The sequence below is a fragment of the Ascidiella aspersa genome, chromosome 1 (assembly GCF_963924565.1).
Source record: "Ascidiella aspersa chromosome 1, kaAscAspe10.2, whole genome shotgun sequence".
Classification (NCBI taxonomy): Eukaryota; Metazoa; Chordata; class Ascidiacea; order Phlebobranchia; family Ascidiidae; genus Ascidiella; species Ascidiella aspersa.
This window is the reverse complement of record NC_139447.1, coordinates 37,108,099-37,243,201: the sequence shown is the minus strand read 5'-3', so window position 1 is coordinate 37,243,201 and position 135,103 is coordinate 37,108,099. Positions and strand designations below refer to the sequence as shown.

The 135,103-nt window shown below is 37.3% G+C and overlaps 3 protein-coding genes across 3 annotated transcripts; 2 read left to right on the top strand and 1 right to left on the bottom strand.

Annotated features, from left to right (window-relative positions):
• Positions 1-16,049: 16,049 nt before the first annotated feature.
• On the top strand, positions 16,050-26,845 carry LOC146170349 (phosphorylase b kinase gamma catalytic chain, skeletal muscle/heart isoform-like). The gene is made up of 10 exons (XM_083391995.1): positions 16,050-16,185; positions 16,805-16,974; positions 17,376-17,430; positions 18,126-18,191; positions 18,455-18,527; positions 19,236-19,326; positions 19,651-19,771; positions 21,468-21,591; positions 23,911-24,045; positions 24,526-26,845. Exons 1-10 carry the CDS (start codon positions 16,103-16,105, stop codon positions 24,865-24,867), a joined length of 1,260 nt encoding a protein of 419 aa, XP_083248121.1. The 5' UTR covers positions 16,050-16,102; the 3' UTR covers positions 24,868-26,845.
• Positions 26,846-32,847: 6,002 nt separating this feature from the next.
• LOC146170348 (uncharacterized) lies at positions 32,848-45,937 on the bottom strand. Its single transcript, XM_083389236.1, has 10 exons — positions 45,687-45,937; positions 43,886-43,991; positions 41,080-41,180; positions 39,391-39,615; positions 38,515-38,669; positions 37,481-37,619; positions 36,948-37,192; positions 35,420-36,528; positions 34,404-34,771; positions 32,848-33,932 (listed from the first exon to the last, which is right to left on the bottom strand). Exons 1-10 carry the CDS (start codon positions 45,891-45,893, stop codon positions 33,678-33,680), a joined length of 2,910 nt encoding a protein of 969 aa, XP_083245362.1. The 5' UTR covers positions 45,894-45,937; the 3' UTR covers positions 32,848-33,677.
• A 5,363-nt stretch (positions 45,938-51,300) lies between these two features.
• On the top strand, positions 51,301-117,458 carry LOC146170347 (transducin-like enhancer protein 3). Its single transcript, XM_083389213.1, has 19 exons — positions 51,301-51,511; positions 56,405-56,499; positions 60,509-60,572; positions 65,757-65,801; positions 86,074-86,136; positions 86,981-87,055; positions 87,432-87,813; positions 87,899-87,901; positions 88,634-88,662; positions 108,026-108,136; positions 108,557-108,678; positions 109,277-109,484; positions 110,006-110,150; positions 110,783-111,032; positions 111,339-111,741; positions 112,614-112,741; positions 113,300-113,494; positions 114,320-114,500; positions 116,104-117,458. Exons 1-19 carry the CDS (start codon positions 51,491-51,493, stop codon positions 116,206-116,208), a joined length of 2,625 nt encoding a protein of 874 aa, XP_083245339.1. The 5' UTR covers positions 51,301-51,490; the 3' UTR covers positions 116,209-117,458.
• Positions 117,459-135,103: the final 17,645 nt, after the last annotated feature.

Below are 135,103 nucleotides of genomic sequence, written 5' to 3'. Positions count from 1 at the left end.
GATTTTACGATATGGATAAAAGATCAACAACTAGAAGTGTTGGAACAGGCTTGGATCCCAATATAAACACTAAAAATAATATTATTTTATTAACTCTTCAGGTTAGGGTTTTTAAGGATTTATTGTCAGTAGTTTGACTGTTGCACGGTTGGTATAGATCAGGAGTGGGCAAACTGCGGCTCTCCGGCATGTTTTTTGTGGCTCTTCTAGTCGAATCATAGAACTCCAAATTAATTGTCAAGGCTACAAAGATACCATTTATGAACTTTTCCCTCTTTTTTTCTTAATTTCGGCCAGCATTTCGTTTATGACGTAACACCAGACAAAGAATCGGAGGAGTTAGTTAACAAAAGACTGATATTGGTAAGTATTTTGCGTGGTATTTTGTTATTACGGTTATTATTATTGTGTTAATTTACATTTTTGTTATTATACCGGTTTTGTATTGAAATAATTTGGCTCTCACGGGCTTTTATTTTCGGCGAATGACTCTTCAGTTGAGTACATTTGTCCACCCCTGGTATAAAGAATCCTCTCGCACAACTACGACTTAAAACGCCGGTCGCCTTTTACCATTCAAATTCAATAGTCGGTCGATAGCGGAATAATAATTCTATATTTTAATTAGCAATTCGATAAAAAAGCAGACGTTCTCTCAACTTTCTGAGATGGTTACCAGAGGAGCTATTTATGATTGATGTTATGCCTGGTAGCAACGGTTAGATTTCTTGACATGTTGTTGATGAAATTTTGCAATAAAAACAATTAGGTTTACATTATTCTAACCTTTACTTTTTCATACGTATACATGCCACAATAAAGGTGTAAAAATCGATCAGCACGCCTTTTTATTAAACGCGCCTTCGTGATAGATAATAGTGTGCTTTAACATTTACTAGATTTTTTACACCATTTATGTTATTGGGAGTCTAATACATTATTGTAAAGCCCCCAACTGTAAAAAAAAATAAAAATAAAAATGCCATTGTGTTAATTACTACCAAAAATCCAATGTTTTCGAAAATATTGTGTTATTTAAAACGCACATAAAAGCTACATATTCTGCATGGGCTTTCATATGCCCACTATGCATCTAATATTTATAAATGCATTGTTCGTAAAACGTTCAAAATGTTAAAAAACACTTGTTCGGAATTTCAATTTAATTTATCGCATATAACTTTGTCAGGCATTAATAAAGGCAAAAATGAAAGATAAAATTGTATTAACGCGAGCAATGCCTCTCTCTGCAGAATTCTTAAATTTTTGCAGTATAGGCTACCAGGTTCGCATTTTTGCGTGTATTGATTGCGGAAGACTGCTAAGCATGGTTGTCGCGCTAATGGCAAATACGTGCCGGCGCCAAAGTAAAGGGGCCGTCTCAAGTCGTTAATATTTATCACGTCCGATGCCCAATCAACCGGCTTTAAATTGATCAGCTTCCACCAAGTAAAGGCTTCCTGAGAAGCAAAAATAAAACGGTCGATGGAGATAATTCTGAATCACCAGCGCCACCCTACGACAACTTACAAACTGATTTACTAGCGTTTCAAGAAATTGCTCAAATACGCCCACATCGTCTTACCTATACCCAATATTATCTTATAGTTCATACTATGTATTGTATCGCCTCATTTTGTCCTGCTGTACAGGTTTTATATTTTGCCAAACAACTTATCGCATTTGTTTTTTGCTTAAAAAGAGCAACTCCCATACGGACCACAACCACCAAAATCTCTACATGCAGCAATTCAACCTAAAACAAATCAGTAAGTCCAAAAAAAGTAAAGAATACGCCCAGAAAAAAACGGTGAATTCTGAATCCACATTATGACATTTGGTAAAGGTTTCAAATACACAACAAAATACGTTTGAAATTTAAATGCAGCTCTTCGCTGGACTTTTATAATCAATCAATCTTCCCTATACTATATGATTCTAATTGGGATTTCAAGGGGACTGTGGTATATATGTGAGGTTTAAAAACAAGATTATAATGTTGGATCGTAGTTTTAAGTATTTAAAAACCATGTATCTACTTATTTATGGCAGCGTAGTAGGATTTGCGTTTACTTTGTCAAACTAGGTGCTTAAGCTTGAGATTTTAAATTCATATATGGCTATAGAAAGGATTCTATTTGAATAAGTATATTAGCAGAACTGACGATGCTTTTTGCGTAACTATAGTATTCTGCTTTTGTTGAATAAAGTTGTTTTTGGATCTCTTTTACAACCTTTGTGGTTTTGCTTGAATCTTTCGATATGGAGAAGAGATCAACAACTAGCAATGTTGGAGCAGGCTTAGATCCCAAAATTAACAAAAATAGTAATAATATTATTATTATTTCATCAATTATGCCTCGGAAACTTTGTTTATTTATTAAACCTTGGATTTATTATTAGCGGTTAGTATTTTTAACGGGGGGAGGAGTAACCAGGGGCGGATCCAGCGGGCAAGTGGTCATTTTCACATATTTTAACTTAATAAATAAAAATTTAAAACGCTTTGCGCGAATCTTTATTAAGTATCTAATATGTCTTAAACGTTTAAAGGTGCTTCTAATATCTTTGTAATGTCGCTTTAGTATTTAAAGCAACACATTTTCAACCTAAAACAAAATAAACGAACTGAGCAACATTTTTAAGTGTTGTTTTTAAATGACGTCACGTTCAAACGCAACTGTGTGACTTAACTTTCTAACGTCACAATATCACGTAACTTAGTGATATCAACTCGAAAAAATTCATGCAAACATAACGACACAAACTATAGGATGATACTTAGACTGTTTAAAATACAGGTGTAAAACATTAAATCATTTCTCAACATTTTACAGAAAATATATATTTCACCCTAGGACCTACAATAAGCATCACAGTTTCCATATAAAAAGCAAAAATTATATAAAACGAGAAAAACAAGTTATGCAGACTATTAAATTCTTTAAAATAAGAATCGTTGTTTTACATTTTATTGTCTACAGAAGATCCTTACATTCTTTAGTGTATAAAACTCACCAATTTAACAGATGTGACAGAAGCAATGAAAACCAATCTTAAGCTTTTCTTCAGCCACCTTTTAAGTCAAGTCTGAACAAAGAAAAACATATAACTTGTTTTAAAAGCCATGAAAACTCCGACATAAAAAGAACGATATTTGCTCGCCAAAGAACACACGCTATCTAATGGTTTTGTGGCTGCATGAGGCAGCGGAGAATGGGTATATTTCAAACAAAATCCAAAAGAGTGTATGTACTTTTCAGATATCCACTCGAACAAAAAGAGCTTGTAAAGATCCCACGGGCGTTTCGGCGACGTAAATTTTGCCGATCTTTTCACAATAGCTTTATATTCAGTCTTTTTTCTAACTTCTTGATTTTTTCTAACTTCTTGAATTGATAAGCATGGCTGACCTAAGCAAGTTTCTAATAAAGACAGAAGTTTTGTATTTCCAAAGAGATTGGAACATTTATGGCTTCCAAATCAATCAAAGAGGACAAACCATGGCGATAAAACATACTGATTTTTGTGACTGTGGTCGCATGAATCGCTTTAAGCTTAAACAAATAACGCTTTAACGGCCGATGTTCAGTGGAAATTTTTGAAAGTTTAATTTGCGCCCAAATAACTTAACTTAACTTAACTTAACTTAACTTAACTTAACTTAACTTAACTTAACTTAACTTAACTTAACTTAACTTAACTTAACTTAACTTAACTTAACTTAACTTAACTTAACTTAACTTAACTTAACTTAATTTAACTTAACTTAACTTAACTCAAACTAACTCAACTCAACTCAACACGGCTCAACTCAACTCAACTCAACTCAACTCAACTTATTCAGCAGAAGAAAAGCAGGCAATTTTAGAGAAAAAATGGCGTTTTGCAATCCACACCTGCGGCCCGTGTATTGTAAATGGCGACCGGATAAAATTACTCTTGTGAATTATTCAGGGCTTGACATACGCGACGAGAGTATACAGGAGCGTTTAAGAATCACATTTACAGGAAAATGCATTTTAAATCGGGTAAATGTTTGGTTTAAATTCGTGCAAATTTCAACGTCGGTTAGAGAATTTATTCCAAGTGTATTTCAACAATTTGAAATCAGTAACATAACGCGTTGTATTATGGCTTATGCCGTGCGCATCAATATTTAAGAACCAGCGACTTTGCATTGATGTTGTAATTGCGTTAAACATCTTGTTGAATTATCAACAAGCCGCGTCAAAATTAAATCGTTTTGCAAATGTATAAAATATTACATAAAATAAACTCAGCCACATCTTACGATAAATTTTAATCATTGCTGAAAAACTTTCTGCAAGCCTCAACTAAAAAAATATTGTTAATTTATTTAAAAAAACATAATCAAAAACTGTCCCTTGAAGGAAGTATTTAGCTCAGTGGTGGGGCATTGTACTACAAAACAAAACTCCTCTGGTTTAAATCCACACGTCTCCTTTTGAAAAAGTGCATTGTTAATCAATTTTAATAAAAAAAAATTTGAAATTCTTCTTGCTAAACCTTCGTGCCAGGCAAATGCGATTGGCCACCAATTTAGCACTAATAGCATTACTTGGTTGATAAAAAATCGGGAAATTGAACGTCATTCCAGTTTTTTTTTCATCTTCTAATTCAGTGGTTCTCAACCGGGGTGCCATTTCTAAAGCCCAAGGGCGTCGCGAAATATTTGAGAATCTTCAAGATTCTGATTTTTGCTCAACTCTTAAAGCTTTTTTGTAAATATTAGACTAGAATAAATTCAATTAAAACTTCCTACGTTGTTCAGAGTTGATGTGTGTTGTTCCAGTTCCGTCTATTGTGACATTCTAATGATTTACCTACGGAAAAATCTTTTAGGAGTGCCGCAATCTATTTATTATATCTGAGGGGTGCCGCAAGCCATAAAAGGTTGAGAAGCACTGTTCTAAATCATTGCCTCCCAAACGATGGTTTGCCGTTTTGCCTGGTTAAGTTGACTGGAGTATTTTTTGGGTCTTGTTCTTATCTCTTATGATTTTGCTGACAAAAAAAGTTCAGTGAAGATAATTGAGTTGGCAAAGCTTCGCTGTTATGTAAGTTGGTGCCAAAAAAAGTATTGAAACCCACTGTTCTTAACGCTAAAACAACACACAAACACCTCTTTAAAAATTTAAACCAAAAAAACAACATGGTACAATCTATTCCTGCCCTGTACCAGCAATATACAAAGACTATAGCAGCACAGCAGAGCTACACACCCGCTTTCTAAGCTTACTCGAGCCGAAATACAACCTTTAGCGGCACTTTAAAACCCCCAATTAAAGCGGCGTCGCGCTGTTACGTCACAAACGGTGAGCGGCGCCGATCAATTGTCGATTTCCAACTGTCCAGCGCGACTCTCATCAAAAGTGGCCATCGCAATATCGACCTGAAATTTCGCACACACAAAAACGACAAATCAAAGTTGGCTCGCGTATGGATCGCAGGGCGTGAATTTTTAATGCATGCTGGATAGCTTTTCGTAAGCTGGAGGTTTATGTTTGGCCCTCGCCAACCGAAACCGCTCCACCTCAGTTTAGAAACCTTGCTCCGACGCACCGGGCCTGCATTATTGATGCCCAAACCGGTTGCGCAAAATGCCCGGTTAAAGTCGACGAATAAACGCTGCGAGACCGTTTACCCATATAGATGCCCGATTGAAAAAAATCGAACGCTCTTCAGATTCGTGATTCGCTCCTTTGGGAAAAGAATCAAACTGGCAATATCGTGAGACATTAAGGATTATGTTTAAAAGCGGGTACTGACCACAGAACACTTATTATTACTGCTACACTACAAGCCTTATTTATTTTTCTGTTTTACCTCACGGCACACTCGTAGACCTTTTGAAAGCTAAATTGAAGCACCTCTAATTATTTCGGTTAGACCGGTATTTTTTTTACAAATATATTAATTCAGTAAAAAATTGTAATTTAAATAGGGGAGTTATCCTCGAGATTGTATTTTAAAAAAGCAAACATGGTATAGCTGTTACAAGCCCAAATTCACAGCGTTAATTGCTCAGAAAACTAGTCGTCAGACCTGAGGAAATGCAGGATGTGAAACTCTATTAACACTTCACATTCAAACATTTTGAAAATTCATTTTCCTCGTCCAGTTTATAGGCTACAACAATAAAACTGGACCTCGTGCAACCCTCATTTGACTTTAGTGTGGCCCCAAAGCTTTAGGCAGACTTGGACAATTACAAATAATTTAAAAATTTATTTTTGGGGTTTTTGTCGAATAAGTTTTTTAGCTCGTTTGGTTTGCCTTGGTTTGTTTCAGACCATTTTTGTCAAAGTTTTATTTAAAAATTATAAATCGTATAACTTTCAATTTGTCACACATGGCGCATAGTGATATGTAAATGCACTTCTACGGGTTGAGAAATCTACCCGTAAGAGGCTTTTAATTTGGGGAAACAAAACCTAAGTTAGCTGTGCTCTTATCAAATAGTTTATAATCACTATCTAGTTCTCTCTTTGCTGAAAGTCATATTTGTCTAACCGTAAATCTGAAAATCAGGTCGCGCACATTTTAATCGATAAATTGCTTTAAATCTATACGAGCTTTCGCACAGCCGTCAGGTCAAAGTAAGAACGATCATTCTGGTTTTTTTTTGACAAGTTAGAACTATGTAATGGTCACTCCAATTACAATGTAATTCGTGAATTGCTTTTTCGCAGTAACTTCAGTTTGACTCTAATTTCCGTTAATACCAAATAAGCTACTTTGTCAAACGGCGTTTTCAGGTTTTTTGTCGAAATAAATTCTATTTTTAAAAGTAAAAATATAATTTTTTTGAATATTTTTTAGGTTAAATACCGCTGCTTCTTTGCCTACACTTGTTTGGTAAACCAGAAAACACATTTAAGCATCATTTTGAACGTTTCGAATAACTCTCTTTATTCATTTTGAACATGGTCAGAGTTATCTGAAACGTTTACAAAATGCTACCTACTTCTGTATGGGCTTTCATATTCTTACTACTTCTCACTACAACATCCAGCCATTATGCTCCGAAAACACCTTTTTACAAAAAACGAATATTTTGACCTTAACGGACTGCACAAACGACATAACCAACAGTGCAAGTGCCATACTACACCAGGTATACTACACGAGATATGCTGCAGTGGTCGGCCACAACATAGAGCCCCTCTGTTTACCTAAACTAGCCAAGAGCGCCTTAAATATTAAGCAGAAGCGCAAACGAACTCGAACTGCAGTCTCAACCTTCCTAAAACAAAGTGAGGTGTGGTTTAGGACGCTAGCTGACAAAAAAGTCGATTTCTTGGTCGATTCAAGTGACATGCTCGTGACAGCTTTCTTTCCAAGTTAACACTTTTAAAAAATCTTACGAAATTCAACCTATTGTGTGCGATGTATGATTTACAAACTTAATCCATTATACCAGTGGTTCCCAAACTTTTTGGGCACGCGGCACACTAAAAAAATCTTTAGGAAAACGCGGCACACTTTTAACAGAACCACAATATATTAATTTTACATTCGCCCTTAACATACGACAAACTATATGTAATTGTCTCCAAATTAATAATTTGTAATGAATAGTGTGTATTCAAGTCTAAAATGCTTGCGTGTATGTCTATTGTTAATACAAATACTCTCATTTCCGAAATTACAATAAGTTTCGCGGCACACTTGACAATCTCTCGAGACACACAGTTTTGTCCAATTAAAAGTCATTTTAATGAAGATAGAAAAAGTTCAACTGCCAGTCCAACTCATTGCCGTGGTAGGTCATTCATATTTCTAGCAATATATTTCTCTTTCTCATATCAAACACCAAAAGCTAAACAAATAGCAAGCATTTTTTCTGTACAGTACACCAATTAAATAATTAGTTCATTTACAGAAATATGTTTTTAATGAATACACTTTAGTGCAAGTTATTTGCCTAAATGGTTTTAAGATCACTGGCACACAGTTTAAAAGTAGAAATAAACGTTAAGCTTCCGAGGCACACAGTTTGGAATCATGCATTATACTAATCAACATGTTTACGTCAGATTTTCTAACTTGTTACTTTTACCAAATTTGACAAACTTTGTTTTATTTTAGGTGTAATACTATTTTACTTTAAAACCAAATCACCCATAAACGCAATATATTCGATGATTTTTTTTTTTGGGGGGGGTGGTATTTTAGAACCTACCTTTTTGTAGCAATTTTATCAAATATCCAGTAAACTTTTTGTGACAATTTAGCAAAAATCATTCAAAACATTTCGACAATATCGACCCCCCCTCACCCCTCACAACCCCAAAACAATATTTTAAAAAATGATCATAAAAAAAATATGTTCATCTTTTTTCAGTTAAATTCATGATTATACTGTAAATTTCATTTGTCTAACTAACCACTAGGCAAAATATAAATCGATGCTCTTTTTGTAACTATACGCAGTATCATATATTTTTTAAGTTAACTCTCTTGATTTAACTTGACGCCACACAATTTATCATACTCTTGTCTCTTCGATACCAAAAACCTCCTTAACAAACAATCACAAATATGACGTTCAATGACTTCTGTTTTCTATGTATAGAACGTTCAAACAATGCCACACATATCAGTTTTAAATATAAGTTGTGTTCTTTATTAAAACGACCAAACAGAAAACCCAGCGTCAAAAGCCTAGAATCTAATTCGGTTTTGGTGTAAATATTTCTGCAAATTGTAACAACGCAATGCTATTCCAAAGCAACGTATCCCGACTATACATATCAATTTAAATATTCAGTCGGTCAGTCAGTGGAACGAGTCGTATCGGCTTAAACGAGGAATATAACGCTGCGTGACGCTCAGTCCTTTGCGGGCTAACTGCCGTTTTGCGCTGACCCCATGAAAAATTAATGCCGCCGACATTTGCCGCAATCCCGAACGCAAGGAATGAATGTTGAGTGCGATTCGCGCAATGTACACGCGCGGTTTGCATCGATAAAACACCGAAACCGCGCTGTAGGGATTCTTTCGTTAACTATGTGTATTGAGCGTTTTCGGGCAGTTTCTGCGATGAAGCGGCTCAGAGGTAGCAAAATTACGGCCCGCAGGATTCGGCCCACCGAGTTAATTTACATATTTTCTTAATGAAGGTGAAGTACAATTGAATGTTTTAGGATGCAACGTTAAATTAAGGTTATATATTTTCTTTGTTTAACGATCATCAAGTTAATAAAATTTGACACAAAGTTTTATATCCGCCCGCCTTCGTCAACTCTTTATCAGTTATCCGTCTTAATAAGAATATCAAAGCGCATACAGAAGTAGGTATCATTTTGGACGTTTCGAATAACTCTTTATTTATTTTCAACATAGAGAGAAGGTACTGATTAATAAAGAGTTACTCGAAACGTTCAAAATGATACCTACTTCTGTATGGGCTTTGATATTGTTATTACGTCTTACTTTATGAAAAAGTTGGGGACCCTTGGCCTAAAAGTTGGGGACCCTTGGCCTAAAGTTAACAATGAACGATATCATCGGATCGGGGCCGATACCAGATAACAAGTTGTAGCATTAGTCGATCCAAGTAATGTCCAATAATATCGGATTGAAGCCTATACCCAATGCTAAGTGGTAGTATCGGTACTCGTCCTATATACAGGTGGTACTGGTAACCATCCGCCAGCAATTAATATAGAAATTTTAGGTATTATTTGCAAATCAAGCGCAGTAATTCTTCCTTAAAGGTTATTAAAAAATAAAAATATTAGCTTAACAATTTTATGTAGATAAATTTGTTAACACTGAACTAAAGTGTTTCCCTGTTAACCTGAAAAAACATATCTCTGAACGTTAGCATTCCATCTATTCTGCTTGAAAGAACATAAATAATTATCCCGTCATTTGTTGTCGGATGGGATCTCTATTATTTTTGGCCAAATTATCGTTTATCGGTATCGAAATGTATCGGACAGTTCTATACAATACTCTAGGGTGGTTATGTACACCTATACGATACTTGTATTTGAGTATTAGCCATGTTTCGCGTTAAAACGAATAATCAGTTACAAAAGTAAGAAATTAATAGTAGGAGGTAACATTTTGACAGCAAGTCTTAGTTCAATAACTTGATTAATATGGCATCTGCACGTTCCAGCATTAAAATAGGTTATCGTCCCAGTCTTTAAAAAAGCCAAAAATCATGGCCATGGGTCTGGCATCGGCCGTTTTGGTGTCGGTGTTGGAGCGCCCTAATTCGAACGCTGTTTTGGTGCCTGGTTTTCACCCCTATTTGGGGTTATTGGTAGAGTTAGAAAAGGAGTTAGGGTTGAAATTATTAGGGGAGTTAGTGATGTACTTAGGGGTGTGGATTGGGTTTTTTGTTTATGTCTGATTATGGCCATTCAGGTCGTATTCCGACGGATTTAGGGCTTATTCCAATTAGCAGTTATTACGTCTATTATGTATTAGTCCCATTTTGGTCTAATGTGTTTAATTCCGACGTTAATTTTGTGTTTATTTCAGTCTTCTGTCTAGAGTCCGTGTGTGCATCTTCAATTGAAATTATCATATTTTGTTTTGTTTGATGTACACTGATTTGTCAGTAAAAAATGACAAACATATTACTTACAAATACGTTTGCCTATTTACATTTGTCAAACAAAAATAAAATTGTAGCGCCTTTATCTTTAACAACTAGGCGAGAGGCTTTTTTTGAATTTGTAAACTTTTGACCAGCTCTCGCCACCTAATGTCCATTATTACTAGATAATAATAACCGTTAGATGACGCTAACACAACGTTGATAAAAAATATTATACCCGCTGCTGGCCAATATTTTTTCAAGCGCGGCTTTATAAACTCGTTTATAAAACATTTTAGACTTTGTGTAAACACTTTAAGATTACTCGTGCGTAATGTATTTTGCTTTTTTTTGAATAAAGTATATAATATTCCTAAACTTAAGTTGACCGCTTTCAAAAGAATAGAGGAAAATCTATGTCAGATAAAAAAATACAATATCCATACAAATACTGTACTTTCATCAATTATTTATTTAATGTGTATCAAAAACGTTATAAATAAATAAATAAAATATCCATACGCCTCATAAACAATAGTGTTAATGGCATGTATTAAAATGCCTTACCAATTCGACAATTTAAATTATTTTTTTCATAAAAATTTTGATTCCAACGGGGTTTCGTCCTTTATTATCGAACAACCTACGATCATTTTGAACTAAATATTTCAACTTGCCATAAAAAGCAGGCAACGGAAGCATACGACACCGATATAATAATTGGAAATCTTTGGTTGGCCTGGTTTGACTCCATGGTAAAGTAAAACGGCTCCGTGGGGAGCTTTTCCGCATCTGCAAGAAATCTGGACCATATAATATCGACAGATGTTAAAGGGTCAGACGTGAATCTGTTTCAAGGCGAACACACGACACACAATGCATTTATTGTACAAAGGAAAACTTGCTACTTGTGTCTCATATCCACGTTTCTGCATTTGTATGTCCGCAAAATATGTACGACCATTGTATCCAATGAAAATATCTTATTTGTGAAACCTCCATTTAATTACTGTACGGTTGCATATAGTTGTGTAAAAAATACAAATTAATTTGCAGTTTAAATACAAAGTAGTATGATTGCCTTGTTGATTTTAAGTAACTTATTTCTTAACACTGCCGGCGAAGTATAAGTCAGGTTTGCTATATTTTTGACAATATGATATCACTGATATGTCACATGTCTTGCATAAATTTCAATATTGCACATATTTAAAAAATTGTACAATAAATAAGGGAGACATAAAGGATATTTTAATTGTTCTATGACGTTGCTTACATTATAAGGTATACGAATCGTATTATCTCTGTTGGGTTTTACTTTGTTTGTAGTGTGCAATAAGGTAAAAAGTCGTTTTGGGACAAAATGTATTTTTATTTTAGTTACATTTTAATCTATATGTCTGCAACGGTTATTATAAAAAGGCTGTCATATATTTAAATATTTAATTAAAGGCAGTAACGTTGTGCATGTATATGTTTAAAACCAGGTTTAAAAAACTGCCATTCTGTTTCAAAGTACCGTACAGCGGTGCATTTCGTGTTCAACGTAACGTAAACAGTAAACAGAAAACGTCGTCACGAGCTCGTTTTACTGCCGCCATTGCCGGTAAACCAAGTCAGCATTTACCGGCAGACCTAACAGCAACAAACAGTTCGGGGCTTTACGATATACGAGGGTAGGGCAGGTGTCGGCTGCTTCGATTGGTGCGATATTTGTCAGTTGGTAGACAGCTGGCAACGCCCACATTTGGTGCCAGTAAGATTGCAGCAAACTCAGACTTTTGTAGAGTAGGCTGTTTATGTCAGTGGTTCACAGACTTTTTGACGCTTTTGCTTCTACTTCGTGCATTTAAATTTCTTTAATTTCTACTTTGACCTGATGAAGCACGGTTGTATGAAAGCTTGTCGAGATTTCAATACAATTTGTCTTTATATAGTGCCACCTAAATACTCTATTTAGAATTAGATAAATATGGCCATTTTCAAAACCTTTGGAGTGCGACATAAATTTAAGTTTTGTGACCAAGACACGCAGAAACTAGTATAAAATATGTTAGGTTTCAGTGAGTTTTTTAAATTGGCAACAAACATTTTAAAATTGTTCGATGGCGTTTTACTTCATTCAGCTCCGATATTTGTGTTTTGTTAATCAGCTAATCTTCACATAATAGTTTGTGACTTAAATACTGCCCAAACTGCTAATAACGTAGTAATTCAGTTCAATAGGACGAAACCAAAGAAATGTGTTTGGTGCAATAATCAGGTTGTGTTGAACCAACTTGTTTTAACATTGTTAAATTTGCACACGCCCTGTGAAAGTCAAACACTTTTACAGGTTACGTCACGTTTGTGTACAGTTGATCACTGGGTACTGGTCATCACCTGAAAAAATGTATTCTCAGTGTCTCGTGTCATAAAAAAGTTAAATATCACTGAAAAAAGCTAAACGGCCAGTGTCGTTATGGTTTTTAATAATGATTCAACCTTAAGTAGGGGCTACTTCAGAGTTCAGTAGGCGTTTTAAATGACCTGACATAGTCTAATTCATGTCTGCAAATGACTGGACTTAACCCAATTTAACAAAAATAAATCACTTGACTCGTTTTTCCATGTTTTAAACATTTGAAACAAGTTTGTTTTGACATAAGTTAGTTTTGGTTGTTTCGCCAATTTTTCACAATTTTAAGTTTATCGTTTTATTTTTGGTTCCAAAGAGTTGTCTTGGTCTTAACCCCCGCAATTGGCTTGTTTACAGCTTTGTAAGCAACTTTAGTCAGCACTCACAGGCGTTTTTAGGCAACCTACGGGTAAATGCATCGTGGCGCAAGAGTATAAATTACCTAAATAGTCGCAACCTCAGAAATGACCTCACTCAGTTCAGTTTACCACCTGTTATTCGCCCTAAAGGTGTTTTCCCATCGACAGAGAGCAGCCAGCGTCTGCCCCATTTTACCTAGTTACAGCGATTGCGCCACTTATTATTTCCAGTCCTGTACGCTCGCTCAAACATATGTTACTGCCTCGTTAAGGTAGCACTTAAACCACAAGACTGTACTGGAAGGATATCATAAAGTTTTGTTGGGTCTGTTATTGTTTTTAATTGTAGCAATTTAGGATATAGGCTGCTGTGCCAACGACCTCCATTTGTATAATTAAAGAGTTTTTGCGCGTTTGCTTAAGACAGACCAGTTGTCTAGACTTTTCTAAATGTGCCGTGAAATTTATAAAGGCCAGTGGCTTAGTTTGGTCCAATTTTGCTGTTTACTGGCTGTAGAAATAATTAGGGCTGGTAGGCCTAACCTTTATTAACAAATTAAAACGTTTTTAAGGTGTGTAGGAAATCAAGTTGTGTGTATGAATTTTGTGTTGTTTCAAACTTAGGCCTATCTAACTTGAAAACCGTGTAATATCTTGAATACTCAGGTAAGGAAAAGAAAACACTTTGAGATTTACAGGTTTTGCTTAAATGTCAAGTCTAGCCACGTTTTTATTAACTCAAAACAAGACGACTGAGGTAGTAGCCTAGGTGAAATTCAAAATAGGATAATGTTTAAAAGTGAAAAATTTGGGACTTGATCAAAGTCTACTCTAGCACTAGTACCGTACGTTAATGGTTCCTACACTGTAGGAAATATAAGTTTGTTAGGAGTTAAATATGATCGACAGTAGCATAATAGGTTATCCTTCACAGCAATACAGAAAAAAAAATGCCGTAATAGTATGCCAAATGTTCGTTGTTAATTAGTGAGGTTGTATCACCAAATAATGACAAATTACAATTTGTAAATGAATATACTGTTGCTGCCAGGCAGTATATCAATTATAAAGAGGGTTCTTCTGGCAAATATTTATTCTGTGCCGACGTTTCGATTACCTATACTGGCAATCTTCTTCAGGGATTTCTACAATTTGTAACTTTAAAAAACTTGATAATTTAATTGAAATCGTTAGTGGTGTATTAACACGTGCAATCAAACAAGACCTTTTTCATTGTTGTCGCATATTGTTGAACTTTCAAAAGCCAATAAAACTTTCGTGAGTACAAATTAACACAATATATCGGATTTATCGAGCCAAAATGCTCCATTCGCGGCTCCAAATACCAAACGCCTTTTCTAGGAAACGCCCAAACCAGTTACAGCCTACGCTTAACCGCATGCCTACGAGACTTGGGCCACACACACGAACAGATCCACGTGTTCGATTGCCGTTAATAAGCGAAAGCCCGGCGGTGTTTTGGTCGGCATAGGCTTACCACAAACAACAGACATACCTAAGGAGACGAACAACTTAAATAAATCAAGTGGTGGTTATATAACGCCGGGCGAAAGGTCGCGCAAACTTGGTAAGGCGCAGCCATGCAGACAGCCTTTTTCTTTGTTGTTGAGCTGACCAGCTCGATGCTGATTAGTCAGTTTTGGAGGCTGTGTCTAGGTTGTGTCCAGCAGCCGCCTGTTGCTAGTTATTTGGCAACAGAATGCAGCTGGTTGTCTGCCGTTATTGACCGCATTTCTCTGCGCTAGCGGCTGTCGACATTAATATTGCATAGCACTTGCGTTTATTGTCGCCATTTTAAACGTGCAGGAAGGTTCAAAGGTTTGAATGGCGACGGTTCCGTGATATTTTGGGATTTATGAAGGGTACACCTGCGCTGTTTGAAAGGATTTCCGGCTAAAGTGTTGTGTTCTGTAGAGATAAGCAGGCTGTAGCGTGTATTTCATTTGTCTGATGACTGTCACGTGTCTTTCTATTTATATATTTGTACTGACTAGTTTTGTGAGAGGGCCTTTCTTTCCAAGTCATAGCCAGCAGATATTTCATTGTAGCTAGGCGTTGTTACGTTGTTCTCATGTTAAAGTATTTGGTAGTATAAAAAGTCTTGCCATTTGAGTTATTTATAAGGGTATGCATTCCTTCGTATAACATTTGATCCTATAAGGTTAGACAGATGTTTTTTGTGTATAGTTATTTGCAAGTTGTTGTTATGTAGACTATTTTAAAGTTTTGGTGACATCACAATTAATCCCAAAGCTAGAGAGATTTGTATAAAATATCATAAAATGTAAGTTATGTTGGCAATGTAGATCTAACTAAAGCTGGCATAACATTAGTTCTTAAGATTTTTGTGAATTGTTGCATAAATAATCAAAGGATGTAGTCATGAATGTGAAAGTATTGCAAGATCTTTTCAGTAGTGGGATTTTTTTTCATATCTTTATTTAAAATGTATGCGAGTTAAACAAAGCTGTTAAGATGCTGGTGACCGACCTCATTTCATAATTTGTTATAGCCAAAGATTTGCGCCAAAATTTTTTTAGCCAAAATCCTACGCTAAAATAAGAGAAAACGGCTATTTTCGAATTTCCATTGTAAATTCATTAGGCCGGCGATAAATGGTGATAATACAGCTGTTGAGTATTGCAAGTTGACCTGATGTAATTTGCCTTCATATGACTTTCTGTTTTTCAGTTTTTATTATGCAATGAAATAGAAACAGATTTTGGGTAAAATTTCATCGCCATGGGTAATGATGAAGAACTGCCCGACGTTTCAACGGCCCGTGAGTTTTACGCCAAATACGTGCCAAAAGAAATTCTGGGAAAGTAAGTCGAAACAACCTTTGTAAAATTTTGATTCATATTTTGGCAGTTGTTTTTTAAATTTAATTTGGTGCATATGTTGTTAGGGAAATATCTGCTACTATTTAATGACATTAAATCTACCAATGCCTGTTTTTTAAGGTTTGACTTAAACCAGAACTGTTTCACCTAATACTAACTACTAAGTCCTGCTTTAAGTAAAATTTTTAAATTTTAGCAGCAGATAGACATTGGACATATTTCAGAGACTTATTCTCAGAAATTGACCTTAAAACACTGGCCATCCATCTTTTATTCGCGTTGCTGTATCCAGTAACATATTGCTGACATTTTATTCTGTAACATTTTATGCATTTTTGTCAGTTGAATTTTGTATTTTAATCTTGCTTTAGATAAAATCTATTGTTTTTTTATATGTATAGTAACATTCTTTGTTTAACAACCACTGGCCACCATATTTTTGTTTAAGTTCTTGTATTGAGTAATTGATAGCTAACAATTTATTTTGTAACATGTGATTTTTTTCTCTTTAAATTTTCTCTTTAAATTTTATTTTTAATCATACTTTAGATAATATCTATGATTTTTTCAAATATCTACTATCTTTATTCTTTGTTTAAAGGGGCGTCAGCAGCTGTGTGAGGCGATGTGTCAATAAGCAAACAAACAAGGAATATGCAGTAAAAATCATCGACCTGACCGATCAAAACAACAAGATCAGCGAGGAACTACGGAGCATAACTCACAACGAAATTAACATATTAAAAGAAGTATCTGGCCATGCTCACATCAGTAAGTAGTTTGATTTTTGTTATGAAAGGGAATAAAGAGATTTTGGAAACGATTAAAATGCTACTTACTTCTATATTATGGGTTATGGCCTTTGATATTTTTACCATGTCTAACTAAAACCTTATTGAAATGAGCTTCATAGTTTGGTTTTGTGTTTAAAGAATTACAGAAAACCTACATATATTTTAAATTAGGCTACAACTATGTACTGTAAATTTATTTTTTTTACATTGTTTTTGTTTTCTGTTTTACACTGTGATTTATAAATGTATCAAAGAGAAATTGTACATATATATAATATAAATATACATAATTTAGTTAGAAATATTAATTATTAATGACATTGTGTTTTTTGAAAAATATTATATAAAGGGTTAATCTGACATTTGTTTTTTTTGCAGTTGAACTGGTCGATGTATTCGAAACCGATGCCTGCATTTTTCTCATATTTGAGCTGTAAGTAGCAAAGCACCTGCATAAGACATTAGGGAACTGTTTTATGCTTATCTTTTGCAAAGCAATTAACTCAAGTGAGCTAATCTGGTATATCAATTACTCAGCAATTTGTGAGATAGACATAATGCCTGTCAGTTGGATTAGTGACTAATTTGTTCCATTCTGTGTGCATTTAATCCCCCTTATCAAAACTAGTCATATCCTGTCCTTTACATGCACTTTCCCTTTGTATAAATATGTTGACCATTAGCATCGTTATACAGGCACTGTATTACTTCAGTGTAGATGTACGTCAAAATGCAACCCTAATCCCATAGGAAAGAATAAAGCATATGTCATTCAGCACCAACACATGTTCCCTGACCCTAATTACTGGCTTGAAACCATTGTTATATAGGATTTCTCAAACAACCTAAGTAGGGTATTTTACAAAGTTGCCACAGCGTCTTTGAATGTATAAAATGATTTGAATGTTTGAATTGATTTGAATAGTCTGAAAAAAAACATATGTGGTTTTTAAAATTCTTCGAATGTATTTGATTTTACTCGGAAGCTTTATTTCTATGTTTTGGAAATAGAATAAAACGATTTTTATTTCAAAGTGTGGCAACCCTGTTTTGGCACTGCTTGGTACTTTATTAAATAGAATATATATGTGTCAATTATGCCAAAAATGTTTTACTTTTGATTTTCAGATTAAAAAAGGGAGAGCTGTTCGACTATTTGACCCAAGTTGTGAAATTTGGAGAAAAACAAACCAGGTATAAAATTTGACAACTTCTACCCTTACATTAAATGTGGTTTTATATGTATATATTAAGCCCTTTGATTAAAATCTTATGGTTTTGAAGACTGTAGAATCCAATTTAGTTTCCATCCATTCATGTGGCATAATTTAATCTAACCGGATTATCCAGATTGAAATGTGACACCGATCCGATTTGCTTGCATCTTTTCTTTGTTATCACATATTCAATTATAATTGTATATAGCTTATGCTAAGCCACTGTCCTTGGTATTACAGATTTACGATGAGGTCTTTATTGGAAGCCATCGCATATCTCCACTCCCGTGACATTGTACACAGAGATTTAAAGGTAAAAAAAAACATGCTGAATTAATTCTATCTTATATGATTTTGTACTTATTTTGTGACCTGTTGTCATGACAGAATAACCTTTTTGAGATGTCATATTAATTTTGTTGCCATTCTTGGTGATTTTAAGTAAAATGTTGTTATCGGGTTAAGTTTCTTGTATATACCAATTTGCACATTTCTATATCAAAATAACCTTGTGATGTGATAATTTAATTGCTATGTTTTATGTTTTTTTGCTAAAAAATCAATTTTTTTGTGAGATTAAACTTATTATTATATTATTAAATAACTATTTTAAAATCAATAAAATCAAACTGCCCTTGTTTGAAAATTTACTATAATGTTACTTTTTAATGTTTTTGTGAGTAAGTGTTTTTGTTTTTGACAAGCTACTAACAATAGTTTTGGCAATTCCATAGTTTAACTACAAAACTGGATTGATGGACCACCAGTATTTTTAAAATAGCTAGTCAATTAGTGCTGGTATTTGTACAGTTTTTTTGGCTTGTTTTTCTTAAAAAGCCACAACACAGTCACCCATCCTGTTGCAAATTGATTTACGTCGCATGACGTTTATAAATTGAGAAGGGTGCTAAAAGTAAACAAAGACACCACATGCACTAATAAACCATAAACAAACCACAGGCTACTGTTTCTTAAAAATTTGTGCCATGGATTTTGATTTTTTTAATTTTTTTTGTTTTAGCCCGAGAACATTTTACTTGACGACAAGTTGCAACTTCACCTCTCGGATTTTGGATTTTCTGTGAAAATTCGAGACGGTGAATATTTTAAAGGTAAATGAATCCCTGTTGATAAAGATATACATTCCATTAAACAGTTGCTTTCCACAAAATGGATTGTAATGACATTTCAAGAAAGTTCTGTATTTTTAGGTAAATACATTATCTAACTAAACAAAAAACATTAGAGCCCATGTGGTGATTATAACCTTATTTTATACCTGTAAGTTTTTACAAACTTAGTTTTTGCCGGTTACACACAGAAAGAATTCTAAATTGATCTCAAAATGTGTTTTTAAGCAAGTTTTAGTGTTTATAGCTGAGGAGATAACCAACCATAACATTGGAGATTTTAACCTTATTTCTGTTTCTTTTCAGACCTGTTTGGCACACCAGGCTACATGTCACCTGAAATGCTGAAGTGCACAGTCGATGAAGGTCACAAAGGATACGGCAAGGAAATTGACATGTGGGCGTGTGGCGTCATAATGTACACACTGTGAGTTCATTCTTTCTATTTACCAGTGGGTGTTTAATTGTGTTTGAATGGCTGGAAAAAACTAACCACAAACTCTCATAAAATAAAATTTAGGGAACGTTTTAGTGCAGCACTTTAGAAGGTTGACAGGTGTACCAGGCACCGAAAGGAAAAATAATTTGAATCCATAAAACATAGTTTTTTTACTTTTTTTTCTGCTCATTCATCCCACATCACTTTTAAGACATGTAATGCTCTAAGTTAGTATAAGCGTGTTGTAATGCCAATTAACACTGTTTTTCATCAGTTCTTAACCTTCATGGTTCATGGCAGCTTTACAGATTCCTTTACCACACTGTATATTATTGATAAAGACCTTAGTTTAGTTTCAACACAGTTATGAATGAAATTAAGTGACAAGTAAAACGAACAAGACAAAACTAAATTGATAAGATAAGGTTACTTCTCAAGGCCACTGTAGAATGCTTAGTTAAATAGCCTCCTATACTTTGTTTACTGAATGAGTTACTATCGTATGCAGAAGAGCAAAGTATAATTCACAATGGTGTAAATGCGCTCTGTCATGCCGGCGTGTATGCTGTATGTTGAGTGGGTATGTTTGACCACGTGACCCTAGTGACGAGTTCATTTATAGCGGCAGTTGCTTCTTTATAATGCTGGAGTTGGAATGCATGGCGCTGTAATTAAATTAGCTAGCCAGCATATTGGTTGCTGTACACCGCCCTGTAATATAATTCAGTAGTTCCAGGTATATCCATTTTTTTTTTATATAAACCAATTAACAACATTTTAAGATTCTTTCGAACAGCAACTATAAGGTGCAAAAATCATAAAACATTTAAAGTATATCCTCAAAAGTAAGAATACCAAAGCCCATAGAAGTGGGTAACATTTTTTTCCGTTTCAAACATCTCTTTATTCATTTTTTAACATCTAAAATAAATAAAGATGTATTAGAATGTTCAAAATGTTACCTGCTTCTATATGGGCTTAGGTATTTTCACTACATTTAACTACAATCTTAGCCATTATGCTCCAAAATTTATATCCTCACAAAATGTAGCAAGAGTGAAATAGGCTGATGACAAATCAAGTGTAAAGCAAAACAGAAAAGGTACAAAAATTATGTTAAACTTATTGCCCTTACTAATCTCGAGTTTACCTGTTTTCGTAATTCAACCTCAGTAATGAGATCATTGAAATCAGATCTCTCAGACGTTTGCTAAAAATAGGACATCAGTAAACACCAAGTATTGTGTATACCTAATTGAAGCCCACACGTGGAGTTGATGTATGTTCAAAAAATGTTCAAAATGTTATCTGCTATATGGGCTTTGATATTCGTACTACATCTAACTGCGATCTCCAACTTTTATGCTCCAAAGTTTATATCCTCACAAAATGTAGCAAATAGGGCCCCAGGTGAAATAGGCTGATGACAAATCAAGTGTAAAGCAAAAAAGAAAAGGGTAAAAAAAATCATGTTAAACTCATTGCCCTTACCAATCTCAATTTCACCTGTTTTCGTAATTCAACCTTTGTAATGAGATCATTGAAATCAGATATATTGGTCGTTTGCTAAAAATAGGACATCAGTAAAGACCAAGTAACCTGTATACCTAACAGAAGCCAACGCGTTGTGTTTATGTAACTTGATCAAGATTGTGGTGAAATTCAATCGCCTTGTTGTTTTCAGGCTGGCAGGAGTTCCCCCATTCTGGCACCGACGCCAGATGATTATGCTTCGTCGCATTATGGAGGGTCAATACACGTTTCCCAGTCCTGACTGGGATGACATTTCGGAATCGGCTAGAGATCTGGTGAGCGTTTTTTGCATTTTATTATATGTGCCGAAATTAGTTTTGTGGACATATCTTGTTTTTGCCGCTATTCGTTTTTGGTTTGCTATGGTGTGTTTCAGTCTGATTTTTTTCCAAAGCTTAAAAGAAAAAGTATACACAGTAGAACTTTTAAATTTTCAGACATGACGTAGAGTGCTATGTAGGTGCGCATAAGAGGTTTATAAGTCTGCACCCCAAGGGGCCTTTGATTGGGTGACAAAAAACCTAAAATTGTGTGACGTCACCATTTTGACCTCTCTGTAGCTATCGACTCCCATCTAGTTAGTTTTGATTCGAGACACTTAGTCGAAATAACTTGACTTGGGTTTGTCAAATGTGGCTTATTGCGACACGCGAGGTACTTTTAGGTAACTACAATAAGAGTGTTACTTATCTAACGGACAGTATGCTTGCTTGTGTGTCATGCTATTCTACTCGTAAGACATACATAGTTTTCAAGGCACACTTAACTTAAGAACATCGAGGCGAATAGTTTAAGGATCACTTCTTTTAGCAGTTTCCACAATCGCATAGTCATTTAAAAACTGCGCGTCAACTTGATATTTTGGCGATGATATTTTATATGTTAAGTTTGTTTTCGGCAGTGTTTCTTTACTAATGGGTCGCGCCCCAAAATTGAGTTGCAGTAAAGCTGGGTTTTTCGGCTCCTAATTTTACGACAAGCACATTTCCTATTTTCATCCTATAAAAACACGGATCAGTCAATCAGACGGTTGGCCAAAGTATGATATATTAAGGCAATCGTGACAATAGTGCAAAAGCTGCACGTCAAAGCTACGTCAAACGTTAAGACATTTTTTCCTGTTATGTTTCGCGATATCTTGTCGTTCAACGCAAACTCCGTGTTATTACTAACTGGTCATTTGGTGTTAAATGACGCGGGTTTTAGATAATTGCAAAGCAACTCATTTGACGATGGTTTGTCATCAGACGTCACGTTTTTACACTAATTGTGTCCAATCATTTTTGATGTATTTTGCTTAATTAAGCTCGTTACAACATTCTTTAAGTTTTCGCGATTTTTTATGTGACTATGTGCCCATATTTAGAATAGGCTTTCAGTCAAAATTAGTGGTTAAAAGTATACACAGGCAATAGGTTTTTTGTTAGGTCACACAAGTAAATTCGCGACTGATTTTTTTATCAAATTGGTGCAACAATGTCGCACTGTTGTACGATAACGCCGCAATAAAATTCTCAGTACTAATTACAAATTCAAAGCATTGACAATAGTTATTATGTTTCTCAAATTCAAGGCACAACATTCTAAACTTAAATCAATTGTTTTGCTCATTTAGAACATTGGATTGAAATTCAAATTGCTGTTTTACAAACTGAAGCACATTATTGCAATTTTACGCAAATCTTAAGCACTAAATTGTTAAATTTTTCTACAGTTTCGAAAAGTCATTGCACTGTTTTGTCAATTTTAATTAGTGTTCCGTAAATTCGAATCACCGTAATGAAAATCCAAATGCTGATTTGCAGATTGGAAGCAATGTATCAAGAATCGTGCAAACTTTTTTGCGAATTTTGCGAATCATATTAAACTTTAGAAATACTGTAGCATTTGCAATAATTTTAACAAATATAACCGCACTGCGCTGCCTAGTATGACGTCATAATACACGTGACCAGTGACGTGCGACAAACAAACACAAAGCGAGCGATTTATGTCATTCTAATTCATTCTACTATATACGGCTTTTAATCTAGCGGCTTGATTCACCGTGTTACGTTATCGTGTGCACTAAGATTGGTGAGTATATACTCAACAAGCAATATCAACTGAGTGAATGACTCTGTCTAGAGTTCAAGAAGTTGAGTGTTTCTCAGCCTTTTATGGCTAGCGGCAACCCTCAGAAATACTAAATAGATTGCGGCACCCCTATAAGATTTTTTCGTAGGTATAATTCACTAGAATGTCACATCAACTCTTCACAACGTAGGAAGTTTTAATTGTATTTATTACAATCTAATCTTACACAAAAATTTGTGAAGCAAAAAAACAGATTTCTCAAATGTTCTCAAATATCTCTCGGCACCCTCTAGAATTAAAAATGGCACACGCCGCGGCACCCCGGTTGAGGACCACTGAGTTAAGGACATGTATATTAGCGGTCTGATTTCGTAGTCAGGAACCTACAAGGAACGTGTAAGAGACTTAAGAAGTCATCGGCCCTCGCCTTAAGAGCCAGCACATTACTAAACCGTAGCAACCCCAATCGCTAAAACTATCACTTTAGATTGAAACTTTAACACCATTTATTTGTTCAGATAAGCAAAATGCTTGAGGTCGACCCGGACAACAGACTGACCGCTAAAGGCGCCCTTGCGCACCCCTTCTTCCAGCAAGTTGAAGAAGCTTCGAGGTTTAGTTCGAAACCTTTCAACGCGAGACGAAAGTTCCGGGTAAGCAGCTCTTTATCGTTTGATTTTTAAACCCTATGTATTTCCAAATGTCTTTGAACATAGTATTTGAATTTTATGTGCAGCTTAGAGTTATATGTTCAGAAAGCGCTATTGTAAAATCAATTTATTAACTATTCGGTATGGTGATGACCATGGCATTTATACTCAAAAAAATTCAAGTGAGCAGTGTGTCTAGTAGAACCCAACATTTATTTAAAAAAAAAATGAAAAAAATAAATTGGGGCCTGGTTAAAAAGTTAGAAAAACACCTATCAAGATATATTACAATTATATCTTTAAAAACACTTACTTTTTATATTACTAATTTGTTTTTAATTTTTCGATTATATATAGAAGTCTTTTGACTTTGCAATTAAAAAAAATTGAGAAACACTGCTCAAGTTATATTAGAATATATCTTTAAAAAATCGCTAATCCTTTTTTACATTACTAATTTATGTTTTTTTATTTTGCCACCAGGTTGCTGTTCACACTGTGATCGCCCTTCACCGAGTCCTAACCCTCTCCGGCCAACACCGACTCCTCAAACTTTCAACAGCTTCACGCGACCCCTACGCAGTCCGCTCTCTGCGCAGAGTAATAGACGCTTCAGCATTCCGTATTTACGGGCACTGGATTAAGAAAAGCGCCGACCAGAACCGAGCAGCTCTATTTGAGAACTCATCACGGGCCGAGCAGCTTCGTTTGGCTGAGATTGAGCTCGTTAATTCGGCTTCTTCGTCGCAATTGAACGCTGAACTTCAGTTCCTGTGCGCCAGTCCGTCTGCTGGAGGCAGTTTAATCGCCCAAGCGGCGTCCTAGCCCCCGCCTATAGTACATTTTTTATGTTTTTTGTGTGTTTTTTGCAAAACGGGCAAAGCTCAGTCGGCCCACGTACAAGCTACTTTTTTCTTTTGTTTTAACAATAGTACATTTTGGGGTTATTTTTGCGCCTTTTTGGACGCTTAGCTCCGCTTTGCGGGTTTTTGGCTGACTTTTTTTTAACTAAAAACGGCACAAAAAGTTTTAGTTGGCCAGAAGAACGTTAAAATGTTTTTTTACCAGGAGATTTTAGACCTTCTACGCTCTCAAAAAGCGTACAATCTTCCCTGGTTTTCGTTTTTTTGAAAGGCTTTTTTCCTCCCTTATTATTACGAATGTGTGTCTGTTTTTTGTTTTCTATAGAGCCGTCTGGGTTTTGGCCGTTTAGCTTCAGTTTTTACGTTGGCCGCCTTTTTTAGACGCATTTTTATACGCTAGGCTTTTATTTTTACTTGTCTCGACTCTTAGCCTCTGCTGCGGAACTTATAGGTCGATGTTTTGATCTGTGCTGCTTCGGCTTAAAACACTACTGTCCAGACCTAAGGCTACCTCGTTTGCCGAGGCAGGTTTCCTAAGGTACTCATTTGTTGAGATATCCCATTTTATCAGATCGGATCCGATACCCAAGTAACAGTATCGGTACCCGTTCTATACTTGGCAGTTATCGGTGAATTTAGGAAATGTCAGCCATGATCGACAATTCAAAGCAGTTATTTTTTATACTAAAATTTTAAATTAAAAAAAGATAATAACTGGGGCCAATTTATCATTTTAAGGCTAAACCCAATAACCTGGCAAAAATCGCTTTAAACATTTTATTTTAACTATGTGTCGAAACGATATGTTACATATCGGACAACCCTACAAGGGTTGTGTTTCATGCAGCTCTTTTCCGAAGCTATTCAAAATATTTTTTAACGCCAACATATCGACTTATTGCTACTTATTAGCAAGTCCTGGATTATAACACTTCATGTTACACCAAAAACAACTCTTATGACAAACTATACTTTAATACTTTTTATCTGAAATATCGCGCATTAGTGCCGAACTGATTAGTTACATATCGGGTAACCCGAACCATGGGTTGCATTGCATTTCCATACCTAAGCGCAAACATATCGACTTCTTTCTACTTATCAGCAAGTCCTAGCTACATTATTACGCTTCATGTTACAAACTATCTAAAAACAATTCTTGAGACAAACTATACTTCAACTGCTTAAGCATATATCCAACATAACCGATAAAAACAATTATATTTCAGCACGCATAACATTGTGCTTGTATTTGAGTTATTTAGCGGCATTTTTGGAGACATGTAATAGGTCTATTTACGCTTACCTTAAAAAAAATGTTTATCGAATCGTTCTTTTAACAAAACGGATACATACTCTGTATTATTTTCTACGCTACGCATAAGCGACCGTTAAACTGTATCCATCACGGCATATATTAGTAATTAACTTGTATTGTTTGCTTATCTTTCACATAAGTATTAGAAAAGGTCCATTAAATTTATTTAAGCTTATTATTAGCCCCAATAAATTTCCAATACTATACGCGTTTGCTTTTGAACTGTACTTTGTTGTGCTACGCACTAGCAGCTATCAAAATGTATTACAATCCCACTTTTCTCAAAACATTAAAACAACACATTCGAACACAAAACCACAAAAAGTGCTAAATTAGTCAATTTTTATTCCGATATTTCGTATTAGACGCTTTATAGACAAATTGACCCTTATATTTTTAGCGCCTGGTGATCCTTGATATTGTCACCCATTTTCTGTGAGTACTTATTTGTCTTGTATTGTCTGTCTACAGTTCCAGTCACATTGGTTTGTTGTGTGTTTTAATTTCTTGTACGTTTCTGCAAACCACATTTTTCCCTCTATATTTTTTTTATGTTTTATCCTGTTTTATCGCCAGCCTTTTAAGACGCTGCGAAAAGCGTATTGAAAGCAATACAACTCGTTCGAAACATTGGTATTCTTGTTTTATTAAGCGTTTGGGACTAAGTCCAGTATGTACGGAAAAAAGCCGATTCATTGACGAAATGAGAGGTCCTTAACACAGTGTATTCCAATCCACGAGTCGCGATCCAAAATTGTGCCGCTGTTTGATTTGGTTGAGTCGCCGACTGTACAAGTTTAATATGGTCAGGATTATTGAGATTAATTCTACGCAAGATTTCTCAAAAGTTGTGGAAGAAATACGGAGACATGGCTCACGTTAATTAATTTCAAATTTATTTATGTTATTTATTTTTTATTCACCTTAAAATGTTTAATGAAGATTATTGGGTCGCCAATGCTTCGCTGTTAAATTTACGCAGTATTTGAAAGCGTATTGGAAGCAATACAACTCGTTCCAAACATTGGTATTCTTGTTTTTTAAGCGTTTGGGACTAACATCCAGTATCCACATCAGTGGTTCCCAAACTTTTTTGGCTCGCGGCACCCTAAAAAAATCTTAGCTATTTCGCGAGATGATCAATAGAGTAATTTTACAATCGCCTTACCACACGACAAACTATATGTAAATATCTCAAAATTATTTGTCTGTAATGGATAGTGCGTATTTAAATCTAAAATATTTGCGTGTATGCCTATTAGTAATACAAATACTCTCTTTTCCAAAATTACAAAACAGTTTCGCGGCACACTTGGCAATCTCTCGAGGCTCACTAGTGCGACGCGGCACACAGTTTGGGAACCACTGATCCACATGTGCGGAAATAGAGTGATTCATAGACGGAATAAGACTCAATGTTAAGCAAGGGTCTGGAAATAATCAACTTGAGGGCTACTCTAAAGTAAATGAAAAATACAGTAAAAAATCAGAACAAACCACTTTAAATTTTGGAGCCTAATGGCTGGATGATATTCGTAGAATGAATATCAAAGCCCATGCAGAAGTAAGCTAACGGGTCGTGATGTAAAAAGCCGACCGCAGTAATTCACATTGCTAAAGGTTTAATGGAATAGGTTCTGAGAAAGATATCTCTTAGACTTGTAAAAAAATTGCTTGAAAAATAGCAAGACATGATTTACAATAATTAAATTCAAGTTTATTTATGCCATTTGTCTTATGTTTTGGCTTACTTTCATCACTTTAAGTCAGGGGTTCTTAAAATGGGGTCCATGGACCCCTTGGGGGTCCGTGAACTTATATTAGGGGGTCCATGAAGGCCTAATTAAAGAACTAGTGTAATTAATTTTTAAAAGAAAACACTTCAATTCAAAATTAAACGGTTTTGCACTGAATGTATAGTTAGACTCCATTTAACTTTCACATTTTTCGGACCGAAATGACAGAGTCATGAATTCTATTTGTATTGTGACGTCAATTTATGACGTAATTTTGGAGCATTTCGTCTACCGGGTTCCATGCAAAGCAAAAAAAAATTTAGGGGTCCGCGGTAAAAAAAGTTTAAGAACCCCTGCTTAAAGTGAAGTTAAGTGGGTCACCAAAGCTTGTTATACTAACGCTTATAATATTTGGTCCCCGCGAAAAAAGGTTGAGGAACCTCCATAGTGTGTTTTGAAGTTCCACAACGGTGTATATTTGAGCTTTAAAATATGTTGGAAAAAAAACTTCCACGCAAAAAAGTCACTTGTAAGTCCACGAAACAAGTTTGCTTCGTGCAATTTAAGATGTTAAGGGAGACATTGTTTTTTTTTCACTCCTTTCCGTTTATTTAGAAGGCATACAAAACGACAATGCCATTAAACACGAGTCGCTTGTACACTTGAACCAATCATTTTATTTAAAATTCAATTATTGTATTACGATTTCGTTCACTTACAAAAATTGCAGTAAAGATAATATGGTCGCCAATGCTTCGCTATTAGATTTAACGCTAAGCTTTAGGTAGCCGCGATAAAAAAAACGGACTACAGTAGAATTAAAAATTAGAAATGTGCAAGTTCAAAATAACAACACCACCTGTTAAAATAACGTAGTATAAGGTTACGAAGCCTTGAGTAGGTGGCCATCCATTTTTCCCCGGGTGTGCGTATAGGTACGTATTTGCAACAACTGTGCTCGCCTACGGCCAACTCATAACCTCGTTGCAATGCATTTGCAGTTGTAGATTACTGTGTTCTGTGACCTTTAGTTGTCACAGTCTGACTGATCGTTATGATCTCTGTTGTTTATCTTCACAGGCCACAAGTGGCTAGGTAACATTTGGTAACGCTCTTTGCGCAATACCGAATCTCCTGGGTATTTTTAACCGTAATAAATAGCTCTACTACAGAATAATAGCAAAGGAAAGCTAAAATTAAAAGGTGACTTTAAATTTGCATAAAAAAAACAAATTAATCTGTTAAAATTACAGTTTGTCCGTAAATTAACGAATATTTAATTGTAACAATTTGAACGCTGTGAATATCTCTTTTTTTTATTCATTTTAAAAATCTTTAATAATAAACGAATAAATATATAATTGAAACGTTTAAATTGCTACCTACTTTTATATGGGTTTTGATATTTTTACTACGTTCAACCAAAAACTCCAACCATGCTCCAAAGTTTAAGAATTTAATTATGTAAAACATAAGGGCAACTTTTCATTACCATCCATATCGAGACTTCTTTGTTGTTCCCTAATGCGTTTATACTTAAACTAAAGGTTATGTTCTTTAAATTTCACGCAGCCTATAACCCAGGGGTTCTTAAACTGGGGTCCGTGAACTAGTTTCGGGGGGTCCATAAAGGCCTAATTGAAATATTAGTATTTTTCAAGGACCGAAATCGGCAGATTTATGAAGTCTGTTAGTATTGTGACGTCAATTTATGACGTCATGTTTGAATTTTTTTGCCTACGCTGGTCCATGCGAAGCAAAAAAAAATTTTAGGGGTCCGCGGTAAAAAAAGTTTAAGAACCCCTGCTATAACTGAACATTGAGGCAAACTATATTTTTACGTTACGTCCAATCGTCATTGTTGCGTCACACAAGGTCAAGGCCGTCCCATCCCAAGGCAATACGTGGACAGCTGGGGTAATTATATCAAGTTGTCGACTAAACACATGTGGCCTTTCGTGCACCTTTCATGGTTTGAATTAAAGGGAGTAAAAAGCGCTTGAATAATAAACTCACACGAATCAGGGACATCTTTTGTATTTTTTCTTATAGCCTCTTTTTTGATTTATTTTAACTTTCTTAGGCCCATTTCTCTCAGTTGTGTGCTATTTAGAGAGGAAAAATAAGTCACTAATTTTTTTAAAGTCATGCTGTGGACTCTAAAAGAAAATTTCACATTAATCGCTTCAATTTAATCAGAGTTTGTCAAACTAATAATATTACAAAAAGTATAGTATCATTTCTCAAACTGTGCGTTTTTTAAATTACTTGTTTACAAACACTGCCATAAGGCAAGGCCAAGAACACACCCACCAAGCATAAAAAGAAAGCCTGGTGATTTATCAAATCGCTTAAACCACCAACGCAGCGCACAGCTTGAAGATTACACGCTTCTTAATGACGTCATGTTTTCGTGGTGGAATGCTGACGTAAGGGTGGTTGTTAGGGTAGCGATTAAGGATAATAACATGTTTGGCGCTGGATTGTATTTGTGAACCCGCGTGACCTCTAGGCTAACCACACGTGTATGTGCAGTGGGGAACGTTCATGGCGCGTCTATAATGAAGGGAGATGTGTTTGGCCGCACGTTATACAAGCACAACATGTTTTGAACAACTTATGGTGTCCTTATCGCTTGCTTTTTTGCAGTATGTTGTCAATTATGATTAATGTTTTTGTTATGAGAATGTATATGGGTTCTATTTTGGTTTTCGGATTATTGTGTGCCTTCAACTAATTCGATTTGATCAAGACCGTTCTCTAATCATTGTTTTATAGAATTAAGACTGTTCTGCAGTAATTTTTGGTACAAACGTTTCAACTTAGTAGTTTAAAAATCTAGCGTTAAAAACCATCAACGTTTGTAATACAAACAGCCATACGAACAAAGCTCTTGTTAATGTTAAATTATAAAATCCATAAATTTAAAAACTCGATTTGTTTGTTGTCTTGAAGTGACCCAAGGCGTACCAGCTGCAACTGACTGTCAAACAGGGCTTCATTAAAGTGTTTTTTTTAACTGCATCGACAAAGAAAAAACGCAACTTGACTACGTTTTACTCTTTGTCGCCATCTCACGGTTAAACTTTTTTTTAATTAACTTTTAAAAATACGAAGTTGACGATACTCCGTTGTAACAATAAGACTATCGCCTTAAATTTCATTTCCAATTAGGCCTATTTTTACTTAAAATAAGAATAAGTAGCCGCGTAAAATAAACACATTGCAGTTGGATTTTTGTTACTTTCAAATCAAATAAGTTCCGGTGAATCAGTTTAAGGCAGTCGTTGTTAAAATCAGGGAGTCGAACCGGAACCGAACCGGAACTTTATGAACCGGTTTTGGTCCAATTTTTTCCCGAGACGTAACCGAACCTGAATCGTTCTATGAAGAATTCTGAGGAGCCAAACCGGAACTGAACCCAATATTTTGAGTAAACCTGAACCTTAACCGAACCCTAACCTATCAACAAAAGCGGTTCACTCCAGCATGACGTCACAACCTCTATTTGACAAGGTTAATCTATGTCATGTTCAAAATTTTATGAAAAATAATGAATAGTAATTACACAAAAAACGTTAGTTTTTTTATTTTTCAGATATTTCAATAACGAGCAGCTTGTTTACGCCGCGTAACTCTACATTTATTGACCCACATTTTTACCTCATATTGCATCCGAACCGGAACTTTATAAACCGGTTTTGAAAATGAATTTAGTCGAACCGGAGCTGAACCGGAACTTTTAAAATGCTCGAAACCGAAACTGAACCGGATTCCGAAAAATCCTTGAACCCGAACCGAACCTGAAAGGTCAAACGGTTCGATTCCCTGGTTAAAATAATTAAGACGAAAATTGATGGATAAATCCGACAAACTGCAGAAATTCTTGCTAATTAGCGAATTTCATTCATGCAACAAATTCCAGGGAAAACTGGTTTAAGGTGGTTACAAAAGGTTACGGATGTAAAATCAGTTTATAAGAAAAGTTTTTTTGTTAATTTCACCTTGATTTTTTTAAATTGAACGCTTGGAATATGAAGGAAAACGATGCTAAACATCTTACTCGAAAAGCTTTATGCTCTAAAAATCAGGCAACCGATAACTGTTATAAAATTCGCAATTTTTCATAAGCTGCTTTTAAAAAATAAAAAAGTCCAATAATTAGAATTTCATTTTTAACTTTTTTATTTGAAAGTCTAAAGTGATTTTGGTAGCATTAACACACTAGTTGAATTGAACTCGATAAACTCTTTTGCTTGCGGTTTGCAAGATCTAATAAGGAACAGTTTGCGATTACATAAATTCTACCAAACCTGTGGCGTTTAGTGACGCCTAACTTCATTAACTAAGTCTAAAAACACTCCTCGCCCTTGCACGTAAATGATAACAGAACTTGAAATTGAAGCAAATATTGTTCAGACTTTTCAGTCATAATAAAAAAAAAACTTCATGTTTTCTTCAAGCTATTATCAGTCTCTTAACACCTCATTAAATGGTCGACTTCAATTTAAACAGAAACGACTAGATAATAATGTTTACTTTTTAAAACCTATTTCCATTTCCCTCAATGCATTTCCTCATACAAGACTGTAGTGTTTATGTCACTCCGATGAGGTAATGATGTTTCGTTTAACACACAATACATGCTGCCATAAGCCCACATTCAAAACTTATTGTGACAGAAATTCATTCCTAGTTTGATTCTTCATCGACAGAAAACAATTAGGACATTTTAATACTACCTTAAATCGCATCCAGAGGTCCCATTGCTTAAAATTAAAACAAATCAATTTACTATTTTATTTTATCAAAAATAACAGATGAAACAATTGTTTCGGGGGTCCAAAAAACAAGTAATTCAAATTTAAAGGACCAGTACGGTTGGCAGAACGCCATAGATAAATTGGCAAATTAACTATCAAAAACAAGAAATATATCGGTAAAAATGTGCAAAAACACTTCAAGGACAATTACAACGGCATGTATTACGTCATGTCGGTATGACGTGTGACGCTACGTATTGGCTTACGAGGCAGTGATGGGTTCCAGTATACCAGACTTACCTAAATTTTGGAATAAATATAGGGTTTTAACGATTAATTATATTTTTTTAAATATTATTATTTTTTTGAGTTGGAATCAGTGAAAGATGCGCGAAGTTTTCGAATGTATTATGTAGAGTTTTAGGAAAAGATAAATAATATCGCGGCTGCTATTAAGCTATATTCTCTCTTTACCACATCAACCAATAACCCCCAAAAATATAAGAAAATTAAAGCAAAATGGTTTCTTTTGAAACCAGATAGTAAACCGCGACAGAAAAATCCCATATGTTGTACCTGAAAGCAGGGCTCGCTACTCGAAATCGCAGTTGGTCGGAGTCGGACTCGGGATTCAAGTAAGATCACGTAAAACTGAGTCCCAAGTCTGACATGCGCAGGAACAAATTTAAATTGTAAATGGGGAATAGCATAGATATGGTGGATAATTTCCAACCATGTGTTGTGAGTGTATGAATTATATGACGTCCCTAGTAGTGTGTTGCTTAATATCTACGAATGTATTGGTATAAATGGGTGAAATGCAAGCTGAAGAGTCTGAGCCGTACTCGGGTTATTTCTAACAGACTCCGCAGCTCTGCCTGAAAGAAACGCTGACTGGCCAGAAATGTCTATATACGCTTCCACACACAACCATCATTCTTAAAATAAAAACGCATCAACCGTCATTTTCACGACACTTTTGCGTCAAAAGAGTTAACAGCAAGCCGCAGCGGTGCGCTTTGAGTCGCTCAGCGCTGTGATGGCGCTTTCCGCAACAGACGCACTTGTACGGGAGAACTTTCCAGTGGCGGAACACGTGAGCGGAGGCAAGACCTGCGGTTGGGAAGCGTACGAGGCAATTCGGGCATCCAAAGCCTGCAGAGGTATGCCGACGCTCCTGGGAGTTTTGAGGGTGGTTTCGTCGCTTGGCCTAAACACAATGACTGTTAAAAAAGTTTTTTGATAAAACAAATAAACTTTTTTTTTACAGTCGCCTTTGAGGGTAATTTGCATTGAATATAAAGATTAGGGTAAGATAAACTTTTTTAATCCTGTTTATAAACGAAAAAGGTTACAAAAATGGAATTGCTTAACATTTTCTATTTTAAAAAAAGTGTTTGACATGGGTACAATTGCTGCATCCAAATCAATCTATCTCATTTAGTTTTCAGGACAAAATATTTCTAGTTCACAGCCCTTACATTGATAACTTGTGATCAAGCCTTACCTTGAAAGGTAAAATCACTACAGTGGATCACAACTCATGGCTGAAATTTCTACATCCATTTTGTACTGGATAAATATAGATACCACTAAAACTCTAACATCGGGAAAATACCGATACCACCACTTGTATCGTCTTCCATCCGATATTCTCTATTATCATCTTTTTCAAAACTACCTTTTTGCGATGTTGCGCATTTAAATCTTGATGAACAACTTTGGCCGAAGCTGGGCTTTTTGTGTCCGAGAAATAATCGAATATAGAAGCGACTTTCGAACTTTGCGTTGTGGGTGAATCCCCATCAACCGATTCAGAATCGTAGGATATTGACTCTTTGCACGTAAGATCAAACTCCAAATCCTCCGGAGCTTCTCCGACAACATCTAGTTCAACCTCCTCCTGTTCCGAGAAAGATGAGCTGATTTGATCCGACAAGTTGACGGTTGAGGTTGGCTCCGGAAGTTGCTCGACTTCGATCGGTTCCAGGGAGTTTTTGTCGGAATAAAGTTCGACGAAAGGACGTGGAGCCGGTTCAAATTGTTCACCTGTTAATAAAGGTTTTCGTTACGTCGGTATAACACATAACGTTACGTATGGCTTGACGTAGTGATGGGTGCTATTATGCAAGACTTTAGATTTTGCAATAAATGTCGGGTGTTTAGCGATTAAATAAGTTTTTTTTTTCCAACTGATTTTTAATCATAGAAAGATGGAGTTTTACAATCGGATAGCACCAAAAATATAAGGGAAACATTTCAAAAGAGCTACACTTTTTAATTTTGCTGCAGTAGATCTGGCTCAAAAAGTCGTTTTTAGGTCATTTTTAAACATTTTTTTTACATTTGTTGCGCCAAAATGTAGTAGATTTGCAGTTATCGTATACTAAAGCAAATAGTTTGATTCCAAAAGGTTCAGATAATGTGGAGCAAACCTTGTAAAATACTGCATGTAAAAATCTCAAAATAGTGTCAATTATGACAACTTTACCGAAATGGAAAGAACAAGAACCACATGAGGCCATTAAATATAACAATAATTGATTTATAACGGAGTGTTGCTCTTCCAGCAGAATATATAATAGATCGACGTCTATTATATATTCTGATGGAAGAGCAACACTCCGTTATATATTATGCCTGGCAACAATAGCTTATTTCAATAATTGATTTGTTTAGGGCAACGATCAGCTTTACCTATATTGTGCTGCGTCTCAATTCCACTCGGGGGTTCGTAAGCAATTGAAGTAGAACACTCAATTTCATCTTGTTCCTCCTTGATTATAATGGTGTCCGAAGGTTCTGGACTTTGCTCAATGCAAGCAGAAGAAGAAGCATCGTCACAACTGTCGGTCTTTGGCCTCTTTGCATCCTGTCCGTCAAAAAAATACGACAGAATCTCAGCATCGCTTAGCTTTGTAATCCCCTGCATACTGAAGCCACTGTTATCCGCTGAAGGCCTTTTCTTCCTCAGTATGTTCTGTGGCTTCTGTTGTTTCTCCTGCGGCTTCTGTTGCATTGGAGATTCGGGCGAGGTCGGAATAAGGTCCTTAGAAGCAGCTGGCGTCTCCCTAACGTTCAACTTCACGTTCTGCAGCCTCCTTTTATTAACAAGCTCATTAAGCTTAACAAAACCGCTTCCTCCACTTTGACTTCCAAGTCGAAATTTAACCCCACCAGTTTGAGAAACGCTCATCACAGAAGCAAACGAATCGCTATCGGGCGTCTCTTTCTTCACAGAGACAGATGACGTCACGGGTGCTGACGTTACGGGTGATGACGTCACAGCCGCTACGGGAAATCCCCCGGGAGTGACGGGCTCGTCTTGCTTGCTGATGTTCTCGGCTATTTCAGCGACGCTGGCGATTTGCGAGTTGTTGGTGGATGGGTCGATTATAACTGGTTTCACGTCGGTGGTTACATAAGAAGGAAGTTTAAAAGGGTAGGGCTGCTCTTTGGAGGGATCTGAAGGTTTAGAGGGCTTTCCTGAGGCCTTGAGAATCTTTTGTGGCTTACCAATGAAGATAGGCTGATTCGCTGGGCTGTTTTGTTCAGCTGGGGCTGGGACAGTATTCTGTGCTTTTTTAATGATGTAGAGGGGATTTTGACCGGCGCCCGGTTTTAGGAGAGGCTTGATCACAACCGCTCCACTGTTCGGCTTGATTTTTAGCACCCGGGCTGGTTTCTTCGGTAGACTGGGGTCTATTTTCGTTGCCCCTTGGGGGGTGGGGACTGGTTGGGCCGGAAGAATCGGGGACAGCTTTTTTTGGGGGCCCACTGGATCCAGTGGCACCGTTACGAAGGTCCTATGGGGGAAAATGGACTGTGTTAAGATTAGCAGGAAGTATATACTTGGTTAAGCTTAGTCACAGGAATTCACATACTTAGTTAAATAGTAGTCACAATGGGTTGTTACACACTTTTATGAAATATATTCAAAAACATTAAAACATTTTAAAGAAAAAATATATAATACATTTTCTAAGATCTAAAACTGGATGGCTCGACCTCGATGTGGGTTACATGCAACCCTTGGAGGTACATGGAGTAGTTTTTTATCCATAAAGGTCGTTTTTAGTCCATGAAAATTAAAATATTAGTGTATAAAACTGAATAGGATTTTTATTTTTATTTTGAAGATTACATTAAGAAAACAAGTTTGCTTCTTCACAAATGACTTTATACTCGATTTTTAGTTTCATATGTTGTTAGGTCTACTTGTTACCTGTTTGCCGCAGATTGGTCTTTGGCATTTTCAGCGGTCGGAATTAGCAGCATTTTCTCGGCGCTGTTTTTCCCAGCTACCACCGGTAGAAGGTAAAAAGAAGCCTGGCCAGGTTTCTGCGACGATACACTGATGGGAAGCTTCATGCCGTTTGCGTTGCTCATTTGATTGACGAGGGTTTTTAGTATGGCGTTAGGGTTTGGGTTTGACTTGAGCTTTTCCAGGTTGACTAAAGATCCAATCCCCTGTGAATACAGACGAATAAAATGTTGATGGAATGTGCAACAAGCCTTAGCACTCAGGTAGAAGAATACAATAATTCTGCAACACTATGTTAACTTAATGATAGACTCACTCAAATTATTCATCTATCAGTCTTTTCAAATGGCAGATTTACAACTGTATTTTGGGGGAAAAAATTATAAAATTTTATTTAAAAAAGGCTATATCAAACGATACAAGCAAAAATTTACTGATTCCGGTAGAAGCAAATTTTCAGCCAAAATTATCGCTTTATCTCTCATTCGACTCACAGCAGCTGAAATGGTGGATTGTCGACTTGTAGCAGCACTCGTCGATGAGGAAGGAACTTTTATGGGAGGTGGAGGTCTTGCTTTCTTCTTCATGAGAGCATCAGTACGATTAGGGTGTTTTGGACGTTCAACTAAAAGCCTATTTAAAGCACAGGAAAAACATGAGAAAAATGGCAAATTTTGTTTCACCTAAAGAGTGCAGAGCAGTGCTCTTCTCAAACAGTTTTCGCTGCAACCTAAATACTAATCGTAAGTATAGCATGATGCTTTGGCGACTTTTGTAAGCAAACCCAACTTTAAACATCATTCTTATAAGTGTGAATTTATTTAAATATGCATTTCTTTAAAATTGACTTCTTTTAAATGGCGAAAAAGCACACTAGAGTCTGATCAATAGATACAGCACTTCTAGCTATTAGCAATAATCATGCACAAAACCAAGTTTTGTTTGAGAGGGGGGGGGGGGATATGACTTCTAAAATATTGAATCTAAAAAGTTTAATATAAACATGACGACTTAAACACTACAAAGTTATTGTTGATCCGTGTGCTGCTGAATAGTTCTATACTGTTTTAAGTTAATTGTTCATTGACTTTTATTTTCCCAGTTAGATATTTTATTGCGGGACACTGCTTTTCCTTTAAAAAAATATGATATAAATGCCAGAGCAAGGGGTTAAATATAATATCAAGTAAAAAGCACACGCCCAACACTAATTTCTACAAATATAGCCATTTGTGGTAAAACAAATGTTGCTGAAGTTGGGGTAAAAAAACAATGCCATCACAACTATTCTTTTCTCATGAATCAGGGTAAAAAAACAACAGATTTTGTAAAATATTTTTTTTGTTTATTTTATAATGAAATTAAAAATCTTTTTGTGATTTAAAATGTAAACCCATCAGCTTAATGAGATGAAAAGTAAAACTTCTGCTGCTAGAAACAAAAGTTAGGCAGACCTGTTAGCTAAACTTGTCTTTTGTTTACCACACTTGACTATACATCATTAAAAACTAAACTAGTCATCACTTACTTGCGTTGTGCGGAAAGATAGCTCTCGAACAGTGGGTCTACACTAGGAAATGCATTGTTTCGGAGAATACGCAATTGCTTGCCATCTTTCACTGGCATCATTATAAAGTCGTCATCTTTAAAGTGAATTGAACAGATTCTCATCGACCATTGGTGCTTCATAAAATACAACAAACAAACCTATATTAAACTACCAACGTTTTTACCACCTGTTTGGCCAATCTTCTTCAGGGCCACAAATCATGATAAGAAATTATACAGCTTAGGTTTATAAGTACCATTTTCTGTGCGGTAGCAGCCTTTAGAAACCAACAGCCTTGTTTTTTAGCATTGTACGTTTATTGGGTGTTTATCGCTTTTCTCACCTAGTGGTTTAGAATGTGGTCTATTGTGTATTTCTACCGAGATTAAACCATTGGGATCTTAACCTAATAAATCATCAGTACGGTTATAAGCAGTCAAGGTGTATAATTGCTTTAAAATTTGCGAAAAAACTCTAAAACAAGCAAATAATTTGTCAACAAAATATAGAGAAACGAGTTAGATGAAGCACAGTGGTGTGAAATTGTTAAGATTTTAATACAATATTACATTAAAGAGTGCCAACTGATTTGCAGATTTAGAATTAGACAAATACAGCTGTCAATGAAGATTGTTATGTCTGTTTTGCAAATATGTATATTTACTACAACATAATAAAATTGAGTCAAAATAATGGGAACATCATTTAAACACAAGTATGATTAAGAGCACTTGAGAACAAAAATCTGTGTTAAAAAGTCCTTTATCAAAATTTTAAAATAAAAGGTATTCTGCAATGACTATTTTAACGTTGTTTAAACAAAGTTGAAAAAAAAAACCCGAAAAATCTGCATACTTTTATCATATTGGTCTTCATTCCCCAAAGAGACATAATGGTGTTGAGAAACTTCATCCAGATTTCATTAAGTGTTATCCTGTTGGATCCGCTAACCTGGACCCTTCTTTCAGGTATCGGGTGAAATTCTATGTGTGGTTGTTGTTTGGAGTTGTTGCTGCACATGGGAACGCTGCAGTACTGGATTATTTCAACATCTTCAAGTGGACTATCATCAACAGGTGCCTGACCAAAGAAAATTAAAATTCCAAGCATCAATGATAAAACTGTCCAATTCATACTAGAGCTGGAAGTCAAAGTCTGACTCGACAGTAGAGATCGACGGATATCCATTTTTTTGGACCGATACACGATTTTTTTACAATTTTTTAACCGATATCCGATAACGATACCGATTTTTTTTATATACCTGGGAAATGTTCAAAACTTGAATAAATTGAAAATAAAGTCCCAATAATGTTTTGATTTATATATACACCTTTATTAATTATTAAATTATTATTTTGCATATTAACTTGGCGTGATGCTAAAACCAAAATTTTTTTGATAAAAAAATGGGTAAGTTGTTTGTTGTACAGAAAAAATTATTTCATATTTTTGTACTAAAATATCGGCCTACATTTACCGATACCGATATATCGGTAGAAGCCAAATATCGCCCGATATTATCGGTCTATCTCTACTCGACAGTGTATATTTGTTTTGTTGGATTTGAAATCGGGGCTCGAGTAGTGGGGGAATATTTTCCAACCACTTAAATTGGGTAGATAAATTAAATGACACACCTAGGAGTGTACTTTGCTTAATAGCCACCTTATTTTAACTACGTGAATTGGAGGAATACAGGCTGTTGAGACGGAGCCCGACCTAGGACTAGACATAGACCGATAATTACCGGTTTTGATATTTGCCTCCTACCGATATATCGATATCGGTAAATGTAGGCCGATACTTTGGCCGATATTTTAGTACAAAAATATGATATAATTTTTCTGTACAACAAACAACTTACCCATTTTTTTATCAAAAAAATTTTGGTTTTAGCATCACCCCAAGTTAATATGCAAAATAATAGTTTAATAATTAAGAAAGGTATATAAACTAAAACATTATTAGGATTTTATTTTCAATTAATTCAAGTTTTAAACATTTCCCAGGTATATAAAAAAAAATCAGTATCGGTATCGGGTATCGGTTGAAAAATTGTAAAAAATCGGGTATCGGTATCGGTCCAAAAAATGGGTATCGGTCGATCTCTACCTAGGACTCTATGCAGTCCCAAATTTGTCCGTAGTCAAACTTACAATTTTCAATTTTGTTATATTAGACAAAAAGTCAATTATAATCATATTCATTTTTAAAAGTTGGCACTCTGGATTTGGCAAGAATGTATGCCATCAAAAGTTAAAACTTTAAACCTTTGCTCTCATTCGGAACTCTATTGTTGCAAAACAGGCTTATAATGTGATTGAAATCTGAGCTTTATCAATCAATTGAAAAAAAGTTTAATGCAAATGGCACAATGACAATTGCTTCACATATGCCATGTGTGAGTGTTTTTGGTTCTTTTATTACAGTGTTTATACACTCATCTACCCTAAGGTAATTGCAAGCCAGTGCTCACAGAATATATATTGCAAAGCTCTTGATCAATCAAACACAGAAACATAAATATTGGAAGTAACTTACTGCAGTAGCTCTTCTTTCTCTTAGCTTTTCTTGCTGCAGTGAAGCTCGTGCAGGAATATCAACCACTTTACGAACTCCAACTTTGGGATATGGCTGTGGGACTAAAAATATATATATAACACTGGTTTACAAATTTTGACTTGTTAAAAGCTCCGCGCACCCTATTAGGAGTTTCCCCCTATTTCGAGGTCATTGATTCCGAAAATGGCGGTAGTTTTTCTCTATCACGTCAGGTTTTTTCTGTACAGAATTTCGAAATTTTATGAAAAAGCAGCAATTTATGTTTTTTTGATGTAAGTCTGCCCTGTTTGTGACAACATATTTTAACATGTTACGACACTATTATGTAGTCTAAAAAAGAATTAGTGAAATTCTAAAAAAATGGCTTGTTTAGAATCAGTATATTTTTGCAATGCGGTTAATACAGCCTGTCTTCCAGAATAGTTGGAAGCATATATAGTAGGGGGGTCGCAAAATCACTTTTTTTTCAAATCCACCTGACTCGTATGGATTTTGATAGATAGACACCTAAAACCATTGTATACAAAATTTAAGCTCATTTGAACATGTATTGGTGTGAGGAAATAGAGTTGAATTTTTGCGGAATTCGCAAAATCGGGTTAAAATGAGAAATTTTAGGTTATGTTCAACCTATATTTTTGAAGTGAAATTCATCTGCTGTGACCTAATACTTGTTTTTTTAGACATTTATGGAATAACTGAGGCAAGTAAGATCTGCAGAGTTTGCATTTTATCATTTATTTGCAGTAGTATTAAAAATTAAATTTGTGCCGAAAATCAAAATTTTATAAAAAAGGCAAAATTTTGGATTTGCCTTTAATCTGTACTTTTCAAGTAAAACATGACTTTAAATTAATGTTTATGGAAGATAAAACTCACTACAAATAGATATAGCGGCAGGAGACTGCGAATGCTAATTGGGCCAGTATTAAAAATTGAATTTCTGCCGAAAATGTCAAAACAATAACATTTGTCCAGTGTTGCATGTCACTGCAAATGACATAAAGTTCTGCTTTGATTTAGAATTTTAGATGATGCATGAAGTTTTCTGGAGTTCAACTTGGAAAGAATAATTTCCTTTCTTATTTTAAATTTACAAACAATTTTACTTGCTGCTATTAGATTCTATTAGCTCCTTCAATTGATTTAATGTTTTACCGCCGACGTCGCGCCTAAATGTACAAACGCGTGTGGTAAGTTGCATGTCGCTGCGGCGACCAATCTACAGTGCTTGCTTTAATGTAACCTGTCAGCACTTTTTCGGGCGACCAATTACTTCACGTCTGGCGATCGGCGAGGTTATGCAGTTATGCCCAGCGTAAATTGTCAAGTATTTGTTATGTCAATAGTAACTTTGTATTATTTGCATTACATTATTTGACTGCATAACAGATCAATTAGTCAAAAAAGAAGCACTAAGACCCAACAATGCTTTTAAAAACTGTACCGAATTGCTAAAGAGTTCTGTGTGCAGTGTTGCATTGTACTCACTATTGGCAAAAATATAAGTTTTGGCAACAACCTGAACAGTGGACATGTATTACAGCTTACACAACTGCTTTAAATGACAGTTGTTAAGAATGTAAAACATTTTTTATTATAATTGACACATGTTAGCAAATTGTTTGGGCGATTTATTGCTGTGAATGTGGGCCCGGTAGGGTAGAAAAAGATTAATCCATTCCCCAAACAAAATCGAGGTTAAATAATTTAATAAAAATATACTAGGATTCGCTATTCTCGATTCGTTATTCTAGATTCGAAACCTATTATTCTAGAATACCTTGGTATTCTCCTTTGAACATCCCTAGTTTTGAGTTAGATTTCGGTTACGCAAAACATTGTCGCTTCAGATAGTTTGTTAAACCTTGACCAAAACCAACAAAAAACGAGAATATCACTCACAAAAAGGGGGGTCGCAAACCCCAGCCCCTGGATACGCCACTGTTTCACATGATCAGTAACCCAAATCACTTAGGCTTAGGCCCCAGGAGGTCTGAGGTGTGGTATGAACAACCTCCACCGAGTACGGGGAAGCCGAAAATTTTTACGTTTTGTGTATTCTAGAAGCTAAAAATGGTGATTTTTAGGAGCTTATGGCTGTTTAAAGTCGTCTATTTGAAGTTAGAAAAATTGCAACACCTTGACGACTATTCACGTCCGACTGTCAAGTGATTTAAATTGCGCAGAATTGGGGTGTCGGAAACAGCCTTTGTGACGTATCAATCACAAACTGTTGCACTTCGTTGTCAGCAAAATTAACGATGCTTATCAAAAATTTTGGTGATATTTGTAGTTTAATTTCGCCGATGGTATGATTTCAAAATCGCCCTTTTTGAACTCTGTATAATTAGTAAATTATTTAGCTGAAAAAAAAAAAAAAAACACAAACATGGCTTATTACTGAAGTTACGGTAAAATGGCCATTTATTATTATCAGTTTAGTGGGAAGCTATAGTTCGCCGACATCTTAATTTCAGTTTCAAAATGCGGCGATCAAGCGACCCTTTTCGAGATTGAGGCTAATAAAAAATATATTCGTTATCAAGCCTGTTTTGTTTGACATTACTGGAGTCGGTGACAGGCGAACTGCTAAATGAAACAACGATACAAGTGGCAATAAGCACAGACATGCTTTTAACGCCAGGTGCAATATTAGCGATGTAAAAAAATGTTGCACATGAAACATTGCAGCAATTACGGTTTTAGTTTTGTGATAATTGTTTATTAAAACCGTCCCTCTGCTACAACCGTGTATATATATATTTATAAAACAATTGCCCACCTCCTTCTTCCAAATAAGCAAATGGAGTTTCCAGTGTACATGGATTTGTGTTGGGCACAATATGTACCGTGGGGAGAGCACCTTTCTTCAGAAATGTCTTTGAACCCTTAAAAATTAAAAAACAGTGTTTTAAAAACAATACAACTTGTTTGTTTAAACTTTAAAGGGTGTGGCAACAAAATCGTCAAAAAAAGTTTGAAGCTAGTCAGGTTAATGTAGTATTTACTGCTATAACAGAGTCCCGCGATAAACTCCTCATGATATATGTTAAAAATAGGGATGTTCAAAGTAGAATATCAAATCCTTGGATTCGAATCCAGATGGGATTCGAATCCAATTCTGCCGTTTATTTCGGGTAATTGGAACCGATATAATTTAATGTTTTACCGCGGATTGTTGCGCCTAATTGTACAAACGCGTGTGGTAAGTTGGCATGTCGCTGCGGCGACCAATTTATAGTGCTTGCTTTAAATGCAACCTCGTAGTGCAGTATCAGCGTTTTTTGCGTCTCGCATAACGTTTGTCTAATAATTAAGTGTCAATCAAGCGTTATTGGGCGAGCGATTAACGTGTAATGTCAGGTGCGGAGTTCGCAATTTCCTTAAATGCATTAAGTTGCAAAAAGTAATATTACATTGTAAAACTTGCTGGCCGTACAAACTGCACTATAGGGTTACTTAAGGTCAACTTTAGGCCAATATTCAGCGAGGTTATGCAGTTATGTACAGCTTAATTGTCTAGCATTCGTTAGCAAATTGTTTGGGCGATTTATTGCTGTGATTGTGGGCCCTGTAGGGTAGATTAGGATTTATCCCTTCCCCAAACAAAACCAAGGTTAAATAATTTAACAAAAATATACTAGGATTCGCTATTCTGGATTCGTTATTCTAGATTTGAAACCTATTATTCTAGAATACCTTGGGATTCTACTTTGAACATCCCTAGTTAAAAACATAAAAAAATAAAGAAATTTACTTTTGCATGGCTTTTGCTAATTGAAACAACAATGTTTAAATAACTAAAAGACAAAAACAGCCAATTTGCAGTTCTGCGAATGTATGTAGATGCAAATCGAACACCTGAGTCAACGAAATTTCTGCTTTATGACGTCATTCACTATTATATGTTGTCATCCGTCACTATTTTTTTAAGTCTTTAATCATTACCAGCACACAGAAAATTTGGGAATAACCCAAGTTGAAAATCTGGGTCCCCACCCTATTTGGATTTCTGGAAATACCCCTGCCCAGAACCTAACCCTGGATATGCCACCATAACATAAAAACGGTAAACATTGTCAAAGTTTATCGTGTTGGCTGACTTAAGTTTATTTTTTGCGGCCAAGTGTACAACTTTGAAGGGATTATTCTTCATCACAGGACAACTTTTCAACCTGGCCGATACAATAAAGCATAGAAGAACAACCCTTCGGTTTCAAGACAAATAAAAAGTCATGCCAAACATTTTTAAACAATTCAGATTTGAAGGATGAACAGCATTATTACAACTTTACTACATAAGGTGACAGAGTAATTGAAAAGAATGATTAGACATTTAATAGTAGCAGAGTTATATTGAATTAAAATTGGCACTACCAGTCATGCTGATGTCTACCATTCAGCACTCGCCTGAATAGAAAACATATGTAGCCTTTGAATTTCCATCATATATACCTAATTGTTTTTTAGTAAAAAAGTCCATTGGTTCTGATAACAACAATTAATGTTTGCTTATCAACTTTTGCTTTGAGCGAACTGAGGTCGCTACATCGAGTGCAAAATGTCAACCCTAAAAAGTTTACCTTTTTGTAAATATCACTTGTGTCGAAATGCTTTTGACACACACGAAATCCTCCATTTTTCAAATCATCGTAGGTGAAGTCATAGAGATCTTCGCGGTTCAGGCATCGTAACCAGCTTTCACACACATCAGGATTCTTTGGAAACTTGAATAATGAGGTCCCTTTCTGAATGCGCTTGTGACAGTTGTAGCCAGCACAAATTGGCATTTTGAAAGTAATCTAATTTAAATCAGTGGAACATTCATAATTTCAAAAACCCTTGAAAAAACGAAGTGTTACATGCAATTTTTACGTACAACACCAACTTGCTTAATTTATATTTGCACTTTATACTAAAAATTTTGAAATTAATCCAAATTTAAATGAGTTAAAATATAAAAAATCCTTTAAAAGTGCTACACTACACATGGTTTTACAGCAAAACAACAACTTCGAGAATTGTTTAATTGTACTTTATTTAAGAAATGATAATCGCACAAGTATGCCATACTGGCAACTTTTGGAATTGCACAGGCGAGTCTGCAATCTGTGGCAGGTGGTGTACACCCCATATTTTTTTACAGAACTTTTTGTGCATATCTCAATTAGTATATGGTACACTAAAATTTCAAAAAAATAGTTGAATTGTGGCAGGATTTAAAAAAACATGATTGTACGTCTGCACATCACTGCAAATAAACAGTCTGCGTAATTAGGTAAAGTATTAAAAAAGCAGTTTAGAAATCTACTAACACACAAATTAAAGGTGTAACAGAAAATCAAGCATGAAACGATTAGTCAATGTAAAGACATATTTAAAAATGCTATAACTTGGTCGTTTGCAAACAACTGTTAACTGAATTAGAAACACACTGAATCCCTAAAACTGTTCGCTAGTCAACATACATCTACGTGACTTCTAGTCGTTTTTTACAGAAAGACTTAATTCAATCACAAGTAGGCGCGCTAGTAGCCATACCCGAGTTTTGAAATACTGAAGTTGCTTTTAACAAGCTACAAAACACGCAACAACTTGCCGAAACAGCTAATTAGGCAAGTTAACCAACGACGAATAGCTGGTGGAACCATGTGACTTTACAGCAAGTCAAGAAAGCTAACCAATCAGCAAAGCTTCATGCTTCGTTAAGCAGCGCTCAACCAATCAGCGTCGAGCATTGTGAGTATACCGCCCGATTATTCGCGCATGCGCAATGACATTTGCAAAAATTCCCCGGTCTGCTTTTTATGTTGATGAAAAACGTGCTTCAAAATCTTTACGTTTGCTTGTTTCCTTTATAAATGTTTTGAGCAAGTTACATACTAGTAGTAAGTAACCTATTTGGTTATTAATCTAGGATAGTAAACGGTACAGAGAAAGGAAACGTTTAACCAACGATGGCATTTTAATTTCCCCATAATGCTTTGCTTCGTATCACGTGGAATAGGAAACAAAAACTTTACCGCTGAAGGAAACAATACGATTTCGCAAAAGATGACTTAAATGTTTACTTGTTTACATGATTTATTAAACTGTAAGTAAGACATAGGCCAGCTGAGTAATACCGTGATAAATATTTTAAGTTAAGTTATTTTAAGCTGATTTTTTAACTTACTAGTTTACTTTGCTTAGCTATGCAATACATATTTACAAATATATTAATTCTACAATAACTTTCCAGATAACATAACGTCAGTGAGTAGTAGCCAAAGTTCATGTAAGGCCAACATTTAACAACCTCGAAATAAGCGCAATAAAGTTAAACGACAGGTGGCGGTATTGAGTTAAAGTTGAAATCAAGATCCTAATTCAAGTCCATTCAACAACGTTGTCAGAAAATTTGTAGTTTATCTATCAAATTACATAGTTCAAATAGGCAATAAGCTGGGGAGAAAGTACAACGATTTTCTGATGGGAACAATAAAAACTTTTTCTGAGGGATGCATGAAAGTTTTCAAAAATGATGACATCACAGAGTTACGTCATAACGGAACGTCTGAAACAGGTGAAGTCTGCGGTTATCGCCTAAAATCTTGGTTTAAATACCTTCAACGAGTTACGACGTGACCTGGTAAAAAAATAAAAAACATTTCTTAGAGTTTATTAATTATTTTTGCTATAAGTTTTTAACCAAACGGAAAAAAATACTAGTTTTGTTTTCAAATTGAAATACAAAAGTGGTAGGCATAAAATAAATTGTAGATATAATTATCTGATACCTTCTCTCTTATTGTAACTTAATTTTTTCAACCCGTTAATATTTACAAGCAAGTTGTGTGAAAAATCTTACCTACTGCGAAATTTCCAAGCATTTAAAAATTCTAAAAAAAGTATAATGAATTCTATGAATGAGTCACCAGAAAAAATGTGTTAGGTCTGTTCTACCACTATGAACTGAAAATAAGTTTAATGTTAGCCAATCAAGAAATTGTGTTCACTTAAAAAACAGTCATTATTACCTTTGTTTGGAAGAAGTTAGACTGGAGATTTTGTTAACACCGCTAACGGGCGCTATGAACATGTGATAAAAACAATAGATAGGGATGTATGGTTTTACGGTTTAAAAAGAAAATTAGGGCTTTCAAAACTTACAAACTAACCAAATTTACGAATTGGTGGTCGCTTTGTGCTCATTATAATATCTTCCAATAAAAATGCACATTTTTACTTTTTAAAGAAAAAAAATAAGCTGATTTTATGTTTGGTGAATAACATATGTTTTAGTAAAAGTAAAAAAAAAACGGTAGTAATATATTTACGGTTCACTAACTGCCGTTTTTCTGTTTCAAAAATAAGTTTTCTAGTAGGGTAAAGCCAATATGTGCGTAAATTATGAAATATGAACCCCAACTCGATTTCCATATTAGGTAGCTTGCAATATTTAGGAAATGAGATTATTAATTTTTATACGGGATTATTTTACTAAAATTGATTATTTAAAAAAAGCAGTATTCTCAAGTTAGCAAACGAAAACAAGAATTGGTTAATTTGTGATTTTTGTATATCATCTGCGTGGTTTGGACATTAATAGGTGTGAAACAATTTGGCAAATTTCAATACATTGAAAAACAATTATATCACATAACAATTCAGCTTGAATTTCGCGAATCCAATTTTTTAACATTTACTTGGCGAACACTGGCGATTAAAATCCACTACCTCACTCACTACAGACCATTCAAATATCCCGCAGCCGAGTCAGTACATCTTTCTTGACGCGTCGCCGCGTTGGGTTGATTGACAGGCGCGCGAGCGACGCGATTGGCCTGCCGCGCGTCGCCACGTTGGGTCCGCCAGTCTTGTCAGTCTGCCGTTCTTTGCTGTGTGGGCCTTTTCCTTTTCTGTTTTCACGAGCGAACGGCAGACTAAGCTAACATTAGCGGCTGACCGCATTTGCTTGCGCCGAGAGATTGCCGAAAGTGCTCGTAGGCTAGTCGTCGTAACGCCTGTTATGGGGCGGCCATTATCCGCCTTTTATGCCGCGCTGTAGTTTACTGACTGCGACCAACCATGACAGTCGATGTTATTTGCTGGGACTGGTTCAATGTGCGGCTGCTCTACGCTGTTTGATACCGCTTCTGTTTAGTCAGTGTACAGTTAATGCTGGAGTGTTATTCAGTTAGTCAGATTTAGTTTTACCGCCTTTGCGTTAAAAATAGCATTGGTACGAGCAATTTTAGCAGCAGCATGTACAACTTTTACAGTTTTGGTGAGGTTAACTGTTACGTCATAGTAGGCATTTGGCACCAACAATGGAAACATGATTGTCTTGTAAGGCGCCATTGTTTTTGGAGTATTGTTGTCTGTTTGAGGTTATGTGTTTTCAGTCGCGCATTTTGTAACACGAGGTGTTCTAATGTGTTAACAGGTTCTCTTATGTAAATACAATTCGGTCGTACCGCTGAAATGTACAGCAGCGGAAAAGGAACAAATTTATCGAAAAATACTTCAGTTGTAGTTGTTTAGTTACAATAGCATTACATTGATTAGTTCAGATAGTGTTCAAATCATGTTTTACCGGTTTCGCTTTTGCATTGTAGCATCCTAATTTCCTGTATGAATAGGGTTAACAAAGGTCCGTTAAAGTTAAACTACTGTAAATGTATCAGCCGCCAATGGGCTCTTCAATGGAGACCCGGCGCTCTGTTTTTATTGGCAGTATGGGTTTTCAGTATTCCTTATGGTCGCCAAGAAGTTTAGCGCAGACACTGCTAGCTTTCCTTTCAAGGGTTCTGAATGGCTCTTAAGACACTCGCGTCTGAATAGGAGCGAAGCTGGCCTGAAAGAAATTTCCTCTGCAGCCTGTTTTCGCTTGTGATGTCGCCTGAATAATGCGGCCTGTGATTTTAGTAGCGAGTCGGAAATCTTTTGTGTCGCTGCGCTAAGTATCTGGGATCCTTGAAAAGTTTGGGTCCGGTTCGAGCACATTGTTACCGTGATGTTGGCAGCCATGTCTACTTTTTTCAAGCGCAACGCTCTCAGAAAGCCGTTTGAAGTGTAAAGGGCTTAGTCAGGAAAGGTTCAGGCATTGAATGTTTTTTTTTCGGCAGTAAGTCACTTGATTCCATTGTAGTACATTTTCGTGCGGTTAAGCGTTTAAATCAGTGATTGTCAAACTTTTGAGCCTGTAAAATGATAAAAAATTAAAAACAAATTCGAAAATAAAACATTTTTTTACAAAACCAGATAACTATTATTTAACAAAAACCCTAATTACACGATACTGTTTTAAGTGCAATAATATTTTCACTAAGCCAATGGATAGTGTGATTTTAATTCTTGCGTTCTCATTAGTAATACAAATAAGTTATTTGTCAAAATTACATAAAGTTCTGCTACACACAGTTCTAAATCACTGGGTTAAAGTTAAAAGCAGTGTTATATACAAATCATTTTGAAATGACTTAATTCCCAGTCAAGTCTTTAGTAAAAAACTTGAGTCCAAGTCAAGTCGTTTGCAAAAAAATAAACAAGTTAAGCTCTAGTCTAAGTCATCAGTTGACCAAGTCAAGTCATTATTAGAGCAAGTCAACTCTAAGTGAAATCACTGATTAAAAATGAAACGATAAAGTATAAAAATTGGCATCCTTGTTCATAAAGATCAATAAATCAATTAAGAAATAACAGAAACGAAAAATATAGCTAGCAAACTGTTATACGTGCACTATGTGCAGCAATTGAGATAGAGTCAAGTGATTTCGGTCAAAATACTTCAGTCAAGTCAACTCATTTAAAAACAGTGACATATTAAGTGAACTTAAGTCAGAGTCATTGACTCAAGTTATTGACTCAAGTCATTACAACACTGGTTAAAAGGCTCGAACATCTGTAGTTTAAAACCGCAAACGGAAGTGGATTACAGGGCCTTGAACTTGTTGATTTGCGCTAAACTTTGCCGTTGTACGATTGTTGGCGGCAATTGTTCTGAATTAATCGTCGCCCAATGTCAATTCGGCCTCAATTGGGGCAACAATGCGATTGCATTGGGCGCAAATGAAGGAAATGACCCGCTGTTTTTCGCTCCAATATCACAACGAAATCGCCTTTGCGGGAAGCACTTGTTTGCCGAACACTACAGCACAACGCCTAACTGCCAAATATCTATTTCCAGGCTTAGGAAAGCAATAAAACTGCGGATTGGCGACTCTACTGGCCCTCAAGATATGAAAAGGCAATCGAATCGCGCCGCAATTTGAAGCAATACTTAACATACTAGCGACACGGAGTACCTGATTGATTCAGCACTTGTTGAAAGCTGTTCCGAACAACGTAACGGACATTGAGCGAAACACTTCCTGATTTCCTGGATTACACAGTTAGGAAAAGGATGTTTCCTAACAGACCACCGGTATGTATTCGCCGCCCTAGTTTTGGTTCATTACGAGTTTCGATGTTTAAACATAATCTTTACCAGTGGTTCTCAAACTTTTTTGTTTTAACTGGCGCGATTTTTTTGCTTGTTAAAAGTAATGAAAGAGACAATAAATTTTAAACAAGAAAAACTAAAAATCGTTGTTTAATAATTACTTTATTCACTACTTGTACAGTTTTATTACTATACAAATGCTGTCAACAGATTTAAAACTCAATCAAGAAATTTGAAAATAACTCGCGTTTGGACGTTTTTGAATAGTTTTGCTTCTATGAGGAGTGCGTGCCTAATTTTCCTACTTTAGAATCGTAACTCTACCTGTATTTACGTAAAAGGTGTCTGTGATTTCTTTAATGTGGTGCTATGTTTTTAAGTTTATACGAGATCATAGCTAGGGTTAACAGGTGGCAAAACGTGCACGAATGTTGCCCACTTAGAATCAGTGATGAAAGTAAGCCAGGACGCCATACCGGTAAAAATGTTTTTTACCAGGCCAATGTCTTTCCCCAAACCATTCCGCCATCTCCTAGAATGTATATAAACTTTGGTTTCTTCATTTTTGTGCATGTCATCGAACCATAACCTGGATTTCGTAAAATTACTTGTTTAAAATGTATCGCTATGGCGTAACTTTGTGACGTCATTTCTAAAAAAATCCATGTTCCGGTACGAAAAAAAATTCATCGTTTTGGTAAAAAAGCTATTCCTAAAACCCTTGAATAGGACACAAAACGTTAGTATAGGCAGAACCAGCGTCATTTCTTAAAAAAACGTCCTCAGTTTAGGCTTAACTCGCGTGACAACATACCCTTGACAAACAGAGTCACGTAAGCGAAATATACAGGGGCGCGACCCAATATGTAAGCTTCAGCCTTTGTGATCCAACATCGCCGACTGTCATCAGTTGTGTGCCCAGCAAATATGCTCTACCTTTGGTTGTTTTGCGCCCATTCGCCCTACCTGCCGTTTTAACAGATCAACCGACATTTACCAACTTTCTATTATTATCGTTGTTTAGGGATTTCCGATACTTTCGCGTTTTTTTTTTCCGATACCGATTTTTGCGCTGGAAGGACAAAAAGCCATTTACAATACTGTATGAACTTTGGATCATAATGGTTGGAGGTTGTAGTAAGACGTAATAAGAATATCAAAGCCCATACAGAAATAGGTTGTATTTGGAACGTTTCGAATAACTCTGAGAGTTAAAGAGTTATTCGAAACGTTCGAAATGATACCTACTTCTGTATGGGCTTTGATATTCTTATTACGTAATACTGTATGACGTCATTGTTTTGATCAAATAAGCATATTTTAAATCTAATTTTTTGTAGCTCAGGAATGCTAGCTTACCTTTGACGTTTTGTAAACAAAATACTGTTCAATAAAGAACACGTTGAGTTACATGAGAAACCATGGCGGATATGAACCAATCAATTTGCCATTTGATCCGATGTTAAGTCATACTTTATCAAAGTATAGGCTCTATTCAGACATAAAGTGAATTTGTGAAATTAGGATAAACACGACCACAAAACGAACAATTTGCCTAGTTTACATGGTATTTTTTGTGCTTTCGATGTTTATGTGCTGTCCATTTTTTTGGTGAATCTTAAGAGTAGCATTTGCGCACGTTAACTTGAACAATACAAGGTGTTTCATAGTTCTACTATAAATATATTATAGCAATAAATAGTTTCTCAACTGTTTTTAAGTGTTTTTATAACGTCTTGGCTTGTAAATTTTAGAGAACCATGTTTTTTTGAGCCGCTTCTTATTACTGTTGGACGTAGAATGAATACTAAAGCCCGTACAGAAGTTGCATTTTGTGAATATTACAAATAAATCTGAAGATAATGACTGGAGGTTGTAGTTAGACGTAGAATGAATATGAATATCATTGCCCATACAGAAGTAGGTAGCATTTTGTAAACGTTTTAAATGCATTTAAGATAATAGCTGGAGGTCGAGTTAGACGCAGAATGAATATTAAAGCCTTATTTTTTAACCAACTGTACCCTTAGGTCCTCATGTTTTAAACCTTTCGAACAAATCTCCATACATTTTCAACGACTGTGTATATCCTTACACACATACCACCCCACCCCCAGCGTCCAACAAGCCCCTGTTGACTCTGGCTTGTTGACATTGCGCTTCCCGGCTGTGCGCGGGTTAATGTTTGCCGAGTGGTGACACGAAACGTTAACAAACAGGCGCCGGAGCCCATTTCCATGCCACGCTCGACGACTAAGTCCTTCATATCAAGTGGCTTCCCATAAGTGGCGGCACTCCACAGCCGAGCACCTTTTTTCTTCTCCTCCTCATTTTTGCCCTTTGCTCCTTTCTCACTTCTCCGAGAGTGAGTCCGGAGGCCAACATGCTGGCGTGTCTTCATCATTTAAGGCGTTTCACTTTGAATACTTTTAAACACGTTTTTCCACCGGCTGTTTAGCCATAATGCAGCGTTATTGAGTTTGTTAGTCTAAACTAGTTTGTTTTTCTATGCTAGTTTGGTAATTTCACCGGTTTCTACATGACAAAGTTAATAAAACTATTTTGGTAAAGTCAGAAAAGTGCAAAACGCTGGCCAAACTTTCAACCTATCATTTCAGTCTAAAAATCACCGCTTAAAATGGTTTTAATCTGCCAAGCAAAAGTACAACGTCAACTCTTGATTCAAATCAGCCCTAATTTCAAGGCTATGATATCTAAATATCTATCATAGCCTAAAAAAAAATTTAAACGCTTAATAAGTCCAAATGCTGTTTTCCCAATTGAGCCTTGTAGTAACGATTACTACATAATAGTCACTGCTATTGTGTTATCTTAACGAAACTAGACTTGCACCATTTTACTGGGGAATAAAAATAAGTGATAAATCAAGGTTAAACAAACCATAAACCCCATACAATGGTATGCCAACTTGAAATAGCTTTTTAACGACGCCAGTGTATTACAGAATTTAGTGGGCCGTCGTGTTCAATCGAAGGCCGTGGTGTCGTTACACTCGCCGATTTTCGCTTGTGTGTGTTGTAAGTAGTCAGCAAACGCTCTTTGGGTGTTTGTCGGCGGTCAATAGGCTTTCGGTGCGCGGAAGAATTAGGAGGCGATAATAAGCCGATAGCACGGCTCTCGAAAAAGCCGGTTATAGTTTGCAGAGGCTGCCGCCCCAATTAAAAACACTCGTTGGCCGCGCTGCGGTAATTTTTAACTATAAGTATACACCAAGTCGCCAGGCAAACCAGTGCTTGAGTTTACCAGCTTGCTGTTTTTTTTTGGCGACTGCTTTTTTTGCTGAACACTTCCCTTCTTATTATAAATTATATGATAAGTTGAATTTGGACGTAGATAATTAGTTTATCATATACATTTTACATTTATATGTCACATATGCTATTAAACGGCCAAAGATATGATTTCAAACTGAGTGATGCCCTTAGTATCGGACGAGTACCGATACTACAACTTGGCATCGGTTATCGGCTCCGATCCAAAAAAATTTGACACCCCTAATGACCATGTACTTCTTTTTGTCATCTTGTTGGTTAAAGCTACAACAAATTGTAAATACAAAGCCTTGGGATTTCTTCTCAGGCTTATTAGGTTCACATAAAACGCCACCAAGATAATTTACAGCGAAATCTGTTGTAGTGCCAAGAGACGCAGAACATCGGAGTAAAATGCAAATATCCGGCTGCCGGTTGTCGATTAATTTTTAAAACGACGCAGTCACGTTTTGAAAGCAGCCAATATCGACAGTCGAAGCCTGATTGCTACAATCAATAACCACTTTCCCATCTCGCCAAATCACAAGAAATCAAGCTCTGTCGAGGCATGCGGTGCGGGGAATCGCAATCGATAAAGCTTAAAACTAACCGCATCATATTTCAACTTTACTTTGCGTTCCCTATTGACTTACATTGCTCTCTAAGTATCTCTATGGCCTAGGTTGTATGTAGGGTTGTCTGATAATATTGAATCGGAGCGTGGTGTATGGGTACTCGTCCGATACTAGGGTGGTTGGTATCCATGCCGATCGAATACCAATTGATTGGGAAAGTTTAGCTTTAATTTGCGTGTATAAGTTCGAAACTCACCGCAGATTCAATTAAATTCAAAGTTAAAAATAAACATCCACTCACACATTCGCTTTAGAATCTTCCACGTACACACCAAAATAGCGTGAGCAATTGTGCGTTACTGTCGCTATAGCCGGAATTGTTTAGAGACACCTGCACACCACAAGGACACACAGTAGGCTAACTTCCTTCCCTGTAGAGACCAGTAGGCGTCTATTGTGTTTCCTAGCCCGCTTACTCTGCAGTACTGTGTCTCCTTTACTCCGCAATCCGCATATATTTTCAAAACCCACATGCCGTGGCTTCAATGTGGAGTATTTGGCAAATTGACTGGTACCACTTAATAATACTTTAGCTGATTAACTTGACGAATTATAGCAAAATGACGGTGCTTCCATTTGAATTTGTGATTGATCGGTGTGGCTTTGCTCTATTAGTTCTGGCCTAATTTCAAAATTAAAAAACGTACCTATGCTTAACGTTTTTTTTTCTTACAACACTAGTTTTCAGTTATAACGGCGATTTCTACAGACCATTGACGATTTTTGCCTAAGACACTTTTACGTTCAAATTTTCATGATAATTTTTTTTAATTATTTAATAAGTAATTGTAGACTGAACTTGATTTACCTATAATGTTAATTTAAATGGGGTTTTAATTTTCAATATGGTTTTCGCGAACTCTTTTTTTAATAACTTGGGAGCTCTAGTATTAACCCGGCAACAATTTAAAAAGCCGAAGACATGAAGATGTCCAGGCCGTCCCGCTAACCTATGATTTTGTTTGCAGGGCCCAGGAACGGGTCAGCCCTACAAAAGCAGCATACTGGAGTTATTGGATCGTATTAAGGAGGAGTACAACTACCTGACTGCTCACACTCACAGGTAAAAATAAGTTCCGGTAGATTATTGTTTAAATATTTTGTTCTTTCTTTTTCTTCTTTTCTTTTTGCTTTCTTTTCTGCTTTTTTTCGTTGACCAAAACGGTAGAGTTTACTCAAGGAAGTCGTAATAACGAATATTTTGCGTAAAATATTAAGGTTTGGTGGCAACATAGCATAAGCGTTTTGACGTTTTTTTACTGGATTACGTGCAATTCTGTTAGATTCCATAAACTTATCATCGTTTATATTTTACTTTATTTGTAAACGTTTTAAATCAATTAAACTTTTTTATTTTAATACCGAGTTTCTCTTATGTTGGGGTTCAAGATCGTTAAAATTTTCGTTTAAAATGATGTGCCTTTTTTGAATTTTTCAATATCTTTAAGGAGGGTGGTTTTAAACTGACATACCACGACAGGTTTATAAGCTTTATAAGGCTGATAGCAAGACGCAAAAATCACGCAAAACCTTGAAGGCAGGAGTCATTTTCGCGACCGCGTGCATATTTCAAGAATCGGTAAAGAGCTACAGTTGTTTGTACAGCTGCAAAACCATCCCAGTCCGCCCTAGCACTTACCTACATCAGCACAGGGGTATGGCGCGCAATAGCGTGGCAAACAACAGCTTTGGCCTTGAACCAAGTTGGCAGACCTATTAGGTGCGTGTAATGGTAGCGGGCCAAAATTTAAAGCACAAACTGCGGTTTAAGGGTTCGTTAAAAGGTGCGCGTAATCAAAAGGCGGTCAAGCGTGGACATCAACTTGGCAACTGCGGCGCGCGCAGGTTGCCAGGTAACCAGTTAGTTGCCAGGTAACCAGTTACCAATTCAAGTTGGTCGTAAGAAAAATCACTGACGTTCTAAACAACTAGATACGAATGAACGGTTAACGCAGTGGTGTCCGACCTTTTATTGCTAACGGCATCCCAAAGAAATGCTAAATAACTACAGCACCCCTACTAGAAGATTTTTTAAGCTGCTTACTCATTTATATACTGTCACTACTTAAACTGGGGTCCATAGGCCCCTTGGTGGTATTGTGGACAAGTTTCATTGTTCCATGAAGGCATTGGCGCAAATTCAGCAAAAGGACGAAGCGTCAATATGCAAATTACAGCTGCAATGTTCGTGCGTGAGGATTATCACACGGAATGCTATTCATAATCTAGTATCCTCACAAAAGCTCGCATTTCGTGCAAGTTCGCAACAGTGCTGCATCTGTGTGCGCAAAATGCGCAACCTCCCAACGTGTTATTCACCAAAATCACCAAATCGAGAGCATTAATCACGCTTCGACAGTTTTCCGCTGCTTAAGCCTGTTTACCGAAGGCACGATTTTCGCCATGAGCTGTTGGTAAAACTTTGGCCGCTGAAAGACGCACGTCCTGTTGTGCGATCGCGCCTCATTGGGCCTGTTTACTAGAACATTTCAAGTATTTTCCCAACCTCCTGTTTTAACACGTTTTACTACCTTTTAAGCATATTAGCTTACCTTGAAAAAGAGACCCTGTTTGATTTTTTTCAGCCGGTAGTACCTTTTTGGTTTACTGGTTTGTATGCTCAGTTGAACTTGTAAGCTTTATACCCTAAGGTTCAACTGGATTCCATATTTGTTGTTGTTTATCCTCAAATTGAGCTGCATTCTTGGCAACAACTAAACAGTGAACTTAATTTGATAAAAAATGCCTTGAATTAAGTGCACTTAAATCACTGTTTTCAAAATGACTTGACTTGACTTAAGTCTTTGGACAAATGACTTGACTTGGACTTAAGTCTTTTTGACAAATAACTTGAATTAGACTTAGGTCATTGAGTCAAATAACTTGGTTTGAAATTAAATGTTTTTATTTTACATGTTATTATTATAAAGTCGAGCTATTCATCTCAATTGTTGCCCGTAAAACGATCAGACTGCTACGTGTGTTTTTGTTATTTTTTAATTGAATTATTGCTCATATCGGACAAGTTTATAAATTTTAATGTTTATTGTATCATTTTTATATTAGTGATTTGATTAAGAGTTGACTTGCTCTAATAATGACTTTACTTGTTATGGTTTGAAAAGTTTTCACTTGGCCCTAATTTATTTCACAAATAACTTGACTGGGGCTTAAGTAACTTCAAAACGAGTTGTTTACAACACTCTAAATAAAGCTAACGGCGGTTAACACGGGTTACCATTACCACCCAACGGCCCAAACGACCGAACCGTCGCGTCCCGTGTTGCGTTTGCAATCAGAGGAACTGAAAAGGTCTGATGTTTGCGTGGATCACAAACCTTTTACCTTACAACAAGCAAACCCGGGCGACTTTTGACGCTGCCCGGGTCCTATGTATAGGCGGGTCGCGTTTCAATATTTACCCCGGGATTTGGGGATTTGGAATTTTTCGATTTGAGTGGCTCTTGCACCCAATTGCCCCATCATTCCACGAGTAGTCTCCTAATGACAAAGGACACCTGCTGTGTATAACCCATTGAAAAGAGGGAATTTTGTGCTACCAAGGACCACGAGTTTTGTACTGTTGTTTATGCGCTACACTTTAATTAGGAAATTACAGTGTACGAAATATTTATTTTTATTTTCTTATTTTATATTAGAAAGGTTATAATTATTTTTTTTATTTCATTAAATAATTGTAGTTTTCTATATGACAAACAGTATTCTGGCAAATATTTTACTGCCATCTTGTACAACTTTGGTACTGCTGTTAATGTTGGTGACCTATTAAATGTATAATACGGATGCTAAAGCTCCGTTAAAAACTAAAACAAATGCTGCATTACATTTGTGAACACATGTGCATATTGCTACTGAGTTCATTGATGTAAGAACTTAGAAGTCGCACTTCCTAACCAACAATATCGACTTTGTAGCATTATTATAATACTGTGTACTCCCGTAGGAGTAACTATCTCAATCGGTTTGTTGATTGTTGAACGAATATTTATTCATCATTCGGGATTTAGGAGTACATATAATGAAATCAACATTGTATAATAACGCAGCCACCACACTAAAATCTGGTTTTAAACAGCGGTGAAATTTACACAATTCTCATCGTATCGATAAAATGGTTTTCTACAGGAGCGCGTGGTTGTTTTAAAACAAGATCATTCTTACCTGTTCGGCGCACATGCAAAATCATTCCGGCCTACTTTGGCCACTGTTCTTTAAGTGAAACGAAAATAACGTAAACCGATATACAAAATAATATTGGTGTTAGCGTTTGGGTTTTAGTGGTGTTTGTCTAGCATTCGATTAAATTTTCCGATTTTTGCACTATTCCAAGGATATTTTTGGAAATCCATTTGAATTATTTTATTAGCCGGGTAAATAACCTCATGAAGTGCCTGTAGGTTTTTAATCTATTGGACCCGGTCGCTCCTTTACGTTGCACCCGTTAATGATTATATATCAGGATCGCGCGGGTCACAAACGCATTCGCAATCCTTGCTAAATGCACAAGTGGGTCATATATTGTAAGATATGCGAATTTTATGCGAAGCTTTGCTGCTGCGTCGTTGTAAGTGTATTTGTCTTGGGTTGGTAATTCAAGGTTTTTGGGAGATTTCTAAATTCGGATTCCCACGAAAGTTAAGAAACTAAATAGTTAACAAATGCTGCAGCATTTTTATGGTATTACAGGAGTTCAGCACACAGCTTTTAGTATGGTTTAACCAGGATTTTCAGAATTTTTAGGCTGCAAACTCTTAATTTCCCTAAAATTATCGCCACCTACGTTTTACAGCGATAAACAAAATGATTTTTGGTTGTTCTGCACACATTTTCGATTTTTTACATTGACAACATTTCGATATTTCTAGAGAGGCAAGTGGGTCATTAAAAATCTGTGGTGGGTCACTTTGTGACCCGCGGGTCAGTCGTTCGCCATCCCTGTTATATATCGATGTGAACTACTTTGTTGTCCGCGTGAATAGCCTCTTCCAACAAAACATCAGCTGTACGTGCTTACAATTGGTCATCTTAAACGTGTCTCTGTTATTTTTCAGCTTGAAGATGGAATGCGAAAAGCTGGCCACCGAGAAAACCGAAATGCAGCGTCAATACGTCATGGTAAGTGCGTCACGCAATTACGTCACAACGTCGTGTTAAATGCGATCGTTAGCGCTCGACCTGGGGCAACCTCAAATGCAGGTCAAACCGTACAGCAGTTCAAAAGTGCAGCAGTGACGGGTGATTTAACACGGCTGCTGTTTAAGAGGAGCGTGCTCGTTTAATTGCTGCGCGTTCCACCAATTTAATGCCATTTAGACAATCTGTGAAGCATGATAGTTCACAAGGTCGACGATACATTGCCAAATGAAGCGCACATGCCCTCTTCGATTTACGTATAGACTCCGTATAGCGTTCGTTGATTGCGACACAGCTGTTATAAATAGGATTGCGACGGGTGTCGTATCAAGTTCAACCGACTAGTGTTTTTATTATGCGATCCTTGTCAAGGCACTTGGCATAAGCTGTGGTTCTTAACACGTCGTAACTTCCCTAAGTTTTACAATTTAATGCGTGTACTTTTGACACATATGCGAAATGCTATCATTGGGTCAAAAATTAGTAGATTTCATAATGTTTAAATAACTTTACAATGTTGTTTCAATTGCAAATCACTATGCCTTGCTATAGTGTTCTTTATTCATGATTCTTAATTATAAAAATGCCGTCAAGACAAATAAACCAGTTTTATAAAAAAAATTCCAAATGAAATCATATTTTTTTTAATCCATATTTCCGAAAGACTCAAGTCAAGTCAAGTTATTTTACCCGTAAGACTTAAACAAAGTCTTAAAAACAGTAACTGAGAAGTGCACTTGAGTCAAAACATTGACTTAAGTCATTACAACACTGGTAGAGTTGCAGCAGTTCTTGTGTTCACTCATTTTTTTCAACACACAGGGGATTTTCCCAATCAATTCAAAAGGCTATTCAAAATGGGCGCGCTTTTCTTTACGAATCACCATTATCATTGAGCAGGGCGTCGAAAAATTCCCACTAGCAACGCCCCTTAGTATACCAATCATCGAGCATAAGCCAGTGGCGTCCTAGCTGGCGGTTGCGGGACCGAAGCGATATTGATGTATGACTTCCTTCCTGATTCGGCCCACGATTGTCTCTTTCCCTCCCTGTTCGTCTTAGCAGGGTCCCTATGCATCTATTTAACACAGTGGTGCTTCTTAGCCATTTGGGGCTTGCTAGGCCCTTTCCTACTTGGTTACATTTACTTTTGCACCCTTTGCTACTGATTGGTATCAAGGCAATTGCAATGATTGGATAATGTAATTGTAAGTTGTAGAACTTAAATTAATGCATTAAATGCAGTGTTTTAACAGTGTTTACAGTACAATTGCAATTATTCGCATTACTTAAAGCTTTTAGGTTCAATATTTTTAAACAACTTTTATTTTGAAAGTATTACTTTGTGATAGACAGGTATATGTTATCACTATAATACCTACATAACTTTTCATATATGTTTTAAGTTGGCAAACAACCTCTTTAACATACTTGGACTGAGTAGCCTTTACGGTAGAACCCCTACAAAATTACTTGGAGCATTAAGGCTTTTCTGTTCCACATTTTCAGCCAATTTGGGACCTGAAAAAAAACGCGCTGTTCGTGATTTCGTCATAAATCACCCGTTTGCGTAAAAAATGTTCTTCTGCAACATCAAAACGCTTTTGTGTCAACATTTTTGCCCATCAATTTCTCACTTACACCAAGCGTCATTGCACTGGGAGCCTGGGAATCAATGCAAGCCCGTTGTGGTTACAATTACACGCTGCGGTAGTCTCGACTGTGCAGCCAATCAGTGACACTGCCTGCTGTTTGCAAGGATTCCCAAAACGGCTGTTCGTTAAAAATCCTTGCGGCTATACCGTTGTGTGAAACGCACGATGTTCGAAAAGCGACCTTGTGTTTATTTTTTTACTTGTAAAGCTCATGTAGGTGTGTCCGGTGTATTACAAGAATGCCTTTAAACCAGTTGTTCTCACCCAAATTTAGGCCTGGTTGATTTTATTCATTTCTTGGAAAATAAAAAAGTGACCTTTGCTTAAGAAACTCGAATAAACATTTTGTTTTACATTCAAATTTTCAAGTTTGTACAATTGGAAGGTTATTGCAAGTGTATTGCATGTACGCGATTAAAAAACAAAGAAATGTAAATTCAAGCAAACCAATTAAGTAACCAAAAACATTAACATGCAGGTTAATTATATACTTTTCGGCCAATTTCAAGCTAAAACTATGAACACAAATCTCAGGGTATTTTTTTCAATTTGTTTTCGCTTCACACTTTTACAGCCTTAGCGCGTTGGAAGCATTCTGCTGTAATCATACCACAGCAGCCAGTTCGGGGACTTTATTGATTAAATTGATTTCGTCTCGCATGACTTGGATTACTTGGCGGGTCGCTAATTGATTATCCGGCGAAAACCCCGGCCGAATTCCAAGTTAGTATTCGGTCGTTGAGCAGACGTAATTAAGAAATCGCCGCTCATCAACATCGCGCGCCAAACTCTTCTCTTAGAGAAATCGTTTTTTTAGCGTTTACAGCAGGGGTGGGCAACTTACGGCCCGCGGGCCAGATCCGGCCCGCCAACGCAAATTATCCGGCCCGCGAACTATTTTACAAACTGGGCACGGAGCGATATCTCATATTTTCTAGCTATTTCATCTACGAAAAAGCAAATATTTTTTTGCGCTTTGCGTTAATCTTGTTCCTCCATCGAGTGTAAATTGCAAAACACCCCAGTTTTATCCCTGATTAACTGACGTTGCGGTGACAATAAGATGCGTAAAGTATACACAGCTAACATATAACGGCCCGCGGAGACCTTTTTTAGTTTGGTTTTGGCCCGCGACTGGAAAAAGTTGCCCACCCCTGGTTTACAGTCATGTATTGAAGCAGTAATTGGGTCGAATATTCCGTAGTTCTTTACTTAAAATGATAGGATCATGTTTGTTGTTAAGAGACAAATTTGCGACAAGTTTAAATACGACGACTGAAACGTTGGTTATCCCGTATTTCGGCTTTTTTAATTCCTTTTTATAGAAACCTTGATCAGCTTAGTGCATCAAATACGACGTAACATCACGTATATTTGTATTGAGACACATTTCTACAAGTTTACAAAAGCCAACTTAAACGTTAATTTATCTCGTGTGTCGGCTTTTTCGATTACTTTAAATAGAAAACCTTGATTAGCTTATTGAATCAAATTAGACGTACCAGCACGTATATTTGTATATAGACACATTTCTACAAGTGTAAAAAAGCCACTTAAACGTTAATTTATCTCGTGTGTTGGCTTTTTGGACTCATTTAAATAGAAAACTTAATCAGCTTAGTGAATTAAATTAGACGTGACGCTGTATCACTCTTAACTTCAACGAGTTTCGCGTAAAAAGACGTCGTGATCCCGCTTTCCAAAAGGAGAAAGGCGATTAGCGACTTTAATTTACCTTCTAGGCGACGCGTAACGAAATAGCCCAACCGCACGGCCAATACACTTGACAGAAAATTGAACTCTTGGCAGCTGGGTCATTTTTTCGGGATAACGAGCGACTATTTCGGGACACGGCGCTTAATAGCTTCGTGCGCGCCGCGAACCAGTCGTTTCCAATGAACGTGACTGCAGAAGAAAGGCGCTGGCCCATTGAGCAGCAACACAAACCGCCAAAAGAGCTCATACAAGGCGCGTCGTCAAAGGAAATCGGGAAGTCATAGCTCGGTTGCTTAGCGGTAATTCAATAGGCTTGTTGAGTGCTGCGCATTACGCCGTGTAACGCCGGCCATTGGCGCTTGCCTACCGACAGCTGGCAGTGACTGGCACGCTTGCCAAGTGGTTTGCTGGCTTTGCATGCGCGAGACCAATTGGAACTGACCCACCTTTTCTGCGTTGGCCTTTTAATAAAGAGGATCGAGTCCCGAGTGTGACGTGCGCACGCAAAGCACCAAATTTTGAAACTGATACGGCCGCAAACTGTAATTTGTAAAGGTGTAATAGCAAATGGTGGATATTTTCCATAGTGTATTATGGGCGGACGAGTTATTTGATTATCACGATTAACGAACTATATGACACCCCTATGTTTTGATTGCTGAATAGACTACATAAAAATACCCGAGTCCCGAGCCCGACGTGCGCATGTGAAGTACTAAAAGGCCGCAAACTGTAAATTGTAACGGCGGAATAGCGCATGGTGAACATTTTTTAACCATGTATTGTGTGTGGGTGGGTTGTATGACACCCCTTTGAGTAGAATTGCAAATATTCACCTTACTTTAGTTGCGTAAATGGGAGAAATACAGGGCTGTAAAGTCGAAGCCGGACGCACATTTTTGCTGGCGTAGAACCCGGGTTATTTTTAACCGACTGCGCAGCCCTGGCTTGTATTTGCCCCTTTAAACTAGACGGGTGTGGTTTGTGACACTCTTGTGTATTATATGCACATTTGTCGTGGCGCATATATGCAAATAACATTATATGAACACCTCATGGCAAAAATGTCCGATCGTTGTTTATTAAGTTACCGAAACCTGATACCTTGGGCTGCAATTAAGTCTACACGGTAATTCTGTATTAGATGAACGCCGATTGGTTCAAGTATCGGATGTTTATCGATACTCCAAGTGGGTATCGGCTCTATACCTACCTTAAATAGTGTAAAAAAGGACGATACGTGACATTTCATTCCATTACCATAACACCCGCGGTCCGCGGTCCAAGCCGGGACCAAACGACGCCAATACAAAGCACAAAACAAGCAGAATGCGATAAATTGAAACGTACAAAGGTGATTTTTAACTGGTTATCAGGCCCAAATATGCCTTACCGTTATGAAACTGAGTTACCTAAAGTTGTAAGCTTGCCTGGCAAGGTAAAAATCTACGCTGGATCTCAAAGTTGAATTCCTACAAGAATTTTGTATGGGCTGCTAGTATTGGACGAGTACCGATACCACCACTTGGCATCAGGTATCAGCTCCGATCCGATATTATCGGTAAGCGATATTAAAATAGTGGAAGCCGGTTGTTTTGAAGTTGCATCGGCCTAAGGATCGATAAAAAACAAAGGTGTAGCCGAAAAGGCTTGGCATCGAAATGAGCTGGATTTTTACACACGGGGTCGCCTCAAAAAGCAACTTTGTGACATTTCCAGTTTATCTTAAACACCGCTCACGCTGTCTACTTTCCTGGAAGGGTTTTAACGGTTTGGTTTGTTGTTTTTTTCGCAGTATTACGAGATGTCGTACGGACTTAACGTGGAGATGCACAAACAGGTAAGATTTATAAATAAGTGTTTTTAAATGCTCGAAATGGTTGACGGAAATAGGTTCGAAGAATGTTGGTGAAAGTTATATACGTAACGTGTAAAATGTTTTTACAGTTTTAAATTGACGCTTTTCGAATCAAGCTGTGCAATAACCACAAACTTTATTACGTGAACGCTTGAACCTTATATTGACACATGTACACATTTATATCAGCTGGTGCTACCAGGCAAAATATTAATCGAAAAAACACACCTAATCTGGCTGTTTCTTTTCCAACGTTTTGGCAACCTATGGCGACTTGAATAGATTGCCGGAACGTTGGAGAAGAAATATATTTGCCGAAGAAGCTGTGTTTTTAGATAATGTATACATTTGATACTCGAATTAGTTTCAAAGCTGTTTTCATCAGCCTTAACGTGGTAAGTAAGTTTGTTTTCATATTTTTAGTGTTGTGTTATTTATCCTTAAAAAAATACGAGAAAACACACAAGACAAGAATTGCACAAATTAATAGGAAGCAATACGAATGATAAGCCAAAAATGAAGTTGTTTTTCGACAAATTACCCGTTGTAAATCGTTTTTAACGTAGTAAGAATAGCAAAGCCCATACAGAAGTAGGAAGATATTTGAACGGTTAAATCGGCGTGTTTTCCAACCAGGGGTGAAAATGGCATTAAAATTAAAAAAGATGCCGCTTGGTCTGCTTAAAATAGCCCTGGTTTAACTAAATCATCAGCTATAACGTGCTTTACCGCCATCTCCCCATCTCTCAGCCAAACCAAGCGAATCTCGCGCTTGAAGTCAAACGCCCAATATAATATGTTACGCACACAAAAAAAGCCGCAGCCAAGTTCGTCCCCGATACTGCGTAAAAAGCAAAGGCTTGTTGTTTTTGCTGCGCCCGCCGCACAGCTGTTTCAACAGAGCTTGCGGCCAAGGCGCCGTTCCACGCCCCAACGCGGCATTACACTTTCCGTTGCGTGCCGCACCGTCTGGCACCGATACATATTGTCACGGCCAAATGCCAGCCAAAGGCGAGGCGTTGCCCTTTTTCGGGGTGTAGGGGGGGTAGTTGTATTTACCCAAGTTTACGATGGTTTTGACTGTTTTGGGCGGTTTGCGGAAGTCTCTAAAGTTAAGTTTTTGTTTTTGTTTTATGGCTGTGTTTTTCAACCTTTCTTTGGCGGCCCAAATATTAGGCGTAAGTGTAAGAACATCCTTTTTAACTCAACTCTTCCTAAGTAACACAATGTGAATACCTATTCTATAAAAGTCAAACCACTAATTATGCGGTACATTGCGTCTTGAAAACCTACTTTATACCATTTTTTAAAACTGAAAAGCAGGACTGACTTGCTGACGGATCCTTATGTTTTGTTACAATATAAATCTTTTGTGCTGTAATAATGGGGTCTATCGATTAAGAATACCTGGTTATTGTTTAAATTTTAAACTTCGTAAATTACATAAATTTGTTTGTTTGCAAATTAATGAAGTGTTGCTGTAAGTGTAATTTATATGTAGAAAACAGCATAATTTGTTTTTCTGTGAAAAATTTGGATGAATAGCTCAATTCAATTCATTACAACAATGAATATAGCTGTAAATAATATGCAGGAAACTGAAACCTTCGCTGCTTTACGATCTATGCCTCGCGTTGCGAATGACTTGTGCGGTTTGTTGTTATAAGGGCGTCCATGACTCGTGACGTTTAAGCGAGACTAATGTGCGTGCTGCGCGTGTAATTTGGCTTTCGACAGCGCGATTTAAATACAACGCCCGATAAGTGTTGCCAACACTTAAGCCCCTTGTGCCAAACATTTAGCAGTTATGCTCTTGACCGTTTTCTTTCTGTATCAACTAGTTGCGTCAGTACTAATACGCTTTTTAGCAGGGATACTTAAACTGGGGTCCGTAGACCCCTTTGGGGTACATGAAATATTTTGAGGGGGGCCATGAAGTCCTAATTAACATCTTAGATCGAAATCACACGTTGTTTCGCTTCCATAAAGAAATTAAGCTTGTATAGTCAAGGCAACAATCGGTCGATTTTCGTTACCTTAAGTCTATATGAGATTTGCCAAAATAGCACTAAAAAGAATAAAGTAGCCAAAAGCAATCCAGCTGTACATGGTAAAAATTACAATCTTGCACTGCAATCTGAATGATTTCGGTAAGCCTCTTGGAAGGCACCTTGTGAACTATTCATGGTTGCCGTTATCGATGGCCAGTGCTACACCAGAAGGGCTTGATAACAGAATACACATTGTGTGTAATGTATTATGAATGTTTCAGTTAGATCAGATGGTAAAAATGCACAAAGTCAGGTTGAAATAAGTGGTGGCGTAACGGGCGCGGCAATCTTATCATCGCTCTCAAGCAGTCTTTAAGCGCACTGATGTAGTTTTTACCCCAAATGGTGCGACCGAGATAAACAGCTGGCAGGTCGCACTCAAAGCGAGATAATCGCTACTACCACTGTATGTTACAACTGCCGTTTTTCGGAAGTAGATTTAATCGCAGACGTTCCGCGCAAAACCGCGCAACCTTAATACTTGAACTGTATTTTAACATTGGTGGACATTTGCTATACTTACTGATTTATAAAACCGGTTCTGTCTTGTTTTTTTCTGTGGCTTTTTCCCGAATTGGATGTGTTATTGTTTGTTAATTGTAAAAATGTTGTTACATTTGTAAGAAATGACGTAAAGGCCTTGACCCCATTTTTTTTGTTTTTTTTTTGTTATATTTTCTATAATTTTTTTTTTGTTTTTTTACAAACTAAAAAAGGAATTTGCTATTTAAATTATCGACAAACTGCTTTTGTCTTGTTTAAAGCGTTTATTTTTGCGTTATACGTTATACCTTTCCACTTTATCAGACTTAAATTATTAAGTTAAAAATTGCAAAACAATGTAATAATTGGTCCAGGACTTGCCGAAATACCTGCTACTCGTTTTTCCCAACTTGAAACGCGTTTTCGCACCCTAAAAAAATAGGCGGTGATCATAAAGCTTCTCAAATCGACAGCATTCAAACGGCGATCATGTTAACACAGTGGTTTTCAATCGTGTACGGCGGCGCCCTAGTGTGCTATTTCTAATGCTAAAGGGTGCCGATAGGTATTTGAGAATTTTTAAGAATCTGAATTTTGCTCAATTGGTAAGCTTTTTGATACGACTATTTGTGTACGATTAGAGACCATTATATCAAATGACATTTCCTACATGTTTTAAGTTGATTGTGTTGTTCCAGTTCCATTTATAGTGACATTTCAGTAAAATACTGAACGAAAATCCCCATCGGTGTTCCGAAAATCCATTATTTTTGAGGAGTGTCTTAAGCCATAAAAGGTTGAGAGCCACTGCGCTAGGCGCTACAACTAGGTCACAGCCAAAGCTTAAGCTCCCTTCCATATCGGAAGTAGAGCACAAATCGCCAGCGTTCCACGCAAATCGCCATCCCTCCTTTATAAGCCTTATCGTCTCGTGTTTCGAGGGCTCTTAGCGAGCACTTGAGCCAGCGAATTCCGCCTTGAAAGCTTCCTTGGCCTTTTGGTGCTCGTTTAGCTCTTCAGCTGCTAACTAAGCGTCGGCTGCGGCCGTTTAATGTACGTAGGCTGCGGTCAACTATCCGGTCGCGTTTTTTTCTGCCGGTAATTGCCGACCGCTGTAGCTTTTGATGTTGGAAACACGTGCACAAGCGCCACTGGTGTTTATGGAGCAGATTGCTACTTGGAAATGTTGCAAAGTGGACATTTACTTTCGATTGTCGCTTGTTTGCGCTTTCCTAAACGATTGAGTCGTATGTAAGTAGAAGTTAGACGTAAAGGGAATGTCAAAGCATTTACAGAAGGTGACGTTTCAAATATATCTTTATTCATTTTTAACAATAGTTATATAATCGAAACGTTGCAAAATGCTGCTTACTTCTGTATAGGCTATAATATTCCTACTACTGCCCCTAACTAAAACCTCCAACCATTAAGACTTATTCGAAACGTTCACAAAATGTTTTTACTTTGTGTGGACTTTGATATTCTTACTACTGTGTCTAACTAATAACCTCTCGCCATTATGTTCCAATGTGTAGAAGTTATTTCTGAATTTTCTTCACAAAAAATCGGAACTCTTTGCACAGACTTGTATAACTGATAACTTGTTAGTTTGACATCGTACTGGCCAATGTAAAAACAGACCCATTCCGATAATACACCGGTAGAATTCGTGAAAGCAGTTTGGTATTGTATCCGTTTGTATACATGTATTTCATTCTACTGAAATCGATAAGAATTATGATAACGGTCCATGTTTCAGTCGCACACTGGGTTTCTTTGAAAGGCTTGCCAAAATAACTTGGGATTTTAAGGAATTCCATACACGCCAATGCTAAAACAACTAGTCATAAGCTTGTGAGGAGATTCGAAATTACTTTAGTACTTCACAGAAAACACAACACTGTATAGCGTAACGTGTTATCATCTTAGCGTAGTTTTCAAACACGATCGCGGTGATCTAAGAAACGCAATGATTGCTTTTCAATTGAAAGCATCCGCACTTTGATAAGAGCGTCCTCTCTTTGCCTCTTGCGACCGGAAAACCGAGATTATTATTAATCCTGCGGGAACGCACCAATACACATTCGTTAAGCACTTTAACCAGCTCCACTGCTGCACAGCGCAACAGAAGTTAAAATTGAAAGACTTAATATTTCCAAGGATGGGATACAAGGCCGTTCACTTGCTTGCAGATAATTGGAAGGCTAACTTTTTATTAATGTGACCTGACCGCTGTAACTAGATTCAAAAATTTAACCTGCAAAAATGATTTACCGTAGGCAAATGACTGAAGGTTCAAGTTAGACGTATAATAAACATCAAAGCCCATCAGAAATAGGTAGCAGATTTTAAACGTTTTGAATAATTCTTTGTTCATTCAAAATTCACTTGAAAATTCCATCGTCAAAAACAAAATAAACTATTGTAATAAGAAGAAGTTTTGTTTAAATATAGTTTAAAATCTTCGGAGCATAATGGTTGGAGGTTGTAGTAAGACGTAATACGAATATGAGAGCCCATACAAAAGTAGGTAACATTTTAAACGTTTCGAAAAACTCTTTATTAATTTTCAACATAAAGAGAAGGCACTGATAGTACTTTACTTTGTGTAAAGCAAAGCCTTACAGCATCGATAGCAGCAGCCAAGATGAGCTTGCAAGTCATCGCTTATTACTCGCTCGAGTGCCAACCCTCGAAGGCCACTCAACACGCCACTACACAGACTCCAGTGGCCGCCCCAAGCGCCTTTAAGAACCCCTGAGTGCGACACTCGATTTGCGCGCTAAAAATACGCGACACGAGGCAGAATGCGGGGGGGGGGGTCTTGGGGGGTTGTTCGAGCGGCTTTAACCATCGGATTTGCAAAATAATTAACATAAGCTAGACACAAAAAAAATCCAAACTTTTGGAAACACATGAGGTGTTTTAGAGACTTTTTAATTCTAAGACTTCAAAGATTTTTTACTTTTTCTGTAAAACTTCGTTTGTCCCGAACTTACTGGTGTATATAGGTAGAAATTGCTCTTCTCGGTGTAAACGAAGTATAAAGGTCAGCTGGTATCTGCTGCCGAAACGTCGGTTTATACTTCGTTTACACCAGAAGAGCAATTTCCATCTATTGATATGTTGCCTGGTAGAGCTAACTCTATTTTTTACTGGTGTATACTTGACTTAATTTGAAAGTAGCAATCTTCGTATTGCTTGCGCAATTTTAGCGACCAATGCGTTGGGAAACACTGCTTAAAGCCTAATGTGATTAGCGTGCGTTTATGGTGCGTCACATCGTCCGCTTTAACATCCGAACTAGGACTCTAGTGATGCGCAAATACAGGAAGTGATCTTTGCCAAGCTTATTAGCCGCAAAATTTACCGGCCTTCTAAGAAACGTTCCGATATTGTGACGCTTTTTAGTCAGATCCGTGACGAAATCTTAATAGGATACTTGCATCTTGGGATTCTTGGCTTAAGTTAATGGCCTCAATCCACTTCGAATTTGCATGCATTCTTCCCGTGGGAATATATGTGGCTTAATTTGGTAATTTCCAATCAATACCGATTTGTTAGGGATAAAATATTCAAACGTTGATGTTTTGATTTTCCGTGCTTTAAATATCCTGTTCCTGGCCACAAGTGGTTTGAAACTTCTTAGCTAAACGCAAACGAATTTGAATAAAATGCAATGAAATGAAAAAAAAAATCGCGAATGGAATTAGTTCAGACAAAGGTATTATTCTTATATAACAAATCCAAAACAAGGTTATATGGGTTTTGATATTAAAAAAATTAAATTATAGTCTTGAAAACGAACATTGTTTTACTGGTAACAATCTTACCTATACATGTATGAGACATTTCGTCCAATGTGCTTAAAATATTAAACCAATATCACTTTATGAATGCACAATGCTTTATAAAACTTGAAAGAATGTTACCTACTTGTATATACGGCCTTGATATCCTTGTACAACTGTCAACCATTATGCTCCAATATTTGAAAAGCATCAACTTACCCTTCGTCTTACGTGCTAAACAGCCCGTTCGCTTCCTCGTCCCGCGGTCTATTGTGACGCAATCGAGGGCCTTATCGCGGCTCCCCATCGCGCAAAGTGCGCATCCTTCACCCCTAGACCCCCTTAGGGCTCGAATTACCCCCAAACAGCGTTACCCCATGCATGAAGCTCTTTTTAGCACGCGTCTAGCTAGCTCTCACACCGTTTGGGTCGCTAAAAGCTTGGCGGCGGCGCGAACCGAGGTGAGAATTGGCCAAACGACCGCGTCTAATCTCCCTCCTTAGCTTGTTGTGGGATTGCAAGGCTCCAATGCAGCGTGAAATCACTCTGCGGGAATTCGCTCTCCCAACGCCCGCAAAATAGAGAAACGGCGCCCGGCCCGGGAGATCAGCTTACGCCGCAGTTTAACCAGATCCGCGGCAAGCAAACAGATTATGTCGCTTTGGGAGGCGCCGTTCCGGTCCCCGTGACGCTCGATTGCCCCGGGGGCGCCCACCCAGGTACAAATGGGGTTAAGGTTCCGCCCCCTTTTTTACCCCTAAGCTAACCCCATTTTCCTGTGTAATTTAAGCGGGTATAGGCGCATGGGTAAAAATAGCGTCGGACGCTGAACGCTCTGTCGCAACCGTGTCGTTTGTCGCGTGTGTCGGCGAATTTGTGTCGCAAGTCGCGTGCGGCGGACATGTGTCGCGCAACTTGGCGGTAAACCAAAACACAAACTAATCTCGAGTCGGGTAAAGAAGACGGAAGTAACGTAACCATGTCAGATTCATATCGTTAGAGTAATAACTATTGGGAAACGAAGTGTCAGAGCCAAATTTGCGAAATGACTGTTTTTTTATCACTTCACGTAATTGCTCTTTTGCTGAAAATATTCTAAAAGAGAGAAAAAATGGTTATTGATGACCGAAAAATGTAACACAGTATAGGGAGATAAAATATAATCCAGTAGTTCTTAACCTTTTAATGTCGTTCACCCTTGAAAAATAATAAATCAAGTCACGCGAATTAATGAACAAGCAATATATACTTAAAAAATAGAGTTAGCTCCACGAGGCAACATATCAATGGATAGAAATCGCTCTTCTGGTGTAAACGAAGTATAACCTCACGTTTCGGCAGCAGATACCAGCTGACCTCATAAGGGTTAATAATTAAAACGAGAGTGCGTTAGCCATCTTATATACTGAGAAGTAAAAACTTAAAAAAAACTGTAGATTAAAATTAATAATTCTAGACGTCGCTTAAGTATGCGATAAGCGCCAAGAGTCATCCAAAGCAATATATACTTATAGATTTACGGGATAATTTTGTGTCGTTCAGCGGTCGAAACTGGCTATCACCCATTTGTCAAAATAATTATCAAATTACGTCTTTGGGTTAATTATTTGCAGCTCAAATGAATATAAAGCAAACAGTTTTAGCGACATAAACCTCATGTCAATTTAATTCGAGTTTATTAATGCTATTGTCTTACGGTATGTTGACCTGAAGAGAATTGGATAGCCAAGGCTTTTGCATTTACACTTACGCTTACTATCCGGGTGGTGGCGAAAAACAGTTTAAGGAACCGCGCCGTTAATAGTTAGATCATTATAACAAACGCAACAATGTTTAAACCACAGCTAACATCCTCCCCCAACACGACAGGATCGCTTTTTCAGTCATTTCGTGTCGCTGAGGTTGAACAAACGATTTAACAGAAAGGTAAAAAGCGCCTGGGCGCCTTGTAAAATTGATTGATCGGCCTATGTTGATTTAACATTGCTTAACAGTGCAATGTACAACAGACTATATAGGTGTCGTACAAATATGACCTAATATATTTGCTAAAAGATTTATAGGAGTGTTTGTTTTTTAACCAGGGAGTAGTTTTTAATACTCAAAAGGTCTAGACAGATATTTCGGTTTTAGTGGTTTTAATTTTTGCTCTTTTTGTAAGCTTGCTAAAATACTTGATTGGGAACGATTAAATTACAAACTTTTGTGGAAAAAAAATATAAAGATTAGCGAAATCAAAGCAGCGATAGCAACCCTTAACTTTAATTGGCGTTCGCGCGTAAGACGCCAAAAAAAAACTCCAGCAAAAAACACATTCAAACGATTACAACCAGAAGGCTTAGGCAGCCAAAATCCAGCAGCAGCAGCGCTGCATCTCATTCCGTGCCATCACTCAACGCTCCACAGCCGCCATTCGTGCCTGTGATGGTGTGTGGTGGCTTAGGCGTCTACATCGAGTTTGGTTTCTAAGCACAATACGCTTGTATAAACACACAACACTCTTGACATTGGCTGCTCGCAAAAGGCACCGGATAAGTCGACCACGAGCGAATTGAAGGCTTTCGACAAGCCCGCCTTATGCGACCGCTCTTCGGTTCTACACAGTCCATTAAATACATTTTTTCGCCAACTGGATAAAGAAATTCCGCCTCTTCGCTAGTTTTGTTGGGTTAAAAAGTAAAATAAAATACTTAAAAAGTAAAATAAAATACTAAAAAAAAAAAAAAGTAAAATAAAATACTAAAAATTAAAAAAATTGATGCTAAAAACTACGCTTTTAAAAGAAACATGACTTAAATGGTGGTTTTGAGGTTTTTCGCGCAAAAATCAATTAAAGAGTAAAAATGATGCTAGAAAATACGCCGTTTTGAAAAACAAGGACGAAAATGGTATTGGGAGGTTCTTGCTCTAAAATGTGAGGGAAAAAAGGGTAATTCTAAAAGCTGAATTAAAAAAAAACGTTTTTTTACCTTTCAAAGCTTCATACCATTTTCTTTACATATGATAAATTGCGTCGATACATAACGTTGTATTGAAAATCCGCGTCCGACTTTTTGCTGTCATTCTATCAGCTATATATATATATATATATTATACAGCCATAGCAATTTGTCCGCATATCGCAAGTCGCATAACGGGAAGTACAGCGTGGTTTAGGGCGAGCTTTAGCTTCAAATCATACCACATTGTCGTCAATCAAGACGCCGTGCGTCGCAATTCCACTCTCGAATTACCAGGAAATGAAGCGAGATCCCGCCAATAAAACGACAAATATGCTGACGCTGAGAAATTTCGATGTTTTAGGCCAAAATTGCGGCGCTAATTCAAGACAGTTAATATGGGACCGCTTTTTAAACGTTTTTAAGGCCCTAATGGACTTTTCAACTGACCTTATTTTATATCACATTTTTTTATCAAAGATATGTGAATTATATGACATATCTTTGCAACAGGATATTAAGACAAGGGGTTGTTAAACTGGTGTACGTGTACCGCTTGGGGGTACATGGAATTGTTTTAGAAGGTCCATGGAGTCGTATTGAAAATTTTGGTGTATAATTTGAAAAATGGAATAAATTGAAATAAAAAAAGTTGAATTGAAAACTACGCTTTAGCGCCTTCTCTTTAAATATATTTTAAACCAAATAAATTTTTTTACGTTTGTTGGACCGTGCACAACAGGTTGTTAAGTCTACGTGTTGTATGACGTTAATTTATTGCGTTATCTCTAAAAAATTCATGCCAGCCCTGATCCCCACGCACCAGAAAGCTGCTAAGAAAGTTGCAAGAACCCCTGTCCTCGTGTATTATGCTACATTACTATATTTATTTTCTATATTGATTCTGTTTCCGCTTTGATATTCTTATTACGTCTTACAACCTGTAACCATTATGCTCCAAAATTTACCATACTATTTATATTGAATATTGTGCCGCTATAGTTGGTTAGTAGGTAGCCACCCCGCCCGTGATAGATGTGGTGTTTTGTCAAACTCAACAGTTTATCAGCTCGCCAAGCAAGCGTGCTCCATGTGTTGTTTCTGCTAACCGAGCGATTAAAGCGCAAATTCTTGGCATTTCTGCGCGAAATCCTGTCAACAGCCGCAAGCTGCAAAAGGCGATTGACCGCCTTCTTGCAAATGAACCATGGAAGGTCGCATTTGCCCGAAATAGCCGCTCAGTGCGTGACTTAAACCGACCTTAGCTGGCAAATCGCTTTGTTAGGTCCGCGCCTAATCGTAACGTACACATAGGGATTTTGCTGCCTGTCAAAATTGGCCACTTTAGGCGGACTTGAACAGCTAGATTTATTTTTTATTTTTTTTGGCTGATAATTTTAATTAATAGTCATATACGAATTTCCACAAATTAAAAATGAGATTGTAACTAAAATTATTGTTTTTCAATTTTCCTTTTCGAAAAGAGTACAACTGTCTGTAATTACCAAATTGTTAAATTTAAATTAAAACAAAGATTGGTACTTCCGTATTGGACACTCTTTAGACCTAATATTTATTCTCATGGCCAAAACTAAAAACAAAAACAAAAAACGCCCTCGGACAAAATGGCAATTCAGGATGCACAGGCAATTTAAAAATTAGCTTCGATATATAATTAATAGATTGTGGTCGCGGCAATGTTTATGCACCTGGAAATTGCGTTATGAGAACTGTTTTCCACCACACAATAAGCTGTATATTTGCTATTAGCGGCCAAATCGTTTTCAAGTTTTTCCACTTTAGCAAATAAGCAACCCAGGCACGAAGTTCAATTGAACTTCAAATGGTAAAAACTAGTTTCATTTTTGAAGCGTCTATAGGTTAACAGTCTACAACATTAAGGTTTTTGTTTTTAAACACACTGTAGATCGTATCCTTACGCATGGGCGTAATCATTATTTTAAATTTGAAAAGTTTTATGTGAAACTATTTATGTATATTTTCCACGTTAAAAATCTTTTCGGAAACATAAATGACTGCAAGAGCAGTATGCCGTAATGTTTGGTCTGTGTTACTTAAGCAGGGCTGGATCACAGAATATTTACTATAAATATAAGAATTACATGGCTTAAACTTAAAAGCAGTATGCAGTAGCAAATTGTTCAGTGCTATTTTAGTAGTGCTAGATTACAGTAAATAACCGCACAGACACCATGTTAAACCCTTACATTTTGCGTCTCGTAAGCAGCGTGCCCATCGCCCAAAACAATTATACGCCACACGCAAACGACCGTATCGTGCGATAGTTGGAGCGCTAAAGCACGACCGCCGACCTTCACGGTGTTTTAGTGGTCAATAAAAACACGTGCGTTTAACGCGGGTCGCGAATTTTACGATCCGAACGGCTAATTGGTCATTCACCGACCATTTACTGACCCCTGCGTTCAGCTATATCGCCTTATAGTGTAGAGAGGTCCAACGCCATAGCTTGGACGCCAAACGGCATAGTTATGCTCTTATGTGTGAACCCGTCTTGCTACGACGACCCAGTTTTTACTACTGTAGTATGATCCAAACTCGGAAAAAGCCTAGTTCGACAAATTAGGGCGATATTTTGATGATTCTGATTCCTATCTAATTTGTGAGTTGCGTGTGTGCCCGAATTCTAAATCAATTGAATTTCCGTTTACACCAAATATTCTGCTTTGTGGCGTTTTTAGTGTCCTGTTAAGAACTTCTTTTTAAATGAATTATATAGACCTAAAATGTGACAATCTTGGCGTTCTAAAGTACATTTAAAATAGATAAAACTGTCAAAGGAAATAAAACACATTGAAAATCAGGTTACACTCTGTTATTAAAAAAAAATATCCCTAAAGTGTCAAAAAAGCGCTAACTGAATAGGAGATTATGCAATAATCACCGATAAATGGCTTCATAAGTTACGCACCAGCTTCGTTCCGGTATCATCAAATATCGCAAGCCACGATCGCGTAATGACGTCACAATGACGTCATAGCAAAGCGGGGCGCTGCGGGCGGCCATAGGCGGCCAATCGGCCATCTTTGCGTTTAGGAGCAGCAGGACGCATCAGACCCCGGGGGAGTATAGTGGCTAACAGCAGGGAAGTGTAACCAACAGTCTGGCATATGGCGACCTCGTCACGGCGATAGGGATTATAACCCCATGTTCCTTCTTAACTTACCGACTAATATAATGTCTCTCGCCGCAAGCGAAGGATTATATCTGCGTAGGGCGTTGAACAAATATCAAAGCCCGTATAGAAGTTGCTAGCGTTTGTTGTTAGGGATGTAAGATATACCCGGTGCCAAGTGGTAGTATCGGTACTCAACCGATACTATACTACTGGTATCGGTGCCGATCCGATACCAAACTAATATAGGTGCTTCAGTCATAATTTGTCATCCAATGCAGCGATTCCTACCTTGAAAATAAGTTTTTTAAAGGCTGTAGGTTGACATCATGAGGTAGCTAACTTTTACACGCAAAAAAAAAAAAACTTTGACCTATTAGCCTGAAAAAAATCCTTTGAACGTTAACTTTTCATCTCTTTTGCTTGTTTTACCATAGTAATCACGTCATTTGGTATCTGATCATATCGCGATACTCTTTGGAAAAAAATATGGGAAGTACCAGACATCCCTAGCGTGTATATTTGAGAATGAGATTTTTAGATAACAAACACCGATCATTCGCGTATGTTATAGCCGTTGGGAACATCCTACAGGCACTTGAAAATTTTTGCTTTAAGCGTTTATTTAGACGTGTACGCTTGTAACTAAGACTACCAACTTTAAAATTCCCACTGGCAAAACAGTAACTACTTCTGTGAAGATTTTAAATTGCTTATAATAAAATAAAATCTTTGTCCACAGACTGTTTACAGTTGATCGTAATTAAGCTAGGTGGTGTTTTTTGGTGTAAAATTAAAAGGATTATTGGCTGTTGTGTGCTTCTCTCCAATACACATTGCGTTTATTTTTCCAAGGGTAATTTTTTCTCGTTGATTTTAGTTGTTGATAGACTCTCGTAAAAAAAAACCTTTTGTTCGAAGCGAAACTAATTGATTAAAAGTGTTTAGCGATTCAATTTAGCCCATGTTTTAAGCAACATTGTACTTAAAATTGTTTTCGCATTGCGTAGGCGTGAAAACTTTACTAAAAAACTAAAAATATATTTGTTCTTCACTGCAATTTCCCCTCGTGTTGTGTTGACATTAAGCCGCCCAGACAAGCCCAAGAAACGAACTAATAAATTGATGTCGCCCAAACTTTGGGAAAACCCTGCTAAGTTTACGTTTGCCTGACGTGCGGTAAATATAGGAATGCGGGCAAACACGACTTGAATCTCTAGAAACCTCCCTACACAGGCACAGAGGTTGCTCATTCCCTCCACATTTCTGTGGGAAGCGCCCTCTTTCCGTTAGGCGAGGCTACACGCCTCTCAACTCGTGGGTGGCGGTAAGCCAAACACACGGCAAGCGTATACATCAAACAACAACATCAGTAACGATGTAAGTCGTGTGTAAGTGGCTGCGGTGGCGGACTGAGCCTGCCGCTTGAATGGCGCGGAAATTCCTCCCATCTAATCGTGTTGTGATCGCAAGCACAAGACTCAGTTTCGGAGTAGGAAGGAGTAAACTCGCCTCTAACCGTCGACAGAGTCCAACGCAGTGTTGTTATGACTTCATTAAGTGCACTTAAGTAACTATTTTCAAAAGACTTGACTTGACTCAAGTCTACTGGGTGTAATGACTTAACGTATTTTAAGTCTTTAGGCAAAATGACTTGACTTTACTTAAGTCTTTTGGGTAAAATTACTTGACTTAAGTCTTTTGGGTAAAATAACTTGAGTTAAGTATTTTGGGTAAAATAACTTGAGTTAAGTATTTTGGGTAAAATGACTTGACTTAAGTATTTTAAGTAAAATGCCTCGACTTGTCGTTTGGACAAATTACTTAACATTTTCAAGTTATTTTTTATCTGAGTTTTAAGCATTCGATGAGCGTGGTTTAGATTGTTTAATAAACAACAGTTCACGCCTATTACTCAATATAGAGACGTGAAGTTATGACAAAAAGTAAAATACAGTAATTAGCTTTATCATGCGTATATAGCTAGGCTTTCAAAACAGCCCAATTAAAACTGTAAAGGCATAACATTTTTTTAACTCTGGTTTTAAAGCTTTTACTAACCCCAACTGTATATTTAAGAATGGGTTTAGAGCAGGGTGGGCAATTATTTTTGATAGGGTTCGCATTACAAACTGAAAATGTCTTGGCGGACCGGATTAAAGAAGGAGGGTCCTGAAAAATACTTGTTTGATTCCTTTTTAAATAAAGCTTTAAATATCTAAGTCTTGACAAGCTGGTAGTAGTAGGAACAATTACGGATGGTTTTTAATAAAATATCTTAAAATAAGTGGAAAACACGTTAAGGCGTATTTTTACTCAAGTTTTATAAAAGTGCCCGCTGGCCAGATTTAATTGCTTCGGACAACGGTGGTTTGCCCAGAACTGGTTTACAGGCTAAAGCAGTTTTTTTTAAATCTGTCACAAAGCACGGCCCATCAGAACCTAAAGGCGGAAATCTCCCGACAGCAAAACAAGCTTGTTCTGTAAACATTCGCTTGGCGCATTATGTGAAGCGCTCCCGCCAAACATCACCAGCGTCATGTTTACCTCGCACACCAACGCGTATCGCGTTCCCTTCAAAACCCCTGGGTTCTCATACGAGGTGGGGGTTACTGGGGGGCAAAATACCCCCTTGCTATCTCACATAATAACGTGGAGCAAATTGGACTTTTTAACCCTTCCCCTTGAATAATATTATGTATCTCAGCTGCTATATAGAACCTTGTTTGGCGTGATCCCATTCACAGAATAATTATTTTTCCTTAATTTATTGGGTGATATCTACATGTCGATCCAATACTAAATTAACTTGTGCCTTGGTATACAATCCAATGTAGAGTTGACCTAAAGGTACATTTTTTTACAAAATTTTACAATAAAAAGCGAAGATAAATAAAGTTCCAGCCTATTAACTTAAAACCATTACCATTGCACTTTTTTAACTTGGGTATTTTTGCTTATGTGACGTTGGTAATGACGTCATTTGGTATAAGATCGGATCGAAGCGCGATACATTTTGGCCCAAAATTTCCGGAATCAGTATTGGAATAAAACATGAAGTAATACACATGGCTTTTCACAATGTTTTTATTTTATCAAGTTTGTCCATCTTACCACAGTACTGACACCATTTGGACGGCGGAACATTTCGCCTAAAATGTGGACACAATCCAAAATATTGGATATCCCTGCAGTCTGCTGTTATAGCGATGAGAGAAACAGATCAAACACGGTGTTTTACAAACAGCACAGCCCATAACGGGGCGACATCCGTACAAAAATGTGTTTGCCATCGCCGCCGATTCGGCTGTTTTCCCCGAATCTGCGCCTATTTCTGTCAACAGCGGATTGCGCCATTAGAACCTCTCGTCCGGCCCGCAATCCACACAACCAACCCCTGTTTATTGTGGGCTAGGTAAACTGGTGACCGACTCTGTTCCGCCTTTGGGAATGTATATGTGTGTGTGTGTGTACATAGCGCGTGTGTGCTTAGCGTGCGTGCGTGTGTTTGTGTTTGCTTAGCCACCGTCGTTTTCTTTGGCGAAGTGGCCAGATTGAAAGACGAATGATATGGCGAGAAAATTTAATGACCCGGATCCGTGTCTGAGTGCTCCCTGGAAACCTCGCGTTTCGTTTTTGGCAATTGTATTTTTGCAAAACGTATTTTGGCCTAGACCGTTAGTTCAATTTAAAACCAATGCATAATTACCTACATCCACTTTTTTGCGCTGATTTTGGAATAAGGTTTTGCCGAAACGTTTGTAAAGAGTGAATTGTCGATTTTATCTAATATTATTTTTTAAAGTAAAACGCAACAAAATTTAGCCGTAATTACATTAATAGTAGTTATTAAAACTGGGGTCTTTTATCCTTTCGTGGGCTAGTTTTTGGGGGTCCATGCATGCCTAACGAAAAAACCTAGTGCATTAAGCTCTCTTGAATGCATTTAGACTCTATGTCAGTTTTACATTTTTTTAGACGGAAACGACAGGTTTCATTGTTTTATGACATCCATTTACGACTTCAGCTCTAAAGAATTCAAAGATTTTTCAAGGGTTCGCTTTAAAAAAGTTCAAGAACCCCTGAGCTAAACAAACCGTTCAAAAATTCGAAAAAAAAAACGAAAACAGTGAGCACGCCAGTTTTCACCACGTTTTTGTTAGCTGGTGTCGCTCTATAGGTGGAAATATTCGTCCAAAATCATTGAGCGTTTAACGTTATGCGCACCATACGTCGCTATACCGTTTGCAAATCGACGCCGTTTCTTGCTTTGTATGGTTCATATGCCTTTTATCGCTTCCTGCAATTCTTATCTCACACACTAACCCAACTCGTTTCCAAGTATGGCTTCCTGTATATAGATACACGCGTAATGTGACAAAGTTCGCAGTGGATATAATCAATGCTTTATAACAACAGCGCGCTCTCTGCTATAAAGACAAAACTATATGGGTTTCGAAGCACTTTGCAATACAAAGCATTTTTTGTGGACCTATTGAGTGAACGTCGGTTGGTCTTTTTTTCTTGGGATGTGGTTTGGGAAGCAGCTGGCAATATAATGTACTGATTTAAAACTGCCGTCCGTGGACCCCTTAAGTGTATAGCTGGATTGGTCTTTTTTCTGGAGAGGGTTTTTTGTGGGTCCACAAGGGTCTATTAAGTACGTATGCATAATTGAAAAAGCGAATTAATTTTTTTTTTAAATATCAGTTAAGAAAAACTTTATCGCCTTCTGTATTTAGACTCTATTTTGGTTATATTTGGACATGAATTCGACGAAAAACAGCAGGTTGCTTGAATCTACTTTTTTATGACGTCAATTCTGAAAACAAAATTTATACACTGGAAAACATGTTTGCTGGTACGCGTTAAAAAAGTTAAACCCTGGAAACAAATTTGTGGATATTAAAAAAAAGTTTACAAGCCTGCTGTGATCGCATGATGTGTTGCAAGGCATCGATTTGCAAGAAATCTTTACTGAGCCGCTCTGTTTACGGCAAACAAAACTTACTGGGTTGCCATTGGCCTGCTGTAGCAGTTATTTCAAGTGGCGGCCTTAAACAAACTTCACGAGCACTTAAGAACGACTGACGCAACGTTACAGCTAGTCGGCCAACATTGGCGTTTTAAACTGAACCTTTTGTGGTTTGACAAACCTTCTTCTAATCGCCCTTCAGAACTACAAGTTTGTCGCAAAATTGCCTTAAAGCAGATTTGCAAATTCGAAAAAGAGCATTTTTGAAAGGGGACTAATGTTATTGTATTTATTGGTGTATTCTAATGACCCAAGCCTGGATTTTTCAAACTGGCAGTTGCTTAACGAGTTTTAGTGTCCCAAGTAGACCCACATATACTTCACACCAAGTGCTCCACTCATTTACATTGTAATTGCGACTTATGCGAGTCTCTCATCTAATACATAACGCAATCTTGAACAGAGTTTTTGCAAATTGATTCACTAAACGACACGTGTACAGAAACAGTCAATAATAAACAACATTTTGTTTGTTACTTGTAATAGTTCGTAAACGTCACGTTTAGATATAACTTTGCGACGTAACGTTTTGACGTAACTTTATAACGTTACGTAATGACGTAGTTGTGACGTCATTTATAAAAATCTCATGCCCTTGAATTCAAAATCCTGGAATCCCCCCTGATCATAAGGAACTCGTACAACATAATTTACATTACGCCCTACGTCAGCATTCCATTAATGTTTGCCAAGATGCATTGATACATTACCTTACACCCCAAATTATTGATAGGTCAAGCATGCTTTCACAGTAAAGGGGTTGGCTTCTAGAGAGTTGCCTTGTTCCCCTTACGTTATTAAAGGAGCAGGCGCCTTGGCCTATTAAGGCAAACAACCTTGAAGCCAACCCTCGTGTTAATGGGCTCTTCTCCGGTTAGAAGCGAGCGAGCTAATTGCTTCACGCCGATTAGCGCAAGGGTTGCGGCTGCTTCTGGCAAAGGTGGTTGGCTTGTGGTGAGATTAGATCACCGCCCGTGTTCGCCTCTTGACGCGCTGAGAGGCGTTTAACTGTGCAGTAAACAAGTCATTTTGAAATGATGTAAGTACCAGTCAAGTCATTTAAAAAAATAACAAGTTAATTCCCAGTCAAGTCATTAGTTTCCAAGTCAAGGCCCAAAATAAAACGTTAGACTAAGATCATTTAATGAGCTGCAACTAAACTAAAATATACGAAAACGCAATGTAGCCTACAGCAAGGAGTTTGTCGTGCAAAAATTAGGATAAATGACCAAGTTTGTATCAAATTGTTAAATGAAAGCACTTTGTATCACCCAAAGACTTTGACTCAATCACTAAAGTCTAAGTCCGATCGCAAATCATGGATGATATTCCAATATTGATTTTGGTATCTAATCGGCACCGATATAACTCTAGAATTGGTCGAGTAGCGATACCACAACTTGGTATTATGTATCGGCCCATACCTGACATTATCGTACATTCCTAGACTTGCGATTACCCTTCAAATAGCCACCGTTGTCTTGTACGCTAACTTTGAGGAATAACGGCTTGTTGAAAGATTAGATCACGGACTGATTGGTCCCCGCGTGTGCTGAGTGACGTCTTGCGTGTTAGACGAATTGCGCAATTCGCCTTGCCAACTTACCTGGCTTGTTCTCCAACATACATAAGTCGGGATGGTCCGATAATATCCGATCGGAGCCGATAACCGTTCCAAATAGTAGTATTGAAACTCGTCCGATACTAGGGTATATCGGTGCCGATACGATAACACATTATATTATAGGTATCAATTTAAAGTGTTAGCGTTTTATTAACAGCATTTGAGTGAATAACGACACTAAAATGATTAAAAAGTAGAAAAATTATTTGGTCGGCGTTGTCAGCGAAGGTATTAATAAAAAACTAAGTTTGTTTGCAAAAGCGAAATTGCTCTTGTTTTGCCTAATCAAACACGCGCAACTGTTTTGTCTGTTTAAGCCTTCTCATTACCCAAATGAACCATCAGTTTACTGGCGATTGACAACAATTCGATCTTAACGTTATAAAAACATGACAAAAAGCTACAAAAGTAAAACTACCAGGCGACATATTACTTAAAGATATTTCAGACTTTAATACGCTTGTCGTTCGTGTTCAAGGTATTTAAAACCCATTTAAGTCATTTTTAGGGGTAATGACACTAAAATAGGCTTAAAAATACTACTGGCCGACAGTCCTCTATCTGCTGATGTATCACTTGGCGGTTTTCGGACGAAAATCGATCTGTCTCCCGAATATCGTTGACGTGCCTTGCGCAGGACAAGATTGCCTCGTGTTACTGTTTCTGTCTGAATCCAGCCACAGACGGAGCCACCCAACGCGCAATTTCAATCCGTCAACGTAACACAAGTCGACAGCTTGATTGCCGTGCAGCCCAGGGGGGTGGGGGTAGATACCGCCCCTATTTTAACCCCACCCACACGCTAGCCCACCGGTCGATTTTCACGTTTTTCCTGGGAATGGATTTTTTTTTGGAGTTTGAACACAAATTATACTATTATACTGTATTGGGAAAATACGTGGCGAGAGGTAGCTACAGTTGGAACGCTGATTTTATTGGGAAAATTCGTTTGCTAAAATACGGGAAATATTTTCTCTGAAAAGTATTTAAATGTATCACTAGTTATTATAGGTCTCTGAAAAACTCTAGATTTTCTTTAAAAAGTCTCCAACTTTATTACGCGGTATTAGATTGAAAAACTACAGAGTTTCCCTGCAGGATGTTTAAATGTTTTAAATTTATTCGATAAAAATGAGTAGCCGCCCTGTTGTAACTATTTCGTCTCTTTACTTTGCAGTCGGAAATATCCAAGCGTCTTGGCATCATCTGCGCTCAAATTATTCCCCTTCTGTCCCAAGAGGTGAGTTTGAATGTTCAACAGGCGCCTTAGAGTGCGGATGCTTGTCTGCCTTAATCCTTTCATCGCTCAATTAAGGAGGCTTCTTATACCATGTTTAATTGCTTGTCGTGCACCGCAAGGAACTTGTCTATAAGGCGTGCGCGTGTGCTATTTACATTGGATGCGAAGCCTGTTTGGTTTATTGCTCTGCACGCAATGCATCTTTAGAAATGCAGCTTACTTGAGGCCATATTATCGGGATAAAATCGACATTTCGCTGTTTACAAGCTCTTCGAAATTACCTTATGCAAGGGCTGTGTTGCCCTAAGTCAATGAATTGGCTTAAGTCACTGTTTTAAAGTGACTTGGCATTTTACCAAAATGACTTGACATGAGGAAGTATTTTGACCAAAATTACTGGCTCGGTCGTAAATTATTTTGTAAATTAACTTTCAGGGGTAAAATTAAGTATTTTCATTAAATTTTTTAAGTAAAATTGGGTTATTTATTTCATTATTTGCACGTAGAACAATTTGCTGTATATAATGTTTTTGTTCGTTTCAGTTGAGTAGTTAGTTTTCATCGGACGGGTTTGCAAATATAATTAGTTATCGCTTTATATTACCGGCTTGACTGGGACGTTATTTTTTTCTATTTTGACTTCAATTTTGGTTGTTATTGAAATGACTTGACTTGAACTTAAGTCATTACAAACTGCCTTGTTTGCAACTCTTCCTCGTGTCAACACCAGTGTAAATGAGTAATTTTCGGTGATTATGCATTGATTGAAGTAACTGACTTAGCATTGTAATACCTCTTTCATCATACAAACGAACCAGCGTTCCAGTAACGTGTCTCTTTACAGCACCAACAGCAAGTTGTCTCGGCTGTTGATAGAGCAAAGCAAGTTACAATGGCCGAACTCAATCAAATCATCGGGGTGAGTTTCTATACTTTCTAATATTGTGTTGCACACTTGCATAACTGTTTGCATTTCTATATCAATACACTTAATGTTGAAACAAGAATTTTGCTTCGCGTGACGCAGGGTAGGCATGAAATTTTTAGAAATGGCGTCTTAAATTTTCGAAATCTGCTGTTTCTGGCCCGATAAATGTGAAACTAAAATGGGGTCTAAATACATTCAGTGCAAAAACGTTTTGATGTTAAATAAACTTTTTGCAAAAATTTATCACTTTTTGAATAACACACCTAGTGCATAAGATTTCAACAAGACCTTCATGGCCCCCTTAAACTAGTCCATGAACCCCAGTTTAAAATCCCATGTACTAAACTAACAGCCTCAATATTCGCAGCAACAACTCCAAGTGCAGAACCTGATGGCCCACAGCGGCGCCGGTTCCGGGGCGGGGGGCGGTCCCGGCTCGCACCCAATGAACGCCCAGGCCGCCATGGCCGCCTTCGTGTCGGCCAACGGTATGGTGCCTCCCCCGTCTTTGCCCCCCCACTCCGGGGCCGCATTTGCAGGCGGAGCTCTTCCAGCGACCTCTACTAACGCACTGGCTGCCGCAAACGCCAACATCCTGGCCCTTCAACAGGGCCTCCTGCCCCATCACCCCCTGCATATGATCGCCGGCGCTCGGGGATTCCCCCCCACCAGCTCGGCATCCCTGGTGCCACCGCCAGGTGGCGTCAAAGAGGACCCGGGTCGTCGACCCAGCGAACGCATTACACCCGGTAAGTGAGCTGTAAGGTTATGGAAAGTTTTCTGGTTTTTATTACATGCGTGGTTTTCTTTGTTTTGGCCTGAGTTTTTTTCTAGCGTGTGATGGAAACGAAAAAGTACACCCAGGAAATAGAACTTATGTGTTTTTTTGAATGACAAATAATTAACCAGTTAAGAAATGTATATGTTTGCTTTTAAAGCTGGGGGAAAAGGTTTTATAAATTTGTCCGTAAGTGGCATTTTTTTAGGGTCATATACGTTTCACGTGTTTATCTAAGTTTTAGTTAGTAGTATGAAAAAATAAATAAAAAATAATTATAATCTTTGCTTTTATTATACGAGAAAAAATGATTTTGTGTTGTTTAGCCCTTTACTCTATTTTCCCCATATCTTGTGTATTTTTGCCAAAAAAATAGTGATGTTTATAAAATCCAGGATATGGAACACTTTTTACGTGGCCATTTAAAACCAAGGCACTAAAAATTAAAAAATAAACGGTTTCACGGTGTATTTTAGAACCCCTACTTCCTTAAACAGGTCTTTAGCTAGCTCGCCTCCAATGCTTTAAACGTGTCGCTTGCGGCTCTTATACGCCGCATCAATAATGCACGACAACGATTCGCCCATGCATTATTGATAGGACTGCATCGCCGCTCGAACCCCTACCCCTCCTCTCGGCAGCACCAAAGCCCGCCGACACATATTTCAAATCTAATTAATGTCGTTTGATTATTATTACTTTCTCGCCCCGCTTTACGACTGCGCCGCTACGGATCAACATTCTCTCTCTCTTTCGTTGAAACTCGAAAATGGACTCTCATGCGCCTCCAGCGGAAAGAGAACGTGCCACCAGTAGAAGGGTAAGGTTGAGTTTGTTTTTACTTCTAAAAACCGCTGCAGGGTCGCCATGAAATATTTGCATCTTTAAAAGTCTTTAAATTGATTTGCGTAATGAAAAGTATTTCAAGATCCCTATGTTTTTTGTCCTTGAATAGTCTTTATTTTCAGTCCAGCTTACATTTTTTATGATTCCGCTGCTACAGGGTTGCCATAAAGTTTTCATATCTTTAAAAGTCTTTAAATTGCGGCATTGAAAGGTCTTTGAAAAAAATCATTTTTCCAATGTCTTTAAAAAGTATTTTATTTTATTTTCAGCTCAAGTTATTAGTTTTGGAATGATGTTGTAAAACCAAATTATACACTATTTGTTATTTGGTTGACCGTGGTATTTATACTGTTTTTGTTTGGAAATTAGTTGACAAAAATACGTCAAAAGATCAATTTCAAGTCTTTAAAAAGCAATATAACTTCTTTAAAATAGGAGTGAATTTATTAATTTATTTTCAACAAAACCGTGTTCTGTATTGATGACCTGAGCACAGGAGACGGATAACCGATATTGCGGGGTCGCGGATTAAATTTAAAACGATATGCGTGTCACGATCAAACCTGTATTATTAGGCGTTGGAGCGAAAATGGCGTCGCATAAAAACGGCCTTATTTCGCCGCGAAATCGATCCGCGGAGTTTAATTAAGGCCCGTTGCAATTTCCCGATATTGGATCGTGTTCAAGTTGCTGTTTTTGATGCTGACAAGGCTGATAGCTGTAATTTGATTTGCAACAGTTGTCACGAGTAATTTGATAAGGCAATGTTTGCGAAACACGTTTCTTTAATTTTTCCGCACATTTTATTGCTTGAATGTAGGATTTCCGATACTTGATGTTTCACTACGTTATCCGATATTTTGAGCCAAAAGTGGCGCTAGCTGACGGCTGCCTAAGTCGCTTGCACATCCTTGTATCCGACTCCAAAGAACAGACGCTAAAATACATGTCCTTAACTTCTTGAACTTTAGATAGAGCAATGAAGTTAATAGTCGTCAACACTTGTTTGCCAAAATTATCTTGATTAAAGTCACACGTGGTCATTTCATGGAAAAATGAAAAACGTAACCCATTGTTTCTCATTTTTCAAAAAACCTTGAAATGTGATAGAATGGTTCTCGACTAACTCAAAACATAAAAAAACACAGAATTATTTCAGGAACTAATATGATCCGATAGTAAATGATTTCATTAATTTGGTTAAATAAGACGGAAAATCGTACTGCGTCATTTCAAAAAGCGGCGTTATTTTCTTCTTTGTCTGCCTAATTTCGTCAAATTTATTTATTTTCTAAAAACGCGAAAATACACTTTGTTAACTCATTTATAGTCGCACTGTATTTTCTTTGTGACGTTGGGCCGGGTTTTGTTGAAATTACAGATCGACCGATGTCACTTTTTCGGACCAAAAGCAGCACCTGATTTTTTACGTTTTGCCCAACCGACACCTATTTTTCTATATACAAAATTTGAATTAATTTAAAATGAAATCCAAATAACATTTCACTTTATCTACCTAGATTAATAAATCTCTTATCTTGCATATATTTTGCTTATACAGAACGAAATTTTATATAGCCAAACAAGTAGAAAATTTGTTTGATTATCAGGAACAACTGTATCCTTTGTAGTAAAATGTCAGCAAAACTTACCATTTTTAGTTATATATTGGCCAATATTATCGGTTCTCTTGTTCGAATTTCGGTCAAGTACAACTGCACCGGCGACCTAGCGATGACAAGTAATCGTTGCAGAGTTGCGCAACCAAAGAAAATACATTTTCGTTCAGCTTTCTTCGGGCTAATTGGCTTTTTGGCGAGCGCGCGCTCTCCGAAGAAATGAATTTAATTCGCAAAATCGCTCGCGACCAATTTACCGCCTATCGCTCTCATGTTTAAAGTCAACTGAAGGGTTGGCTAAGCGCATTTCGCTGTCTTTGAGAAAAGCTTTCAGAGCGACCTTTGTTGCGTAATATCGCCACAAAGCCGCACGCGACACTTTTACCGCGCGACTAATGATCGCGGCGACGCGACGCTCGCTTTGGCGCAAAGGGAGCTGAGAAAATTGACTATTTTCGTCAAACGCGACACGCGACATCGATCCGCGAGCGCGACGCAGATTTGTCGCGACGATTTATAACGAAAATGCTGCGACAAAAAAGTCGCCAAAAACCCCATTTTCTTCGTTTTTTATTCGCTTGTTGCTTACTTTTAAAAAATTATCTCTAATTTGGAGCATTATGGTTGGCGGTTGTAGAAGTATAAAAATTCAAACTTTAACACAAAAGTAGACCACTAATTATAAGGCAAAAATGTTCTACTTCTTACCATTATGTTGAAAATGCATAAAGATTTATGGTAAACGATCGCACCATAATAGATTTATACTTCTGTACAGAGTTTGATATTTTCCCTATGTCGTCTGTTATTGGCGCGCAACGCCTTGGTTAAATAAAAGAACCACAGGCGGTATTTTTAATGCAAATCTCTTTAATCGTTTTTTGCAATAAGGTGACATATCCAACCCCGTTGGTTAAGCGGTTTCACAGCATAATTGCTGCCAATTTAATCACTTTTACCCACATTTCTCTGAATTACATTCGTGTAGCGCCAATTGTTGTGGTTTACTGTGGCTGGCTCGTGTAGGTGACAAGAGCAAGAGGTTATTGTGGCGTTAAAGGTTACAAGTTCATTTTTGAGCCTAACCTTTCTCCCGAATCTCAACAGATTTGAAAGGTTAAAACGACTTGTGTGTATGCACATCTGTTTAAGTAACCCGCTGACGCGCTTAACCGTTTTGTGACAACGTTTTCTTGCAACCGAACGCTTTTAAGAGCTCTTTGGACAGAATTACATTTTATACCCTGAACAAAACCGCCGCGTTATGTTTAACCGCTTTGGTAAGCTTTCCGTAATTAACTTGATTTTTACCTTGGCAAAAGTACATCGATAGAAAATGAAATTGCTAACTTTATATGCACTTTTTTAGTTGTTTTGCGATTAACTTGGCTTAATTGAAATTAAATCATTTAAAAGTGACTTAATTACAACACTATATGCTGGCTAGGCGTGCAAAAATGACAAAAAATATAAGAAAGCGTTCTTTTACCAGGGTTAATATTAAACTGGGTCCGTGGACCCCTTGGAGTTACGTGGACTAGTTTTAGGAGGACCATGGAAGTCTAATTAAAATCTTAGTCTTGGTGTATAGTTTAAAATGGAATGATTTTTTTCAAAAAATAAAACTTGACTACTTCATTCCTTTCCAATACCGATAACCGATTTTTTTTTTCTTAATCCTATATATCGGTAGAAGTGGAATAACGGCCGATATTGTCACTAAACCGATATAATAGTCTCTCTAGTTTAAACCCCAGTAGGATGTTGTCGTCTTACTTGACGAAAGCTATAAGCATTTCCCGGAGGGCGACATTCAATAGCTGGCTGACCTCAGTTGCTTCATACTTCAGCTTGGCAAAAAATGCGGCGCCTTTCGGTAATTTTAAAATATAGAACTGACATGGCAAACTTTAAACCGACTCTCGTAAGTTGTTTTGCTAATAGCTTGGCTGGAAATTAATTTTTAAGTGATTTTTTTAACAAGACTGATGTGTGCTGGTTAAACAAAAATGACTTAAATTATGTGGAAAGCGTTATTTTACAATGGTAACTAGAGATTTTTAAGTTGTTTACGTAAACCGGGGGTTCTTAAACTGGGGTCAGTTTACCCTTTGGGGTTATGTGGACTATTTTAAGGGGGTTCATGATGGTCTAATTAAAACCTCAGAGCAGGGGTTCTTAAACTTTTTTTACCGCGGACTCCTTAAATTTTCTTTAATCTCGCGTTGACCACTGTAGGCAAAAAAATTAACAAATGACGTCATAAATTGACGTCATAATATAAATAGACTTCATAAATTGGCTGATTTTGGTCCAAAAATGTGAAAGTGAAATGAAGTTTAAAAACATTCTGTGCAAAACCGTTTTATTCTTCATTGAATTATTTTCTTTAATAATCTGATTACTTCTTAAATATACACTAATATTTTAATTATACCTTCATGGACCCCCTAAAACTAGTTTACGGACCCCCAAGAGGTCCATGGACCCCAGTTTAAGAACCCCTGTCTTAAGAGTATAATTTAAATTGGATGTTTCTTCTCCCTTTCAAAATGGAGAGTAATTCGAAAATTCTTTGCTCTCCTAGAATGAAAAAAAAGATAAAAAAAAATCTCAGGCCAAATTTAACGAGAGTGATGTACCGGTAGAAGTGGAATAACGGCCGATATTTTTACTAAACCGATATAATAGTCTATTTCTAGTTGAAACCCCAGTAGGATGTTGTCGTCTTACTTGACGAAAGCTATAAGCATTTCCCGGAGGGCGACATTCAATAGCTGGCAGACCTCCGCTGCGTCCCTGTACAGCAACAGATCAACGACGACAGGCTAATACCGCACCTCTGGGACTCTAGGCTGTCCCTGCGCGCGCATACATACTCACAACTCTTGTATAATCGACGCTATTGGATGTTGAGATTACTGAAGGAGGCTTGCGCTATTAGGAGCCACATGAAACGATTTTGCGGCTCCAATAATCCTCTAATCCCGTCTGATCTTCGCCTAATTAAATTTAAGGCGCACGAGTTCTTGGTCATACGGCGAATTGCGCTTCTGTAATCCTAAACCTTGTGGCTTCGTGTACGAGTGTGTGCTTCTGACTGTGATTGATCACAGGGCTGCAGGATTTGATTGTTGTTGACAGTGGCGAAAGTAATTAAGAACAACGTCCGGTAAAGTAACTTTTTTGTGCTAGGTCAGGGTTTCTTAAACTGGGGTCCATGGACCCCTTATGGGTCCGTGAACAGTTTTAGGGGGTCCATGAAGGCCTAATTGAAACGTTAGTGTATATTTAGAAAGTAATCAATTTTTCATTTGTATTGTTACATAAACTTTTAACGTCATTTTAGAATTTTGGGGCATAACGTGGTCCATGGCGGGGCAAAAAAAGTTTAGGGGTCCGCGGTAAAAAAAGTTTAAGAACCCCTGAGCTAGGTCACAGCGGTAAAGAATGGTATTTTATATACCAGGCCATCCCGCAAACCCTTGAATATATTTTAACCAGAATTTCAGTTGCATATTTGTAACCTCAGATTTCCCAAGATTACTTATTTTCTACTTCTAGGTGTGACGTCATCTTTTAAATTTTCCAAGCGTTCCGGTAAAATATCATTCTTCTTTCACCACTGGTTGTTGATTATTGTGCTTTGGCGTTGGTTAGATCTGTGGCTTTGAATGACGTCATTGAAATGCTGAAACAAGCCAAAATATTAAATTGCCACGTTAAAAGGTTATTTAATAAGGTTATTAGGGCATCGGCGTTAAAGCGTTAAGCAGTTTAGTTGTTAGCCTTCTATTTTGTTAAATTTACATTTCGAGAAAGAAATCGCTGTGCGAATTATGGCTGAATTTCCTGTAATATTTTGACATTAGATCGATGCCGATACCACCCTGGTATCGGACGGGTATCAATCCTACCACTTGGCACCGGTATCGGCTCCGATCCGATACTATCGGACATTTCCATCTCAAGCCGTTTCGTGCGTGGAAATCCTTAATGGGTCGACTGATTTCGACAAAACCTTCCCGAACAAATTTTCCCAGCCTATACAGGTCCGCGCGTAAGTAATACAGCTTGTCTTGCAATTCAATCAAAACCCAGTAACCGCGGAATACCTTGTAGCGTTACAAACCAGATGTTTGGAACACTTGGCGACGGGTTCTGACGCAATGCACTTCTGCCAAGGTGAGCATTTGGCGACCACAAAACTCGACCGATAAACGTCAGTTAATCGCGAATTGCACTTTCACATGACAAGCCAATGTTTCCTGTGACGACCGATGGTCGCTGGCCCCGGAATGCGTTTAAAAAAAATTGTTGCCTGTTGATTTGCATCTGTTACGCCGATTTAATACACAAGTTTTACAGTAGCTCAGCTTTAGTCACCGTGCTTTATCATGTAAACAGAAAATCTTAATCACATTAGTCAATGTTTCTCAAACTTTTTAACCTCAAGGACCCCATTTTCTTTAAAAGCCTTTTTTTCTAAAAAAAAACGATTTTGACAACACCTTTGTAGTGTAATTTTTTTATTAGAAGTAACCTTTACAAATCAAATAACCCAAGTTGTATTTTAAATTCAGAAAATCGGAATAAGACCTGAACCCTTCAGAATAATACTATGGTATCACAGTTTATTCCGCTTCGTCAGACCCACCGCAGCGTTTTTGACCAAGTTCTATAAATGTGTTGAGAAACTGTGTTTAAGAACTCACACGTCGCCTTTGAAATATAATCTTCAAGCACTGAGCGCTGTAGGCCTTATGCTCTATTACAATATCCCCGCATCACACCACGATACCCTTGATTTCCACGTGTTATTATAGAAACTAAAGTAATTTATGTAGGCCAACGCTGTATCACCATTTGCTGTAAATGTGGTTTTGCATGAGGAATTGTAGGTTTACCTAAAAACGGACGCAGGATTAAAAACATTTTTAAGCATAATAATAAACATTTTTTGTTGGAAAATTGATCGACGAACCGCTATAAATTAGTAGTATTGCCATTGCCACTAAACTTCTAGCAAATAAATCCAACGTAAAATACGGACAATTAGAGCAGGAAACTGAAAATAAAATAACGGAACCCAAACTTTTTTTTTTCACATTTGCATTTTAAATCTGTACCGTTATTGAATAATTTGGATATAAAAACAGTCGAATTTGATGAGATAACCGATCGGGTTGTGGTTGCAATATCTTCGCGCTATATTTTTTGTAGTATCCAATATACTTTCCTCCCACCTTAACCCTAACGGCGCTAAGTTACAAAGCCCTTGCTCAAACACAGAACTCCAAAATCACTTTCACTTCCCAAGCGTCTCGCGCCTATGCGTATTAGTTTTGACAGGACGTTGGGCGCAGACCGCTGCCGGTTCGAGTTGCACCTAAACGCGAGGTGTGGGTTGGCCTTTGCGGCCCAAGTGGTAAGATCAAGGCACTGTTGCCGCGAAGCCGTAAAGTCGCCCGCCGCAATCCGCCCTTCGTCTAGGCCGCTGTAAATTCGATTTGGGGCGTTTTTGCTTTAGTATCGTTTTTTGGGTTCGAGGTTGTTTAATTGCCGTGAAGTATGCATTGGCGGGAGTTAAGGCAAATACTGTGTGTGTGGCAGTGTTGTAATGCCTTAAGGTAACGACTTGACCTAAGTGCACTTAAGTCACTGTTTTCATATGATTTGATTGGAGTGTTTTGGAGAAAAATGATTTGACTTGACTTAAGTCTTTTGGACAAATGAATTGACTTAAGTCTTTTGGGTAAAATTACTTGATTTGACTAGAGTAATTTTGGACAAATAAATTAGACTTGGACTTAAATCGTTTTGTCAAATAACTTAGGTTTAAATTAAGTATTTTTTTATTTTTTGATAAAATCCGGCTAATTATTTAAATTTTTTCACTAAACCGATTTGTTTGACAATTATCGCGTTTTTGTTTATTTTTAGGTGAGAAATTGATCAAACACGAACCAGTTTGCCAATTTTAAAGATTTAACGTTATAGAAGATTTCAATATGCCTTTCCAAGATCATTATCTTATATTAAAAAAAACTTTTGTTTCGTAGATTTAGGATGATGATTAGTTTCCTTTCTAGCGTGTATTTTACGGACATTGGTTGCAATCAGGACCTATGAGCATATAATGTGCCTTTTTCACATTCATAAAGGCCTCATATAAAAATAATTATCTCGTATAATAATAATAAAAAACGAAACCTCAACCGAACAGCAGGCCACGACAAAAGGCCACGTGGTCAAAGGTGTGCGGTATTTTGACATACAACAGTGGTAAGGTGATGAGGTTGAAGGTAAAGATGTGGTTGAACCTTTAACCGACTTCCTGCCACATTTACCTTCGGGTTGTGACCTTGGCGCTTGATCCGAGCGGGTTAATACGAATATTTGCAGTGTTGTAAACCAGTAGTTTTAAAATGAAGTCCAGGTCAAGTAGAATAAGATTTGATAGGACATAAAGCCGTCGGAATAAGTAATAAATTTATCAAGAAAATGCCTAACTAGACAAAATAACGCCTGAAACTGTAGGTAAAGGGTATGAGACGATCGGGGACCACAGGCCTGGCATTGGACGTTAGGGCGCCACTGCTTGGCACCGGATGTTTTGCCCTGTTTGGGGTTAGTGGTGGGTAATTTGTGGGGTTAGAAAATAGAAAAGGGGTTGAAAGCATTAGGATTAGGGTTAAGTAGAGCCCGTTTAAAAGGTGTGGGAAAATGTTGCATTAAATGTGAGACAGCTTTTCACTCCCAAGGAAAGTCTTCTGGGGCCTATGTTGTTACCCAGTGCAAAAACAGACCGCGATTAAAATAACATGTTCAATATAAAGCACAAATCGCTCTAAAGTATTCGCAATCAAAATTGCTTTTTTCGTAACAAAAAGTCCGCCTCTTCAGCGATCAATTTTAATGCACGCCGCGCTTTCACGCTTCACGTTATGCAAAGTGGTCTCGAAAGCCGAAGCCTTTACCCCAGTGATTCCCAAAGTGTGTGCCGCGGCACATTAGTGTGCCTCGAGAGATTGTCAAGTGTGCCGCGAAACTTTTTGTAATTTCGGAAAAGAGAGTATTTGCATCATAAATGGGCATATACGCAAGCATTTTAGACTTATATACGCACTATTCATTACAAGTAGTAATTGCGATACATTTACATACAGTTTGTCATGTGTAAAGGGCGATTGTAAAATTACTTTATTGTTGTTTTGGAAGTGTGCCGCGAAATAGTTAAGATTTTTTAGTGTGCTGCGAGCCAAAAAAGTTTAGGTACCACTGCTTTACCCACTCATAAAAGCCTTTTTCGCATCTCCCGATCTTTTGCGCGTGGAAATGCCCTATAGCTCCATGCCTGGGGTATTTGGCCCACCGCTGCTGAATATTTGATGGTGCGCAAGAAATCAAATAATTTATTAAGACGGCGGCGCGACAGGCTACACACCCCCTTTCATACCACACGCACTAACAGGCCAAAAAGCCATATGCCGTGAATTTAATGCGACGAAATTATATATCGACTGTTAGAGTTCTGCGAATGCGGCGTTTTGATTGGCACGAGGCTGCCTTGCAAGTTTAATTGAAGAAAGCGCGATTATTGAGGTGATTTTGAAGTGGTTTTCAATGTAACTGTCTTTATTAAAAAAGTTGTAAACTCTATTCAAATAGTAAGCTACTTGAATTAATGTTGCGTTATTTAACAAACACAAATATATAAGTTTTGAGTTGTTGAGGAACTCCACCTATAGCTAGCGAAAATTTTTATGTTTTCAAGTATCTATCATTTATACAGACTTTTAATTTTTTTAGAAAATCCACATCCAAATTGGTTAGCTAATTTTTGGAGAGTTTTACAACTATCATAAATAAGCGTTTTACGATTAATTATTATATCTATCGTAAGTAAATGACTTTTTATTTCAATAAACACCAAGTTAATTAGGGTAGTTTTGCAATGTTCTATAGAATAAAATAATTTAGAAATCTGTACAAAATTCGTTTCCCAGATATAGAAGCTTATTAGGCATTTTACGATTGTAAATAGGCGGGTGTGTCGGTTTTTGTCAAATTAAGTAAACAAAAAGATTATCAGCCACATTTTTTTAAAGTTTCCATCATATTTATACAATTTTGAGTTGTTTTTCAAAAACTCCACTTAACGCCAAGTCGGTAAACTATAGCTAGATTTAAGATTAATTTTTAGAAACCATTTCAAATTATTCACACTTAATGAGAGCAACAATTAACCAGAACGTGTTTATAGTGGGAAGTCTGCAGTTTAATAAGCTAGTAGCTAGTCAAAAGCCCGTGCATCTCCCAATGGCGTGGCGACAAGACATAATCGACCCTCTGTAAGATCACGATCCTTAATGAAAACCACGCAGGGCGACAATGTCGATTAAAATTGGCGTCGTTGACATCGACAACCACCTTACCCCCCTAAACCCAGCACCATTAGGCGTGTGTACCGAAGCCCCAGAAGGAGTAATTACCCCTATGTCTCGACGCCTCATCTGATATTAAGCGTCGGCCAAACGGTGTAAAATCGATGATATCCCTTCACGACGTTGCTCCGTGCTAAGATAACGCGCGTGGGTGGTTCGCTGATAGGGGAAGAGGGGTGCGTGTTTTTGCATGCTGCATTACTAATTCATGCGGCGGTGCCGGCTGATGGGCTATTTGGCTTGTCGCTGTGATGCGTAAGAGCCTAATTTTGGTGGACGTGACCCGGTATCGCAGTTTGCTGTCGTTTTTTAAGCTGACAACGGGCGCTTTCTGTGCGCCCTGCAAATTGCCGATGTGTGTAGATATATGCTTGCTGTAATTTGATGACTTCTTCCTAAATGACGATGAAAAAGTGGCTTGTCGAGATGCATCAGATCGTATTCGACTGTAATTGCTATTCTAGCTCTTGGCTTTTGTTTCGCCGATCCGTCGAACGAAGAGTGCATAACTGACACGTTTTTAATTAATATTTACGCCCATTGTGTAAACTAAGCAGTTTTCTGACATTTGAAATTATACACATAAAACAGAGGTTCTTAAATTGGGGTCTGTGGACTCCTTTCGGTACGTGACAAGTTTCAGTGCGTCTATGAGGGCCTAATTGAAACCTTAGTGCATAATTTAAAATATGGTTATTTATTTTTTGAGAGACAGAATAATTATAAAAAAACGTTTAGCTCTCTTCTTGAACAAATTTATACTTGATTTTATTTTCATATTTTCTTAAAAACGTTGACTTAAGATAATTGGGTGCTCGCTGTTATAGTTTATGCCCAGTTTTGGGACCGCCGCGGAAAAAGAGTGGAGAAACACTGGCTTAAGTCATACAGCTTTCCGCGTGGCAATAAAACACGCGCCAGGAATTTTCCAGAAGTCCCTTACGGACGCCTCCAGCGGCAACCTTCGGCCAAAACGAAAAAATCGAAAAAAAAACGTCGACGGCGAAAACGGCGGTAGCGATCAATAATTCATCCGTTCACCTCTTACTCCATCGGATGTGCCGAACCATCGTCGGTCGCACTCGCGCTCTCATTTGCTGCTGAATAATTGAGAAGGCGCGCCGCTAACGGACGGATAATTCCGCCTTGTCCCTTGTTGTGCATTTACGCGCGTCGCCAACCGCCAACAACACAACAGACACTCCTCCCAATCTGCTCCTCGCTCCTCCCACTATTTTTCCTCCTCCTCTTCGTTTTTTTAAGCGACTGCGCCCACTTGCGGAAGTGCGGTGTGTTTTAGCGCAAATGCGTGTAACATACGGCCAGAAACGTTTTATGTATATAATATGTAATATACATTTGGTTTGGTGTCTTTTTTGGCCCTTAGTCATTTTGACAAAGGGACAGGCAGTGATTTGGACTGGGATTTGACATAAAAATTGTGAGACCTTAGGTTGGTTTGCAAATAAGGCCACCAAAATATATATTGACATTACGCTGCGTCGTTTGTTTACATTTTCTTTTAAATGCTACTAAAAAATGGAATTATTTGTAGTTTAAAAATTTGAAGCTGGCATAAAATAGAGTTCGATACCAAGCAATGTCGCTTAAAAATATTGAATTATTTAAAGCTTGGCAGACTAAAGCTTAAATGAAATTCGAACAATGTAAACTCTCGGAAATAAAGTGTGATGCCACGCAATGTAAAAGCTCGTTTTCTTTTTCGTGTAAAAGCCAGTCATTTTCGTTCCTATTGTGTTTGTATAGCGCCATGACAAGCCATCGAAGATCGGTGGACTTCAGCCGACAAACTGAGCAGTAGAGCAAACACTACAGGGGCAGCCATGAATGTCGCAACATATTGCAGAACAAGCAGTGTTGTTGACCCTGTCGCTTAACGATAAGCACATAAACCAAAGGGCGATCGCCTGATGGCCAACGACTTAGCTAACTCTTTGTTGGTAGCCGTATTTGTATTATTCTAAATCTGGAAATCAGAAGGCACTCTTTAACGACTTTGTCTACTTTACTCAGACTCATCCAAAAAAATGGCCAGGCCCATTTTTTCGACAACACAATTTTTTTACTGGCCAGTTAAAACTGGTATTCAGGATAACCTAAGGGTTCAATTAGACTTTTGCAATTTTAACACCCGAATTCTTTGTGGAAAAACAAGCAGCATGACTTACGCATTAGATTTAAACAGCTATAGTTTGGAAGGGGCGGATTTGAAATTTTTAAAAGCAAATTGCTAACTTAAAATACAGCAGGCTTGCGCTTTCTTTCAACCCTGAAAAGATTAACCAACCTCTCTTTCTTGTCTGTGATTTTTTCCAGGTAATGACCAGTATAAATTATCCCATTAAAAATAGCACACAGGTACCTTTCGTTTTAGTTTTAGGCCATTTTACAGACCTCGAACAGCTTATAAATGGTATTGAAAAAGCCCGTTTTTTTTAACTTTCAGACATCTGATTAGTTCACATTGAACCACTTAAAATAGATTTGTTTTGGCCCCTATAGTTCTTCGTCCAGTTACCATCGGCCGCTCTTCACAAAGACACAAAACCTACAGAAAAAACAGACCTTTCGTACGCTTTTGAAGTGGCCAAGTTAAACCGGCGTAATGTAAATGTTCTTCGAGCAAGAGCGTCTTGTTTGTATAACGCTGTCGGAATCTACTAGTCGGTATACACCTCGCCTCGCCCCTGTTCAAATGCCGATTAAACACGGCCTTATTAGGAGCTTACATCCACCAAGGACAACAAAGGAACGACGCTGTAAACTTTGCGGTCAATACGCATACTTTGAGCACAAATCATGTGAAAGGACATATAACCAGAAAAAGCAGCTAACTCTGTTTGAGTAACATGTTAAAAATAAATACGGTTTTAAATAGTTGATAACCATGTCAAGTAACTGTCTTTCAGCTTGTGTTATTCATGATAATTTTCATTTAAAAAAGTCTTAAAACCCTAGGCTTTACCAAATATTTTTTTAACCGTCGCTGACATTACTCAGTGGCCTAAGTTAGGTTTTTAGAACCTACAGTAATAAACCACATTTAACCTAATTGCAATTGTTTTTACGATGGCATTTATAATGTTCAACTGTTTTGTTATAGAATTATAGTAGAAAAAACGCCGAGTGATTCAATTTTACTTTTTTTTTTTCAAGATAGTTTCCTCTGAAAAGTCTTAAAATGACGAATTTGTTTCAAAATTGTGTGTCAACGTTTGTTGTTTTTGTTTTATTCCAATCATAACGAGCAATTCAACTTCAGGTATTTGGAAAGCTATAAAAATCATTTCCGAAAAATCCTTTAACGTATTTTCAATGTGAACCAATAATGGCTGCGGCAGTGTTTTATCGTAAACGGACTGCTCCCAGCCTTAGTTCAAACATTCGTATTCACATGAGAGGGGGTCTTAGAATGCTTGTTCGCGGTCGCAGCTTGCTTGCGTATAAGCCTACGTGACCAACCCCGTTGGCAGCAAAGGTTAGTCGTGTATTAAGCACACAAAGGCGGGCAAACAGCAAGTTCCAGTCGCGCAAATATTGACCCTTTGCGAAGTTGCATCGCTGTGTACTCAGAGCAAGTTGATTCGCCTGGAGTCCGCGGATGTGCTGGTGACCCCCACGCTATAATTATAGTGAGCTGGTTTAAGCGTTAAACTGCGATCTCCCTTTGAACAGACCTGGGCAAACTAAGACCCGCCGGTCATTTTCCACATTTTTTTTAAATATACAAAGAAAGTCAGTTTCGAGTCAAGTCATTTGCATATAAAATAAATGTGAAACTATTGAAGTTATCAAATTTGATCTTTTCCAAGCAATAATTTGCATATGACAAACACCTAAATCGAAACAAACACCAAGCATTTTTTACATCTAAAATTTGAGCTAAAATTCCATTTTTATGAAGAGTACTTTAAATAAAAACAATTTAGATTAATTCAAGTCAGTTGCCTAATGTTCATAAGTCAAGATTTTAATCAAATCACGTCATTTAAAAACACTAACTTAAGTGTAGTTAACATAAACAATGGACTTCAGTCATTCCAACACTGAGAAGTAAATGAAGCTTAAAGTTTTGACGAAAATTCAAGTAAACATGTGCTGTCAGTTTTGTCAGCCAATAGGAAAAAAACATGGCGTGTATAACTGAATTGTTCACTAATACGTGATTTATAAAGCAGGAGCTGATTCACATCTGTTCGTGTGTTTAACTAAATTCAGCGCGTGATATAATTAACCAATTTGGTAGGTAATGTCACCCCAAAGTAATAAAAATTATAAAACAAAATTGTTGTGGAAACTTAAATATGCGTTTATGGAGAAATATGCATTGGTCCAATATGTGCTTTATGGACTAACAGACTTTTTCCTTCTTTTGCGGCGTATAATCCGTCCCTGGCAAAAGCGATAGGTCTCTGATGCCTGAAATGTCTTGGTGTGAAATCCTCTCCCAAGAGAATAGTTCGCTAAACGGTTTAAAGGCGTCCCGCGTTACTAAGATATGCGTGATGAATCCACAACCCCGGCTCTCGGCATATGTTCGGAGGGCGGTGTTTGGCAAGCGGCTTGCTTGTACATATTAAGCATGCGTGTCAATTCTTGTGGGAGCATCAGATCTTCGTGCATTGAAAGCATGGCAAGGTCACGGTTTAAGCCACGACAAGTCGGTCGATACAGTGCACAGGGCGGGCGGGTTCGTACCAAGATATCGGCAATTCCACCAATTCCGATTAGTCGATTTGAGTCTGTGAATGCTTGAACCTTGATATTCAAATTTGTTTGCTGCTAAAATTAGGGTATTTGTTGGAGGAAACTGGTTGGGTATTTACGGTTTTGCAATTCGGTCGAAATGTCGGAATACTAGACTCTTAGAAATGAATTTTTCAAAAAGTTTTTCGTAAACCGACAAAAAACGCGCTAAAATCGTGGGTTTTACGGTTTGGAAAGTTGACAAAGTCCAGCTTTGAGTTTTGTAATGCTTGACCAAATAAATTAGAACTTTCCTACAATAACTACAATATCGGGATTTTTAGTTTCGCGAGTTACGCAAATAGCGGGTTGAGTACTCCGAATAAGTCGGCCGGAGTATTTGAGTTTCTAATTTTGTTTGAAGGGCAGTAGCATTTATCGCAAGAGTTTTTAGTCATTTTTACTTGTTTTCACCGCAGTTTTGCACCCCAGAGTTATCAAATTACGCCTAAATCATGTTATTTTGCCCCCAAACTGTGCAGCTTGCATAGCACGAACCAACCGACCTCACAAAAGACGCGAAACTGCACTTAAGTGCCAATCGAATCCAATCTATCGCGCTTAATTGACGAATTGACTTCGCCAGGGCTACGCGCGCCCGCTAATGGCTCTCAATGCAAGCTCCCTAAGCGCCCATCCCCAAGAACAACCATCAGCGGCGGCGCAGTTTAATCTAATCATCGACGTCGCATGTCGGGAATCTGTCGTCCGGTCTGCGGCAATCGAAGCGCCGAATCCTCGGGGAAAAAGTGCGAATTCCCGATGTGCGCGTAATTGCTTCGTGTCACCGCGCCGCGATAATTACAAGCAACTGCTGCCCCGAATTGCTTTCGCCCGCTCTCCCGCAAAGCGACAGCTAATAGGATTAACTCGGCGCAATTGCTTTTTAAGACCACTCTCAATACACAGGCGTCTGCCTCCGCGCATATTTATGTTTATTGGGCGAATTTAGTTCATTGCTTTGTCGCGATCGCTTTTACAGGCGTTTTTTACAGCGCTGCAAATGGATCACTCTAATAAATACATATTTATACTTAAAACAACAGACCCAGAGGCGCGGTCTTTCCGGTTTGCTGACGCCGTGACGACGCGTTTTGACTTTAATAGACCAGAGAAGGTTTTGGTCAATAACCCATAAAAGCCAGAGCATTTGCAGACGCCCCCATATGCGTGTGTATCGCGTATCGACGCGCCAGACAAGAGTCAATATTGACACGCGCCAGCGTTAAGCGTCAGGCGACACGCGGTATGCGACAAGCGCTATGCGGCACATTTTATTTCAAGACGGTAGACTCATACACACAGAATTACCTTTTAGAGCAAAAACAATGTATTTAAGGGTCCCTGGTTCGATTCCCCAGCAAAACGCTGAATTTAAAATGGCAGTGTGATCTTTGTGAAAATAATTTACTTGTTCTTGAGTAAGCGTTTTGGCTCGAAAATTTCCACAAGTATTTTTTTTTGTAAATTCATTATTTTGTTTTTGTTTCATTTAATTCCTTACAGTTTGACTGTTTTGACTCGGTGGTTTTGAATTAACTATAATATTTCACAATCAATGAAAAATAATCCAGTTTATGTTTCATCGGCAAGGCACAATAAATACTCGCACATGTGTTTTTAAAACGTAACCATAAGCGTTACAAAGCGGTGTCGTTCATACGCTAAGTAAAGAGCTAACACGAAAACCTTGGCATTTTCGGGATTCATAGCAAACACAAATCCGGATTCTGGCGTATTCATTAAAAGCGTTTGGATTTGCGAAAACAAACAATTTCGTGTCTCCAGTTCGTTTTTTACGAACTTCCCGTAGTTGTCTGCATCAAAGCACCACAAAAACGCCCTCTCCTGTGTTGATTCAGCTCTAAGTCAAGGGAAATAGGGGCTGTTAAAATGGCACCGTTTTTGTAGGCACGGGAAAGTATAAAGTACTTTATTTGATAAACTGGCTTATATATAGTGGTTTTATGCGATTTTTGCGTGACAGCGTGCTTTATAGTCGCCTTATAACATTTGCTTAGGCAGTAGAGTGGCGGAACTATAAAGTGTACTGTACACACGCATATAAATGTATTTATATATATGCGAGAATATGCGAAGACGCACCTCACATTTTACCTTAAAAGCCCGCGTTTTTATATTTCGTAAAATAGTCCACAATCGTAAAAAACACATTTTTGTGCGATATTTGAAAACAGTGTTTTTTTGCCTAAAAATGAATGTTAAAGCCAGACAGGTCGAGTAAATTGACATCATCTAAAAACGACTTGTGACCCCATTAGTTAATGTGACTGAATCTGTTAAAACCTAATAAAACCTGCGTTCCATCTTTTATAAGTGTGGTTTGAATATAAGTCGTACAGAGTCGCACTTTGAACTATAGGTTCTTAAGTCTATTATATTTGTTGAACCATGCTATACAAATGGACCTGCTGCTGAAAAAATAGGTAAAAATGCGTCTGTACGGATTTTCCAATTATAAGTAGCCTACACATTTCCACGTAAATTTGATGCAAATATTCCTAAAAGTTGGAATTACAGAAGACTGAGAACGTTCAAATGGAGAAACTATAGGGCTGTTAATGAACAAAATAAATGTTTTCAGCATTTTTAACGAAAAAGATAAAACGAAAAAAATACTCTAAAAAGAAACAGTGTTAGAACCCTTTGCTACACTTTTTTGTTTCCATTTCTTTAAATTCCATCCCTATACTATAAACCATACACATCTCCACAAAAACAACCAACGTCAACCCTTGTGCACATAAGAGTGCCACTAGGGTTCACACAAGGGGGACTCAAACGGCCAAAAGCCCTCAAAAGAACTCAAAATCTCGGCGTGCGTTGTGCTCAAGGGCGCCCTTTGGCGGTCGGCCAAAATCACGGACGCGGCGCGCTCTTGTGTGACGTCATAATCGTTTCGAGTCCCGCCCAGCGGTCTCGCGTTTCTATAGGTGGTTTAAAAAGCCCCAAAGAGGCGGGGTTTGTCGTTGTTTGGTTCTAAACAGAGGCCACTCTTGGAAGGTTGAGTGGCACTTGAGCCGAGGTGTAGGCTTACTCTTGTTCTTGTCGCCAATCGGACTCGGCGCTCGGCTTTTTGAGTGGATTTTGTGTGTTTACGCGTACCCGGGCTTGAAAAAAATGCCGTTTCCGCTATGTTTCCTGTGTTTTCTCGGGATAGAAAAAAGATTTTCCGATGTAAAATATAGCTATTTCCTTCTGAATAAAAATATTATGAGGAAATAGCTTGCTATTTTGTTGGATAGTAAAATTAACTACTCATTACTGATAAGAAAATGGAAAGGGTAAAATAATACACTTTTGATGTGAAACAAACTTTTGAAAGTTGATATGGTAATTATTAAGTTTAAGATTACAGCTTTTTCGGGCTGAAACAAAAAATTTTAGAGGGTAAAAAAATGGGCACAGTAAAAAAGATATATTTCGAACTAAAAAATGTATTTTTTTAAGGAAAAAGGGTAGTTAGGGTTGTTACTAGGCGGCAATGGTTAAAAGAAACTCTTTTAAGCTGTTGTCGTTTCGTTTTGCATTACATCGTGTACAACCGCTCCGCAAATAACGAGCGGCGAGCGAATCTAACTTCGCCGAAAGCTCTCCAGCTTTCCTCTGCCACAATTCAACTGATACGCTTCAAACTCGACAAGCTTGTAGTGCTTTTAAGTGCGCTTGACGGACTCGGACGTTGAAACGCTCATTTGCCATGTTTCGGGGTTTTGCATCGCTTAAAGTCCTTCTTAAGCGACTCGTGAGTGCTAGAGATGTGTCCGTTCTACATTCCTCGATCGCTTTATCCTCCATGTCTGATTGTCTGTGTATATAGCGGTGGGCACCCGTTGGACTGGCGTTTCCACTGCCTGCATGTAGCGACTTGTGACGTAATAGTACGCGGTTACAGCATTTTGAACTTGAGATGTCACAACGTTTTTCAATTACTTTGCATATTGAATAGTGTTTGAAAACCACCATTTTTTCCCAAAAGTCTTTGAACAGGTTCGAATAAGTTTTTATCTTGAGTTCTTTGTTAAAAATGAGTGCCCTTGATAACACAGTTTTTCAACTATTTGTGATTGTGTTGACCATTATATTTATACTTCAAAAATCGTTGAGCGACCAATCTCATGTCTTTGAAAAGCCTTAGACCAGAATGTCTTTGGTTTTTTTTATCAAGTTGTATGGCAACCCTGTTAACGTATTTCCCACAATCGTGACTTGCCTGTGTGCTATTTAACGTTATACATTTGACTAACCTAATTTGTTTAAATGTCTACCTATAATAAGTACATTTAGAGTTGTTTTGCCATGTGTAACCCAGCAAAATCCCTGAGTTCGAACCTCACTGCAGGCTAGTTGTTTTTCTAGCCTGCCTTAGTTACTTTCATCATTGATCGACAGATTCGGTGAGTCTGCAATGGCTGTCGGTGCACTATACAACTATAATTATGTATTTCCACATTTTCTCACTCTTTTCTCCTCCTCCTCCCAGAACTCTCCCTCCTCCCCGGGTGTGACGTCATCGGAGAAACACCGACTCTCGGATGCGGGGAGTCCCAGTGTGAAGAGAAGGAAGGCGGACAGTGAGAGGAACACTAAGCTGGTGCGTTGCATCTTTATTGCTGCTGTTTATAAAGGACGAAATATTTAGTTGTTGAAAACAGTTTTTAGCGGCAAAAACAATACAAATGTTTTAGCGGACTTTCAATAAAAAAACAATACTTTGCCGCTGAAAAGCATTACCTATGTAGCAGGGCTGCGGAGTCGGACTCTGGACTCAAGGAGTCGGTTTATTTGGCCGGAGTCGGACTCGGGAGTCGAGTAATACTGCCTAAAACTACTTGAGCCCCGAGTCCAACTTGCGCATGCGCAGAAATAAATTCGATACTGATGAGGCCACAAACTGTAAATTGTAAAAGTGGGGTGGCATAATATTTTCCAACCATGTAGTTTGGATGGATAAAATATATCAATCCCTAAGTGGATTGAGCTAAGGCTAATATTTGTCATTCAATCTTGGCAGGAGGCAAGCGATCAGAGCGACACAAACGTTGTTGTCGACGATGACGTTTCACCTGACGAGTCTTGCCCCAAACCCCGACCAAAGACCCCGCCCGCTAAGAGCGGCCAGCCAGAAGAGAGAAGGTGAATATATTCTTGACAAATTGAAGTCCGTTTTAGTGAACTGAAACTCACGTGATATATGGGATGTTCAGTTCGGTCTTGTAAACTCAGGGGTTCTTAAACTGACTTTAACGCGGGACCCTAAAAAATATTTTTGTTCGCGTGTACCATAGTCAATATGAGAAGGATTACGTCATAAAATAAAATATGGTTTTAGATCAAGCAAAAGGGAAACTGAAATGTCTAAATATTTTAAGAGGAGAAGGCGGCAAATTTTTTTTTTTCAATTTAACTTTTTTCTTTAAAAATATTAAACTGCCTTGACTTGGACTTTTTTTTCTTTCACTCTACAAAAAACCTACAAGTCATCCGTGGTCAAGAAATCACATTTTTCAATCGCGACGATATATTTTTCATTTATTTCTCTGTTTACGATCGCATATTGTTTTAACTCAAGCGGTAGGCCAAGAAAATTAAACCTTGCACACCCCCAATGAAACAACAAATAAACTCCACATTATTCCAAATCTCCTCAAAAAATTAAAGCGACAGACCAAACAAATTTAACCAAACACATCTATAACCCTTAAGAAAATAAACAAACTCCTTATATTTCCAGATCTCCTCGCGAAAACATCGTTTCCTCAAGCACCCAGGCGACCAACAGGAGTGGGGGAAGTACCAGCAGCACCCCTAACCCCAACCCGAACCCCAGCGCTCCAGGTGGGACTGCTAACGGACCCGGCAACTCAAACTACGGAATCCCGGTAAAGAAGGAGGCTTCATCAACCACAGCCGCTCCAAGGACCAAAGAACAAAACTCATCGGTGAGAATTTGGGACTCATGGGGAGATTTTACTAAAATTAACAAGTTTTTGTTTAAAGAAGAACGAAAAGAATTAGTGTAAAGAAATTTGGACTTGTTTACAGAAATTAAGTTTTTTTGTTTAAACATGAGCGAAAAGATACTTGCATATATGCTGGGAATCAAGAGTTTTGTTTTGAAATCGTTAACTAGGAATGTCCAACACTTAACTTCTTTTTTGAGGCGGGGGGCGGTTATAACTGAATCCGTCTTATCTGAATCAAGTAGCCTTATAGTTTGTACAAGTGCGGTTCTCGATTTTTTGGGGGGACTCTCTAAAGACTTAGCGTTATAGTAAAACAGCGAAAAATAAAATTTCGAGTATCGGACATCTTTAGTTGACAGATTTTACTTATGTGAGCATATCAATGAAGTCATTTGCTATTGGATGTCGATACTTTTGTCAAAACTCGTTATCAGAGTAAAATGTCAAGTATCAGACATAGTTCACGAATTTATCTAAACCTCGTAATTTCTTCTCAGAGCGAAAAATCGACGAGCCCTCGTTCCAAGAACTCGGCAAGCAGTCCTACGTCATCAGCACTGCACAACGTCAGCGCACGTCATCGCTCCGTCAGCCCTGCTCGGTCGTCTGCTTTGCTAGGGAGAAGGTCGTCGGAAGAAATGGGTCAGTCAAGTGCTTTCAACGTTATTTTTTTCATTGTATAAAAATGTAATAAATAACGTTTTGAAACTTAAAAAAATTATCCAATGATATAAATGGAAGCTCTCGATTTTCCTCCCTTTGAGCCTTCTTTCTTTTTTTTTTGAAGTTTTAGTAAAAGCAGTAGTAAGTTTATTTGGCCTAAGTATAACCAAAATAACCAAATAGGTTTGGTAAATCCACATCATCTTGAATAAGACGTTTAGATACGCAGTTCTATTGTTTGAAATTTCAGTCAAATTAACTGAAGATAATACAAGTTTGAATCGAAACCTCTTAATCAAGATGATGTCGATTTTTTCGACCTTTTTAACTTTGCAATTCATTATCAGGGTACATTTCAGATCCGTGCTTAGTGTACAAAAAGGCTGATTTCACTATTCCGTTCATTAAAAGAGTTTATCGTAAAACATGTAAAAATTCACGTTTAAATCAAATACTTTCAAATAAAATACCTTGAAGCAAAATGGAATAGACTTTTCTAAAGACCATCAAATTAAAGCTAAAATATCATCAAATTAACTTTTATGGCGCATACGAAACTAACATCCTGCAAAAGCCCCTAATTTAAATCCACCCCTACTTTTACTCCACAGGCCACCCCCTCAGACCCCCACCCGGAGCCTTCGGCCTTTCCTTCCCCGGTTTCCCCCACTCGGTACCCATACCCGGGGGACACCCCCTGGACCGGGAGCAGGCGGCCGTCCTGGCCAGTATGCACGGCCGATCGTCCCTCTACCAGCACGGCCTGCGGGCCCATGGACCCCCGATCGGGTACGACCTGCCCTCCCAAATGAGGGGTAACAGTGGGGTATTACCTGGGATTATGTCGGCCGGAGGAAAAGAGTGAGTTATTTTTTTTTTGATATTTTAATTTTAGAAAAATAAAATGCAAATTACCCGTTTTTTTTATTGTACTGTGTCATCTACTGCATACGATGCGTTGTTATTTTGCTTTTGGTTTTCATGCAATTTTTTTTTTAATAGTTTTTATGCGTTTTTAGCGCTCTTTTTATGCTTACCGCGGAAACAAAAAAACAATTTTTTTATTAATCTTATTTATGTGAGCGAAAAAATGCCAAAAGTACACATTAGCTTTGAAGTTTTTTAAGAAAAAAGAGAAAAAACAAAAAAATACGCCGCAATTTCCAGGACCTACTCATACCACGTGAGCGCCGAGGGCCAGCCACCGCAGCCGGTCCAGTTCCCGCCGGACGCCCTGATCGGCCCGGGTATTCCCCGCACGGCGCGCCCGATCCTGAGCCTGCTTCACGGCGAGGTGGTTTGCGCGGTGACGGTCAGCAACCCGACACGTCACGTCTACACCGGAGGCAAGGGATGCGTCAAGATCTGGGACATGAGCGTGTCCAGCAACAACGGCGTGTCCGGCAGCAACCCGCTGGTCAAGCAGACGCCAGTGTCCACTCTCGAGTGTCTGCAGCGCGACAGCTACATTAGGTCATGCAAGCTGCTGCCCGATAGAAGGACCTTGTTGGTCGGTGGGGAAGCTAGTACTTTGTCCATATGGGATCTCTCCGGCACGCCTAGGATTAAGGTAAGCCGTTTTTAAGATAACAATATGCGAATTTTCAGTGTAAAGACCATAATGTGAAATACACAATCACAATACTTTTTAAATTATGAAGAAAGGAAGATTCATCTCATTTTCAAGGATAGCTAGACATTGACAATAATTAATTAATTACTTTAAAATACGACCAATGTGCAACAGTAAGTCTGTAATTGCAGCGCTAGTACAGTATCACAATTTATGAAATGGCACTGACACGTCTAGGATTAAGGTACATCATTTTCGTATGTCCGAGTTATCTTTCGTTTGATTTGATATAAAACAAAAATACCTATCATTACAAAATAGCACATACCACAGGTTCTTCTCTCAAGGAATTCAACCCAAATGTTGCCATATTTAATACAATAAGCAAAGGCTGATTATAGGAAATCTGCTTGTTCCTCAAAGTGATACGAACTTATTTTACAACGGTTCAAAAAAAAAAAACACTCAAAAATCATAAGAGACATGTTAAATTAACAAGGTTGGCAGTAAAACAACTAAGGTTTCCACATATTGAAAAAACAAATGTTGTACCTTTAACCTTACCAGGGTGGCTAAACGTCAAAGCATCAGTTGTACGCTTAGTAAGTAAATTTCTATAGAGCATAGTTGCTGGAGGACGTAGAAAGAATTTTAAAGCACATATAATAGGTAACATATTCAATATAGAAGTAGGTAACATTTTGAATCTCTTTATTCATTTTCAACATCTGTATTCCTACTACGTCTAAGTTTCTATATATTTCTTATAGACACAGCTTTTATTGAACAAAGCCATAGATACGTGTATTGAAAACACCTCCGTCCTATCATATATTGCGTGATTTTATTGATTGTTTCTGCGTTTACAGGCCGAGCTTGCTTGTTCCGCCCCAGCTTGTTACGCACTTGCCACCAGCCCCGATTCCAAGTTGTGTTTCAGCTGCTGTAGCGACGGTAACATTGCAGTGTGGGATCTACACAACCAAACCATTGTCAGGTACGTCCCTTGTACTTTGCTGGCAACGATTTAGCGATTTTTTGCATTCAAACATGAAATGATTAGGGCGACAGTTGGAAACTTGTTCTTACAGAGTTTAAAAAACGTATAAAAGGGTATAGAGAGGGTTAAATGTTAAAACTGTTGAAATGCTTCTTTGCTACTATATGTTAAAAGTCTGAATTTACTCTGTCCTGCGCAAAATTAGGTTTACATTTTAATTCTTTGAACACCACTAATTTTAAAGATTATTAAAATTTACTGATTTAAAACATAAATCTAATATATATATTTATCTAAGAATATTATATTGACGACTACTCATTTTCATTAAAATAACTTCGTTAATCTCAAATATAAAGCATACTCACCATGAAACAAAAAGGCGAAAAATGGTGATTTAAAGCTTATTTGCCCTTTTCAAAATACATGGGGACAGAAAGTTGTAAATTTACCACACTATTCCTTTTGTGTCGGTTGCAGGCAGTTCCAAACAATTTTACCACAATGCCTTATTATAGCTACAGATTGCCAATTTCTCGTTCATGTCGGTTGCAGGCAGTTCCAGGGGCACACGGACGGCGCCAGCTGCGTTGACATCTCGCCCGATGGAACCAAGCTGTGGACAGGGGGACTCGACAACACTGTCCGCTCGTGGAACCTGACCGCAGGCAAGCAGCTTGACCAGTACGACTTCAGCTCACAGATCTTCTCGCTCGGATATTGTCCGACTGGGGATTGGCTGGCAGTAGGGTGAGTTTTATTGTGAATTTATATTGGTACTTTAGCCTTCCATAGCATCCATAATGGCCTATACCTATAGCACCCGGCCCTCTGGCCCTGAATGGTAAAAACCCTTAATTAAGTATATATGTTGACTTACTTGAATATTGTGCGACTGGGGATTGGCTGACAGTCGGGTGAGTTTATTTAAAGTAATATTCACATTAGTGATTCCTAACCTTCCATGGTCCCCTTAAAATACCGTAACTTAACAATAAACAGAGATTTTATGTTTTGTAGTATTTCTTCCTTGTTCTTGGAATATTGCCTAACCGGGCTTGTAAACACGGTAAAGCAGTGTTTCTCAACATGTTGGTCGCAACCCATTATTGCGTCGCTGTTTGATTTGGTTGGGTCGCCGACTAAAGTAGTTTCAGTTAGATTTATTAAAAACTGGCCATTGTGGGTTAAGCTATAAAAGGTGTCTTATTTTCTGTACTCAAGACTGTACTACCACATGTTTTCGTTCCAAAAGGCATGTAGCATGCCTACAGACACAACACCATTTTTTAAACGTAACTTACAACCGTGCTAGTTTTTAGCGTTTCCACAAAATGATATTTCGTCCTCGAAAGCTAAAATAAAAAAATAATACAAAAAATATGTTTCGTTTTGTGGGTAAAATATAAAGGCATCTTATGATGTGTGCACAAGGCTGTGCTACATCATATTGTTAGCCGATAAACAAAACCTTGTTTTCGTCTATTTTTTTAACACAACCTACAACCGTGCTCAAGCGGCCGTCTTGTTAAAGCATCTTTGTGCATTACTGATATTGTTTTAATTGTTTCTTAGCATGGAGAACAGCACGATCGAGGTTCTGCACGACAGCAAGCCCGACAAGTACCAGCTCCATCTGCACGAGAGCTGCGTCCTCTCGCTCAAGTTCGCCCACTGCGGCAAGTGGTTTGTCAGCACCGGCAAGGACAACATGCTCAACTCGTGGCGCACGCCTTACGGGGCAAACATTTTCCAGGTAAAAAGCGCTTTTTAAACACATTTTGGGCCGTTTAAATGCGCTTTTAGATCGTTTAAGCGCATAGTTATCGCCACTGTAATCGTTTCAGGTCGGCTTTGACCTTTTAAGGGCGTTTTAAATTAATTTTAAAGCTATTTTGTGGTTCTTTTAAATAATTTTTAGGGCGTTTTGGATGCTTGGTAACCGTTTTTGGCTTCATTTGGGTTTTGGGCCTTTTTCCTTAAGGCATTTTTAAAGCACACTTTATAAGGCATTTTGAAAAACTTTTAACTTTTATGTAAACACCGTTGAAAAGGCATTCGTAATATGGGTAAATTCAAGTAAATTATTTTACACTTTTAAGACGAATCTTCAACCTAAAACTCTGGAACAACGTTCAAATACAGGGATCAAGTGTTTTTGTTATCCGCTTTAACAAAAATGTGCCAAAAGCGCCAGTGATTTTGCTGTGATCGAATTCCCATGTTTTGTGCGTCATTCCCCACAATTCGTTGTGGTTATGACGCACATAAGCTCAGGAGGCGGATCATTGTAATCCAACAAGTCGTAAATCAATGTTTCCCAACCTTTTTTTTTGTGCCTACCCAAATACTAAGCGCAAGAATAAAAGCGAATCCTTTGCGACCCAAATTATTTAAAATAAACTTTTCGCAAGTGAACACGGACATGGCTAAATTACTTATAACACATGTTAAAATAAAGTTCTACCTGTACGATTTGTTTAAAATTTAATAAACAATTTTATAAACAGCTTTTTTTTTTCAAAGTGGAAAACAATCAGTTATAGAACACAAACCATAGTCGAAATGCTCAAATTTAAATGTTTGTGATCAGTGGCGATACAACCCTAGTATCGGACAAGTGGCGATACCACAACTTCGCACCCGATATCTGGTCCGATCCGATATTATCGGACATACTTAATACAAATATCAAGTGAAAATTTGTATAGGGATGCTCGTAAATATCAGATAGGCATCGATACCACTCTAGTATCGGAAGAGCGGCGATACTACCACTTGAAATTCGTCGTTCAGTTGTTTTGAAATTTATCGTTCAATTTTATCAAAAAAATTTAGTTTTGATTTATGTTCAAAGTCATTTTAACCGTATTATATCTTCATTAGAGCAATATACAGTATAAAAAACGTGTGAATAACGACGCCTAGGTTATTTAACTCAATGTATTTCTAATAGGTCAAAATTTTGTCAAAAAGTGGAAAACAATCAGTTATAGAACATAAACCATGGTAGAAATGCTCAAATTAAATTGGTTTTGGATTGTCATCGATACAACCCTAGTATCGGACGAGTGGCGATACCACAACTTCGCACCCGATATCTGATCCGATCCGATATTATCGGACATACTTAATACAAATATCAGGTGAAAATTTGTACTAGGGATGCTCGTTAATATCGGATCGGCACCGATACCACTCTAGTATCGGACGAGTGGCGATACTACCACTTGGCATCGGATATCAACTCCGATCCAATTTTATCGGACATCCTTAAATATAACCAGACAAAATTACGCCAAGGAAGATAAAGAAAATCCAAGTAAAACTAAAACACATTTTTCCTCTATTTTCCACAGACCAAAGAATCCTCGTCAGTTCTGAGTTGCGACATTTCCAGTGACGACAACTTTATAGTGACAGGGTCGGGAGACAAGAAGGCAACTTTGTACGAGGTCGTGTGAGCCCTGGCATCGATCCTGGGGTCGCCCCTGGGTGGCGCCGTTCAGTACCGCGTTCGGGGACACCCCCTAGCGGAATTGCTGTCACCGGGGTTGCCGCACAATTTTTTGAAACAAATTCGAAGGCTTTGGAAAATCAATTTAAATCAACATGTAATTCAATTTAATCAAAAAACTTCCAACAATTTAAACACTTTTTGGCAACCCTGTGGTCAGACCGTAAAGGCTTCAAAGGTTCCGTTTGTAAATAACCTTTCTAGTTTACTTTTATCGCGCCTGAAGATTCTTCCCTTTGCGCGCGTTTATTCGCTCGATTTCCATTTGCTTCTATAGACCCGTGTTTTGAAATGAAACGCTAATCGTCGTTGTTGCTGTAATTTTTGCACAAATCGACTCAACGGTGTTCGATCAACGTCGGCCCTTTATTGTCGTTTAGTCGCAATCACTAGCTCGCTATTCGTTGCCCCTATTCGCTTGCTTTACCCACGTATAATACTGTGTGCGCCAATTTTTTTGCTTTGCTTTAAATGAAAATTGGAAAACTTTGGAATTGCCTTCGAACAGAAATTGCCTTCCTTTTTGGAAAAAAAAAACTTTTGAAAATGGGGAAAAAACTTTATGAAAAAAAAAAATTGTAAAACTTGGATTGTCACGTGTTCAAAGATAGCTTTGATTTCTTGTAGCACAACTGTTTCATCGTCAACGCTTAATTTTAGTCGACGATTTTATTTTCGCGCTTTTTGATCCGAATTTATTTTAGCGACAAATTTTATTTTAGCGCCACTGTGTGAGTGCAAAATATTTCCGAGTTTTCGCGAGTCATTTTTTTCAAACCCGAAAACGACGAGAAGTAAAATACAGTCAATCGTCATTTCGTTACGCAAATCTGGCCCAACGTGAACTTCTACCAAACCTATTTTTGTACTAAATTGTTGTTGTGTTGTTACTGTTCTTTTTTCGATAAACGACTGAGAATTCAAAACAGCGGCATTTCCTTCACAAATTCGTTTGCATTTTTCACCAAAAACGACAAAATATACGCCAAAAATTCAAGCAAAGCCTAAAAAAATGATGACTGATTTCCCTTTTACAGTTTCGCATTTGTTTCGTTAATTCTTCAGGTCATTTCAAACGTAATTTTAGCTTTGCGTGGCCAATATTCACCCGGCGTCGATTTTTACATGGCTTGATACCGTGCGTTCGTCATTCTAGGTACCCTGTTGTTAGTGCGTTGTAGTGTTCGTTGTTCCTTGGCCGTGACCGCAATAAAATGAGTCGGGCGTAGATTTTTGTCAGTTTCTTTTAACGTAGAGAACATTATGACAGGGTTCTTCTGATACTGAAAATGCTGACTGCAGGTTTATCTCGATCTAGTCAAAGATTGGTACAGTGGTTATGAAATAATTTCAGTTGCAAGGCATCATGTTTGTTATTTCAGGCAACAAAGTTTGTCGTTATTTTGGGACTATGGACGTTATTTATATCTGATTGTTATAGTATGTTATTACGTCATTACTCTGGTCATATAAACAAAACTGATAAACACAAATTGTAAAACTACTGTCAACTTTAATTAACTTTTTTATAGAGAAATGTATTTAGATTAAAAACAGTGCGTTGTATCCCAAACCTTGTTGGTAATGCCAGTATTAATTACCTGTGCTGATAAGGCGAGATAGCTAAGTTTGACCTACAGAACATATGTAAAAAACAGGAGGTTGCGCTACAGGATCATAAAGACAGGCAGTTTTTAGCACAAACAATATGGCAGCTACTCAAAAATTAAGTCATTTACAGTTAATCAGGAATCGAGACTCGACGGAGTTGTTTTTGGCTGGAGTTGGACTCGAGTAAATATACGAAGTCGGGCGTGTGCATGTGCATTGTGCAGTACCTAATTCGAAACCAATAAGGCCGCAAACTGTAAAGTTGGATAACCACATTGAGGACTTTTTCCAACTACATCGTTAGTGGAATGCAGGTTCGGGGGATGACTTATAGAGAACAGCTTACCAGAAAAACTTCAGTTAAGTCTACTTAGAATTAGTCGTCGTTATTAAAACGCTAAAGTAAAACAATTGTTAGAGGTTAATCCAAATACGATTAAATTGGTGGATTCAATATGAAAGGAACAAATCAATCCTAGATTTTCAACTATTCAAAACCAAAGTTGTGTGATATTTCCTTTGGTCACGAAAAGCACAAAGTAGGAATAAAACCTCTACAATGCTTTCGCGATGAGCGAACTTTTAGCTTACCTTCAAAGTATTGCATGGCTAATTTCTTTACTGTGCTCCTCATGATTTGAAATAAAGGTATAGAAAAAGTTAAAATTCAGTGCCTTGTTTTGACACACCCGATTCGTCGGCAAGTTTGGCTTAGCCATGCCACAGCATACTGCATTTTTGTCGCAAAGATAAGCCAAAGGAATATGATTTCCTGATTCCAGGATCACGCCTGTTAGCATAGAAAGAGAAATGCCTGATTCCCGTTGGATGGGGACTCCCCTTTTTACCTTTTTGCGACTGAAACGCGGGAAAACGCAAATCTAGGCTAAAAGGCGCTTTTTTCAAGCAACATAATTTTATAAACTAATAAAACAGACAAAAGCAAAATAGCCTGGAAAAGTAACTTGGCGCTGGTCTAGAATCTTACCACGATTTTGCAGCTTGAAATTTCGCGGCTGTAATTCCTGTAATAACGTTATTTGTAAATTTAGCGCGACTGATAATGGAGTACAAGACTGAAAACCGTTATCGCGACGAAAGTTTTGCGCGTTTGAGCGATTTTTAGTGGCTGGGCGCATTATACGTTGATTTTACATGGAATGCGCGGCTATGAGCGGGAAACTGGCCTTACTTTCGAACCTGAGCGTGCGTGTTAGCGTTTGGGCGTGCGTGTGGGTGAGTTTTGTGTTGTTATATTCATTATTTGATTATTATACTTGTCCCACCCTAACCCAAATAATGTGCGTTTTGGTAGGATTCTAGACCAGCGCCAGTAACTTCTTGTACTTTTAGTGTAGGTTATAGTTATAATGAAATGTAATAAATTGGCACAGAAGGGGCATATGCAGGGTTTCTGTAGTTTATGTAATTGGCTGCCCTCTCAACAAACAACAGGGAAGCTCTTTTAACATAGTAGCTTTATATGTTTTCTCATGGAAAGGTGCCATTAAGCGTACAAAATGGTAGCTTGCTATACAAACTTAGCAACGTTTAGGGCAAGTAGCAAATGTCTTGTTTACCCATTAGCTACCATGCAGTACATAAGCACCAGTCTGCTGTCTGAATTTCATTGCACTTTACGCCGAGATCTCTGGCATACAGAAACAGCTTTTAAGGTGTGCAATTATGTTTTTACACACCTTGTGTTGGAAATCCTACCACAAAAGCTTTTTTCAATATTTAAGTGTACAGTATACCAATTTAGAAAAAAAGTTGGAAACTCTTGATATTGCAGTGCTAAAATAAAGCTACGTCTAAAATTTGTTGTCGTTTTACAACTGACCTGCACAGGCTCAGTGGGAGCTGTTTGAAACATGACAATTAACACAGACGCCTGCTGCATTTTGTTGGTAAATACAACTTTATTTGAAGAGGATCAACAGCCGATATACAACAAATAAAACAATTTACAATTTGTGACCAAGCCCTTCTGGAACTGTGCCGACTAGGGTTCCTCTTTTTCCCAGATTTTTTCACTCCTGAGAAACAGGGTTGAAAAATGAAAATCCTGACGAATATATTTGTGCCTAATTTCATCATTATGATGTTTAAAACTATTTTATTTTAGCTCCAAACATTTAATTAATTCTCCCTAGTGCTGACCAACAACCCTAGTGCTGACCAATGATATTTCCCCACATTATATACCATGCATCATGCCTTCGGGAAGGCTTACTGAAATTAGTTGGATCAGGATTTTAGTGCAAGCAATGAAAGGCCATTTTCTAGCCTTGCTTGCATGCAAATCCTGATTAAGCTAACTGATTTTGGGGCACCAATTTTTTTCAATTTGGTAAGTAAAGAATAACGCAAAGAAAAATGGTCTGCAAACACTGTAACGCACATTGTTTGGGTTACCCTGCAGGTTGGGGTTTCAAGAGTTCACACATTTTTTTATTTACTATTAATAATAATGCTTGGCTGTCACTAACCCACACGCTAACTCAAATAATGTGCGTTGCAGTATGTGGTATTTGTAGACCGTTACTTTTTGTATTTTTTTGCCGTTTTTGATGTACCAAATTAAAAGAGCACCCAATTTTTAGAAGCCTTTCTAAAGGCATGTGTACATTTGTAGAATCAATCATTTTGTTATGATGGCTCTTGGTCTGTTACATTCATTTTTCCTAAATTCATTGCATAACATACAACAAATAAGTGCTCTTAAAACTATTGAAAGTTGTGTTTTCTTGGCATCAAATTTTGAAATTTGCAATACTGTCCACGGATCTGCAAAATTACAAAGTGATCCAGGGTTGATTTTGAAGTTTAATTTTCACTCGCCAGCAGGGCTGTGGAATCGACTCGGGACTCGAGGAGTCGATTTGTTTTGGTTGGAGTCGGAGTCTGGACTCGGGTAAGACCTTGTAAATCTACCCAAGTAGACTGATATGGCCGCCAAATGGAAATTGTAATGGTGTAATATTTTCCAACCATGTATTGTGAGTGAATGAATTATTTGATACCCCTATAGGTGGATTGCTGAATATCCACGTTATAAGAGTTACGCAATTTGGTGAAATACAGTCTGTAGAGTCCGGGCCAGGCTCGGTACTTGACAAAATCGCTCTTTTGACTGGAGTCGAAGTCGGGAGTGGAATTTGGGTTGTTTTTAACCAACTCCGCAGCCCTGTCAGTCTGGTAAGTGCAAACAAATCAGTACTCACCTGGACAAAATGCCACATGCCAAAAATATCAGTCTGTCATCTGCAAGTTTACATTCTATGCCATTGTTTAAGCAATGATTTAACCTGCCTTGTATTTCGGAGAGTTTACTTAGATCAGTGTTTCTCGACGTTTTTCACCCCAGGGCGCACTTGTAAACCTTTCAAAACGTGGTGGCGCACCTGACGAGCGAGTCGACTGCTAACTTTGTTTTTTGCTGGCAATTTTTATTACATCAGGCTCCCAATTCTATTATCTATTAAGCAGCTTGCGGAGTCGGTTAAAAATAACCCGACTCCAACTCCCGAGTCCGACTCGTCTGCAATCCTACAGCGTTTAATTTTCCCATTTACGTATCTAAATTAAGGTGGATTTTCAACAATCCCCTCATAGGGGTGTCATATATCTCATCCAACCACAATACATTACTGGAAAATATCCACCATATGCTGTTTCGCCTTTTTAATTTGCATTTGGCGGGATTATTAGTTTTAAAATTGATACTGCGCATGTCAGACTCGGGACTCCATCAGTCCGATTTCAGCAAAATAAATCGATTACGGTACGCAGAGTCTCAAATATGACTCCGTGCTCCACAGACCTATAAAATACGATGTGCTCAATAAGACATGCCCAAAGAGAATTAAAGGACATATTCTTGGCATCAGCCTTTTGGTGTCGTCGTTTGGGTGCCATAGTGTTTTGGCACAGGATTGTTTGCCTCTGTTTGGGGTTAGGCGCGAGTAATGGGTAGAATTAGAATTTGGGTTATGGTAAAAATTATTAGGGGAGTTTGTGTCGAAGTTATGGGTGGGGTTTGGGGTTAAGTAAAAGGTAGCAAAGGCCTTATTCTTGCCATTTAGGCCTTATTCAAACGAATTTATGTCTTATTTTGATTTAAACGCTATTACGAGTATTAGATATTAGTCCTATTTTGGTCTTACTCCGAACTGTTTTTTATGCCGAAGTTGCTGTTGTTTTAATTGTGGTCTTAAGGCGGAAGCCCACTAGATTGCAATAGTTCCTCTTTCTTTGTTAGCGAAGAGCCAACATCAACCATTGGGACTTCAATAAGGGCTACGAATCCGGTCATATTGCTCAGTGTTTATTCACAGAAATTAGTGACTAGAGTTTATTCTAAAATTATTCGCAAATTCTACAAATAGGCCTAATACAGAATTTTTGTAACATTTTTCCCCATTTTCTCGCGGCGCACCTGGCCACCTTCCACGGCGCATCAGTGCGCCGCGGCGCACCGGTTGAGAAACGGTGACTTAGATGTTGTCAATGTAATCAACCCCAATTGTTTACGCCAGGGGTCCGCAAATACTTTTTGGCGCAACCCAAACTTACTTGTGACCTAAATTTCAATCCAACTATTTGTAGACCCCTGGTTTATGGAACTACTGAATGTATAGTACTTTTAGCCATATCTAAAGCACAGGTATTTTTCTATTTCAATAACTTGCATTCATTCTTTTCTATAATTTGTCAAGATCTTAACATGGGATTAAAAATACTGTGAAACAAACACTGCATCCACTGATTAAATGGACTTCAACCAACATTTATTGTTTTTTATAATGCCTCACAATATTTGCTTTTGATTGCAGTTTAGTCAGAGCTAATTTGCAGATGTTTCAGTTTGAATGTTGTCCGGCTAAATATTCCTTAATTTGATTTTTCTCTTGATTAATACCCCTGTACCTAAAATATCAGTGTGTTAAGTAACAATGTCGGAATACAATTATGTCCACTCGAGCATTTTTACAGTGTTTAAATCAGAGTCAGACTAGGACTCTGGATTTGAGGACTCTGTTTGTTTTGCTGGAGTCGGACTCAAGAGGAGTAAAACCACGTAAAACGACCAGAGCCCCGAATCCGACATGCGCATGCGCAGAACCAAATATTGAAACTGATATGGCCCTAACTGGAAATTGTAAAAGTGGAATATTTTCCAACCATGTAGAGTTGGGGCCGGACTCGGGGCTCAACGAAATCGCACAATTGACCGGGTTGGATTTGGGGTATTTTTGACCGACTTCGCAGCCCTGGTTTAAATAGTTTATTATATCAATGCACAATATTCTGGTTGGGTTCAGGTAGGTTAAATATTATGGGAGGTTAAAAAAATTAAAGATAAGATAGGTTAAAAAATATAGTAAGATATGGTATTCCAGTTTTTCATTTTTGTGAATATTAACACATAAAAGTGTGAATCAACCAATACATGCAAACAGAGACCATTTTATGTATTAGGATAGTTACCTAAAGTTATCTCATTTAATTTATTTTCCCAGGTTTCCTTCTTTGCGGTCTAGTGCAGTGCTATTCAACCTTTTTTGATTGTGTGACCCCTAAAGTTGTTATGACGAACTCATGCACCCTGTTTACTTAAAAGTTAAACTGAGGTAAAAAAAATAGTATGGAAAATCATTATGCATATCAATATAAATTGACATTATGTCAATTAAACTGAGCAAATCTGCCGAAGTTTTATACACTCTTGGTAAGAGATTGCCTGTAGGCTGCTTGCGAGTACTATTGAATGTCATAAAACAGCATTCCAACAAACTTGAAAAAATAGCAAAGAAGCTATTTAATGACTGTTTTATCAAAAAAATTGTGGTATTAATGGTTCATTAAAATTTTGTGATGCACCAGTGTATACCTTTTCGTACTGGTGCACCCCATGCATATTTTGGTGTACTGGTCTGGTCTCTAGTGTACCAAATTTCTAAATGTTACGTAAATACCACCTTCTCTCTAAAAACATATAATTTTTCAAAATTGTTTACATAACAAATCGTGCAAATCACCTCTAAAACACCAGTTTAAGAAGGTTTAACAATGTTTTTTAATTACACATGATTATTTCTCTAATTTGTTTTTCAGAAATAGCAATAGTATATTATAATGTGTATATGAAATACTGAAAGTCAAAAATAAACATGGAATTTAAAAACCAAATGAGATGAGTCGATGACTATGGAGGATAAATCGTTTAAAAAAGATTGATCAGTAAAAACAGGTATTATGAAATAACAATGGTCTAAATTTTATTATTTCCTTAAAACATAGTTTCAGGATAAAAATTAGAGTGTCTAAAAATAACTAATTGTATTTTCGAACTGCATTATCTTAAGCTTTAACCCTAATAGAGACATAATCGATTTTTTCACTATGTGATAGCACTTTTGTTTCTATTTCAGTGTTAATCTATGAATATTGGCATGTTAGCCACTTCATATACATATTAACAACTTATATATACTGAACAACTTTACAGATTCCATTGTCAACGCCATGAAGACAACTCCTTTCAATGTTTGAAAATTAGTAAAGATTATTTTAAAGATTCATCCACGAAGACAACTCCTTTCAATTTTAAAAATTAGTAAAGATTATTTTAAAGATTCATCATTTGCTACCTACTTCTGTATAAATCTAACTACAACCTCCATCGTTTTTCTGCCCAAACGCATTGACTTATTTGTTGTGTAGAGTGGCTGTAAGAACAGTCTTTGGGAAGTGTCGGTCATTTTATATTTAAAATATTTGTTTCCTAAACACTGAAATGTAAGCGTAAAGGTCACAAGTTGTTGTGATTTTATGGAAGGAAACCACAGCTCATAAAAGGTTCAAAACCAGTGACATAACCCATGTTTTTTCTAAAACATTGGATCTGTTCTAAATGACAAACAGTTCCGTGCGCAGTTGTCATATTCAGTGGCTCTTATAATTCTTCTTCATTTTTATTTTGAGCTTGGGTATTTCTGCTGGTCACGGCTTCGTCATTGAATATGTTTTTTTTTTTCGTATTTTTACTGCTTTGTCACACTGGTGACGTTGTTTCCACTTTGTATGTATAACGTTATAAAATTAGCAGGTATCTATCATTGGTATAACAGAATTTTGGACGTTTGTTATTTTGACTAAATTGTTTCTCACTTATAAAATAAGTGCATATTTTGCATCTACAATTAGAAATAAAACTATGCCTAGTTATTATTTGCAAATTTGAATATTGGATTTATTTTGAGTTGCTTTGGAAAATACTTTTCGTCTATTTGTGAAAATTTCTCGCGTTTGTCTTTTTCCTGTCGTTCTATTTAGAATAGTACCACAAACGTAATCAGTTGACCTTCTTGTTAACAATGGTTTGAGTATGCTCCTCTCTAAAAAACAAAACAATACAACCATATTCGGTAACTTTATCAATTGTAAGATTGTTATTTTTTATTTATAGCATAAAGAGTTTCAAAAGGGTTATTTTTTGCGACATAGTGATAATAAACAAATCAGTTATTATTAAAAGGCGGTGATGTTGTGTTTACAGTGTTGTCAAGGCAAGCAAGTCATTTAGAAAGTCCAATTTAAGTTAAGAAAACTGCTTTAAACAAGAGAATAATGCTCCTTTGCTAAAAATGTATTCAACTAAAACATTAAGTTTAAGACAAATCATTTTTTCCAAAATACTTAATGTAAAATCATTTTAGGCAAAAGTTTAAGTGCAATTTTGAGGCAACCCAAAGTTTTAATGTTTAACAAATAGTAAAGAGTAAGTTGTCGTACAAATGAGTTGTTCGAGCCAAGTTTAAAACGTGTTTCATAACTTCGTTGACTAACATACTTAATTAAAAAAAAATCGTAAATAATTATTAATGAATCAGGTCGTTTTCACAAAACGTTGTTTTAAATGCAGCAATTCACATATTTGTTCACATATTATTGAACGTATAGTAGATGGTAGGTCATTTCCAACTGATCACTTAACATATACGACACGTCCTAAACATTCTGCTGTGTTTACGCAAACGTTTTCGATGGATACTGCCAATACGAAAAATAAGTATTTTCTAGTGAAATTTATTTTCTATCGGTATCAGGTTGCGAAAGACTTTCTAACTTGCGTAATGTTAAGCGAAACAACAATTAATAATGGAAGACGGTATTAGTAATTAATACATATTTGTTTTTAAATCATTCTGATTTGCCATGGTGGTTCAATAACCTGAGCGAAGACGTTTAGTTTACCTTTCTTATTTATTAAAAACGACTTTGTTATATTGATAAGTTCTAGCGCCACCTAGCGGGTATGACAATTCTGCTGTAAATTAAATTTAGTTAAAATATTTTTGCAATATTTTTGTGACTAAAGATTATAACACGTAAATATATTCAGCACAGGTTTATAGCGCACACCACTGTCGCTTAATGCCAGGATTAGTATTCAACTAAGAGTTATAACGTTTAGCGTTAAATAGGCCAAAAACTTCTTTTAACACAAAAGAAAATGTTAAAAAGCAAGTTTTAGCGAAGGCTTTTTCTCTAGGTTATGTGTTAATAAGTGTTTAAGTAATATTTGATGTGTTTTGTTACATTTTTAACAGTTTTAACAGGAAAAAGTTTACAATTTGACATTAAATATTTACTGCGACCTACGCACCTAGTCGATCTCGAGAAACTCGGTCGTTTCGTAAATTTGTCTCGTTCAGTATGTCGATCATAAAGGCAAATTGTCGATCTTTAAAGGTTTGTTTCGATCATAATTAATATAAATCAAATTCGATTAAATTGATATCTCGATCACAAGTTAATAAGTCTATTTCAAAAGCATTATTGAAAGTAATGCGTCAATCTAAACTGTTCGTCTGTATGTGAAGTAAGTAATTCGAACTCGAAATCCATATCTCAATCGCGAACGTAATAAGTCGATCTCGAAATCTTTACTTCGAACATGAAAGCTATGCGTCGATCTAAACTGTTCGTACAGTTTGTGAAGTAAATAATTCGAACTCGAAATCCATATCTCGATCGCGAACGTAATAAGTCCAACTCGAAATCTTTACTTCGAACATGAAAGTTATGCGTCGATCTAAACTGTTCGTACAGTTTGTGAAGTAAATAATTCGAACTCGAAATCCATATCTCGATCGCGAACGTAATAAGTCGATCTCAAATCTTTACTTCGAGCATAAAAGTTATGCGTCGATCTAAACTGTTCGTACAGTTTGTGAAGTAAATAATTCGAACTCGAAATCCATATCTCGATCGCGAACGTAATAAGTCCAACTCGAAATCTTTACTTCGAACATGAAAGTTATGCGTCGATCTAAACTGTTCGTACAGTTTGTGAAGTAAATAATTCGAACTCGAAATCCATATCTCGATCGCGAACGTAATAAGTCCAACTCGAAATCTTTACTTCGAACATGAAAGCTATGCGTAGAGCAACGAACAGTAAGCATACTGCAATTGTTTGTGTATGATTACATTTTTCTGTCATATCGTTAAATAAACCAGTTTCCTATCGCTCACAAAATTCGGACCCAAGGGGTGGCAAGAACACTTACATTTTGTATGTGTTAGACCGGTTTAGGAAAAGCCGCAGTGCGTCCTATAACATGTAACTTTGTAAAATGGATGTTTTGCAAACTTATAAGATATATTTGCGCTTTGTTTTTCGTTTTTTTGATATGAAGATTAAATAAAAAGTATGACCCTATATAAATTATTATTAATGAAAAAAAATAGACCGTAAAATATATCACGCTGCTGAAAAGCATTGTTTTAAAGGTTTTCATGTGACTTTAGGCTAACGCGTCCCTTTCTAAGATGCAATTTTACCCAAATTTATCTGGTTAATACATTTTTGCGCGGAATGATAACGTCTTTGTAATTTAGCGATTAGTAGCCTATGCAGCATCGCTCTTTAAACTTTACTAAGATTCGTACGGTTTCCGCGAACATTCCAAGCTTATAAAAAGCAGTCTTCTAAATTAAAAGTTTTGTCAAATACGCAAATTTTTCGCGCTTCGCCCACCATTTTTCCCAGTATCAATAATACTCCGTTTCATTAATTTTGCATGCTTCTGGAACTTTTAAGTCTTTGACGATGCTTTGTGACGTCATTTTTTAACATTTCTTGCCCCGATCAAACAAAATCGTTGATCCGCTCCTGTGACCTTATGTTTGTGGTCCGCAATGAATATGCATTAAATATTGTGGCCCGCGATGCTGTCAACTTTAGATCACCCTGCTCTAAACTGTTCGTACAGTTTGTGAAGTAAATAATTCGAACTGAAATCTGTGTCTCAAGGTAATCATATGTTTCGTTTCGGTTGGGAAATAAATTAAAATTAAACTAAAAATTTGTATTTTGATTTAAATTGTAATTATTGATATTACAAATCAAAATGTCGAATGTAATGTGAATGAGGTAAGACTAAAGTGTATATTTTGGCCTCAAAATTCTCGTCTCGCAAGGTCGATCTCGACTGCTAACTTAATAGCTTGTTAGTTGTACCCCTTTCTGATTATTTCTGTTTATTAATTATAATGCTTAGACTTATCATTGTGATTGAAGCATTTTGTATACCTTTACTTTGAAGCATACCCGCAAGGTGGCGCTAGTATTCTTCAAAATTGCAAAGTCGTTATTCACAAATTTTTAGGGCAAGTTACATGTCTTTACTCTGGTCACTGGACCACCACATCACATTTTACCAAACCTAAGGTGAGTTATTATTTTTAAACGTGGCATAACCGTGGTTTGATACAAAATATGTATCAATAACTAACACCGTCTTCCAACATTAATTGTTTTTTGTTTAACTTTTAACATTACGCAAGACAAAGCGATCTTGTGGATCGTAAAGAAGCTAATAGCTGATGAATTAAGGTAAAAAGTAGAAAGTTTGGTGAGGACAGTATCAATCGAAAACAAAAGGCAAATACAGGAGCAGATATACAATTAGTAGTCAGAATGTCCAGTGATGAAGACACTCATCGGTTAAAATGTTTTCATATTTTCAATAATCACACACATACGTGTACATTACAACCACTGAGATCCCTTCTGAAGCCGTCTTTTGATCAGAGATAACCTAATAGCAAACCAGGAACCTTCAAGTGACTAACCAAATCAGTCTATTAATTATGCAGGCAAGGCAAGAGTAGAAAAATGTAGCCTGCGGCGAGTTTCGAACTTTTGACCTCGTCCCCACATAAAAACTTCACTCTATAAGTTGAGCTACGGAGGCTCAGAGGAAAGCAAATAGATAAGCAGCCAACAACTTGTTTCGTATTTAACACTATAGTGTTGGAAGGATGGCGAATAAACCCGATTCTATTTAACAAAATACGTTTAGCCATTTTTAAAATTGTTTTTTTTTTACTTTGGCTAAGTGTTTTTTAACTTGGCTAGAACAACTCAACGTCGTCCAGACAACTGGAACGCAACTTTCCATATAACAATTTCTTTCCTAAACAGCCCCTCCCCCTTTATTTGACACAACATACGTAAAACGCATCCGTGCTGTAGTACCGTAATTCAATGACTTTATGGGTGCATTAACGTTTTGCTTTAAATGACTTGGCTTAGCTTGGTCATTAGTGTTTTATCAACGTTTTATTGATAACATTGCGTTATTTACATGATTTTTATAATGTAAAGCATTTTGTTCACTTTTTACAATATTGCAAAAACACTATCACCACTTTTCAATAAAATCTTTTTTGTTTATTACATGTTATAGTGCAAAAACAAACTCATTAGAAACTAATCAATTGTAAACTTGAAAATTCACAAGTTAAACAAGAATAAATGTTTCGTAAAGACAGTATAAATAGATTAAGTTAGCAAATACAGTTGTATTGTTTCGTTATTTTTGGAAATAAGCATATTCAAAACACGGTTTAAGAAAAAGGTCACAAGAAATAGATAACCATCTAAAAGGCCTAAAAGAGGTTGAAAACAAGACAAACATAACAAATATTTTTAGCAATATAAACTAAACCCAATATTCAAATTTGTAAATAATTTTCACTGGGCATAGTTTTGTTTTAATTCTTAAAAGAAAAAGATGAATTTCTTAAAAAATGTGTAATTCTAAAAATACAATATACACGAACAACAGGCTACACATTTGTAACAAATACACTGCCCAACAAAAAAGCATCCCTAGTCGGCAAATATTTAGGGCTTTCCTCAAATATACCATATATTTTTACATAAAATGCAAAAAATAGTCTATATGTAGGAACACTAAACACAGATCTGTTCACAATCTTCAGTAGAATATATGGCTTTGCATTATGTTTTAAATAGGAGTGAATGGAATGCAGAATTGAGTGACAAAGGACATTTTCCGTTATATATGTAATATAATAGGATATAATATAATTTAAGTGTGTATAGCATTACAACACATACGCAGGTTTACAGTTTCCCTGTGCACAATTCCATTTTAAGGACATTTGTTGAACCCTAAAGCAGAGGTTCTTAACCTTTGATACCCTGTCAAACCCCTGTGTTACTCTGCAAGCATTGTTAAACCCAATTTTCACTCGACATATGCTTGCCTATAAAACATTTTTTATGAGTCATGCGGAGAAACATGACATTAGCATTAATAGATTCCTTAAAATATACAAATAAGAGAGAAAATAGGTTTGAAGGTCCCGCGGAGATAAGTAAACAGTGTGGTAATGTTTCAGAGGCTGTTCTCGTCTAACCCCAGGTGTTTGATTGAACCCTGGTTAAGAACCACTGCCCCAAAGGGTTTATGGGCCAGAACATTTAAAACACATTGATTTAGGTCAGCCGAATTGATAGCTATTTTAGTTAATTGGCAACATCCTTATCTCTTAGTTACTTCATTGCTACGTCACAACTGATATAGTTTGCTACTTTCGTTTAAAATGGATTATGGATATGGGCATTCAACAATTGTTGAGTCCAAAAGCTTCAATAAAGTTATTATAAACCATTATATATTGATGCCATTAAAGTTCCAAATTTTTTGGGGTATTATTGATTAAAAACAATCCACACAGCATATTAATCTATCTAGAGCTTTAGGCATAATCGCTGGATATTGTTGTTAAATTTTTTTCATTTTCAACATAGTCTGTAAGCTCATGATTTGTGCTAAACTTAAAAGCAGTTGTCTTTGTGAAGTTGACATTGGGATCCGTAAAGTTGTTCTCTATATATAAAAGTTGTTAATATACTACAATGAAAAGTAATGTATTATGTTATGCAAACATATTAATATCCATGAGGGTTACACTTCAACTTTTAGAGTTGTGCTTTCAAACACAGAAAAAAAATTGATTTATCATTAAGTAACAGCTAGGGGACTGTAAGATATTGATTAACTGTTTTGGTAAAGAAATGAATTTAGTATGTATTTAAAAAATACAATTTGTTATATTTTAGGCACTATAAATTTTATTGTGAAATATGTAAATAATAAAAGTTAAGCCATTTTAACTTTAAAATACCTGGTTGTATTAATCAATGCTTTTTCAAAGATTTATCCTCCAAATCCATCTCATCTTTTTTTTCATAACCATGTTTATCATTGACTGTCAGTACTTTACATAAACCACACTATATTATGATATACTATTGCTTTAAAATTCTAAAAAGCAAATTGAAAAAAATTGCGATAAAAACGGTTATATATACCCCATCTAAACTGGGTTTAGGAATTTGCTTTGATACTAAACTACAAGCTAAAAAAATGCAAAAAGAAGGCAGTTATTGAGACTCACTAGAAATTTAATATGATGCAAAACTCCTAGAAGCTGATTAAACTTGAAAGTTTTATGTGCACATTAATATATTGCAGAATTTATTTAACATTAAAATAACTTAGCACACTAGGTTTAGGGGCTGTGTAGCTGAGGTCGTTCTCAAGACTAAACTGTATTGGTTTATTTAGCGCCAGACTCCCTTAAGAAAGTTCACATTAGGTAACTAAAGAGATGGCCCTGCTAGGATTTTAGTGAATATAGCTCACAGCATAGCACAAACATGTCTTGTAAGTAGTGTGATTGAACAGGTGTGTCGTTCTACAACAATAGCACAAATAGTAAAAGGGCAAAAAACAAATGCTTTGGGATTACCATGTCACAATGCTGATCAACATAACCCTTTAAAGAAGGAAATAAAAAAAAAAAATACGGAAAATTACATTAAGAGATTACTTTAGGTAACTCTCATAATATATAAAATGGTCTCCTGTGTGGATGTATTGGTTGATTCACTGTTCTATGGATTAAGAAAGGCTAAGTAATCACATAAATTAATAACTGTGAGACTAAACCTTAGAATATAATATAATAATCAAATTTAGACATTGTACACGCTGATATTTTAGGTACAGGGGAATTGATCACAAGAAAAATCAAATTAGGGAATATTTAGCCAGACAACATTCAAACCGAAACATCTGCGGATGGGCTTGGACTAAACTGCAATCAAATGCAAAAATTATGAGGTATAATAAAAATCGATAAAGGCTGGTTGAAAACCATTAAATTAGTGTATGTGGTGTTTGTTTCACGGTATTTTTAACCCAATGATAAGATCTTTGACAAATTATAGAAAAGAATTAATGCAAGTTATTGAAATACCTGTGCTTTGGATATGGCAAAAAGTACTATACATTCAGTAGTTCCATAAACCATTATTTTATATAGTAAATAAAAAAAAATGTGATTATTTTTAATAGTAAAAAAAACATCATTATTATTAATAGTAAATAAAAAAATGTGTGAACTCTTGAAACCCCAACCTGCAGGGTAACCCAAACAATGTGCGTTGCAGTGTTTGCAAACCATTTTTCTTTGCGTTACTCTTTTTTACTTTGCGTTTACTCTTTACCAAATTAAAAAAAATTGGTGCCCCAAAATCAGTTAGCTTAATCAGGATTTGCATGCAAGCAAGGCTAGAAAATGGCCTTTCTTTGCTTGCACTAAAATCCTGATCCAACTAATTTCAGTAAGCCTTCCCAAAGGCATGATGCAAGGTATATAACAGGGGTGGCCAACCAATCACATACCAACAGCCGCATTTGTTACTTGGTTAACCTCAAAGAGCCACACTTAACACACATGAAACGAAAAAAAGGCGTATCACTCCATTTCTTATTCACTCCCACAAAAATGCCTTTATTTCGTTAAATAGACAAAATATTAATTTAAAAGGAGACGCGACACATTGCATGATAAATTACACATTTCTCGATCTAACTTCTTTAAAAAGTGTTACTAAAAATACAATGGCCTTAAGGCAAACAGTCGGGAGTCGGAACCGGCAATATTCCATAACTTAACCCAGTAGTTCTTAAAATATTTTTTACAGAAATTTCGCAACGTTCCCCCAGCAATTTTTTTAATTGCTCAGGGTCCCTTAAAAATATACACAAATTAACACAAAATAACACGTTGTTTTTAATGGTATCAATGAGACGGCGCACTTGCTTCTTTGGTATTAGCTCGGCTGTGTTAACCTCTAACGAATCACTTAATTTGAGTGAAGCAATCACGAACAGTTTTAAAACCGTGAACGTATAGCTCACAGTGTCAGTGCTGCAAAGTGTAAAAACGTAATTCTTATTAGCATAACGCAACACCATGACGTCACAAACAAATTCAACTTTAAGCGAGCAATAACCTAAACTAATCAGCTTGGTTTTGAAAAGTAAGTTGCACAAAAATTTCCTTCTTCGGGAGCATCGTGCTATGTAACTTTACGTGCTTTGCGGTCACAGAAAATTATCTCGTAGGCCCCAGTTTGAGAACCACTGGCTTAACCAAACGAAATCAAAATATTTAAAAAAAAGTGCAACAGGAACGTAAGAGCCGCATATAACTGCATGAAGAGTCGCATGCGGCCACCCCTGGTATATAATGTGTGAAAATATTAGTGGTCAGCACTAGGGTTGTAGGTCAGCACCAGGGAGAATTAATTAAATGTTTGGAGCTAAAATAAAATAGTTTTAAACATCATAATGATGAAATTGGGCACAATATTTTCGTCAGGATTTTCATTTTTCAATCCTGTTACCCAGTAGTGAAAAGATCTGGGAACAAGAGGAACCCTAGTCAGCACAGCTCCAGAAGGGCTTGGTCACAAATTGTAAATTGTTTTATTTGTTGTATATGGGCTGTTAATCCCCTTCAAATAAAGTTGTATGTAACAACAAATTGCAGCAGGCATCTGTGTTAATTGTCATGTTTCAAACAGCTCCCACTGAGCCTGTGCATGTCAGTTATAAAACGACAACAAATTTTAGACAGAGCTTTATTTTAGCACTGCAACAACCAGAGTTTCCAACTTCTAAATTGGTATACTCTACACTTAAATATTGAAAAAAGCTTTTGTGGTAGGATTTCCAGCACAAGGTGTGTAAAAACATAATTGAAAGCTACAGTGTTAAAAGAGCTTCCCTGTTGATTGTTGAGAGGGCAGCCAATTACATAAACTACAGAAACCCTGCATATGCCCCTTCTGTGCCAATTTATTACATTCCATTATAACTAACCTACACTACAAGTACAATAAGTTACTGGCGCTGGTCTAGAATCCTACCAAAACGCACATTATTTGGGTTAGGGTGGGACAAGTATAATAATTAAATAATGAATATCACAACACTTAACCCACCCACACGCACGCCCAAAGCCCGCTCAGACGCGGTCATAGCCGCGCATTCCATGTAAAATCAACGTATAATGCGACCAGCCACTAAAAATCGCTCAAACGCGCAAAACTTTCGTCGCGATAACGGTTTTCAGTCTTGTACTCCATTATCAGTCGCGCTAATTTTACAAATAACGTTATTACAGGAATTACAGCCGCTAAATTTCAAGCTGCAAAATCGTGGTAGGATTCTAGACCAGCGCCAAGTTACTTTTCCAGGCTATTTTGCTTTTGTCTGTTTTATTAGTTTATAAAATTATGTTGCTTGAAAAAAGCGCCTTTTAGCCTAGATTCGCGTTTTCCCGCGTTTCAGTCGCAAAAAGGTAAAGGGGAGTCCCCATCCAACGGGAATCAGGCATTTCTCTTTCTATGCTAACAGGCGTGATCCTGGAATCAGGAAATCATATTCCTTTGGCTTATCTTTGCGACAAAAATGCAGTATGCTGTGGCATGGCTAAGCCAAACTTGCCGACGAATCGGGTGTTTGACAAAAAATGTGAAGGGGTTT

Bases quoted from the DNA above. Each gene is read 5' to 3' on its own strand.
- LOC146170347 (XM_083389213.1), top strand. From the start codon at position 51,491: ATGTTTCCTAACAGACCACCG. The intron at 65,802-86,073 runs GTAAGATTTATA...TTTACTTTGCAG, and splicing joins ACGTGGAGATGCACAAACAG to TCGGAAATATCCAAGCGTCT. The intron at 86,137-86,980 runs GTGAGTTTGAAT...GTCTCTTTACAG, and splicing joins TTCCCCTTCTGTCCCAAGAG to CACCAACAGCAAGTTGTCTC.
- LOC146170349 (XM_083391995.1), top strand. From the start codon at position 16,103: ATGGGTAATGATGAAGAACTGCCCGACGTTTCAACGGCCCGTGAGTTT. The intron at 16,975-17,375 runs GTAAGTAGTTTG...TTTTTTTTGCAG, and splicing joins ATCTGGCCATGCTCACATCA to TTGAACTGGTCGATGTATTC. The intron at 19,327-19,650 runs GTAAATGAATCC...GTTTCTTTTCAG, and splicing joins AGACGGTGAATATTTTAAAG to ACCTGTTTGGCACACCAGGC.
- LOC146170348 (XM_083389236.1), bottom strand. From the start codon at position 45,893: ATGCCAATTTGTGCTGGCTACAACTGTCACAAGCGCATTCAGAAAGGG. The intron at 38,670-39,390 runs GTATGCAGATTT...TATTTTATGAAG, and splicing joins TGAAGACCAATATGATAAAA to CACCAATGGTCGATGAGAAT. The intron at 33,933-34,403 runs GTAGTTTTGAAA...CATTGTGTTTAG, and splicing joins ATGCGCAACATCGCAAAAAG to GCCAAGCGACGAAACCACCC.